The sequence below is a fragment of the Sprattus sprattus genome, assembly GCF_963457725.1.
Source record: "Sprattus sprattus genome assembly, chromosome: 13".
Classification (NCBI taxonomy): Eukaryota; Metazoa; Chordata; class Actinopteri; order Clupeiformes; family Clupeidae; genus Sprattus; species Sprattus sprattus.
Window position 1 is genome coordinate 11,236,151 of NC_137911.1, and position 140,642 is coordinate 11,376,792.

Below are 140,642 nucleotides of genomic sequence, written 5' to 3' on the forward strand. Positions count from 1 at the left end.
AGTTGGGCAACAAACAACAAAAGCCAGAAGATGGAGAAGAGCAGAGGCACAGAGAAGCTCTGCCACACCGACACACACACAGCAAACAACCTGTACAAGCCCACCACCTACAGAGAGAGAGAGTCATGGACCCACAGAGATGAGTGGTGGAGCACAGACCTGCAGGTTGACATTGTCTTACAAATACCATGTATTAAAAGATATAACAGAGCAGAATTTCCTTTAGTAAGAGAATGAGTGGGGAGATTTCTTCCAAAAGTTCCCAAACACTGTGTGCTTATCCTGGTTTTTTGCTTGCTAAAAGTGTGGTGTAGATGACTAAACCATTCCATTTAAGGAAATCATTCTCTTATCTCCCTATGACACCATGTAACAACTCTACCTTAAAATAACAGCTTGAAAAAAATTGTGCCGCTACAATTACTTTTCATGTGGAGAATGACCTCTCCGCCATTGCAATTGGGTTCTGTAGGGAAATGACTGCAGTCTGTAGGATTTCTGGAGCCGTCCGGTGCCTGAGCATGTGCGACTAGGATCGGGTAGCGATTTTGATTCAGAGCTAGCCATCTTTCTGCTGGACTAGTAAGTAGTTTATTTGCCGTCCTGCTTTGTCTTGTCTTTCACCTGCTTGATGTTTGACTGTCTTGGCAAAGTTGTTGACTCGCTAGTTGACTCGCTAGTTTGTCAAAAACAAGGACACTAGAGGGACTAGTTTCGTCACTAGAGGGAGCTCCAAGGCAAAAACTCCTTAGTGCTGCTTTAATGTTATTGATTGTGTTCATACACTCTGTTTGCTAAACAATCTGCTATCTAAATGTGTCAACAGTCAGTTATTATGATTACAGTTATTTTTGTACCCCCCTTCATCCAATAACGATAGCACAGAAAATGACTTCTTGGCTTGTGTGCACTTGTGTTTACCTGTAATAAGCTACATGTGCATGCAAGCACACCTGTAACTTCCTGTGAGTGGCTTTAGCCGATCTATACAGCTATACAACTATACACTGTCTTTGTGTGCTTTTGCTCAGGCACCATGCCATGCTGCCTGCACCCGTGTTAGTTACCCGTAACTCTCTGTAGGCAGCCCTTGCCAGTCTGTAGGGCACGAACATGTTGCTCAGCAGGAACACAGCCACCTGCACACCAGATAGGCCCATGGAGGCTAAGGCCGATGTGTTGACCATGTCCAGAGGCAGACAGCAAGCACGGGCCACCAGGGGGAGCAAGTGAGCAGAGAACAGCCACACCCGGCGGGTCCGCATGAGGAACGCACACAGCGTGCACACGATTACCTGACCTACACACAGAAATACACTTTTTCATTAAATGTGCACACAAATTCATGACCATGTTATGTTTCCAGAACTTCAGCAGGTGTGTGTTCCAGTGCATAAATATGTAAGCAATTGTGTGTGTGTGTGTGTGTGTGTGTTACATACTTGTGAGGGTTGATACAAAACTATTGAAGGCCTGAGAGTCAAGATAAAGTGGCCTTTCCAACCCAAAACGTATCTCATCTTTGATATAATCCCTGTGGAGTGGACAAAGAAGTCAACACAATGATGATCATTCACCCTAATCCTAATCTGTAACCTATGTCCACAGGTGCTTCTCTATGGATTAAAAATGTTCTTCAATATTGTTCCAAACCAAGTAATTCAAAATGCGATAAGATTACCTGCAGATGTGGTGACCCATGTAGAGCAGCATAGCCGTGAGCACGTGCAGATACAGCTGAACAATATGACCCAGTGGCAATATCAGCATCACCAAGCTCAACAACTGACCTGAACACGACAAGCGCAGGTTCACATTGAGAGGCGGTTCACATAGAGAGGCGGTCCTCACACACACACACACACACACACACACACACACACACACCAACCAACCAACAACATACAACAACAACATACAAAGATTCTCAGTTGGTCTTGGCTGTACATTTTGTATCTTTCTATTCTAAGGGTTAGGGTTACTTGTTCTCTTAGTGAAGACTATCACTGACAGGCTTTAGTTTCGTAGTGTATTTAAAATTAGCAGACTCACCTGTATAGTACACGTTCCAGATGATATATTTGTACTTAAAAAGCATATCTTCATTCCTGGCTTTAATGTGCTCTGTGAAACTCTCCACGTCGCATTTGTACAGCTGATCCAGGGCAAGCAAACAGGGCACCCGCAAGGCGACGTTCGCCACGTCCTCCAGCCACGGCATTTTATTTCAAAGAGCACTGCAAATTCCTTGACGTGGTAGTTCGAAATAAACCGTCACATGCTGGAAGACTGTAACGACTGGGGTGTTGTCTTTGCCAACCTCTGACAGTATGAGGAAAGTCATCCAAACATTAGCAGCTAAATCCTGTTCTGTCTTTGTACCAGTCTGATTTTTATCTTGGGATAATAAGTCAATTGTTTAGCTGTAGGCCTAACTTTACCTTGCATACAACAGTAACGTTACAGCTAGGCAACTCATTAAGTTAGGTTAATGTTACTTTCGATATTACTACCTCCATCTGTCACTTAACGACAGAAACCAACATCCGGCAGGAACGTTATAACTTGCAAGAAAGTGAATACAACAGGACGGCACCTGCAGTGCAAGGTGACTGAATTTATATCCTATCGCTGATGATCAAGCAAACTACCCACAAATTGATACCTGTTCATCTGTCCAATTTGAAGTGGTCGGCTGCAAGTATCAGAAATCTATCCAGGATAGTCTGACCGTCCAACCGAGTTACATTCTGACATCATTCGCTTGTCACGGAACGACCGCTTACAAGGTGAACGTTACCTACAATCGATAAAGTACATGCACTACGTTCGCATTAATGCAAAAACCTATTTGTCGATTACAAATGAGGAATATATTGGTATGAAGCCCTACGACCGAAGGAAAACAGAGGAGGGACAGTCAGCGTGGCGTTTTCCGGTTGAAACGTCACTTTCATAAAGAAAATGATTTTAAGAGTCCATGTTTCAAAATAAAGGTTTTAGCCCATACCTTCTCTTGGCACTATTTTTTTCGTCTGAGCTCCTACCTCTGCCAAATATGGAACTATGGTTTCAGGCAACTCTAAACAGAAAAAAGGCATTTGAACAGGTCAATTTTAAAGTAAAATAGTCTTTAAATATTAAGTTATGAGTTTTGAGAGTTGAGAGTGAATCCCCTTTAGCCTTTTAGGTGACCTGATTGTTGTTGTAATTACAGTCCTGCTCACCATTATTGGCACCCTTAGTGAATATGTATGGAAAGCCAAAAATGACATAATTAAAAATAAATACATATGTAAAAATGTGAGACATAAAAAAATGAAATGACTAAAAATGAACCACAGAAAAGCATTAGAAAAAATATATCATGCAGTTATGTGAATTGAAATGGAAAATGAGTCCTTTTTATTTACTGTTACATTTATTTGCGCTTACATTAATTCCCAAATGAATTTCTTCCTCCTTTTATTTTTCTATTTATTTACACATTTTTTACCGTACTATTTCCCGTACCGTATTTATTTCTTCTCGCGCCTTTTTGCATTTCTTTCTCCTACATTTACATTTCTGGCTGCATTTATTTCTGTATTCATTCTTGTCTCGGTATGCAAATGAGGTGGGCTATCATTGGCCGGCGCACCGTCTCGCTCATTGGTCGAGCTGCTAGGCCTCTGGCCTAAGTGTAGGAGAGAAGGGTCAGATGCCTGTAGCTGTATGAAGAGATCGGAAGAGATTGAAAGCTATTTTGATGCAATTTGAATCACAATTTTTTTTAATGAATCCACCGATCACTTGGAGTATGGTGGCAAGGGAGCTTCGAGGCTTCGCAGAGATGGCTGAGACCTTGACTCCAGATTTCTTACCCTGTTCGCTCGCTACAATACGCCATACTCAAACGAAGATGCCCGCTACCTGTTGTGCTGTGGGATGTAGCAACAAAATAGGGGACCCGAACGTCTCATTTTATAGCTCATTTACGTCTCATTTTATAGCTTTGGTGTACAGTACTTTCATTGTAGATGCACGACAGTTCATTTCCACGAGGGATCAATAAAGAGACTATCTATCAACTCTTTGAGAAAGTTAACAAGCTGCACACATTGCCTTAGAGCAGGGCTGCCCAATTTGGGGCCCGCGGGCCAAATGTGGCACGCGCTGGATTTATTTTGGCCCGCGCTCCGGTCAGAATTATAGTTAGAACGTCATTCGTTAGACAGCATTTTAACCCATTTTTAACAGGGTCTCTGTTTCAACGTCATATTTAACTAAGACTGGTTGCAGTTCACTGCTTGGCCACAGTTTTAACATTGTTTCAGATGGGTCAAGGGGGGCGCTATTGACCTCTTGTCAATACAGATCCATATCTATGGTTATCTTGTTGCTATGCTAGCTAACTAGCTAGCTTTTACCTTAACCTTAAACGATTTAAATGGAAGAGCTCCGTTTGCATGAAATGATAGCTAGTTATCTAGCTGATGTTATAGTCTTCTCAACTTACATGTAGGCCTATAATGGGAAAAGGTAGAACAAGTTCATATTCATGAGTTCAAATTCACACATGTCAACACGAGTTTAGCAACTGCCAACTGTAAGTACCTTACTTATGTTTGTGTAAAGAATGTTGATATGAAATATGAAATCAACCAGTAGTCAATGTGCAAGCTCTCTCTCTCTCTCTATCTGAGTTGGGGCAGTCTGTCCTTCAGTTGAGGTCAAGACATGACGCTCTCTTGCTACAAGTTTCACCTGCTCGTGTTAGCTTAACAAATGTTTGTGGAGGTAGCCTTTGGAGTCAAGTGATGTCACGGCGCTTGTTTCCACGGCACAGCTTACACGTAACTGTTATATCTTTCTCTTTTGACGGATACAAATAGAAAATAATGGGAGTATTTCCATCGAAACATCAGCAGTCACTCTTGTTGCCTGCAATCATGTTTATTAGCCTTTAACTTGCTGTTAGTTGATTGGCCATTATAGAAGTCCCCTACCTATCTTCCCTGTGTATACTAATAGATTACATAAAATTAGTATGATATGTTAATAAATGTTTCTTTTTTTACCTGAAGCAAATGTTATCTTTCCCCATTATTTTCGTCTTGGATTATACCAGAATGCTTAATTTACATGTTAAAATAACAAAAAAATCTGGGGGGGATACCCCCAGACCCCCCTACAGGCAGGGCTTGGTTTGTCACCTTTTTTTTAGCCCTTCTGAGTTTGCAGGTATGTACATTAAAGGTAATGTTAATTGGGTACACATATGCAATACATTTCAATATAATGGGACATGACCTAACATGAAACTCTGGTTTTGGCCCGCGGCCCTCCACTCCGATTAATATTTGGCCCCTGACAAGAAAGAATTTGGGCACCCCTGCCTTAGAGTTATTACAATCCTCACGTTATGTGTGGCCTGACTTCATGGGTTTGGGTGACAAATCCAGCGATTTTTTTTCTCACTTGTCATTAGGGGGAATATTGTGTTGACAAAGCTCTGCAAAAGCTATAGCACGTCCTGCAGTTCACGTTACAACCGAGCTGACGAGAGCGGACACTGATCTCAACTGCTGATGTGCACTGGTTAACTTGCTTAGCTTCTGTTAGCTAAACTAATGGTGCACTGTTTAACTTGGTTAGCTTCCGTTAGCTAAACTAACTGTGCACTGCTTAGCTTCCGTTAGCTAAACTAACTGAACCATGGCAAACAAAACGATAAACCTCATACGTGTAAAGTTGAGGTTGACAGCTTGGGTATGATCAGTGTGTGTGAAGGTGACTAACATGAGTTAGCTGGTTAGCTTGCATAGCTTTGGTTATAAGAATACAGATAGGGGAGAGTGGGGTAAGCAGCTCGACCAATGAGCGAGACGGTGCGCCGGCCAATGATAGCCCACCTCATTTGCATACCGAGGCATACAGAAATAAATGCAGCCAGAAATGTAAATGTAGGAGAAAGAAATGCAAAAAGGCGCGAGAAGAAATAAATACGGTACGGGAAATAGTACGGTAAAAAATGTGTAAATAAATAGAAAAATAAAAGGAGGAAGAAATTCATTTGGGAATTAATGTAAGCGAAAATAAATATAACAGTAAATAAAAAGGACTCATTTTCCATTTCAATTCACATAACTGCATGATATATTTTTAAGATAACAGGCTATGAAAAAATATGTCTTTGCTGTTTATCCTCTTGGTCTTTCACTCAAAATATTCACAAAAATCGTACCTAAAGTAAAATTATTTACAGAAAAAAAAACTGTTATATGGGCCATTCTACCGAATTGATGCAAAGTCATGTCGGATATATTTTGAATTTTTGTATGTTTTTTTCCCAAAACTTTGACCGTATGTATATTGTACCATATCTAAAGTACACATATCTAGTAAAAGAACTGTCAAGTTTTATATTGTATTTTCAGAATGTGTTGGAATGTTTTTCCTCTTCCAAAAATTGTCACTACCGAAACATCACATTTACTATAGTAAAAAAGTATTATTATTGACCTGTTCAGATTGTGTTTCCTTCCCTTCTCTGAAGAGTATTTTTAAAAATATTTCTTGAAGATTTTCACAATGAAATCCATAGAAATGAATTTTTTACCAAATTTTCAAGGTCAATTTATCTGTTTCGGTAGTGACTGCACTGTTTCGGTAGTGACTGCACTGTTGGATGGATGTTCATTTCTCTCCCAAAATCATCCAAAAGGTGCTCTGGGCCTCCCTTTAGTCCACACAACACATTTATTTAAAAATTATGGGATTGAACTACTTGCCATTTCATTTTGTCACTACCAAAATCATCTGGTCACTACCATATGTTTCGGTAGTGACTGCTTCGGTAGTGACAATTCTAGCTAACTTTAAGCATAAATAAAGAATTCTAGCAAGCACACGGCTTGCAAACACATCTTTGAAGAGGTGTACACACATACAAACATAAGATTTTCCATGAAACCCCAAAAGGTTTACTTAATTGAAGAAAACATGCGTTTCGGTAGGGACAATTCTTAAGGTTACACGTCGATTTTCAGACTTTGGAACACATTTATATAAAAACTATGGGATTTAGCTACTTACCATTCAACCATGAGGGACAGAGATGCAGTGTCACTGCATGGTCAAGAATGCAGAGTCGTGGCTAAAACACAGGCTCAGCCTATGGACTAAAACTCTTGTGTTTCGGTAGTGACATGAAAACTAGGGACATGATTTTTTGAGTATAGTAAATTGATTTAAAAATTAAACCCACAATAAATCTAAATATTCCAAGTTCTGTTTCAACCCAATCATAAAGATCTTTGAAATTAAATCATTGAAAAAAATCAAAAAAAATTGAAAAGTGTTATTTAAAGGCATTGAAATTTAGATGTCAGGGTTGGGGACAGCTACTTCCCAATAGAAAGTACCCTATAAATGATGATTTTGTATATATTTAGCTTATCACTATCTCATGTAATGCATTGGGTTTATATAGACCATAACATTTTCTAATTTAATATCTATGCCTAAATACCTAATTGTTTTGTAAATAGATTTTATTGTTGAGGGACTGCATATTACACGAATTCGGTAGAATGGCCCATATCGTAATTTAAATCTAAGGAGGATGATTCAACTGGCAAAATAATCTCCAAGGAACCCAGCTGGAGAATTGCAGACATTATTTGAGTCTTGGGGTCACAAAGTCTCCAAAACTACCATCAGATGCTACCTACATCACCACAGGTTGTTTTGGAGGGTTGCCAGAAAAAAGCCTCTGCTGTCAATCAACAACAAACTAAAGTGCCTACAGTTTGCCAAATGTAAGTCAGACTTTCAATGGGACCGAGTTATATGGTCAGATGAGACCAAAATAAAGCTCTTTGGCAACATACAACAAATGTGGGTTTGGCGTACTCAGAAAGATAGCCATACAGAAAAGCACCTCATACCCACCGTGAAGTATTGTGACGGATCTTTGATGTTGTGGGGCTGTTTTTCTTCCAAAGGCCCTGGACATCTTGTTAGGATACATGGTATCATGGACTCCATCAAATACCAGCAAATATTAAATGAGAACCTAACAGCCCCCTCCAGTAAGCTTAAAATGGGCCGTGGTTGGACCTTCCAGCAGGACAGTGATCTGAAGCATACCTCAAAATCAACACAAAAATGGTTCACCGATCGCAGAAAGGTTTTGCCATGGCCATCACAGTCCCCCGACCTAAACCCCATAGAAAAACTGTGGGATGAGCTAGAGGCGAGTCTACAAGCGTTGACCTCAGAATCTGAAGGATCTGGAGACACACTGTATGTAGGAATGGTCTCAGATCCCGTGCCATGTGTTCACCAACCTCATCACGCATTAAAGGAGAAGACTCAGAGCTGTTATCTTGGCAAAGGGAGGCTGCACAAAACATTTAATTAAGGGGTGCCAACAAATGTGGCACACATGTTTTGGAGAATAATATTTATTTAATGTCCAAAAAAATAAATCTTTAATTATTTTACCTCAATGAAAAGGTAAGATTTTTATGAATATATTGAGTGGAAGACAAAGAGGATGAACAGCAAAGACATCATAGCCTGTTTGCTCATATTCACTAGGGGTGCCAATAATGGTGAGCAGGACTGTATATATAAAGTGGATAGAGTTTAATTAAACACTAGATTAATCTATCTATCTATAGTCGTAATCAAAATGTTGTATAAATTGTCCAAAGTTATTGAATGACATAAAATGTACACTGGACACAATTCTTGGCTCCCTTTTGTTTAATTTAAATTAGTTCCTCAAACTAAATAAAAAAACAAATAAGACTCACCAGTGCATAATTGTCAGTGTTAACATGACCAATGATTAATGGTTTCAATGCATAAAAAGTGTTATGGTAATGGTTTCCCGTTTCTTATTCACAACGGTTAAGAAACTTAAGAAAACAGAACTATCTGAGAGCATCAGACATGTTATCAAAAAGCATTACAGTTCCAAAGGCTACAAGGCATTCACAAAAAGATCTTGAAATCCCTGTTTCAACAGTTCATAGTGTTATCAAGAAGTGTTAATACACCTCTAGGGTATGGCTGTAAGAAGGAACTCAATGAGCCTACAAAGTTTGGTGTAGATCCCTCAACCTACACAGCGGCTACGGCATGGCAGGTGGAGTTGACACCTGGATTACATTGACATGATCTGGCGCTTCAGTGTGCCCGAGGAGCTGCACAGTGATCAACCACACCACTGCATCCCCAGAGTGACGGACTGGTGAAGCGTTTCAACCATGCTCTGGCTAGCCAGCTTGCCATCCTGACCAACCGCCGGCAGTGGGACTGGGATTTGCATCTGCCTCTGGTCCTGTGAGCCTAGCGGGCGGCAGTACAAGAGTCCACCAAGTGCATCCCCAGAGCCCTCATGTTCTGGCATGAGCTCTAGACTCCAGGGATCTTGGTGCTCGGCACTCTTCCTGAGCCAGAGTTAAAGGATGGGCCTGGGTTGGACTGCTTCTACCATCTCTGGGGATGGCTCTGGAAGGTGCTTGAGTTCACCAGGCAGGCCTTCTTTGATGCGGAATTATGACATAGACTGCAGGGGGAGGGCTTTGCCCCTGGCACACAAGTATGGGTTTTAAGGCCAGAGTGAAAAAAGGCCTTTCCCCCAAGATGATGAGTCAACTAGCCAGGCCTTGTGCTGTGCTTGAAAAACTGTTGGATGTGGTGTGTAGGGTGCGGCTAGTCCAGTTGAACTGTTGGATGTGGTGTATGGGTGCGGTTGGTCAAGCAGACTCTGTTCAAGCCAGTCTGATAACAACGATGGTGTCAGCTTCACCAACACCTCAGGTCACATGGGTTGTTGGGGGCAACTTACCTAGGTAGGAGCTGTGTGACATGTTGGAGTAGAAAAGCTACCGGCATGCTATAAAGCTAGGACTGTGGATGGCTCCCAGCATGCCATGTGAGGGATTGTATTGGTCTGAAGGTTGTCATGTAATGTGATGGAATAATGTGGTTAATGTCTCCCTTCTTGTACCTTCTTTCTCTCCTGTTGTAGGACTATGTGGGCTGAGCGATGTATGGACGGCAGGCACGTGCAGAGGGGGGGGCTAAGGGGGCTTGAGCACCTGCCCCTTTTGCCCTTGATGCCCAAAGTGCCCTTTTGTCAGAGTGTTTTTATTATTATTATTTATTTTTAATTTGTGTGTGAAAAGTCCGTCTGTGCGGCCCAAAATAATAATACATTTAACGAAATGATAATAATTTAGATCTACCTTGGTCGGTCACATGATCCACAACGTGCCCTCTCTCTGCCCTGACGTGCCCTGCTGACCGACGCCTCGGATAAGTTTCTCTACAGCCCCCGTTTTCTAGGTAAGCCGAGTAGCCTTGTGATGCCAAATGTGCCATGATGACACGGGAATAACTCGGTGTAAAGTTTGCTATAGGGGCTTATATGCCTCTCTCTTGTACGTCGCTTTGAACAAAAGCGTCTCCATGCAAATATGAGCCAAAAATAGTTGATTAACTCCCGTAAATAAACTTGTCAACGTATGAAGTTTGTATCGTTTAATATAGAGCGTGGTCTTTAAATCTGAGAGCATTTTCGTTCATTTCACGTCATGATTTTGTATTGGTTGGTGAATTTTGGTAACGTTATTTCATATCAATCAGAGAGAGAGGGCCAGATAGCGAGAGCGAGCAGAAGTCTTTGAGCAGAACGAGTGCGAGAACTTAAAATGAAACACAGGGAATTTCTGATAGCAACAGTGTATTTGAGTGCGACAACTTAAACTGAAACACGGCAATTTTGCAAGCAACAGTGTATTTGAGTGCAGACAATCCGTTTTGAGCAGGATCTCTCTCCCCCCCCCTCTCTCTCTCTCCATCCGTCTCACTCCCTCTCTCACTATCTCCATCTCTCACTCCCTCCCTCTCTCTCCATCCATCTCACTCATTGAAAATTGTATGTTGAAATGGACCCGCATTGACTATAAACATTGCACCCTTTTGACAACTTTCATACTCACAGTGAAACACAGTTGTCTACAGTACTTGCTGCCTGTACAATTAAAGTTTAAAGGCCTTGTTCCCATATAGTTCCCCTGCTCATTTAAAACCTAATGAGTATGCACCTGTTTTTGAAATGGATGTATGTGTCTGTGTGTGTGTGTATGTGTGTGTGTGTGTGTGTGTTGGCAGCTGTGGAGACACTGTAATGTGTCTGGGGGTATAAACCAACCCCTTGTGATAACACTGTCGTATAGTGTGAAATGAACTCAGCGTCACACTGGTGGAAATGACCGTCACACCAGTGGACATAGGCTATAGAAAAGGCCTAGATAAATACATTTTTACAAATCCGTGCTACATGTGCCCCCTTTTTAACTTTGAGCACCTGCCCCTCCAAAGGTCTCTGCACGGCCCTGATGGACGGTGTATGCATAGGAGCTATATGTAACCCAGATCTTTGTCACTCCACCCTTCCTTCTGTGCTTATTCTCTACAAATTCTTACATGTGCCCATACATGCTAAAAATATGGAAAATACATTTGGGTACCATAAATGTGTCAAACACGGATGAAATCTTGAGGGGAATTATGCCTTTCCTATTATTATTATTATATGTTAATCATGCGCTCTTCCCCTGTACGAAAAAAAGCTAAATGTCTTATGAGACAATTAAATCACTCATAAAAATTGGGGAGTGAGGGAGAGGAGCACATCCCTTAATGGGGCGTCGATACGGATTTGGATTCATGTTTATTACCCAAAACATCAAAAGTGATTTCAGTTTTAGTATATTTGCGTACTCTTCTCTCCGTGTATTAGGTCCAAGTGCCTTCTTACACTGTCGTGCGCGTGTTTTTGACTCATTACGGGCAGTTTTAGGGGTATAAATGCTGACATTGGAATTTGGGTAAACTGATCTGACCCGAAAACCGAAGCGCACAGTGGAGATGGCGAGGCTCTCTTTATTTGTCTGGTTTTCCTTAGCGCTAGAAGCGCAAGTGACGAACAGTTTACTTAACAATGAGATAAAAGTCATCAACAAGACAGAACAGATGCCAAAGAACACAAATGCGTCTTTTATACATGAACTTAATGATTTGAACGAAATGAGCAATTTCAAAACCACCGCTGCGCCTGTTTTAAGCAACAACGAAACTATGACAGAGACCCAGACCCTGCAAGATCGGGACAAGAAAACAGAAGACAAAGCGCACCAAAGCGAAAGAGCTGGAACAAGCCTGCGAGAACTCGGTGAGCTTTTGTGGCAAAATCTATTAAGATAAATGAAGTTAACTAAACCTATTATTTTGCAGGGATTTGGCAAAGTAACATGACGTTAGCCCTCAATTTCTTTTCCAGATTTTTTTTTTTTTTTTTTTTTTTTACTTTTACCAGACTGACATTGGAATGTAACGTTATTTACTTAAGACTAAGTTTCATCAACGCACCCTTATATAGACTCCGATTCATCCATTCACACTTCCAAGCAAAGCGCAAGATAGGACACGGTTAGGAGGCAGAGATGAGAAGCAAATGATAAGAAACCTTTCAGTTTACTCAATGATTTATTCATGTGTTATGAAGGAAGGGTTTCTCCACCGCTCAGGGCCCGCTGTTGATCTCTGTATCTGATCTCTACATCCCCATTGTGAAACATGGGCAGTTGGGGGGGAAGTTAGATGGTCACATGGGAAGTAATTATGCGTGATTATAAAATTAAGTTGACTACTTGGTGATGAAAATTACGGCGAAAGCATAAAGCGGTCTCTACTGTCTCTAATCTGAGTGCATCAGATGGAACTGACCCGTATCGCATACAGAATGCATTGTGTGCTACGAAACGCATTACTGGTATTCTGACAGAAAACAATGTGTGTGTGTGTGTGTGTGTGTGTGTGTGTGTGTGTGTGTGTGTGTGTGTGTGTGTGTGTGTGTGTGTGTGTGTGAGACAGAGAGATTTTTGAGTCTTCCTCTCCTTTTCAACCAAGAGACACTTCTTGAGATTACACAGCACTCGTCCAGCTGTAGTGTTTTAATTTGTGGGTGTGTGTGAAGGGCAGATCTGATTGGATAGATAAGCTTTCCTCAGAAACCCGCTGAATTCTTTTTTTGGAATTATTTTGTCTTGTCTTCTGTCCCAAAACATTTCCCTCTTCCACCTCTATAGCCTGTCCTCCTCTGGGCCTCGAATCTCTGAGGGTGAGGGACTCACAGCTCTCCGCCTCTCCCTCTCAACGAACAGGCCTTGGGCCCCAACGTGGACGGCTCAACATACAGGTCTGTGTGTGCATGCTGTCATATGCTGTCTGCTGTCTGCTGTCCCTGTTAGCACATGCGTGTGTGTGTGTGTGTGTGTGTGTGTGAGAATGAGAGAGAGGGAGGGAGAGAGAGTGGTAGTGTTTTATTAGACTGGTATGGATGACAGTCAATTATGGAAATGAGTTAGTTAATTGTGTGTATGTGTGTGTTTATGTGTCTGTAGTCTGGTTTTGATGATGGTGATGAGTATGACGGGGCCTGGTGTGCATCAGTGAAGGACAGAAATCAGTGGCTGCAGGTGGACGCCCTAAGACCCACATTATTCACTGGAGTCATCCTACAAGGGAGAAACTCCATCTGGAGGTAAGTGTAAGTGTGTGTGTGTGTTGTCACGTCAGGCTCACAGACATGACAAATAAAAGCCAAAACAGTTTAAAAGCCAAAACAGTTTAAAAGCCAAACAGTTTTACTTTATTAACAGCTACGCAAAAGATTGGCAGGGCTTCGAGCAGAGCGTTGGGAGCAAGGTTTCCCCATTCTCTCTCTGGACCTCTGTCTCAAGCCACCCTTGGCACCTGTGGAAGGTGCTTTTGTAGTCACAGGGAACACCAGTCCCAGGTGTTCTCAATGACTAACGAGCCAACCTAATAGACCTAGCTGACGAGCCAACACACCTGCAGGTCATTTGCAACACAAACACAGACAAACACAAGCAGCCAGCCCAGGGTACTGTTCGGCGTCACTCGCTAAGCGGTTTAGCAAGCTAAATTCCAGGCTAAAAAAAGACAACAACGCTTTAGCGGATTCGGCGTAGCAACTTTTGCTCAATTTCCATGGTAATTAATCGCTTAGCCCTAGCCTGCTCCAGGGCAGGCTAAGCAAAGTTTAGCTGGCTAAACTTGCCACACCCACGCCAAAAGGAGGGATCCCATTGACAAGGAGTCAGTTTGATTAGCGTAGGAAGAGTTCTTTGCGATCGCCAAGAAGATCCATTTTTTCATCATGATGAGTTCTTGTATGAGCGCTACCGATCCACCCGACAAGGAATAATTAATTTAGAAGACCTTCTCGAGTCATTTATTGCATACACCACCGTCAAACATTGAATGTCATCACTTTCTTGCGAGTGGTAGCCTTCATTTTTGTAATGTCGGCGATGCGGAGAACAAAGCACTCATAATTATATGACAGTGGTAGCCTATAGTACAGTTGAGACATTGGTACAGTTGATAAACCCGAAATAACTTTCATGTGCTTTCATGTGTCACGTGATTTTTAGTTTGCACATGAATACTAACGTTTTCTTTGATCCCAGGAAATTTGAGCACATAACCCAAATAGATATTGGCTAAAGTTGTTTTACCTACTTTAACTTACATCATTGCAAACGTTTAGTTTTGCAAACGTGTCTAGTGTTTGTGCGGTAGTGAATGGTGGAGGTGGATGGTAAGGTGGGTGCATGATAAGAAGAGAGAAATAGACACAATTTCTTTTCATTGCTTAAATGTATTGAATCTCTTATTAATACATTCACATTTAGTCATTTAGCAGACGGTTTTATTCAAAGCGATTTAAAACCACAATTCCTACGAGGGTGGGGGGAGCCGAACCGGTGATCTACAGCATGCAAGCCATACGCTAAACCCGCTGCACCATAGTACCATTCTGTTTAGGGAAAAGATTTCACGTATTATACATCTTATAGACAGTTTATTATATTGCTGTGGTAGCCGCAGGAGTGTTGAATTTTGACATGATTATGGTCTTGAATTCTTCATAACGCGTTCATGATCATATCCTGCGTTATCGGAGAAAAAAAAATAGTCTTTTTCTTTGAGTTTCGACCATTGTACCTTTCAAAAAAATCATGGTTTTGGGGATCGACCTTTCTTGCCTTTTGAAGCAAGACGTGCACGCGCAATTTAGCTGACGAGATAAATTAACTTGAGGTTAAAATAAATTAGCGCCCGTCGCCAGACCGGCTTAGCCTGTTCTCATTTAGCGAGCTAGTTAATCTCCAGTTGCGAGCTAAATTAATTATCTTAGCTTCAGTCGTACGCCGAACAGGGCCCAGCACCCAAAAGTAAAACTGTTTGGCTTTTAAACTGTTTTGGCTTTTTTTTGTCACGTCAGGCTCACAGACATGACAAATAAAAGCTGTAAGAGAGAGAGAGAGAGAGAGAGAGAGAGAGAGAGAGAGAGAGAGAGAGAGAGAGAGAGAGAAGGAAGAGAGATTAGTATGCTATGGATGAAAAATGGGTAGTTTGTCGTCATGTGTGATTGTTGATTTTGTGTGTGACAGAGATACAAACGGAGATGATTGACCTTACTATTTGTGTGTGAAAGAATGCAAGTGACTACCCCATCTCTAAATTGTGATTTGTATAATTTTACAGGCTAATGACCTGCTCTGAGAATTCCCTCCCAATAATGTGGACAGACATATTAAAAACTAGTCTCTTGACAATCTCACACAGGCAGGAAATGAATCCTGTACTGTATGTCCACGGCTAAAGGGCAGTCCTCCCACAGTAATGTGATTCTAGGAGAAAACACAGCTGTGTTCATTGACAGCTGCAAACTCTAGTTTGCTTGAATGTAAACGTGCAATAAGGGGCTATATGTATTACAGCCATGGGTTGTCTAACCGATGTCTTAAAATGACTAGATTGATTCACAAGATGTCAGGGATCATTAATCAAGACACAGTATTTACTCATGTCGGCCTCTCTCTCTCTCTCTCTCCCTCTTTCTCTCTCTCTCTCTCTCTCTCTCTCTCTCTCTCTCTCTCTCCAGTTGGGACTGGGTGGAGTCGTATAAGGTTCAGATCAGTAATGATTCTAAGACCTGGACCACCTGCATGAATGGCACTGTTGAGGCAGTAAGTGGGGGATCTCTGCCATACCTGCAACGTGCAGCATATCTGGAATCAGATTACTCTCTATGTCTCAATCGCAATCTATTAATACCGCCCAAAGCTTTTGCGTCCTCTTGTGGAAGTTGTAGCTTTGCCAGTATGGTGTCTGTGTTTATTGTTTTAGGTGTTTAAAGGGAACAATGACCTAGAGACCCCAGTATTGGGCCGGTTGCCAGTGCCCATGGTTGGACAGTTCCTGCGGATCAACCCCCAGAGCTGGTACATTAATGGCAGTGTGTGTCTACGAGCTGAGGTGCTGGGTTGCCCTCTACCAGGTGACTGTGCACACATTAATGTTTGTGGCTGAGTGTAATGTGTGTATTTTTCAGGATTATACTAAAGGTATAATTGGGTTTGGATTTCAAACAAAATCAATTTCAAGACGGGAAAGAAAGAGTTTGAAAGAGTTTGAGTGAATGTAATGTTTTCTTCTCGTGTGTGTGTGTGTGTGTGTGTGGATATATGTTTGTTTAAATGCAGATCCAGACCATTTAGAGCCTGTGACTACAGATCACTTGGACTTTAGGCATCACAACTATAACGAGATGAGGAAGGTAAAACAAACACATGCTATCTAATAAAACTAGTAAAATCAAGATTGCGGTTTTGTTCATTTATATTTTGACAGTTGTTGAACTACAAAACCTGTGACCATCAATTTGCTTTTTTTGAATAAAAAAGGCAGTCAAATATTTCAGCACTTTTCTCTGTGCCCTTTAGCTGATGAAGGAAGTTCATGATCAGTGCCCAGACATCACCCGAATCTACACCATTGGAAAGAGCTACGCAGGCTTAAAACTCTATGTCATGGAGATCTCCGATAACCCCGGCAAACATGAACTAGGTGATCATGTGTGTGTGTGTGTGTGTGTGTGTGTGTGTGTGTGTGCAGTGTGTCTCTCTTACTCAGACAATATGTTTTGCATTGCCAATCACCTCCTCACTGTGCTATTTTGATATACAAATAAAGTCTTAGGCAAGTTTACAGACTGTTTAAAGACATGGTAAGAAGTAAGAGTGCATTGCCGCACTAATTTACTGTAATGGCAGGATCACTGATCTTAGAGGCTCATTATTCGCAGGATGTTGATATATAAAGACTTGTCCACATGAAAGTCAAGTAAAGCAGTGTGAATTTTATGAATGCCAGAAGCCGAACAGCAACAGCTGTGGCACGTAGTGTAGAGAAAAAAGACTCCTTCTTTTGCAGTGAACAATTCAGTTAACTTTAGGGACCTCTTCTTTACGAAAGGGAGAACTAAGCAGATGTGCCCTCCCTTTTTGAAGAGGACCCTGACCTGCCCATAAACTTAAAAGTATATCTTACTGACATTACATGTCAGCTACACACACTTGCATACACTCACAGTAATGAACAGGAAGGCGTGTTGACTTAAAAGAGGCCCTCTCCTCTCTCTGATTCTCTTGTGATCTGCATTTCTGCTCTCTGCCAGAAGGACTCCATTGAGTTCAATCATTTTTCAGAGGGAAGCAGCCTCTGTTTTCCTCTCTTTGCTGTCTCTGATTTTTTTTTTTAACTGATGTTTGTTGTCAGAATTTCATTGGAGCAGAGACCGATTTGAATCAGGCCTCCTTTGTTTGTGGTGTTTCAGACCTCTTGTGAAATAGGAAGTAGAGGAAATCACAACTTTGCAAGAGAGGAGATTTGGATTAAATAGAGGAGTAGGGGACAGGAATGTGACTAGCCCACAGTCATTGGTGTTTATATTTGTGTGTGTGTGTCTGTGTGTGTTATGTCATACAAACAGGTGAGCCAGAGTTTCGCTATGTTGCCGGGATGCATGGTAACGAGGTGTTGGGGCGAGAGCTGGTGCTGAACCTCATGCAGTACATCTGTCGTGAGTACAAGAAGAACAACGAGAGGATAGTGCGTCTGGTAAAACTCACACGCATCCATCTGCTACCATCCATGAACCCTGATGGATATGAGACGGCCTATGAGAAGGTAGGTGAGGTAGGACCTTTAGCTAGAGTAACCAATCAGAACACAGTGATGGGTTCTAATCAGATTGTCACTCACAGGGTTCTGAGCTGTCTGGTTGGGCTGAGGGTCGCTATAGCGACGGTATCGACATGAACCACAACTTTCCTGATCTGAACAACATCATGTGGGATGAGAAGGAGATGGCAGTTGACAAGAGTAAAGTCAGCAACCATTACATCCCAATTCCAGAGTACTACACATTCGAAAACGCCACGGTGAGGCACTGACCCACCCCCTGCTAAATAAAGTCAGACTTATAGTGAAACTACACACGGACATACAGAAACTACATGGACATACAGTACCCTGAGAAAGAGTCTGAATGTCACTGACACTAATCAAATAGTGGTGTGTGACGACAGTGCTTAAAACAGCATCAAAACCCAGCTTCTGGAATGTTTTTAGGTATAAAATCTTTCTTTAGGTATAGGTATTAACAGTATAATTTGCTGTATGTACTTCCCAGGTAAAAGGCCATGTCAACACATCTACGCCCAAATGAGCAAATCTATTCTATTTGTTCACTCTGCCAGATTGCTCCTGAAACGCGTGCAGTGATCAGTTGGATGCAGATGATCCCCTTCGTCCTGAGCGCCAACCTCCACGGTGGCGAGCTGGTGGTGACCTACCCCTACGACTGCACGCGCAACTGGGTGCCCCAAGGAGACACACCCCCCCCAGATGAAGGCTTTTTCCGCTGGCTAGCGATGGTGTACGCCTCCTCCAACCGGGTCATGGCAAACCCTGACCGACGCCTCTGTCACTACGAGGACTTCCAGACGCAACACAACAACATCATCAACGGAGCCGACTGGCACACGTTACCAGGGAGTACGTACACACTTGTGTGAGGCACATATCTGCATATTTTGGAATAATTCTCACAAACAATAATTCTTTATACACACATAAAGAAAGGCTTGGCTTATATTGTTATACTGATGTGTACATTTAAACTGAGTTTCTGTTTTTTTCTCTTACTTTGTGTGTGTGTGTGTGTGTGTGTGTGTGTGCATGTATGTGTATGTGTGTATGTGTGTATGTGTGTGTGTGTGTGTGTGTGTTTGTGCATGTATGTGTGTGTGTAGGCATGAATGATTTCAGTTACCTGCATACTAACTGTTTTGAGGTGACGGTGGAGTTGTCATGTGATAAATTTCCTCATGCCAGTGAACTGCCAGTGGAATGGGAGAACAATAGAGAGTCCCTGCTGCTGTACATGGAGCAGGTAACACAGACACACACACACACACACACACACGCACACGCACACGCACACGCACACGCACACGCACACGCACACGCACACGCACACACCCACCCATACCCATACCCATATTCATACACAAACACCCACACCCACACCCACACCCACACACAATGACACACATTCATGGCACATTCAACACCATCACCCAAACATACAGCAATTAATCATTGTCAAAATGCCATCAAAGGATTTTGAATGTAGAGTAATCAACATCCCATTATCCCTAGCAGTTATACTGTAGGCTGTGCTTATGCTAAATATATCTATTCCATATACTACACTTATGTATGATGCAAATGAAAAAACAATCGGCTTAAGATAAGCACAACACAATAAGAACACTACCTTAGACACAAATGGACAGACAGACGTGTCTGTAGCATGTCTGAGATCTGTTTAATCTGACTGACTCAGGTGCACAGAGGAATTAAAGGTTTAGTGAGAGACAAGGAGACGAAGGCTGGAATCTCAGACGCCATCATCAAAGTGAAGGATCTGGACCATGACGTGCGAACCGGTGAGATGTGTGTGTGTGTGTGTGTGTGTGTGTGTGTGTGTGTGTGTGTGTGTGTGTGTGTGCCTCAAACATATGACAGCCAGTACTCAGTATTTAACGAACATGGGCAATAATAACAACCATTTCTTAACAACCACATAAGCATGCAACCTTTTTTTGGTTGAAACCCTTAAAAGGGGTTTTTGCGTAAGCTGAACCAGCTGGAAACCAGTTTGTCTGCTTTGCTTAGTTGACAAAAAAAACTGAAGGCCCTGGCAAACTGCCTTGTGTATCATCCAGATTTCTTTGCTCAGAAAGACCACACACTGTGGTTAATACACTTGGAAGAAGATCACTGTCGACCGGTAGGTTACAGCCTCTGTGTAATCTAGTTTTCAAAAATGCAAGCTTAAAGGAGCAATATGTTGTTTGTGTTGACTTGTCAAAAAAGTACTTCCAGACATAAAACAACTGCGTGAATCTGAGGACATGACAAACAATATAGTATTTATGTGTTCAGATTCTGTTTCAGATCTTGTAATGCATTTGTCTGACCCTTACCCACATAGATACATGCAGACAAAACTCCTGAAACAAAATAACAAAGAATGCACAGATTTACAAATATGATAAAACACGTCTATTTTCCTGTCCTTGCAGAATTGCATTATGCTCTAAAAACATTTTAATTTTGATGGTGAAAATTACGTATTTCACCTTTAAAGGTCTGTACTGTTCTGAATGCTACACTGATTTACGCTGACACTGAAATATTCTACTTACAACCAATAGAGATACCCCGATGGGTATTTTTTATTTATATATATATATATATATATATATATATATATACTGTATATATACAGTACTGTGCAAAAGTTTTAGGCAGGTGTGAAAAAATGCTGTAAACTAAGAATGCTTTCAAAAATGGAAGTGTTAACAGTTTATTTTCATCAATTCTTCATAAATTAACAAAATGCAGTGAAGGAACAGAAGAAAATTCTAAATGAAATCAATATTTGGTGTGACTACCCTTTGCCTTCAAAATAGCATCAATTCTTCCAGATACACTTGCGCACAGTTTTTGAAGGAACTCGGCTGGTAAATTGTTCCAAACATCTTGGAGAACTAACCACAGATCTTCTGTGGATGTAGGCTTCCTAAAATTCTTCTGTCTCTTCATGTAAACCCAGACAGACTCGATGATGTAGAGATCAGGGCTCTGTGGGGGTCATACCATCACTTGCAGGACTTTCTGTTCTTCTTTAAGCTGAAGATAGTTGTTAATGACATTGGCTGTATGTTTGGGGTTATGTTCCTGCTGCAGAATACATTTGGTGCCAATCATACGCCTCCCTGATTGTATTGCATGATGGATTAGTATCTGCCTGTATTTCTCAGCATTGAAGACACCATTCATCCTGACCAAATCTCCAACTCCACTTGCAGAAATGCAGCCCCAAACTGGAAAGGAACCTCTACCATGCTTCACTGTTGCCTGCAGACTCTCATTATTGTACCTCTCTCCAGCCCTTCGGCGAACCAACTGCCTTCTTCTACAGCCAAATATTTCTAATTTTGACTCATCAGTCCAGAGCACCTTCTGCCATGTTTCTGCACCCCAGTTTCTATGTTTTCGTGCTTAGTTCAGTCACTTGGCCTTGTTTCCTTGTCGGGGTAGAGCTTTTTGGCTGCAACTCTTCCATGAAGACCACTTCTGGCCAGACTTCCCCGGACAGTAAATGTCTGTACCTGGGTACCACTGGTTTCTGCCAGTTCTGAGCTGATGCCACTGCTTGAAATCTTCCGATTTCGAAGGTAAATAAGCTTGATGTGTTTTTCATCAGCTGCATTAAGTTTCCTTGGCTGACCACTGCGTCTACGATCCTCTACGTCTTCTTCAAAAGAGCTTGAACTGCACATTTTGAAACCCCTGTCTGCTTTGAAATCTTTGTCTGGGAGAGACCCTGCTGATGCAGTATAACTACGTTGTGTCTTGTTGCTGTGCTCAGTCTTACCATGTAAATGGATCAAAAATAAACATTTATTGTTTACATTTTTCAAAGCATTCTTAGTTCATAGCATTTTTTCACACCTGCCTAAAACTTTTGCACAGTACTATATACAGCCGCGGAAAAAATTAAGAGACCACTTCAAAATTATCAGTTTCTCTGGTTTTACTATTTATTGGTATGTGTTAAAGTAAAATGTACATTTTTGTTTTATTCTATAACCTACTGGCAACATTCCTACCAAATTTCAAATAAAAATATTGTCATTTAGATAATTTATTTGCAGAAAAATGACAATTGGTCAAAATAGCAAAAAAGATGCAGTGTCTTCAGATCTCGAATAATGCAAAGAAAACAAGCTCATATTCATTTTTAAACTACACAATACTAATGCTTACACTTAGGAAGAGTTCAGAAATCAATATTTGGTGGAATAACCTTGATTTAAAATCACAACTTTCATGTGTCTTGGCATGCTCTCCATCAGTCTTTCACATTGCCGTTGGGTGACTTTATGCTACTCCTGGCGCAAGAATTCAAGCAGCTCGCCTTCTTTTCATGGCTTGTGACCATCCATCTTCCTCTTGATCACATTTCAGAGGTTTTTTTATGGGATTCAGGTCTCGAAATTGGGCTGGCCATGACAGGGTCCTGATCTGGTGGTACTCCATCCACACCTTTACTGGCCTGGCTGTGTGGCATGGAGCATTGCCCTGCTGGAAAAAACATTTCTCAGAGTTGGGGAACATTGTCAGAGCAAAAGGAAGCAAGTTTTTCTTCCAGGACAACGTTGTACTTTGCCTGGCTGAGGTTTGTAAAAGACCATAAGGAAAAAGAAAGAAAAAAGCGGACTGGAGGGTCTTCTAGTTCGTCTTCTCTGATGAGTCCAATTTTCAGCTTTGCCCAACACATGGTCGTCTGATGGTTAGACGGAGACCTGGAGAGGCCTACAAGCCAGAGAGTCTTGCACCTACTGTGAAATCAGACTCATCAGAGAAGACGAACTTAGAAGAACCTCCAGTCCGCTTTTTCAATCCTTATGGTCTTTTACAAACCTCAGCCAGGCAAAGTACAACGTTGTCCTGGAAGAAAAACTTGCTTCCTTTTGCTCTGACAATGTTCCCCAACTCTGAGAAGTGTTTTTTCCAGCAGGGCAATGCTCCATGCCACACAGCCAGGCCAGTAAAGGTGTGGATGGAGTACCACCAGATCAGGACCCTGTCATGGCCAGCCCAATTTCGAGACCTGAATCCCATAAAAAACCTCTGAAATGTGATCAAGAGGAAGATGGATGGTCACAAGCCATGAAAAGAAGCCGAGCTGCTTGAATTCTTGCGCCAGGAGTAGCATAAAGTCACCCAACGGCAATGTGAAAGACTGGTGGAGAGCATGCCAAGACACATGAAAGTTGTGATTTTAAATCAAGGTTATTCCACCAAATATTGATTTCTGAACTCTTCCTAAGTGTAAGCATTAGTATTGTGTAGTTTAAAAATGAATATGAGCTTGTTTTCTTTGCATTATTCGAGATCTGAAGACACTGCATCTTTTTTGCTATTTTGACCAATTGTCATTTTTCTGCAAATAAATTATCTAAATGACAATATTTTTATTTGAAATTTGGTAGGAATGTTGCCAGTAGGTTATAGAATAAAACAAAAATGTACATTTTACTTTAACACATACCAATAAATAGTAAAACCAGAGAAACTGATAATTTTGAAGTGGTCTCTTAATTTTTTCCGCGGCTGTATATCTTGTACAGATATATACTGTATAGATAGATAGAGAGAGAGAAATAATATAAGTGCATAACAACAGAATAAAATATAACATCCCTCCTAGTTCTTAATGTAATTTAACATTTAAAAAGTGAGTTAAATGATAATTAGGGTCATTGATAAACTAGGTTATTGTGTTTCTTATGAAAGTCCTTCATTGTCAAGCTGTTCACTAGGATGTAAGGCAGTGTGACTCACTGCGAGTTTTGACTCATGTAGTTCGGCTTTGTTGTGTGTGTGTGTGTGGGGGGGGGGGGGGGCTTTGGCCCACATCATCCTGCTGACGTGAAGAGAGTGGGTACAGAGCAACTTCATAGAAACTTTTATCTAATTGGAAAAGGTTTTGCCGTTTGTCTTCGCCTAAAACACTGTCACTGAGAAATATTTTGAGAATTCACAGTGAAAAGAGGTCCCTCTTTGCCAATAGCATGCTTTGTACCAAAGTAGCTGTCACGTCTACAGGCTTATTGTAGAGATAACATCATATTTACCCTCCTTGAACGGTTTCTAGTCATATCAGGTGACATTTCCAACAGGTGGCAACAGCAATGATATAACAAGCCTTTTGACACCCACACACACTCAGTTTCATTAAATACTATGCATCTCTCCCTCAATGTCCTTTTTTTCTGAAGCGACCGGTGGTGACTTCTGGCGTCTGCTTAACCCGGGCGAGTACGTGGTGACTGCTTGGGCAGAGGGCTATTTCCCATCCACCAGAAAGTGCCAGGTGGGGCCGGAGCCTCGTCCCAGCCTGTGCGGGTTTGTCCTCAACAAGACGCCGCAGCAGCGGGCACTGGAGGCCCGTACCAAGGGCATGAAGTCAGCCAAGGACCTGCAGGTGCGCCTGCGTGACGAACAGGTGCGAAAGCTACGCGTCTCTACCAAACGCCTCAACCAGCGTAGGATGAGGCAGCAAAAAAAGTCACAACCAACCAGAGCACAAAGGAAACGATGAGAGCCAATGGCATTAACATATGGCAAAAAATTACTGTAGTGTAATGCATTCTGCTCGTAACTAAAATGGAATGTGTATATAAATATAAATTCCTCTTTGAATCTGAAAACACAGAGCTGGTCTCTTCTTAGAGTAGGGTGATTTGTGCTTTGGAACATGAATATCACCTCAACTGTGAAACTGTCATTAAAATATTTCCAGTAAAACAATTCCAGTTGTCATCTTGAGTAGACTGGGGGGGGTGGACAAGAAAGAACCAAAGGCCAAATCAAACGAGTTGAGGCAAAGTGGAAAAACAGTTTTCTTTTTATTACCTTTTTTTTCTTTTTACGTACCACTTTTTTTAATAACTATAATTAAGAGTATATGAACCTTTCCCTGGAGCAGAGAGGAGTGGTCAGGCAATCATGTGACCTGTACCTGAGAAGGTCCATTAGTGTCCAGATAAAAGTTCAGCTCACGTGACTACAACTCCCAACATCCTCTCTGCCCACAGAGTAATCAACATACACACAACTGTTGGCCAATGATAGAGAGTATAGATAACAACAGCAGATAAGATTTTAACACAGACACATACATACATACATACATACATACATACATACATACATACATACACACATACACACATTCTCCCTTAAATCCACACAAACAAATAATGACATGTACCTAATGGCTTAATATAGCTTCACAAACATCACTTAATGTTTTAGTATAAAACAAAAGACAAAGAAATGAGTTTGCGTAAATGTCTCTGCCAAGGTGCGTGTGTTATAAGGACACACAGGTAGCCATGTCAGATGATGACCATTGATACCATGTATCCCAAGCATGGTAACTATAGAAACGGAACATTGCTATAACGGAACGAAGTAATGGGCCACTCTTGGAGAACATTCTGGAATCTTCTACCTTGTTGCAACAGTTCCTTAAGAATCCATGCCAGCATTCTTTTGAAAAATTCACAACAGTGACCACATCACAAACAGAGGTCTGGAGGTCAAAGGTTGGGCTTTGTAGAGCGAAAGGCTATGAGAGGTTTAGAGTTCAAAGGTGAGATTGTAAGCGCAGAAAAAGCAGCACCAAATGGAAGGCAGCAGAAAATCCCATCTCAGTGTCTGAGCCAAAAAATGATCTGAAGCTCACACATACATACATACATACATACATACACACACACACACAAGGAAGCACGCACACACACAGAGGCACAACACAGAGAAGAAAAAGCATTTTTTTTTTTCTTCTTCATATTTGAATGAGCTACAGACCTGCGAGTAAAAGATCAGTCATGGATCATCATTCTGACACACACACTGACACACACACACACACACACACACACACACACACACACACACACACACACACACGCTCCATCCATCCAAGAAAACTACACCCCATAGTCATACTGGCTCATGCACTCACACAGGCACACAGAACTGTATGGTCAGCAGCTGCCGTATACTATGACCCTGCCTCACCACACTCAGTATCGGTCAACCTGTCTGTCTGTCTGTCTGTCTCACATTCACACATACACACTCCATCTCAAACAGAAAATGCTGCATCCGGAAAAAAACAAGACATCTCTCCCGATAACCACCCAAATGCCTCCATCCATACACACACAGACACACAAAGATACACACACACACACACACACACACACACACACACACACACACACACACACACACACACACACACACACACACACACACACACACACACACACACACACAATGCCCCCCCCCTCCCCCTCAGTTCAGAAGTGCGGCTGGTAAAGTGCCACGCGTCCGCTCAGGCAGCCCGTGGCCAGCTGGCAGTGCGTGGGCGAGAACTTGGAGGTGAGCACCACGTCGCTGTGTGAGTAGATGGAGCGCACCTCCCGCAGGAGTGCCGTGCGTGTGGGTATGCAGTCGGCCAGCTCGCCGCAGCGCTCGTCGAAGGCCAGCAGGCGCACGCCGTAGCCGTGCGGCGAGCAGATCAGCCGGCCGTCCGGGCTGAAGCACAGCTCCTTGATGTAGCCGCGGCCCACGTTGGCCTCCTCGATGTAGTGGGTGAGGCGCAGCGAGGAGCGGGGTTGAGTGGTGTGGCGCTGGTGCTGCTCATCCTGGAACTCGTACACACACGTCCACTACAGGGGGGGGGGGAGGGGGGGAGAGAGACAAATGAAAAGGGGGAGGGGGGGGGGTATAGAGAGTTAAGGCTCGTGCTGAATACAGAACAGCTTAGTGCTGGTTTCACTGCCTGAGGCTGTTTGTGAAAGGGTGTGTGTGTGTATGTGTGTTTGGAATGGGAATAGAGAGACAAAGACAGGAGAACACAGATGTTCCTAATGTTTTCCACTACACACAAGAAAAACAAATGCACTGCCAAAGAACTCGTGAATTTTTCACTTGGGATGGGCACTTCTTCGGAATCCGCTCACAAATGTGCACAGAGTTGCACAGAGTTAGAGCTCTGAGGCCTGAGGGATAACCTGGCACCGCGCTCAGTGACCAGGGGTCAAAAGTTCTCCTGGCTCTACCAACTCCTGATTGGCTCCGCTCCACCCGGCTCTCTGTAATTCTCACTATGAAAGCCTGGTTCAGTTTCACTAGAGAACAACACCTTTATCTCCTCACGGAACCTTGCCAAGATGGAGTCCAATCCAACATAGAACTCAAGGTGATAACAGCATAAACGCCATGCCAAAGCTAAATACTGCCTTTATTCATGGTTCATGTGTTTGTTTACCAGTAAGAGGAGAAAGGTAGAGAGAGGAGGTTGATTCAACTTAGAGCTCTTCACATATTATGTCTGCAGTCCAAAGGAAATGAAAGCCTTGCTCAAACAAAAAGCTTTGGCTGAGGACAGCTGAACAGTATGATTTCAGTAATCATGCAGTCCACTCTGTATAGGACTGTGGACTCCTTTGGTAAGAAGAGTGTGTGTGTGTGTGTGTGTGTGTGTGTGTGTATACATGTAAACACATGGGTTAGACTATGTGTTTGTGTTGGAAAAGGAAAGCACAATGTGTTTGGGGTATGTTAATGGTATGTTAATGAATGTGTGTGTGTGAGGGTGTGTGTGAGGGCGTGTGTGTGTGGGCGTGCAATGCATGCATGTGTATCTGTGTGTATGTGTGTGTGTGTGTGTGTGTGTGTGTGTAGACCGTGCGTTGTACCTCCTGGTCATCTGTATTGCTGGAGCAGCGCAGCAAGGTGGCCCAGCCTTTCGGATGCAGCTGGAGGGAGGTGATGCAGTTCCCCTTTTCCCTCTCGCCAGGAACCTCGGGAGTCAACACCTCTAGACTGTTCCTGGGAGATAAACCTGAACACAACATACCCATCATTTATACACATACCCACACACAATTAATGCATTACACCCGCATAACACATTTATTATAGCCACAGAGACAGAAATCGCAAGTTTTTCATGTCTTCCAGCAAATTAAACATAGTAGCACTGAGAAAGTGTTTGTCAACTCAAGTAATTCTCTGTGAAATTAATCAAATCTAAGGACCTTCCCATGACGTGAGCATGCAAGGAAATGGCCAGGAGGTGCTCCTTCAGCCAGGGGCAGAAACACACCTGCGTCATGTCACCAACCAGCACTCACCTTCTCTGTGGGGGTGGAGTTTGCTGGAGTCGTTTCCATGGCGAGGAACACTCACTGATCTTGAGCCGGATGGAGACCCATCTGAATGAGAGAGAGAGAGAGAGAGATAAAAGATTAAGACCGGAATTATGAGTGAATGAGTGCAGGAAGGAGTAAGTGAGTGGGTGCATGTGTGAGTGCCAGAGTGTGATTTGGAAGCATGGTTTGTTTGTGGACATGCGTGTATATGTGCAAGAGAGAGTAGCTGTGTGAGAGTATATATATATGTGCGTGTGTGTGTGTGTGTGTGTGTGTGAGTGTGGGAGACTGACCTGTGTTGAGCGGGGTGCGGCGGGCTCGTAGGATACGGTAGCTGCCGACCTCCAGGCTCTGGGTCAGGTCCAGGTCGTGCAGTATAAGCAGGTAGCCAGAGGAGGTGCTGATGAGCATGCGACTGCAGTCCGGCGTCAGACGCATCCGCATCAGGTAACGCGTGTGGAAGAACTTCTTATGGGGACAACCGTCTTCTGTAAACCTAACACACAGACCCGCAGACATGTAAACACAACAACAGATCTTATTTATATATATATATATATATATATATATATATATATATATATATATAGATCAATGCACAAAATGCTTCCCAGAGATGGGTACTATCAAGAAAGAAAAATAGACAGGTAGGATAATTACATTACAGAAAATTACTTTACATTAAAAGTAGGTTTAGAGGAGATAACAACAGAGATTTGAGTTTGCATAATACAAACTCTAATAAAACAATGCACACACCACCCAGCAATATTAATTTCTAGCAGTTTCTGTACATGTCAAAATTCTCTCCAGATACTCAGTGGACACACTAAACAGACATAGGTGGAAGTGATGATAGAAACACAGACATAAACACAGACGGCGAGGGCGGGGGGGGCATAGTGGTTCAGGCTGTAGAGGAGTCGTTCAGCAATCAGACGGTTGCTAGTTCAATCCCGACTCCTCCTCAGGGTCGAAGTGTCCTACTCACCTATTGGTGTCCCAGGTGATGACATTCCCATCGAAGCCAGAGGTGACGAGCAGACGCGTGTTTGTGTCGTACTCTATGTTCTTCACCCAGCTAGCGTGGCCATGCAGCGTACACACCTTCCCACTCAAGTTCCGCAGGTCCCAGAGTGCAATGGTGGTGTCATCCGAACATGTGGCAAACAACCGGTTGTCCAGGAACCTGAGAACAACACAAAGACACACACACACACACACACACAACATTACATTTCCCAGGGTAAGAGTTCATCACTACAAACATTTCAAAGCAACACATACTTTGGAATAACAATATTACTGGTAATACTGATATTTTACAGAAGTTATATGTTACTTATTATGCTGGTAATCAGAGAACTATATACAATGGCCCAGTTTATTTCACTTTGCCCATTTGTGCCTTTTCCCAGGGTTAATCTCCATAAACCATGTTCTAAATGGCTTAGTTGCCCCCTGAAGTCATTAACACATGTTACCATGCATAACTTTCATACCATCCTCACTAGGTACACTATGGAGGACAGGAGTTAAACCCCTCTGGAATTGACACTTACCATGACTTAGATATGACTTATTCATCTGTCTAGAATCACCCAACGCTTTCCCCCCATTTCATTGAATTAAGCAACTTATGCAGATACAAAGGCCATCACCAGTTATAACCAGTCATGTGTCCTTGACTCCAGTTAATGAAGAAACGGTGTGCACCTGATGTTGTTGACGCAGTCCTCGTGTGCCTCCACCAGAGTTTTGATATGTTTAGAGGATACCGGGTCAAAGAGCAGCACCTCCGTCTGTTCACAAGCCACCGTCAGCACCGACCTACACACATACACACACATAAACATCGATCACTAATAAGTAGCACAAATGTTACTTATACGGCGGTCATCGAGGAACAAGTTTTAGTTTAACATACCCGTCTGGTGAGTACTCTAGGTTAAAGACTGCACCGTGAGTCTGCGTGTTCAGGTTCACCGAATCGGACGCAGGGTTCATTGATGCATACAGACTGGTCATGGTACGAAAATTATCCCGAGATGGGTCAACGTATGTGCCCCGGCGGATACTCCGCTTCCAGATCCACGAGAAAATCGAGTCACACACACCAGAGGCAGGCGTGCGCTCCCCGTGCTCAGGTCTCGAGCTATTCTGTTGTAAAGCATTCCCGGAGTTGCTCCCACAAGCTTGCTCTAGGTTCTGATCCTCCTCCTCATCTTCTTCATCTTCGGACTCTTGCTCCTCCGGTTCGTCACGCTGCGGGGCTCCACTATAGGGCCTGTCTTGAGACTCCTCGGTGTCGCTGCCCGGGCCACCCGAGCTCATTCTGGCATCTGCGGGGGTCGCAACGCCGTTGTTTCGTCACGAGGCAGAATAAAGAATTCGGCCTGGCTGAATCACCGGTCAACACCTGTTTTCGCAGACGCCAGATCCTGTCTCCCTGCCGACTTAAGTGAGACGCCACTGCATAGGGCACTCCGACACCGATAAAACAAACAAATACAGTGCGAACTTATGTGTGACGTGTTTCCGCTTCCTCTTTCGCTACAGTGGTGGTGGTCTCGTCCATAGCTATGTTCAATATTCGGAAGCGTTTCAGACGCATGTTGCAGTGGTGTTTACATATATATCAATTATACTTCAGATTCAAATGTGGTGATTGCTGAAAATGACAATATCACAATGTGCCTCAATCGAGTATTTAATATAGTAAATTGCAAAAGGGGTTAGGAGGACAAAAGCCTGAGTTTGCTGACAAGATATGGCTAATAGAATAGAAGTGTGTCTGTGATCATTCTTAATTCTGAGGAAACTGCCTGTCTCTTACATGTGTGGGACCAATCTTGTTAAAAAATTAGATTTAGTTATAGGCGTAAAAGGAAATAAAAATGCGTTTAGACTTATAATGATATAACACTGATATTAATGACTAATGAGCAGTGTCCCCTTATATTAATAATCAATAATAATAATAACAATGGTCAACTACTATCATTCAAATTTGTGTCATCCATATAGGTTGTGAAACGTTTCAGTATTTCCACCACAAGAAACACTGGCTGCACCTTAAATGTTTTCACATATGCCCTCTTGTGTAAAAAACAGATACTCATGACATATTTATGTAGCTACCACTGTCAATATGGCATCCCACAAGACCCAGAAAAATTGCTATACACAACACTACACTGCTCTTTTCACTTCACACACCTATCACCAAAATCAATGTAAACCCCTCTCAGATCACCCCTACGGATTTCTGCGACATTATTAATATATAATATCTGCTCATGAAAAAAAAACATACGTTGATCATCAGAAGGGCAAGTACTGGTAAGTGAGATTTATCGCATTAAAGCGCTTGTTAGGATCTGATAGGTCAGTCCATTTAAACACTCTGCCATATGATTCATATCCCATCTAACTTAGCAACGTCCCTGTGACCTTCCAGCCTAAAATGAGTTTTATCTCTTAATAACATAAGCTAGGTGTTTGCAGAAGGAGTGACACCATTCCACATTCTCAGACTTTGGTTGGTCCAATTAGTTTGGCTAATTTGTGATGTATCAGTTAAGTGAAATACAGAAAAAGTCAGATGTCTAAATTTGGAAAAATCATACATTTCCTGTGAAACTGATAATGGAATGCATAGGTTAAGAGGGTATAAGTTATCGTTACTGTAAATCCAACATTCTTTTTTAACCAATTAAATATTATAATATTAGTTGTCGTATTTAAGAACAACTTGAGCAGTTTGAACGCCATAATAATTGCAGCACCTTCACACATTTTCTCCCAATACTTTAATCAACCCATTTTTTCAGTGTGCACTACACATACTAGAAGTGTCCGTCTCTTTCCTAGAGCATGTCTCGCGATTGTTGCTGGTTCTCTACCATGGTGTCATACACAGCACGGTACACATTTAGAACCTCCTTTGCTGTAGGCCGTTGTCTAGGGTCCTGTTTCTTACAGTCTGCATGGATCTGAAACAGATGAAAATGTATGACATCACTTCCTATAACATGCCCTAGCAAGAAGCTTGTGACCTCTGGAATTTTCCAAATGTCTGTCTTCTCACTGTAGCTGGGCATGAGTTCGTCTGAGAAGGGTTTGTCTTCCCCATGGGGCCACAGCTGTTCTGGAGCCACAAAGTCCCCCGTGAGCTGCCGAGGGCCACACTTAACCCCTTGACCTCCAGGGGTTGCCTCTGGTAGAGCGTCAAGATCGTTGGCTACCAGCCGAAAGTCTGCGGTCAGCAGAAACTGGCTGAGGGTCTTACTGAGGTCGTTTGAGTCACACATGACTCGCACGCCTGCTGGACTGTCGTGGAGAAAACTGAGAAAAACAACATAGTCCAGTGCCAGGCGTAAACGGGTCGGCCACGTGTCACTGCTACGGTAACGTGGGACCACCAGGGCCTCATCAAGGCCCAATGGGGTGCCCAAGGGGTGGTATTCGGTGACAAAGACGCCATCTCCTTCGCAGGCCCCAACGAGCTGCACCACGCGCGCGCTCTGGAGCAAACGCAGCATAGAGAGACCGTGAAGGAAGTCAGCTCGATAGGCCTCAGAGGAAAGCGCACACACGGCCACCTTCTGTCCTCTCCACTCTGACAGGTACACCTACACAAACATACACACGTACACATATAGGATCAATTCTGTATTAAATGGGTTATTAACGTTGTCAGCACTGTACAATAACACAGAAATATGTTAACACGGTTTCAATTAGGAGAGTATCTCGCTCTCACCCAACCATGCTAACCTAGTTTCCAGTTACTCTCACCTTCTTTACTGCCCCTTGTCCAACCATCTTCAGCCTGCGGATGTCAGCTCGTACCTCCGGACACTGCAGCCAGGGCACACAGTCGTTCATGGTGCCGAGCTTAAAGTGGCGAGGTGGGCAGTGCCGATGCGGGGACGGGAAGACAAAACTCGGGTACAGGGAGTCCAGGTACAAATAGAGCAGTAGGTTGGCAAACATTAGCGCTGCAAGGCAAACTGCTACGACAGGCAGGCTGCACAATACTGCCCGACCATTCCCCATAGCTGCATCCTGGGTGTCAGAGACTACAGGGTTAATAAGTTGGCTACAGCACAGACATAGCACACATCATTTAGTGTTAAAAAGTTAGTGAAACACTCACACACTGTAAGTCTGTCTTTCTATTCCTAAATGTTCACGTATCGTCATATTTACGGTACTATCTAGCCTTGATCTTACAATAGCTCAGCTTGATGTGGAGTTTTCTATATTAAGAGAATGCATTGCTGCATCCACAACTGTAAATCCAGAGGTGGAGCTCGAAAGTTTACAATTCGGTCGCAACCGGTTCAGGTTAGGCACATAGATAAACTACAAAGACATGCTGAAAAGACGATCAGACTACGTTTCAAAACTCTTGATCCCCGCACCGTCGTGGCTGGTTCAGCGGAGCTGTATGGTTTGCTAGCTAGCTAAATTATTAAGAAACTCAACGCTCACGCTCGGGAAAGTACATGTTGACAGAGGTGAACTCACATTTAAGTAGGCCTACATGTACGGCAAATTGACCAAAAGTCTAATGTTACTCCAATTATAATGTGCTTAATTATGCGCAGTTCAAAGTAGCAGTTGGAAACAGTAAATAAGCTTTGTTGCTGAAGTGGTTCTATCGGCTTCTGTCTTCGACTTAATGTTGCGTTATTGCCACCCAGTGGTTTGGAGTGGTAAAATTGCCAACGTTAAGGACACACAAGACAAAGTTCAAAAACGGTGTCCCACTTTAACATAAATTGTGCAAAAACACATCCATGGATTATATCACATCCAGTAACTGTAGACGGTGAGTGTTCAAGCGAAGTTAATACAATTCCTCCTCTAATGTTTCCTGGCATGTGGGTTTTCCCCAAAGGCACTGAACTTTTGACATGTCGCGTCTAATGGGTTGCCAGTTTCTAATAAAGCTGTCTCAAAAGTCACAATCACTAATTCATTAAAAGCTATTGGGTTTCTGTCGCCATGGTAGGCCCTCATTCAATATTAAGGGACCACATCCTATCTCCATCACCTAGTCCACAACGTGCACCCTGAAAGGATGTCTAAATGGATGTCGTTGCTTTTTAACGACGGCTCTGTTCGCTAGTCAATCTATCATGTAAATCTAGCATCCCTTTCTTTCCGATGGCAGACTTCTTAAGACGCAAGGAGGACAAAGCAGAGAGGACAGTGCGGTTTCGTGTCGCGTCAGCACGCAGTGGCCGTGTCCTTCGAGAGGTGTTTCGCGAAGATGCCAGCTCGGGAACAGACTCAGTTGACTCAGATGCCACCTGCACATCCGAGCCTGAGCGCGCAGTCTCTCCGGTGACAAGCGAAGCAAACGGGCACCTTAGCGGGCTTGGTAGCGTGGAGCCGGATGATAGCGGGAGCGATCAGGATGACCTGCTGATGTACGCGAGTGCAACGCAAGAAGAACACTTCAGTGGAAAACGTGTGAACATCTTTAGTAAGAACGGGACAGTGCGTGGCGTGCGGGACAAAGTGAGTGCGGGACAGGTCCTCTTCAGTGATCTCTCGAAACTCTATGTGGTGAGTAGGCCATAAGAAACGACCAGCCTATGGCAGTCTGTAATGCAGTTTAGAGCATGAAAAATGTAACGTAGCCTTTACAATAGAATAGTCTGCCTGAAATCATCTACTCAGTAAAAGACATAGGATGCTAGTTATTTTAAATATGGATTTTTGTCATGTTGGGATTAAACTAACGTGAAATAATGTATACACAACATAAGTTAAGTTGTGTAAGGCTTTGAATGTTATGCTGTGGATGCGCATGGCACCTGTGTGGACTAAATATGCTTTATTACATTTAGTCTTTTAGCAGACGATTTTGTCCAAAGCGACGTACAAGGGAGAGAACAGTCAAGCTACGAGCAATAGAGCCTGGTGTAACAATAAATACTACCTTACATTTAGAGTTTAGACATATCAAAAGAAAAGTGCAGGAATGTTCACTAGTCGATGTTCAAGTTAGGACAGGAGGTGCTCTCTGAAGATTTGGGTCTTCAAGAGCTTAATATATACTTGTATCCAGAATGTGTGCTTCATTGATGTTTGTGTCACTGTTTCCTGTATGTTTTTTATTAAGGGGTCCCTCCACAGCAACAGGCCCCCAAGACAGAGACCATAAGTCCAAGGTCCCAATGCAAGCTGGGAAGGAATCTGCAACCAAGGCACCCTATAGTGGTGTGAACCTGCTGTTTAGGAACGGGACTTAAATTAACTTGACTTAAAGCACATGAACTGAACACAAACAGAGCTGTTCTCTCACCCTGTTGACTTTTTGTAAATATTTTATATTGGTTTCATGGTTTCACAGATGTCCTATTATTGGAATGAGACACACATATTGGGAGTGCACAAACTAAAAAGATGCCAGTGATGTTACTTTTTTAACCACTTTGTACTATACTCATTTATTCAGAGAGAAAAGGGCTGGGCTGGCAATTGTATAATGTTTTCAGTTTATATTTGTATTTTTTTTTGTGAAAATAATTGTGACAAAATATAGAATGAAGTTTCATACCACCATGATCACGGTATATTACCAGTAGAAGCACACAAAGAAAATACCCAATTCTAATGTGCTCTTCTACACTTCAGATGGACATAAACTTTCTAAACTTGACTTGTCCAAATTATTTTAGGATCAATCTTAATAATTAAGAAGCAAATCTGCTGATGATGTTTTAGTGGAATTATGTCACAAGTGTCCTTATATGCGCCTTTAAAATAAATTCAGATTTGCCAACAAACAACGCTGCTTAAACCACCTGGTCATCACCCACTGAACACAGTCAAAGGTTCTGCTCAAATTCACACACCTTACCTCCTTGCCTGTGTACGTGAGCTGTAGTGGAAGACTGTTCTATAGATACACTATCAGGGTCACGAGACTGTGTTTAACATATTGGGACAGCTTCTAAACAGTAGCTGTCATGTTAGCTGACATGCTCTTTGCTGTGGCTGAAGGGAGACAGAGCCCATTGACTAGAACCCCTATCATGGACATTAGTTCTAAAGAGGTATCGGTGTACACGCGCTCTTTAAAGAGGTACCAGTGCAGACACACATCTGCACCTATACACACCCATACGGTCACACTATGACATGGTTACATCAGTGCACATATAAATAATTCATGGGATCAGACAGTTTAAATTCCACTGAATTATTAAGCCTGTTTATCAGGTTTATATTTGCCTTCATGTGACTATATTTGCCCACACACGGTATTGTTAGATATCATGTTTTATTAATCGTTTCATCATATTTGTTATCAAAACAGGGCTATATTTACAACAAAGAGGGTGAACAGTCTGTTGTCCTTTGATAGGTCACTGGAAGGTCAGTAGTCGGTCCCTGAGGTAATACAGACAATGAGCCAATGAGCCGTGTGATTGGTCAGAAGACTGAGAGTAGGGCAAATACCCCGTAGAGTAGACCGCAGGGATAGGCTACCAGCAGTCTCTGTCCTGTCAATCCCAGAGTGGTGCTGAAGATCTTCGATGCAGAGTGACTGCACCAGACAATCACAAGCGAGGCGAGGAACATACCCAGCAGCCCTCTGGGAAATAATTAAGAAACAGGAAACATTAATGACCCTTAATGACCTCTCCTCTTCATCTTACCATCATGATCTGCAAAGCAACTGAATGGCTATTTTAGTATCGATCACATAAAAATAACCAGCATCTTACGCCATTCGCTCTAGTAATGACCCTCATCCATATACAATAAAGGTAAGGACACAATATTCTAACCAGTGAACTGAAGTCCATATTTCAAATGAACAGCAACCATATGATGGACTTAGTGTTGAACACGCTACCTTTATGTATTTGTACACAAAATATAATTCAGAATAAGGTTGGGACAATGGGTGTCTACACGATTGTGGAATGGAATACATTTATAAATGCAATAACTGTTTTGGCGTTTGTCATACGTCATTGAGTTTACTTACTGTAGAGAGCATAAGATAGCAAACGCAGACAGCGCCACCATTGGGAGGAGGCAGTAGCCCAGCACACTGGCCACACACCCACACGACACTGAACACCCACTCATGAGATTTAATAGCAAGTGCATCCCCACGCATCCTACAGCACTGAAGCCATACACATAACCAAAGTGAGACTTCCCAGCCTGCAACACACAAAACATGATCCCAAAGACACATACAATGCATGTAAAGAGCATTATAGATTTCATGTTTTATACTGTAATTTATACACTACAGAACTATACCAGTTGGAATTTTAATTTTAATGTAAGCTGTGACATCTTATGTACTGTATGCTGATGCATTTACACATGTGTTGTGAATATAGATGTCGTATGTGGATTCCAATGTGTGATCTGAAGAATATTAGCGCTATCAGTGGTGTGTGACTTTTATATTAGTGTGTGTTTGTGTGTATTAGTGTGTGTTTGCGTGTATTAGTGTGTGTTTGCGTGTATGAGTGTGTGTTTGCGTGTATGAGTGTGTGTTTGCGTGTATTAGTGTGTGCATTAGTGTGTGTTTGTGTGTATAAGTGTGTGTTTGCATGTATTAGTGTGTGTGTGTGTGTATTAGTGTGTGTGTGTGTGTATAAGTGTGTGTTTGCATGTATTAGTGTGTGTTCACGTGTAATAGTGTGTGTTTGTGTGTATTAGTGTTTGCGTGTATGAGTGTGTGTTTGCGTGTACCATCAGCAGGGTGGCTCCCAGGGCAATACAGAACAGCATGGGTCCAGTCAGGTCTGTCTCATTCATGATGCTGCCATCAACTGGCATCAGGGGATTCAGCACAGTTAGCGTCTTCTGCCAGATGTGGTCAAAGTTAATGCCCAGCTCTGTGTCATCATACCCACACACACACAAACACACACACACACACACACACACACACACACACACACACACACACACACACACACACACACACACACATCTGCAGTGTTCAACTACTGAAGCTTGGTCAAAGGGCAGTGGGTAGGGCAGGTCTTGTTATTGCCCTGATTACTGAAATTATTTGCAGAACTGTTGATATTTGGCTAATGACAACTGGCCTCCTACAGATAAGAGTGCTTGAAGGTACATAAGTAGACTTGCTTATTTTGAGCATAATATATCATGGATAGATTTAATTTTGAGTTTTTTTTTAGTAAACATAAATGTATAACTCTGGTTTATATTAAAATGTGCACAATGCGTATACATATGAGTATGTAGCATTAGTGGAATGGCTGTATAGTCTATACCCTCCAGCAGGGGGGGCTCTTCCTCATAGCCATCTCCCGTGTACTCTGTTGTCCCAGGAGGCACCTGAGGTTGAAAGACCTGCCCAGTGTAGGCTGAGTCCATTGAGGGGTCATACACACCCTCACTACAAGTAAATGACAACAATACAACAATGATTATTATATGTTATACAAACATTATTATGGATGGAATTGAAGGATCATACTTGGCATTTTCAGACTACAGACAGAATTAGTACCATGGTAGGCTACAGTGGCCACAACAAATCAGTACCACCTGAAAACATCCATTACTGTGATTAAATACTGATGCTCTCAAAATATGATTATAGAATAGAATAGTCTTTAGAATTCTGGTACAAATGATTGATTTAAACAAATCTATGTCTAAAGCTCTAAAGGAAAAACACACAAGAGTGAAGAGGAACCGATGAAGTTCTCATCTCCCTTCTCTAGTCTAGTTTCACTTACCCTTCCTGGTACTCTGGACTCAGAGCGTAGTTTGGGTCATAGCTGTAGCCCACCTGACCTTGGTCGTCTATGTAATAGCCTGTCTGATAAAAGTCCGGATCATACTGCTGGAAGTCCCCCATTGCAAACCGACACAAACAGACACTCTTTCCTGTGTGATTTCAAGAGAAAGCAATTGAAGAAGTTCATGTATTGTGAAATGCTCAGAACTGGGAGTCTGAAGAAGAGATGAACTGGTTCACAAAGCCCATTAGGTCAGTCTGCTTGAAATTGTGGCTGTGCAGGCCTACCTACCATGCCATTTCTGGATGCATATCTGCAGCATCCATTCAGGTTAAGGCACTTTTACTGACTAAATCTGTAATTTGTGATTAGTGGTAGGCCGGTAAACCACACTATTTACCAAACCTTGGCCTATAATGATATACGAAGCATATACTATATTATTATTATAGACCTTATATTATATTAAAGACCTTGTATATTCTCGTTGTTTAGTATCTCTTGGCTAAATGAACTAAAGATAACACTTGCTCGAAGACAAATCCTTCTCATCTTACGACATTGTTAGTGGAACCCCACCAAAATTAAATTAAAGGTTATTTAACACACTTCGGGTTACCGAAAAAAAGGTCATACATTTTATATCTACATTTCTTTCTTCAACTCATCATTCCCAACAGTCAAAGGGCTGAATAGGATTGGAAGTAACTGCATTGTCTTTGTATCAGTGCCATAGTCCTCCATCCTCATGTAATGCACCCCATGCAAATCTTGAGAGCACTGAAATACAACCATCTTAGTATTTAGTGCATGATACATATGTGAACCTTAACTAAAATATTGCGGATGCCAATCTTAAAATATAACTTCTCAGGTTTGCACAAACGAATCTAAGAACATCAACAGAAGTCTATCCATGTCTAATCCCTTTTTCCAAACTAGAGAGCTTCCCCACACAGACAAATGTTTCCAGTTTCCAAAGAAATCCATAGAAATAATCAGTATGTGTAGATCTAGACTGCAGCTTTCGGCTTTTTACAGTCCAGCCTATGTTTAGCAATAGGAACACACACAGCCGTCTGCACACATACACACATTTCATGCAAACACACAGTCCTTGCTCAGTACCTCAGTACAGCGTTCACTAGCGTCCTCTGGTTTTCTGTAGAATCATGACCAATCCACACCGACAGGGTGATTTCCTAACAGCTGCAAGCTGTGTGTGTCACAGAGCTATAAATAGTATCCTAAATTTACACTGGGTATTGAGGACATAAGCCTCCAAGCCACCCTCTCACACAGAGCCATACACAACTACATAAAGACCCACACACTCAGGGACACTGCATCTTAAGTGACCCCAAATCTATGAAATCAGACAAGCGGAAGAAAGTACTTAATGGTGATTTGTGAGGAGGTGTCATACGTGTCAAGAAATGTTCCACCGACCACTAAACCCTGACGATTTCTGAAGTTTCTGGAGAATAGCTTATAGTTTAAATATTTGGCAGATGATTTTGTCCAAAGCGACTAAAGAAACCCTCTCCATTTAAAGGAACTGATTCAGCGATCACCTTTTGTTTGGTAACACCCCCCACCCAGTCCCCCCATAGAAAAAAGGAACTATGCTTCAGTCTCTGCTGGCAACAGAACAAGCCAAAAAAGGCTGTTGTGATAAAAGAGCTGAGCAAAGAGATTTATTTGTTCTTATTGAAAGCCATCACTTGTTTAAAAAACTATTAAGTAAAAAATACATACATCAACAATACATACTGACATTATCAGATTTAAAATCAGGCTTAAAACCAAACAAAGGCACCGAAACACAAATACTACTGAGTGCTCACACAATACAAAACAGACATATCTTACGCACATTAAAATGTATGTATGTAAAATTCAGGCACAATCTGACATTTGGACTTTATCTGACATTTGGAGGTTAGGGAGGCTTTGTTTTGGGCCTGTAAAAATGAGACACCTGGGAAAGAAAACCAAACAGAAAGCGCCCCAGCTGTAATGTGCCAACCACTGGTTTCGCCGGGAGCTGCAGAGGAAACAGGTGTTGGTGTTGGGAGTGTCAATTTTATGTTCAGTCACATTCACAGGCCCCTCTGGGAGTTTGGTTGAGTTCAGAGCATAGAGGCACCGCTGGGCTTCAGTTAGCTTCTTTAAGTGATCACAGAGGCCTTCTTTGAGCCTCTAATGAGGAGTGTTTGTACCTGAAGACTAGGTTTATTTTTGGGCTTGTTCATGAGGTTTTTTTGTGTTTGTGTGTGTGTGCATGTATATTTTGTGTGTGTTTGTGGGTATATTGTGTGTATATTATTTGATGTCTTAGTTCTTCCTCTCACTGCCATGGTGTCCTTCGTCCAAGCACTCGATTTGTGACTTTCTGTAAGACAAGAAAAACATAGTAATACAATTGTAATCGAATGCCACTATCTTTGATAGCCTTTTTATAATTAGAACATTTTAACATACAGTATACGTACAGATATATGTGCCTTTCCTCCCTATACAGACACATTTCACTTTGCAAGAGACCTCAATGACAAATGCACTGGAAACTAGAACTAGGAGCCTGTCGTTTTACTTAGAGATTATGGAGAGATTGGATCAGTCTTTGACGCCCCCGACCCATTTATTTCCTCCTCTGTGCTTGACACAGCATTGCTGAAAACCAGAGTGACTGTTTTACTCTGTTCAAATGAAGTGGATGTAAGAGAGGGTTTATGAAAATGAAATGTAAATGAATGTGTACGTGCGTGTCTCTTACCTTGTTAAATAGCTGAGCGTTGAGCCTGTAAGCGCTGTATTCAATTTTCCTCTTCTCTTCCTCCCTCCGTCTTTGGACCTCTGGCAGCTGAGAGTAAATTCTGACACGAAGTGAAAGCAGAAGCAAGAATAGACATGATGACAGTGGACAGACATCAAGTACAACAGCACATTACACAATGTTAGATACACACCAAAACCCCACCCCAAGTGTACAAGTGTACAGAATGTGCAGATAAACACAGCTCTGCACACACACACACACACACACACACACACACACACACACACACACACACACACACACACACACACAGCTTACCTCCCCAGGTTTTGTGTCCTCTTTAGTTTGTTACTGACTGTTCTGTCCCCTGTCCCACTGATTGCATGAGGGGGATGAGCCAATACAACACAAAACTATTACCTCCCATTCTCCCACATGGGTATAAAGACTCACTCATGAACACACACACACACACACACACACACACACACACACACACACACACACACACACACACACACACACACACACACACACACACACCTGAGGAGATGCCATGCTATAGTAGTGGTTGTTTTGGTCTTAAACTGAAACACTTCTACTGTACAGTAATGATTTACTTCCAAAGAACCCCTAAAATCATAAGATGTATCCCAATCTACACGTGCGCATCTTCACTCTTGATTCTTCTCAGGTGTTGTTTTACTCTAGTTTACATTTCCAAGCACTCAAAGCAAACACATACCGCGAACCACAGAATTACAAAAAAGTTGCAAGTTTTGACAATAACTTCACACGGCACCTTACAGGAGAAGCAGAAAAAGCAGATAACAGCACATCTCTTACTGTTTCGATCTCTGGAACATCTCTTTCTTAGGAACAGCTCTAATCACGGGAGGAGCAGGAGCTAAAAGCAAATCACAAAAAAAACAGACATTAGAGCTAATAATTGGCAATGCTTCATTCTAGGGATCTCCAATTAGGTACAAACACCTGTAAAATTACTTGAGGGAGGGGTACAATGAATATTGTACCCTTGCAGTCTTCCATGTATTAAAAGGATTAATAGTTAAGAAAATCGAATCAAATTAATACAAAATAGAAAAAGTACTGGTAAGGGCTGAACGACTTGGGAAAATAATCAAATTGCGACCCCCCCCCCCCCCCAATATTGCAATTTAATATGCAATTTAAAAATGTTACCCAACAAAACGTAATTTATGATTGAATTATGACCAACACAATATTAGATACATTTAGTGTCATATATTCTTTCCCACATTTTAAATTTGTATTTAACTGCTCATTACAGAAACAAGAACATCAAATCAGTGGCTTCGCCACTGTGCATTTAAGTAATTCACACAGTCATTGTAAGTATAAACCGAAGGAAAGCACTTTTTAAATACTGTGTGCAAACATTTTTTAGAAAATCGCGTTTTATCATATCGCTATTATATCTCAAATGCAATTAATCGTTCAGCCCTAGTACTGGTGTAAGGGGAACATTGTGACGTGACGTGCAGGCTGTGTGCCAGATGCACTGTGGGTACCTGGGGTGTTGTGTGTGTGTATCTGCGTGTGAGGGGGGGTTGGTTGTGGCTACCTGTGGTGTTGTGTGTGTATATGCGCGTGAGGGGGGGGGTGGGTGTTTGTGGCTACCTGTGGTGTTGTGTGTGTATCTGCGTGTAAGGGGGGGGGGTTGTGGCTACCTGGGGTGTTGTGTGTGTATCTGCGTGTGAGGGGGGGGTGGTTGAAGAGCGTCTCTCTTTCGCGGCTGAACTCGGCCTGCACCCTCCGCTCCTCCTTCAGCAGGCACAGCCTCTTTACCCGCTCACGAGAGCGAGACATGAACTCAGGACGCCGAAATGCTAAGGCCTCCTGATCAGCATCAGGATACAACATACACACCACACACACACACACACACACACACACACACACACACACACACACACACACACACACACACACACACACACACAAACAGATACAAACAGACACACAGGAGTGTTAAAATGATGGATCAAAACAGCACGCAGACATCACTTCATGAGGACTGAACTAAACCCTCAACATACAAATGCAGTAACACAAAAACAGACACTCTCTGAGGCAACTCAGGACTAGACACACACACACACACACACACACACACACACACACACACACACACGCACACGCACACGCACACACACACACACGCACACACACGCACACGCACACACACCTGCAGGGAGAGGCGCTCCAGTGCAGAGAGTTTGCCGTGTGTGTCTCTAGTGCTGTTTATCTCAGAGGCCTTCTCTCTCTCCTCAGGCGCCTGTCTCTCTCTCTCCACCCAGGCCTGCTGAGGCTTTGTCCTGTCCTCCTGGTTCTCCCTCTCCCTCTGTGGTTCTCGCCCTCGATCATCTTGGTTCTGCCGCTCTCTGAGTGGTTCTCTCCACGGCCGGGTTCTGCTGTAGGGCTCAAACCAGCTGCTGGGACCAGCCGCTGGATCACTCTTGTTGTCTGGACGGTTCTCCTTACGGGAATCGAGCTTCAGTTCCTCGGCTGGAACAAACCATGATACGCCTGAGAGTGGAGGCATCGGTTATTTATTCTGTTCTGAGGCTTATGGTTAAGGTATTTAGCAGATGCTTACACGCTTTGCTAAACACACACAAATACATTAATTTGAAACAATTACATTTATTTGAAACAAATAAATTAAAAACAGTTATATGATTATTATAGTTATAAAGAATACTTTAAACAAAATAAAAGACAGATGATGTTTGCAAAGGTGAGTTTTTAAACAAATTTCTTCAAATGAACCAAGGCTGTGAACAGCACTAGGTAGATCATCATAGCTGATGTATTTATGTAACTAAAGTGGTCACTTATTAAAGTTATATGGTCACCAGGATATCTGACATTTTAGGGTAGTGCTAGAAAAAGGCTGCTGTATGCTGAGCTAATATACACTGTTTGTGAATGTTTATTTGTGTGTGTGTGTGTGTGTGTGTGTGTGTGTGTGTTTAATGTCTATTTAACGTTTATGTGCCTCTGAACACTGTTTGCGAATGTGTGTGTACGTTTGTGTGTGTGTGTGTATGACATGTACCATGCAGATAGCGCTCTGGCGGTTTCCTCTTGTGTCTGTCTTTCATGAAGCTGTGTTGGGGTTGGCTGGAAGGTGTGGGGTGTGGAGAGGGGAAGGTGGTGCCCACGTCACGGGTGTGTTGGCGTGTTCCATTACTCACTATCTCCAGGTCACCTACAGCCAAACCGTCAGCCAACATTAACCATGGACAGAGAATATGCGTATGTGTGGGTTTGCTAGGGTTTCTTTTCTAGTGTGTCTGTACCTACTTGAGTTTCTCTCCCTCTGTGTGTGTGTGTGTGTGTGTGTGTGTGTGTGTGTGTGAGTGTGTGTGTGTGTGTGTGTGTGTGTGTGTGTGAGAGAGAGAGAGATAGAGAGAGAGAGAATGTGTGTGTGTGTGCAAGCGTGTACCTTGCTTCCTCTACCTTTGAACTATAACAACCATAACAATATGTTCAACTGCTTAAATATGTATTTTTATCCATATGTATACTATTCATTACATTTGGTTCCTGATGAAACTATATAAATTATAATGTCAAATAAATCATCAAATAAAATTAGTAAAGTGTGTGTGAGTGTGTGTGTGTGTGTGTGTGTGTGTGTGTGTGTGTGTGTGTGTGTGTGTGTGTGTGTGTGTGTGTGTTTCACTGACCTGCCTGCACCCCTCTGCTGACGAGTTTGACCTTTGGCTTCTTGTTGGAGGCTCGTGGGTGGGGAGGGAGAGAGGAGCCGCTGGAGGAGGAGTCCAGAGTGACCTAACCAGGACATGGGATGATGACACATCAGATCATAATGACCTCAAAACAGACACACACACACACACACACACACACACATGGCAGGGCAGGGCAGGGCAGTGTAATACTTCTGAGAAACACTAGTCATGTTGGTGAATGTAGGTGAATACATCATGGCTGTAGGCCAGAAAGATGATCAAATTCCAACCAGTTAAAAAATGCTTAGCCGCTTGATTTACCGGTTAGTACATCCTGGCAAAAAGCACTTAGTCACCATGCACTATGACTGTGTGATTTGAACAAGTACTGTTAATGCAAATGTATTTTCAACAGTCTTAGGTAACATTATTGTTTAATGGCCTCTCAAGGCCCTCAACAAATAGTCAGTAAATCCTCTACAAGTTACTAAATACAGGTCAGCGAGCAAAAACAATAACCTCACCAAAACCCTAACCACACCACACTAAAGGCCGAATTATGCTCTGTTTTAGACTTAACGCGTAAGCACGTAAGATACACAACCCCCCCTTGCGCGGTAAAATACCCCCCCTTACGTGCTTAAGTGCGTCGCCCAAAATTCCTGACTATGTGACTAAAACACTACGGCCCTACACAGCTCGCAAAGGCTGTGATTGGCCGGCTACCACAGCCTTTCACACAGAGTCTCACGTTTCTGGGTTAATAGCATACAGTCTTTTTTAGACCCAGACATTTTTTTAAATCATGAATACCCTGCAGACCGTCTCACAAGCCTTTTCTTATGGATTAGGAACAAACATAACAGAAGAGGTCCGAAGACATGAACTCCTTTACAAATCCTCTTTAAACACTTATAAGTACGCTCAAATTACCGCGAATATCCCATTCTCACCCGCGATTGTTTGGAGAGAATGTGGTCATTCACGAACAAATAGGTACTTTCATATTCATTTTCCGCCACTTGTGAGTCATGGTGATATCTTTCATTGAGTTCATATTGACGTGAATCCATCAATTGCACCAGCGAGTTTGATAGAATGAGCCCGGTCTGCTCATACAAAAGTTAACAGTAACCTGCCGTTACCTTGTGGCCAGCACCATTGTAGTTACAAGCATTGACAACATGATGAGATTCTCTCGCCGTTTACCACCTCATCTTTGAATAATGTAACTCATGAACACATTGTTTTAAAGCCTGTCGCAGTCATTAAAATATGTCAATAAACTAACTTTTGCGTCATGTGCTGTCTTTTTCGCCACTGGTACTGAATTGCCATTTCAGAATTGCCATTTGTATTTTGTGTAACACATGTGTAACACATGTATTCATAACATTTTTTCCTTTGTCCTGCTGCAATAAATAGGCTTACTTAACTCAAAAAAAAAATCTACAGTTCTGGCATCAATTTGCTTTGCAACACGCAACACGGCTCACAAGCCTTGCAACACGGCTCTGCGTCTAAAACGTGCTTACGCGTTACGTCTAAAACAGAGCATAATTCGGCCTTAAGGAGAGGCCAATCCAAAACGAAGTGGGAAACACTGAAGTATGTCTGGGTGACAAAACAGTCATGATACACACGACAATAGACACATCCTAGATAGATACATGTTAAGAAAAAAAAAGGTTTGGTAAGTTTGACTATCTAAATGCATTGTGCCTGAAGAGATAACTAATAGCAAAGTGCGGTTACATGGGGTCATTTATCAGGTGTATTGCTCAACAGCGCCAGTGAGAAGATGAGTCGAGAGTGCAGGAGGAAGCAAGAAACAAACAACAACAACAAGGTCACTCGTCAGCTTGCCAGCATGGCAGTATTTTCGAAGTCTGAACGAGACCAGAGCACAGTTGTGTGAAAATTGCGTAGGAACACAACAAACTTGATTTATCCGTGGTTGTATAGAAAGAGACTAGCGTCCCTCTGTTAACTTCAATGGAATTCCAGTATGCAACCCTCTCTGTTTAAACTACTGTGAGCCACTGCAACCCTCTCTGTTTAAACTAATGTGAGCTACTGCCATAGTTGAATAACTATGTGAATAACACAGTGAAAACTGAGCACAATTTTAACAACTATTTCATCCTAAACTGTCTAGGTAATTTTATGAAGGTGTCATCAGAACAGCCACCCTAAAACACGAATCAAGTTCTTTAAAAGACAGACATAAACGCTCCAACCTGTCCAGGCGGCTTTTATGAAGTCAAGGAGAAGAACTCAAGGAGTGAATAGCTACTAGCAGGCACACAACAACAGCTCGGTCAGACCTGGGCTTGGTTGCACACCTGCAATGCCAATAACTCTTACCGTAGAGGAGTCGCTGACAGTGCTCCTCTGTTTGTGGATGTTGCCATAGAGCTTCAGTAGGCTGTCCCGGGCCTTCACCCCGGCCGGCAGTGTCCTGACCCGGTTTGGCCCGAAGGCGCGCAGCAGCCGCTGGGTGTCGATGGTGGACAGACTGGTCTCCGTGGAGACGCTGGTCTCCATGGAGATGCTGTCTGTCTCTGCGGGGCAGCGCCTGAGTCTCTCCGGCTCGTCCTCCGCCACATGGCTGGATGACTGCGTTACTGGCTCCGCCCATGCCAGGTGCGGAGCCCCACCCCTTTTCTGACCCTTTTCTCTGGCTTCCTTCTTCTCCTCCACTCCAGACACTTTCTCCTTCCTCTCCTTTTTCTTGCTCTTCACCCTCTCCCTTCTCTTTGGCTCCACTATGGGTTGATCAGGCTGGACTGGAGTCTGTGTTTGCGTGCTGGCCTGTGTGTTTGTGGCTTGTTTCGTGGGGGGGTGTGTAATCACAGAGCTGTGTGTGAGAGAGCTGCTGTTGATTAGCCTGGACAGGCGCTCCAGACGTTCCAGCAGCGACGCCTCTCTGTCATTGGTCGACTGGCTCTGCTCCTGGCTCCAACGCTCGCTAAAGCGGCGCCACAGTTGGTCCAGGGAACCGCCAATCTCCCTGGGCGTCCTGTCCCTGTGAGCATCTCGCCCCCGCTGCTCAGATTCCTCCCCTCTCGGCAGGAGAGGTGCTGCGATTGGCTGGTTTTGGCGTACGTTTGGAGGCGTGTGCGCTGGGGGCAGGTCACGTAGTGTGCTAGTGTGACGCCTCAGGCTGTGCATGCTGAAGTCCATCTCCATAGGCAGTGGCCTGAACTCCTCTTCCTCACACTCTCCCTCCTCTTCCTCACTCTTCCTCCCTGCCAGACTCACACTAACCCCGTGCTGTCCTACCGGAGCGGCTCGCTCATTCACACTAGAGCCTGAGAGACAGAACACAGATGAAAAGAAAGAAAGAATGAAACATGGGAAATACACAAAGAAGACAGAATACAGTGGCTGGATGCATGTGTCTGCTTTTGTATGTTTGTACGTCTGTACGTCTGTGTGTCTGCTTCTGTATGTCTGTGTGCGTGTGCATGTGCGTGCAGATTTGTGCACATACCTCTCTTCTTGCTGTAGATGCCCACTGTGTGTTTGGGTAAGGCTGGAACAGGCTCCAGGTCTCTCGATCCCAGGATCTCTACATTGAAGCGTGGGGCAACAGCATCATCTGAGCCTAACAGACAGAGACACACACACACACACAGTCACACACACAAAGGGCAAATTTTCAGGCACACACACTCCTTCAGTGACTCTTCTCTGTGTTTAGCCTTGTCTCTTTATTTTCCCCTCAGTCTGTCTGTGTTTTTCTGTCGCATTCTCTCTCCCTCCCTCTCTCTCCTTCTTGCACGCTCTCCTCCCTCCCTCTTTCCATGGTTCAGACAATGGAGCTCATGAATAATTCAACAGTGTGTAATTGAGGAGCAGCTGCGACACACAGTGGGAGGGATCACCTTGCCTCTCTGTGTGCTTGCTTGCGTGGGTGTGTTTGTGGTGTGTGTGTGTGTGTGTGTGTGTGTGTGTGTGTGTGTGTGTGTGTGTGTGTGTGTGTGTGTGTGTGTGTACCTGTGTGTGTCTTTGACAGGACTAAATTTCATTTAATGGGCTGTTGTGTGCTTTTCATTATGTGTTCATATAGTGTTAGTTTTTTTTCTCCCTTCATCTTCCGCATTTTACACACCAATCTTTGGTAGGCGATATAATACTCAGTTTTCACCAATCCACATGAAACTTAGTATGGTTGTGTAGAATATTTTTGTGTCCCTTGGTGTGCGTTTCCAATGGTGCTAACGCCCCCTGAAAATGGGGTAGGGTCAAAGCACTTTTTGGGCAATAGCAGGAAAATGATTTCTTCTTGGTATTAAATAAAGCACGAGAGAGCAAATAAAGATTTGTGGCCGTACAGACTTTTCGGAGAGAACACCCCAAAGTACACCTGTGTAGGCTATGGCAAACACTTAATCCCTGATTACTGATAATTACAGCACACAATAGGCTATACAATAATGACCCTAGTAGATAACAACCTCAATGTAACAGTTAGCGTTTGCATGCTATGCAGTGGTTGCAGCAAGCTAATGTAGCAAACGTAATGTCGGAATCCACAATACAATAAATGAAATTCAAATCTTTGTTTACACCCAGAAAGGGCGGGCACCACACTGTGAGAATAAAGTTCTTGGATGATTGCTCTGATGAATACATGCCTGTGTGAATGGTCAATCTTATTTATATTGAATAGAAACTATTTACCCAAATTTAAAACAAATCAGCCATAAGATGTCGCTACACCAAGCTCCGTTCTGTTCCTCCGACATGGTTTGGTCTATCTTCATAATGAATTTAGTCTTTAAATCCTTACATAACATTTACAAAATTCAAATTTACCTGTTGAAGCAGTCAAATCATCCAACTTTCCCTACTAGGGGCAGTTTGCACATACTGCTTTGACCCCGATAATTTCTGCTATATTAAACCCTATTATGATGATAATGTATTCCCCTGTCTAGTTATACATTTAAATACGTGGAGGCCTATATGTTGCATTTACTCTACAGTTAGTATTGTATTCAAACATTCTTGCCATTAATTAATAATCCTACAGTTTATTTATACATATATAGTTTTCAAAACTGTGTAAATGAATGCCATGTACAGTTATAGAATGAAGCTCATATGGTTGCTTATGTGTTCATGTCAATTTAGCACATGAAAATACAGTTTTATGCAAAGGTTTGGGCACCCCTCTGAGGTTGCATGTTAATTTGCTCTGTCTTCATAGGAAAACATCATCACAATGTGTCATTCATTTCCTAGAGAAAGCTGGATAATGGGATGTTTTTCAGACAAAAAATCTTAATGAAGCAGTCTTGAGTTGTATGAAATAAAATAAAATGTGAAAAGCAGGCTGTGCAAAAATGTGGGGAGCCTTTTAAGTGTGTTGATTTGAATACCTGTAGTCACATAATGCTGATTGATTGAAACACAAAATTCTTCTGATTGAACCTTAAACTGCAAATAAAGTTGCAACCTATCATGAAAAAGCTAATTTAACATAGCTGATTTCTAGGTGTGCTATCCCTTCATTCTCTGTTGGAAAGTACCAACATGGGAACCTCAAAAGAACTCTCTAATTACCTCAAAACTAACATGATTCGTCAAAATGAATTAGGAGAGGGATATAAAAAGTGTAAAAAAGGTTTGAGGTGTCTATTTCCACAGTAAGAAAAGTAGTGAGAAAACATAAAGCCACAGGAACAGTCCTTGTGAAGGAAAGATGTGGTAGGCCATGAAAAATATGAAGAATGGTAAGAATAGTCACAGCCAAACCACAGATCACCTCTTAACAGCTCCAAGAACATCTTGCTGCTGATGGTGTCATTATACATTGTTCCACAGTCCAGCACAGTTTGCATCAGATACTGTGTGTGGAGAGGACTAACCCGGACTCCTAAGTTATTGTCCTCGGAGACTTTAACAAAGGAAATCTCACCTGCGAACTCCCCAAATACAGACAATTTATTAAATGCCCGACCAGAGAGGAGAACATTCTGGATCACTGCTACACCACAGTTAGCAGTGCCTCTCATGCCGTCCCCCGGGCTGCACTGGGACACTCTGACGTCACGTCATGGTCCATTTGATCCCTGCATACAGGCAGAAATTTAAACTCTGCAAACCTGCTGTGAGGACATCTAAGCAGGGGACCAGTGAAGCTGTGGAGGATCTTCAGGCGTGCTTGGACTGTACTGATTGGGAGGTCTTCCGGTCCGCTACAAACAGTCTGGATGAGTACACAGAGGCTGTGACATCATACATCAGCTTCTGTGAGGACAGCCGTTTACCATCACGCACCAGGGTGAGTTATAACAATGACAAACCCTGGTTCACAGCTAAACTCAGAAAGTCAAGGTTGGAGAAGGAAGAGGCATTCAGGAGTGGGGACAGAGACAGATATGTAGAGTCAAAATACAGGTTTAGAAAGGAGGTGAGAGATGCTAAACGTCTTTACGTCTTTGAAAAACTCCAACACCAGTTCTCAGCCAACGACTCTGCTACTGTCTGGGAAGGGCTTAGGCAGATAACAAACTTCAAGCCCAGAGCCCCCCACTCCACTAACGACTCACGCCTGGCAAACGACTTGAACGAGTTTTACTGTCGCTTTGAAAGACAGTGGGACAGTCCTGATACCATCCCCTGTGACACCACCCACCAGCTCCAGCCCATCAGCGTCACCTTCCCCACCACAGCAGAGGCCTGTGCCTCTCCACAGCTGCCCGCCTCAGAGCACCCCCCCCTCTCCCCCACCACGGTGAAGACTCTATCCATTATGGAGAGGGACGTCTTCAGAATCTTTAGGAGACAGAACCCCCGCAAAGCAACCGGGCCAGACTCTGTCTCTCCATCCATCCTAAAGCACTGTGCTGAACAGCTGTCACACAGACATTTTTAACACCTCACTGAAGTCATGCCACGTACCAGCCTGTTTTAAGACCTCATCCATCATCCCTGTCCCCAAAAAAACAAAGGTCACAGGACTTAATGACTACAGACCCGTAGCTCTGACCTCTGTTGTGATGAAGTCATTCGAGCGGCTTGTGTTGCGGCATCTCAAAACCATCACTGACCCTCTACTGGATCCCCTGCAGTTTGCCTACAGAGCTAACAGGTCTGTAGACGATGCAGTAAATATGGCCCTTCACTCCATCCTCCAGCACCTGGACACCTCAGGAACATATGCCAGGATCCTGTTTGTGGACTTTAGCTCTGCCTTTAATACCATCATCCCGGCTCTGCTACAGGACAAGCTTCTCCGGCTGAGTGTGCCTGACTCCATCTGCAGGTGGATTACAGACTTCCTCTCTCACCGGAGGCAGCACCTGCGGCTGGGAAAACATGTCTCTGACCCCCGGACCATCAGCACCGGTTCCCCTCAAGGCTGCGTTCTTTCCCCTCTACTTTTCTCCCTGTACACCAACAGCTGCACCTCCAGTCACCAGTCCGTCAAGCTCCTCAAGTTCGCGGAAGACACCACCCTCATTGGGCTCATCTCTGGTGGGGATGAGTCTGCCTACAGGTGGGAGATTGACCATCTGGTGACCTGGTGTGGACAGAACAATCTGGAGCTCAATGCGCTGAAAACAGTGGAGATCGTAGTAGATTTCAGGAAGAACCCAGCCTCACCCACCCCCATCACCCTGAGAGACGCGCCAGTTGACAGTGTTGAGTCCATCCGCTTCCTGGGCACCATCATCTCCCAGGACCTCAAGTGGGAGCTAAACATCATCTCCCTCACCAAAAAGGCACATCAGAGGATGAACTTCCTGCGGCAGCTGAAGAAATTCAACCTGCCAAAGGCAATGATGTTGAACTTTTACACCTCCATCATTGAGTCCATCCTCACCTCCTCCATCACCATCTGGTACACTGCTGCCACTGCCAAGGACAAAGGCAGACTGCAGCGTGTCATTCGTTTAGCGGAGAAGGTTATTGGCGGCAATTTGCCATCTCTCCAAGACCTTGAGGCGTGCAGGGAAGATTATGGCCGACCCCTCCCACCCTGGTCACAAACTCTTTGTGACCCTCCCCTCTGGCAGAAGGCTGCGGTCCATCAGGACCAAAACCTCACGCCACCAGAGCAGCTTCTTCCCGTCTGCGGCTGGCCTCATAAACAAGGCCCTGGACCCCAGCCCCCCAACACGGACTAATCCTGAACTCTTAATTGCACACTAGTCCTGCATTTTCCATTTAATATATTCTGTACATTTTTTTATATTATTTTATATTTAGTTTTTCCTATAATTAATAACTTAATATGTGTATAATAACTAATATTTGTATAGTTTATTGTGTATGGTTTTTGTTTGCACCAACGTCCCACAAAAAATTCCTGGTAGGTGAAAACCTACTTGGTAGTAAAAACCTTTCTGATTCTGATTCTGATTCTGATAAGGACAGCCCAATAGAAGGGTAACGCATAAAAAGCCTTTTCTGCGTACTCACCACAAGCAGAGTCGCTTGAAGTATGCAACGGCTCATCTGGAGAAGCCAGAATCATTTTGGTATAAAAAGCTGTGGACAGATGAAACTAAGAAAGTTAATTGGTCACAACCATAATTGCTTTGTAAAATTTGGTGAAGGGTCCGTCTTGCTATGGGGCTGTGTGGCTAGTACAGGTACTGGAAACCTTGTCAAAGTTGAGGGTTGCATGGATTCCACACAGTATCAGCAGATTCTTGGACACAATGTTCAAGACTCAGTCAGGAAGCTGAAGTTACGCCAGGGTTGGTTGTTTCAGAAGGACAACTATCCAAAGCATTGTTCAAAATCTACCAAGGAATTCATGCAAAGGCACAGATTCATGCAAAGGCACAGATACAATGTTCTAGAATGGCCATCGCAGTCCCCACGCTTGAACATCATCGAAAATATATGGAATGATCTGAAGCGGGCTGTCCAGTTCGGCAGCCATCAAACCTGACTCAAATGGAGACATTTTGTAAGGAGGAATTTTCCAAAATACCTGCAGCCATTATCAGTGGCTATAAGAAGTGTCTACAGGCTGATATTTCAGCAAAGGGAGGCTCTACCAAATGTTGATGTAATTATTACATTGGGGTGCCCACATTTTTGCACATACATCTCTTGTTGTTATGAATGATGTACACCTCATTGTTTCTGTTGTTTCAAGAAATGTTATAACAGATCTGAAATGATAATTTATACCTTATGGTAAAAGTATGTCCAAATTAAAGTTCTTGCTTTAAAAGACCGACAGATTATAATCTAAAATAATGATTATTATCAGGGGTGCCCAAACTTTTGCATAAAACTGTATCTGTTATTCACTTACACTCATAATCCCTAGACAGGTCTCAAAACCGCAGAACATAACACATGTACTACTGAACACCCTATTATTGAACAGCTGCCACAGCCATCACATCCACAAACTATAGTTCCTTACATTTTCACTCAAAATAGGATATACAACAATCTATTTCGTCTATTGTTGCCGGAAACGTAATCGTTCAAGATTTAACACTTAGAATGAAAAATCACTTGCTATGTGAATTAATTCTTGCTCATTCTCTCACTATGTGGCAGTCATATTACGCATCACTATACGGTACATCTAGTTGAAACTCCATCAGGCTAAGATGGAGAGAAGTGAAAAAGTTTGGTGCACAAAGAGTAGTGTAATTATACTCTGCACCTAATAAACTGCACCTGCCTGTGATTACGTCTTTTTACACTTTCACACTTCAGGGTGGTTTCCTGCTGAAAAAGATTCTGGTGTTGTTTAAGAGTTGAGCTGACTGAGGTAGGTGGAATAGCAGCGGAAGGAACCGTGTATTATCTGGGGCTCACAATAGGCTGTGTGGTTAGTGATGTGCAAACAGTGCTGTCTGATAGATACATGCAGTCAGAGGAAAGCGTGATGAAGTGAGGTAAAGGGAAGTGGTTCGTGGAGATGAATGATGCATCTCCGGGCGTATGTGTGTGAGAGTGTGTGTGTGAGTGTGTGTGTTACCTGTGTGTGAACTCTCTACGGTGGTGTCTGAGCGGTTGGGGGAGATCTGGTCGTCAGTCTTGGGGATGTAGAAGAGCTCAGAGCTGCCGTGCGGTTTATACGGCAACAGAGTCGGTGCAGCGACTACGGAACAAAGAGAAGAACTCCTTTTACACCCAGTCAATCACTGACCACTGAACGGACATTGGATTGAGACTTTAAAGGGATAGTTCGGTTTTTAAGACATGAATATGTATGGCTTCCCCGTCAGCAGTGTCATGCAATCATGCATCACTTACCCCCGACAGCGTCCTGTGAGCAGAGTTCTCGTCCAGTTTTGGTCAAACCGAAAGTAGTCCGGCAGGTTTGCTACACCCAGCAAAATAAAAAGTTTCTCTTCCCAAAACATTATGTGTTCAAAAGAGTGATATATTTGCATCCCAAAAACATTGTAGTGGAAAAAGTCACACCTCGTTATCACTTGGCCCTATTTTCAATACGCTGGATACTGCAGAGTCTACGGCAGATACTACTAGAGAGTCTACCTGTTTGATTCGCGAAAGTTGATTCGCGAAAGTTTGATTCACCAAAGTTGCCTGAGAGAAACGTCCATCACAAAAAAACGATGCTTTATGTCAATTTTATCAAATGTTGTCTCAGTTTTCATCGTTTTCCTGTGATGGACGTTTCTCTCAGGCAACTTTGGTGAATCAAACTTTCGCGAATCAACTTTCGCGAAATAAAACAGGTAGACTCTCTAGTAGTATCTGCCATAGACTCTGCAGTATCGAGCGTATTGAAAATAGGGCCAAGTGATAACGAGGTGTGACTTTTTGCACTACAACGGTTTTGGGATGCAAATATATCACTCTTTTGAACACATAATGTTTTGGGAAGAGAAACCTTTTATTTTCCTGGGTCTGGAAACCTGCCGGACTACTTTCGGTTTGACCAAAACTGGACGAGAACTCTGCTCACAGGACGCTGTCGGGGGTAAGTGATGCATGATTGCATGACACTGGTGACGGGGAAGGTATACAGATTCATGTCTTAAAAACCGAACTATCCCTTTAAGGGACAAAACAGAGGAGGTGGAAGACACCATGGAAGCGATGCAGATGGAGTGAAAGAGGTCCACTGTTTATAGGCGTTAAGAAACAGGATCATGAACATGAACATGTGGGCAGAAACATGATCACACAAAGGATAGAGGCTGTGGTTCTTACCAGGTGCATAAACAGACAGGGGCCGTGGCGAAGGCCTTGTCAGTCTCTGTGGTGGAGTGAAGGATTGCGGGTATCTAATGCTGGAGCTGATCTGGACAGACACAAGCCCTGTTGCGCCAAGCTGGCTTCTGGTTGGCCCCTGCTCCTCAGAGAGTGTCTGACTGGACATGGACGGCTCGTGAAGGGGTCTAAGTGGTTCGTTCACAGGACTGATGGCTGTGGAGGTGTGTTTAGGAGGTGGGGTTTCACTTCTATGAGATTCCTGATTAGTCAGCTTAATAGAATCTTCTTGCGGAATAGATCGGGCTTCGAACAAGGAACCTGCGGTCCAGTTTGTGGACAAGGTCTCGCCGGTCTGGGCTGATCTAATTGCACTGTCCTGGTGCAGCTCCACAGAGGCCACCCCGTGATGTGGTTTCTCCAAACTACTCTGAACAGGTTTGGGTGAGAGGGTGAGGTGCAGGTGTGTGGATGAGTGGCGGGGGGCCAGGGGCGACTGATGACCCCAGCCCATAGTGACCTCATCCTCCTGACCTTTGACCTGCCATGTCTCCACAGTCTCTTCCTGCTGCTCTACTTCAGCCTCGGGCTCATACTCAGCATGAGTGTGTGAGAGTGTGTGCTGGGAAAGGGAGGGCACCGCGTCCTGATGCAGGTCTGTGTGTGAGAGGCTACTGTCAGACTCTGTGTCTGTGGACGAAGGTGTGTGTGTGTGCTGCAGGAGTGTACGCGTCTGCGTCTGTGTGCTCACGCTGGTGCTCTCAGCCAGCTGGGGGGGCACATGGGGGGGTAGTGGGGAGGGGGTGCGGCGGGTGGTCGCTATGGTGATGGAGGTGAGGGGAGAGAGCGAGGAGCAGGAGGTGGCCAGCGGGAGACCCTCCCTCAGAGCGATCTCCTGCACACGGGCCTCCAGGTCCTGCCGGACAGGCGAGCCGAGCGGGAATCTGGTTGACTCCAGAAGGTTCTGGCCTGCGCGCTGCAGCTGGTCCGCCAGCCGCTCCTCAGCGCTGCGCACTGCCAGGAAGCCCTCGACGTGCTGAGAGGTGGTCGGAGCGGAGGCTGAAGCTGCCCCAACGCTGGACTGAGCGCTGCCATCAGAGTCCGTACTGAACTGGGACTAAAACAAAAGACAGGTCATAAGAAAAAATATAAGACAAAAGAGATGCAGACATTTCATTTCAAAGACAATAAGTTCTCTTTTTAGTTTACCACATTTCTTGCATCAGATGAAACTGAGAGAATGCTGACAGAGTAGTACAATCAAGGAATTGTGCCTCACGTTGCACCGTTATCTTAGACTGTAGGAAACTGTCAATCATTTAAATGGTTGTTAGGAAAGCGAGAGATATGCACGGCAAAACTCTACACCAAAACAAACAGCACACTGCATTCTAGCAACAGTATTTCGGAAATCCACTTACTGTCAGTGATTTCTCAAAATCCAATTTAAATGAAATAAAATGTTGAAAGAAGATAATTTGGACGCATCCACATGGAATTTTTAACGCATCCACATGCTTCACAAATACAGGGAAAAAATTCAGCTATTAGCAGACTGATAGCTAGAGAGAGAAGGAACAACTACCTAACAAGGAACAAACTATCTAAATAAACCATCAAAGTATTCATATTTCACCCTGAAAAGTATCATCCCAAAGCCCCTGCTACACCTGCAATAACCTCGTTTTTTTTAAACTGAGCTTGGCTGGGTAAAGTTTTTCCCATAGGTAGGCAAGAGGTCTGTGATGTTGTAAGCCGAACTGCAGTTGTAACATATGTACCTAGAAATGGTTGTCAGCTTAGCACAAAGAGTACACACAACCAAAGCGCAAAACACAACAGCATACGGTCATATGAGGGGCCTTACAAACTACTTATGGTTTTCCCTGGAGTTCAGTTTCATTTCAACAGAAACTCACAGCAAATGGAAATACGCGAGCAGCATACACAGCCACACACTCATGGGAAATGCCCACTCACCATGCAAGATATCTCACACAGAAAAACACACATTATGGAGTTACCTTTTTGAGTCAAGGAAGACAATCCAGAGAACAGCCTGCTAGCATCAGTAACAAAACTGATATTATACGTCACATCACGTCAGGAAGCTGGTTAGCATAAGCAGTGTGTGTTTATGTTTTTGTGTATCTGTGCTGTGTCTGTTTGGTCAAGGTCATTGATTGCCAACTTGTTTAAAAAAACAAAAAAAAAAAAACATTGAAAGCATGGTTTTTGAACAAAGGTTGATGTTTTTGTTTCTAGACAACATCCTGATGTGCTCATGTGCATGTCACATGGATGGATGTGTGTGTGTGTGTGTGTGTGTGTGTGTGTGTGTGTGTGTGTGTGTGTGTGTGTGTGCGTGTGTGTGTCTGAATCAGAGACATTACCTTTGTGTGCTGCAGTAGCTCTCTCTTGATCTCCTCTATCCTCTGCCTGTCCTCTGTGTTGAGGTGCAGGGGTTCACAATTCTTTCCAGACGCCTTCTGCAAAATCCACTCTGACAGAGTAGAACAGCAACATTTAAGCACTGTACACAATCATAAAATACTATTATGTTCTAAAAGCTTCAGTTGGAAGTAGGAGCTTGAGGAGATAATGATGATGGTACTAACTACCTAAAGTTTGTCTACAACATCCACCGACCAATAAGTCAGTTCTTACCTCTCGCTCTACTTTCATCTGTATCTGTTGTGCTTGCCCGGCTGGTTACCATGGACACAGGTGACTCTTCATGCAGCAGCCTGGCAACCCTTGCACTCAGTGACCCATCACTGGTCTCGCTGTCACTCACACTGGCAAGCTCCACCTCCGCGTGACTTTGGGCAGGGCTAGGCTCTTCCTGACCCATCGGTGTGCTTGACGCCTCTTCTTCCTGTTCCTGAGGAGGCGGGGTAGTTGAGGTGGGGGCAAGGAACTGCACGACTGGCAGGACAGCAGGAGCCACCCTGTCAGGATCAGTGGCACTGCAGCCTTCAGGCTCCGCCCTTCTGACAGCATGTGACTTAAGCCCCGCCTCCCTGATTACAGAGGCATTGGATAGGTCAGCAGTGGACTGAGCAGTCGCTCCTAGCATTCTGCTTGTTTCAGAGGGCGAGACGGAGCTGTCCTTCAACATGGAGTCAGATGAGGAACGTGCCCAAAGCTGTGAGGAGTTGAAGGTGTCGCTGGAGAAACCGGGTTCCTCCATCTTTCTCCTCAGCGACAGGAGCAGCGAGGAGTCCGAGCCCGTGGAGGTGGTCCGGGAGGACCTGAGTGAGAGCACGCTTTCGGCCCGGCCTAGCAGCTGCCGGATCTCCTGCAGGGTTCTGGAGCCCACCAGCCAGTCCTCACCCTGCTGCTGCTGCTGTTCCCTCCTGGGGCTCCTCCCAGGCAACTGAGCAGTCTGCGCCTCCTTGGGGCCTGGCGCCTCCTCTCTGGGCTGGAGGGGAGATGCTGGGGCCAGCTCCTGCCCTGTTCCATAAGGCACTTGGTGTGTTGGGGGAAGAGAAGGGAGCGGTGCAGTGGATATGCTAGGGGATTCTGGTGGCGTCTGAGAAGAAGTCCTCGTCATCCTTACACTGCCCTGACTGGGCGGCCTGTCCTGGTCGGAGAGGTGCATTATGGGCCGGCCTGTGCTGAGGGGCATGGAGCCACTGGAACCTTGAGAGAGTAGAGAGAACTCTCCTTTATCAGGGCTCTCACCTAATGGAGAAATATAAGGAAGAGAAGGGGACATGAGGAGACCATTCAATGGGATTAAATGAATGGCTTATACTGAAAACATTAACTGCAGTGGAAGAGCGTATGTTGAGAGCTACAGCATGAACATGAGTAATGGAAAAGAAGACTGTGATGTGAGTTGGGGGATGAGTCCTACCTTCAGAAGGCTGAGTGCTCTTGGTGGGAGTCCCTGTGGAACCTTTGATGGTGCACAAATCAGTAGGAGAAAATTCTGGCTCTCTGATTGGTCCTCTAGGAGCAAAGGGGTTCAGTATTGTGGAAGGTGATTGGTTGATTCCCAGGTTTTGAAGATAAACCTGCAATGAAAGATCCATAGAAATATGGTCATGGTACATCTATATTTCGTTTTTTCAGAGTTTTGGTCAAAAACTATCACTTACTACTGAAAAAGCGTTCAAAAACCTTACAGACACAAACTCATCACAGCTGGAACAGATCAAATGGATGCTAGCATGCTAACTGTCTTTTGGCAATTTCCGCAGGGTGATCCAACCCATAGAATCGACCATAGACCTGCATGGTGTACAGCCTAGGCGGCTATTTGGAACAACATTTATCTGTCCTTTACATGTCCATATACTATGAAAATTAGTGCTGTCAAACGATTAAAATATTTAATCGCAGTTAATCGAATTTTTGTCATAGTTTACTCAAAATTAATCGCAAATTTGTATCTATTCTAAATGTCCCTTCAATTATTTTTTTCCATCATTTTAATTTTATTTGAATGCTCTTATCATGGAAAAGTGGATTGGCTTGCTTTATGCAATGTTTTATTTTATTGAAAAACAACATTGCCAAACAGGGCGGTACAAAATTAAATTATAAAGTGCACATTTCAGATAAACAAGGACTCCATAGTCCAGTTAAACCATTGCTTAATATTTCATTTTTTTCAAGTTTGCTGTGAAAATAAAAGTCTGGCCTCTTATTTCAAAAACAATGAGTTGTAACAGTTAGGTTACCAATAAAAGGTACTACTTCTTTGCTTTCAGCCAGCTGCCTGTTTACATTTTCAGACGACAGTGAAGCTCGCTTCTTTTGCACAACTTTAAAGGTAAACTTTTTTATTCAGAAGCTTTTTATCATCTATTTCGCCGTATCGCGCTCACCATTCACTCAAACCGTAACGTTAGCCTACTACACAGTTTGCGAGGCCAAAAAGGACGTTAATCTTAAAAATCTTAACAACGCGTTAATCGCGCAATAAAAAAAAAAATGTAACGCGTTAAACTGACAGAACTAATGAAAATATATTTGTAGACGATAACAATTCTAGGTGCCCCTTAAACCATGCTTCAGAAAGCTGCATGCTGCCTCTATCATAAATATATTACATTCAACATCTAATCATACCTAGTACCGAACCAGTGATAAATATTGGCAAGGTTCAAAAGTAAAAAAAAATATCTAATATTATTAACTTTTTTCTTAAAATATTAGGTTAGCCTTGATTGCTATCAGGTCAAACAACTGAAATCCCTATGTGACTGGATTTAATTACCTTAATTCAAATCAAAGGTTACAGTCATTGTATGTAAGTCTGACATACTGCGACCAAAAACCTACCGGGATCCTATCCTCGATGTTCAGCTCCCTCTCTCTATTGGGAGTGGTAGGAATAGAGGTCCAGTATGGAGCGTAGTTGTCCACCTCCAGACTCATCACTGAAGAAGCCCCACCCAAAGATGCCCTAATACTGCCCTCGCCATGGAAACTGCCCTGTGGGCTGGAGAGGCTGTGACCCATGTCACGGGTTGATGACACGTCGCTGAAGTGGCCCAGGTTGATGACATGTGACCTCTGGCCATTCTGAACGGGTGGCTCGGTTCTGCCCAGCGGCCCCACCTCCTCCCTGTTGACTGTCTCTTCGGTACAGGCTGCCTGCGAGGCGTTCGAAACGGCATCAGAGAGTGCCGCAGCATGGTGCTGGATTGAGGTGACCACAGTGCCAAGGGAGGAGGAGTGGGAGTTAGAGCGTCCGGGAGGAGACACGATTCCTGCTACGCCTCCTCCTCCTACTACTCCACCTGTGGCTCCAGCCTCTACTCCAGCACTGCCCTCCGCTCCAGAGTCCTCCCTGGGCTGGGAGAAGGGCGAGTAGGGGTGGTTTTCCTGTGCCAACCCAGCAGTAGTGCTTACATTAGCATTAGCATCCACATCATGGGCATCCTCAGCAGGTCCTTGCAGCTCCAGCTCATCACCAAAGGCCCTGTTGTTGCTCTGGTTGGCTCTCCAAGCGTCGACCTTCTGCACGTAGCTCAGGCTGGGCAGACTGCCCACCTCACCCCCTGTTAGCGACCCCCGAGATGTGGTAACCTCAGCTGCGCCTGCAGGTGGTGCAGCGCTCATTCTGGCACGGGGCGAGACCAAGGTGTCTGTCCGCAATGCCGGTGACTGTGAATAGGACGCGCCGACACCAGTGAGCAGCACTCCTCTAGACCGGCTGAGCGCTGTCATTACAGACGGCGTGGACTGGAAGGCTGGCTGCGAAGCCAGGAATGACACATCAACCCCCGTCTGGTTTCCAGACTGCCAAAGGGCCCTCTCCAGGTGGCCCCGCTCAACAGAGGAGCCTGCAGGCCCCTGGAATGCTGGCCTGCTTGACCCTCCGCTCTGCTCAGGAGGAGATCGCTCCTCAGGGCTGGTCAGGGGGGTCCTGGAGGCCGAGCGGCTCTCGGACAGCAGCTGTGAGCGCAGGGCGTCGGTGGAAGCATCTGGTCGGCAGCCCAAGGAGCGGAAGGTGATGTTGGCGATGTCGGACACACGGCCTGCGCGTTCAGAGAGGTTGGAGGTGTCAAACAGTTGAGTGGATGAGCGATTTGAACGTCTGTCTATTCGCCTGGTGGGGGCCTGAGTAGGTTGAGAGGAGGCAGACGCATCTCCTTGAGGGCACTCTCTGACTCCGGGTGGGTTTCTGGAAGGTTCCTCCTCTGTGCTGCCACCTGAGCTGGACCCTCGAAAGATGTCGCTTTCTGCAGACCGCACCAAAGACGATGCTGAGGGGCCAGTCTGAAATAAGGCTGAGTCTCTTTGTTGATTCACCCGAACTGTTTGATTGTCAGCATTGTCTGTTCTGCTCCGACTGAGCCCTGATTGGTTGTGAGTGACGTCAGTTTGATTGTGGATGAGCTCTGGTTGGCTAAAAACAGTGTCGGAGGCGGAGGAAACTGCACTACTACTGCTAACCACACCCACATCCTTCTCTAGTAACTCAAGTAAGGTTCGTGCCGGAACACTGCTGCTCAGAAATGACCCATCATCCTCTTCTCTCCCACGCGGAGCACTCCTCTCCTCGCCCTCTTCTTCTCCTTCTCCTTGCCTCTCATACCCTTGATCTTCCGCGCTGTCCATCTCATATTCGCGCCCAGGTGTAACCTGGTGGCGTTCGCCAGGAGACATGCTGTGTTGGGAGAGAGAACAGCTGCTGCCCTCATCTTCTCCCAGAGGATGCTGGGAAAGAGAGGCGTGACCTATGGCGGTGCGATGAGTCGGAACTGTGGCGCCAAACCTTGTAGTCCCACCTACCAGCGGCATCATAGAGAATCTCTCAGAGAGGACTGAGTAGTCAGGGGATCCACTAACATACACAGACACAAAAGATACATCATCAGTATACACACAACCTACAAAAATACACCGCCCTCCACTAAACAAACAAACCGATAGAAATCTCTACATAATTGTATTTAATACTGGTCTGGCCTTCAAGATTCAATCTTATAATATGGATGTTTGGGTTACCTACCTTAGAGGAGCAAACTCTATATCTGTCTGCTGTAGGAGGGTGGAGTTTGAGAAGGTTTGAAAATTGCCAGTCTTGACTGGCAAGAGAGTCAGTGCTGGGGATAGTCGACTGTCCTGGAATTCTGACACACACACAAAGCACATCTGGTTGGCTATGATCAGCATAACAATACAGTTATTACAGATGCATTGCTGAACATGACAGGCAGATTCATCACATACAAACATGTATTTGTGTAAAGACTGTGGTTGCACCACAGCAAATATAACAATGCTATTGTAAGCTAGAGGATGTACCTAACTGCAGTGACTGGTCGGCTGGATGATGTAGACCCCAGGTCCTTGCACCTGTCTGACTATGTGAGGCACTGCGCTGAGTGAGGTCCTGAGGTGGCAGCTGACTGCTGTCCTCTTCTGCAGGAAGTTGGTACCACTCATCCATTGTCTGATTACACACACACACACACACACACACACACACACACACACACACGCACACACGCACACAACGCCATGTTAACATCTTCACACCATCATCATGACATTATCATAGGGTCAGCACGATAGGTTTGCAGTAATGTTGTTGGTAGCTATATCTCAGTCTTCCCGTCTATCCCCAGCACCACCACTTCTCAAGAAACACTTATAGAATTTAAAGCAGTGAATAAAGTAGCAACAGACTATCGTTTTGTTTTGATCCATTTGTTGCTGTCTTGTGAGTCAGCGTGCTCTGAGGTTCACAACATGTTTTTCTCCTTACTGTCACTTGTACAACTGTACTCCTACATAGCGTCTTCCTCTGACCATATTTTTGACAGGTCAAAATGTAACTCCATGTATTTGTATGGATAAGAAAGGAAAAAAACAAGTTTGTCTGCAATCATATTTTAGAGATGAAAATAGAGCCATGTATGCTCAGCCCCATTTTAATTAGACAGTTTTGCTTGTTCTGCTTGAATCGATGAGCCTACCAAATCTGTCCCACTACAGTTTGTTGAAAGAATGTATCACATTACAATCAGACGTTCAACGTTACACGAACCTTTATTAAAAGCCTAGATTCTAACATCCACAAGTCACTACCAACCTCCACACGAAACGTCCGCCCTTCATGTCAGTTATTCTATACCATCGATTACACCGCTGGGCATAGTAACGAAACTACAAACAACCGACATGTACTAATTTTCTTTAACATCATCACGTGAGATTACTTCAGCAGCAAAGCTACTGTGACAGATCAGGGAAGATAACACTAACATACATTCATTCGCAAGAATATCTAGCTAATTAGCTTGAGCGTCTAGCGTAGCCTTCAAAGTATTGTGCCGATATTATTGTTGAAAATTGACATGACACTGACATGTTCGAGAATAAAGCAAATCAACCGTTGCCTTACCATTGAAGCTCTTAGCGTTAAAAAGAGAAAATGGCATGACTATGTATCTACCAACCATTTAGATCTACCACTTGTTGAGCTCGTCTATACAAAGTTAGCCAAGCTAATGTTAGCCATGTAGCATCGAATCACCATTTCTGGCAGCAAAGAACGTTGCATGTGAGTCGCTCACCAATACTAGAATGAGTAAATAAGGTGTAGGACACCTCATCACAAAGACAGTTTTCGCAAATGCGCATATTACATTTAAAAAACGTACCCTGTTTACACTAGTCCCATTTCTGGGACTTTCTTCGGGCTCCATGTTATTGATCAGTTAGTGCGCGTGCGCATTCCACCGTTGGTATCCAAGTGAGGTTGCTAGGATGCAGTCAAAGCCCGGAAACTTAGGCGGGAACTTGGAAGATTCGAATTAAATTTAGACCACCACACTGCCCCAAATGGTTGGGAGGGCACAAATCGAACGGGCAAATCGAGTGGGACTGGCCCAAAAAGTTGGGAAAAGTTTAAACTTAGCAACTTAGGAGCCAGCAGCGGACAATAAAATATTGTGTTGTTGTCTCTGACGATTTGACAGTTGCAGGGCTATGGCATCATAGTAGTTGGTTTATTTGTAAAAGAGAAGCCTGGAGGGCCTTGTGAGGGGTCTTTGTTGTTCCTGGTGCATTCAATATTGAATCTTGTGCTTACTTCAACATAATGACAGTTTTGATATAAAGTTCAAAGTTGAAAGTACTTTATTGCCATTGTCACAACAACAACAAGACAGAGGAGGCAGCACCTAAGAACAGTGAATGATTAACCAACTAGCTGGTTAGCTTGATTACTAGTTATTTCCACACGCCACGACATGCCCACTCAAAAGCGAGACGAACGTTCAGCTTCGCTGGCACACTCACGGGCGGGGTTTTCATGAAGTAGATATCTTTCAAATGGTCGACTCGGCATCGTCAATGCCAAAGATATACAAATGTGTATTTTACATATACCAAACTATGTGAAGGTGGAACTTTTGGCGTTTATTTAATTTCTCTTGAGCCTTCAAAGGCATTATTTTGTAGTTCAGGAAATAGTTATTGGTCTGCGCATGCGTGTCACACTGGATGCCATACATTACAAGGAAAGGGAGGAAGAGAATAGATTGATCGAAGGACGTAGAAGTACCACGCATATTTTCCTTTCTTTAACGTTCCATAAAAATCCATATAGAACTTACGAACACAGATATGTCTTCGACAGCGGCATGGTCTTCAGGTAATGACACCGCAAATCATTTTGTAGCTAAATGCGATCTTTCTTAGATCGTCACTGTTAACCCAGTTTGTTCAGAAGTTTGTTCATGTTGAATATGGTTTCACGAGATAGCTAACGTTAGCCTGCTAACAAATGCGAATGGCGTAGGTTATTTCTGCCATAAAAGATGGGACATGATGTAACCTGATAAGAACTGAAAACATGTTAGTTTGTGTGCGAGCAACGATGATGTTTAAGGTCGTGTTGGTCAAAAGAACAACGTTAGCTAACGTTATAATGTTTTTTGTTTACAGGATATCTGAGGAACCCGCGAATCCTGCAGGCACATGTGAGTTAAAAACTTAGTTGATCACGCATTTTTCGACCTTCTAACTTTTAAATCGTCTACTCGTTTTAGTATTTTGTTTTAAATTGTCTCCGTTCTGGTCTTACAAGTTGCTTCAGTATTTGGATACAACAGTGTGAGTTATTGCTTGACATTTTGCAGCATATACGTAGCTAAACATTTATATTTAAAACACTGAAATGTAACTTGCAATTGTTGATATGAAAAGCTCAGTCACTCCCCGAAGTGTGCACGATAGGCACACTAAACGCAAAAATGTGCCTTTTTATCGCGACGCTGGATATTTTCTTACTTGCCGCAGAAGCCTTAATGTTATATAGAAACTTATTTCGGCTTCTTCTGGCCTCCTCATGGTGGTAAAGTATACTTGCTTAATGTTTACAACATAGCTGGATCTTTTGATTGCAAAGAATTTTTATTTTTTTTTATCCTGGATGGACTTTATAGTGGCCCTTATTTATAAAGAAAGTGGAATATTTCTTATGTTCTTATTTCAGGAGACCATCGTGGATATGATCCATGGAAGGACACCCTTCAATTTATTGGATGCTTTGAGTGTAAATTTTGGTGCTGGTAAGTGCTGTCTTCTGTGCTTATGATGTGTGTTGTTGTTTTCTCTCTCTCTTCTTTCCGAGTGGTAGGTAGAACAGTTTACCAGACAAAAGCTAGTCAGCTCATGTCTGCTGCATTATTGCCATATTGCTGTGTCATTGTGACTATGATACTCCCAGTTACCTCCAAGTGAAGTGGAGAAGTGATAATGGTCAATACAAGAGGGAATTCCATGGGAACATGGATAGGATAGGATTTGGGTGGACACACACAGTGTATGTACTTGGCAGGCTAAAACAATTATTGGATGATGCTCATTACAAACGTATGTGCTAGTTAAAAGTCCACAGTAGGACGTTGTCATGTGTGTTTGTTGACATAATGATGATCAAATATGTTTCTCAAAACTGGGAACTGGGATTAGTCAAATCGAATCACTGATTGAAGGCTAGAAGGATAGTCAGGAATTAATGCAAAGGCACATTTCTAATCAAACCCCACAACCAGGGTTTCAAAAGGGAGTGGTTACATGGAGTCATGGGGAATGAAATGTAAACTTTGTCACACCATAAATATGTGCCTCCATATTTTGGCATGCATCTGGCAAGTTCAAATATGCATACTGCCCCCTTATCCTCTAAGGCACACCAATGTTTTTGGTGCGAGTGACGTATGTGGCCTCCCATATTTCATTGCAGTTGCTAAGAATGGAGAATAGGAGCCATTTAAAAATAATGAACCAGCAGAAAGTGGCACCACAGCTGTATGTCTGCATGAGGCATGCATCTCAAGGACGAAGATTATCAAAGAGCTAGTGCCTAGTGGTGTGTATTTAAACAGTTTAAACTGGTTTTGTGTTCCCTCAAAGAGGAACAGAATGAAGTTAAAACTACATTTGCTCATTCCAGATGCATTTTAATTGTGAATGAAAGCGGTAACATTGCAGGCACAAGCACATAAAGGATTACTTCCGTCTGAGGCAATAGGGTTTCACACGTAGCGAGGGAACCAATCACAAGACTCCGCTAATAATAACGCATTTGATCGAGCGACATGTTTATGGTTTCACCCTTTTGCAGTCTATGTGTGTTTACGGTTGCCTTGCGTCTTTTTTTATCAACAATGGCTGGAAACTGGCCATGTTCTAGAAATGTTCCTGAATGTACCTGCATGTGTGAACAGTGAAACTCACTAGCGGTGCCTGAAAGGTTATCCCAGTAATTTACCAGGAACTACGTATAAAAGCGGCTGTTAAAGTGGAATAGTGTTGGTTTTATTCAATGAAACATTTGTATATATTTGACCTCCAAAGTGTACTGTCTGTGCCTTTTTAAGTCTTTTGTAGTTCCTCCATGTGCATTCATGCCTTCACTTTCCAAACAGCAGGTCCTCCAGACAGACCTGGGCTCTCTCTCTTTCTCCTCCTCTTTTTCTCTTTCTTTTCCTGTAAAAATGTGTATTCAGGATCATCAAGAAATGTTTACTCTGGTCAACTCAAACAAATTTGTCCTGTCATTCAAAATCTAAGTCACATGGTCATCATGGTTCAGAAAGCAGAAGCATGAGAGAAGCAACAACAAATGTGGCAAAGATATTTGGAGGGATGAGATTTGTAACTGCTGATCTCCTCGTTTCAGATGATGAAGATCCGGATAGCTCTGGGTCTTCAGACGACAATGAGCGCTCATCTGGGTCGTACTGTGGCCTCAGCCGGAACTTTCTGCAGAGATCCGGACCTCGTGTCACACTAGTCACAACACGGCAAATCACCCGAGAGGTTTGTCCCCTGTCTGTCGATTTGTCTTCTCTATGGGTCTGTCCTGTCTTTAGGTCTGTTACACCCATGTGGTATATCTTAATTGCCTTTTTTTTCTGAGAACGCTGTCTCCCATTATGTCGGTAATTTTATATGAGCAGGTGAGATCTTTTTTTAATCTGCTGAGGGTACTTATCATCATGATTTAATAAGGACATCAGCCCAATATGATGGAAATGGCGGAGAGTAATGTTACAGGAATTCTAAACATTGGATGGCAACTGTGTTCTGGTTTGTATTTCTGATGTGGAATGGCAAGTTGCCGGTATAAGAATTTCAGTTTGTTCTTTTAGGCTATAAAGGCAGCAGAAAAGAGTGCTGAAGAACTAATAGAGGAAGAAGAGAGATTAAAAAAGAAGGCGGAGAATAAAAGGCTTAAAAAATTGGTGAGTGGCCATACCCAGAGGAACACAAACACACACACACACACACACACAGAGAGGAAAACACACACAGAGGAACACACACACACACACACCCAGAGGAACACACTCATTTATGCCTCATCAATACACATCAATATGTACCCGTTTCATGCCGTTTCTCTTTCTGTATTTTTACAGAGACAAAAAGAGAAAAAGCGACTTCAAAAACAAGAAAAGGAGAATGCAAATAAAACTCATGATAAACAGGTAAAGAATTGAAACAAGCGCCCACTTTGTGTTGTTGTCTGATGAATAAGCACAATTTATCTGATCCTAAACATATAAAGGTTTAAACAGAAGCAGCAACTTGGTCGCACATGGCTAAGCGTAGTTTATATGTGTGTCAGACTGCTGAATTCTGCCCTACCTCTGTACTTGTCCAGAATAATGGAGAGGGTATTAAAAAAAATCAGAATAAGAAGTCAGCTGAGTCTGCAGATGTCGGCCCACAATGCCACTTTGGTCTCAGTAGTGAGGAAGAAGATGAGGACAACAAGGGCCCTGTCTCTAGTGAACAAGAGGTAAGGGTGTGTGTGAATACATTAAGGCTTTACTAATTTCATTGCTCTTGGGTGAAAAATGTATCTTTTGGTTGGTTTATATAAATGTGCCATCTCCGTTTGATAGTGTCGGAAAACGAAAAAACTACTTCAAAAACGTGATAAAAAGAATAATATTGAAGCTGATGATGAAAAGGTAAAGAGGATGGTTTTCACTTTTTAAACATTAATAAACTTTGTTTGAGAGTCAGAATGACATACACTGCATCCATTTTTATTTCAGAACATAGATAGTAATGAAGCTGTTAGTATAAAGAAAAAATGCTCCTCGGATGGTAGCAGTGATGAGGAGGAGCAGGATGAAGAGAAGGAGAGCGTGCCCAGTGACTTTGAGGTGAGGGATAGGTGTGTGTGGTGTGCCATTAGTGGGTTAAAGGCTTTGTTGAGGTTTACTGTGTGTACTTTGAAAGCACTTTGTACAAATAACACTAGCACTCAAAGCGTTCTAGAGAAACGAAGCACTGAACTGTGGCAGAGTGCACTGAGCTCAGACTGTCTGTGTGTTCAGGACCTGGACATGAGCAGCTGTTTTGTGTCAAATGCTGCGGCGGCCATTTCCAAGCGTAAACTAAAGACTCCAGAGAAGAACGACAAAAAGGACAAAAGAACAGTGGAATCTGGGAAGGTTTTCCAAAAGCCTAATACTGAACAGCAGAACAGTGAAGCACATCAGAAAGAGGTGTGTGTGTGTGACACTTTTTTCAAAAATGTACAATGTGTAACTAGAGTGACTGAGGCTATTTTTGTGTATGTATGCTGTCCAGATCACACCACTGTCTACACAGAATCCAGTAAAGGCAGATCCAGAGAGGAATATTACTGATCTCGTTTCAAGAAGTATGGAACTAGCATGTAAGTCTCCCTTCTTAGTGCTGTCGCTCTGTGTGTGTGTGTAAGACTGGGCAAAATGGCTGAAAACATTGGCACAAATGTTTTCCTTCATATCAGTCACTATCGCTAATTATTGATCAATTGTAAAGACCCATTTTAAAGGTGCATTCCACAGATTTAATTCAGTACACTCTTGAATTGAAAAAACAAGTGGAAAATGGCAGAGGAAGGGCAGCCCTGTTTGATCGACAAAAAGGGTAGAAAAAGTTATCTTGCATGGGAACACTCCAAAGACTTAGATGAGGAGCAGCACCACTCAATGTGCAAAATTAGTTCAAGGCGATATCTCACCACTTGGCAACACAACAAATCTAGTCAACCATTTCAAACTAAAGCACATAGTCACTCACGACGAATTAATTAAGAAACAAAAAGACAAGGCCACAACCCCACACATCATTGCAGAGTCAGACGTCGATCTCAGACACACTGTATAATGCGACACCTTATCCGTACAATTTGGATAGGCACAACAAAATAAGAGCTGCCATTGGATACTTTTTAGCTTAAGCTATGCACCCTATCAGTACAGTTGAGGGTGAGGGTTTCAAGAAGCTAATCCATACTTTGGACAAACGGTATGCGGTGCCATCTCGCCACCATTTCACCAGATTGGTTCTGCCATATTTATTTTATTCATTAAATGTTTTATAGAAATTGCAGAACAGCTGGTTACATATTTGTACATTATTTTTCGATTTGAACATTTTGTGTTTCAAATTTCAGTTACAAAGTTTTTTTGTTTTTTTTTTTTGAGAGAAATGCTGAAAAATGCATCATTTTTTTCAAACTCAAAAGTAATTGTTCGAATGGTCTATTTCAATATTGACCAAAATAATTGTGATTATGATTTTTCCATAATCGAGCAGCCCTAGGTAAAAGTTACTAGTACAGTTACATATTCAAACGATTCTAAAGTAAATAATTAATTACAAATCTAAAAGAAATGTATGAAACATTCAGAGAGTATTTATTAACATACCTGGCTGCTCAGGGGATGATGGCTACATCTGTTATAATAATAAAACACATGGATAGTGGTGTTTATGATGGGGATCACACCCTTAACCCCACAAATAGAGGGGGTTTGTTCCCTCCAGAAGGGGGAGGGGGGGGCCTCTATTCAGAGACCACTGTACCACTCAGACTAAGACCACAAATGAACCCAAACATGACAAAGAAATCAACTTCTAATGCAGTATCACTCTTTGTACTCTTAAATCCAGTTTCATGCCCTTAGTTTAACCCCTTTATTGAAAAGCACGGAGAGAAACCCAGAGACAGGTGATAGAGATAAAAACACCAGCAGGGGTGTGGGAAAGTCAACCAAATGGAACAATACATTTCTGGAATGTTGTTAGATGAAGTAATCTAACAACTACTGAGCCACACCTAATGAGTAAGGTTACAATCCAAAGATTCCCGTCCTGCCTTACAAGAGTCCCTTTCTTCCAAGATGTCTCTCACCCCAAGATGTTTCTAACGCCGGATGTCATAGGAGCCCTCAAACTCGTGTTTCAAAAAATACCAAACAGAAAACGTTACAACACTAAAAAACACAAAAGAGCCCCATAGGGCCTAGAGGAGTGGTGGGAGGACCCATTCCTGAGGAGACATTGTGGATGATGTCATCTCCTCAGGCAAGCAACCATTTCACCCTCACTATTCAGATAAAAAGTCAAGAATCCTTGTTAAAATAAAGGCCAACGTTTTTTAAGACCTTGTCTACTGAAAGGTGGAGTTGAATAGACCTATCGCTAAGCCCTTCCCTTAGTTACTGTTGCTAACTAGTACAAGTTATCAGAGCTCACTAGGAGTTTACAATGGCAGCTATCAGTGTCAAAACTATATCCCAAGAGGCTCTAGGCAACTTTTGGAGACAAAAGGCCGTGACTTCGTCTAGAAGCCTTCAAAAGGGACTTCATTATGCAATGGAGGGATATGTATACAATTTAAAACTGTATATGGTGGATAACAAGCTTAAATTTGAGGCGAGAGTTTACAGAGCTCAATGCAAGATGGAGAAGCCTCATCTCACGGTCATCGCGATTGCAGATAAATACATCCAATACCAGCATTGTTCATGAAAAATAAAATTAATTCACCTTCAGTTAATTTAACTTATCTGCAGAGGCACTGAGGTGTAGACTTACGTTTATTAACTAGCATTAACCTGCCCCTGACAGGACAGTGTCCTAACCACATTGTCCTAACTGTCTAGCTTGTTATTGTAACGGTGTTAATTACCGGCATGCTTGTGTTACGTTCACGTTGTCATGTTAATCCCTTATTCAACCTATGTATACTTGTGCTTATTGATTGTTTAATAGAATTGCCGATTTTTAACTGACAAAGCTACGCTAGCACATAGCGAACGTTAACGTTAGCTAGTTTTAACCAGAGATAACTTGCTTAAGCCTAGCATAACATCAGTGGTGAAAGAAAGCAGGTACTGTCAATGACAACAATGTGAATAATAAGTATGCCTTTTATCATGTAGGCTTAGTTGATTGCGTTAGCAAAGGAAATTTCCAAACTAACAAGAGTATGGCAGAAAGCTAATGAATGTAGAGTTCACTGTGATCTGCCACACAGCTTAATCCACTGGAGATATTTGGCACGGCCTGGTTTTCGTTTAGGAAATGAGATAAAATATACCCCATTGCCTATCCTCTCATAATACCTCGTATCAGTGTTGTACTTACCCCATGCACATCGTTTGACCAATTTTGTTCAACTTGCATTACAACAAACCCCATAAAACAACTGAAGAATCACGGTCTCTAATGCTATGGAGTTGTAAACTCATGTCCGAGTGCAGCTGTTACTAAACTGCCATTGGCCCGTCTGCGTTCCAAGGGCGGCGCTTAGCGATAGGTCAATTGTATTAAAGGCAGATGAGCAATCACCTAATACAATCCTGGCATGTGTTGACATACCTTCAGAGAATATAAGTCGCAGGGTTAGCAGAGCACTTCCACCCCTCGCTTAGCCCTGAAAGCGAACTGTAGATTTTCGGTTCATATAACGCAGTGGTGCCAGGGTTACAGCCCGCGGGCCGCACTCGGCCCGATTGTACATCACATCCGGCCAACGGATGATTAGGGGAGAATTTATTTTTTAATTGAAATATCAAATAACATTTTTTTTTTTTTTTCTTTTTTCCATTTTCAGTGTAATCTGTCAACTGTACGTCACATTCGGCCCGTGGGTGATAAGGGGAGAATTCATTGTTTTTAAAACATTACATTTTCGCTGGAATCGTTCAGTTGGTCTGTTGCTGCTTCCCGCCTCAGCTGAAGCAGCCCCGGTAGTGCTGATCGAGATGTCGTTTTCAAAAAAGAGGAAGGTTGATACTGAAGGTCGCATCTTTCAGGAAAGATGGAAGGAACAGTATTTATTTTGGGAAGTAAAGTCAGTATTTGGCCTTTTCAGTCCGAAAGTGTAATCCGGCCCCCTGAGATCTCACTTGTAAAAAAATCTGGCCCGTGTCCAATTTCACCCTGGCATCCCTGATATAACGAAATAAGATTGTACGATTTTTATTTTTTTTATATAATAAGGGAAGTCAGGGCAACTGGCGTGAAGTCATTCAGCAGTTGGGGGTGATTTGTGTTTTGCCACTGGGTCACTGTAGACTGCTTTTAGATTTTTGGAATGACCTCTTGATTGAGAGACAGCTGGAAAATGTAATGAAAGATTGGGCCTAGCTGCTCTGCATCCCCAGCCAAGGATGGAAGGGGGAGGGCTTTGTACACTCCTTCAATAGAACCGTAACTCTGGTCCAGTGTCTTATGACAAGTGATGTATTTGTCAAAATCTTTGAGAGTCTTTTTCAGAGAACAGTGGATACAATTGTCAAGGACTGAACTTGTCAGAACTGTTAGACTCTTGCATAACTGTGCTCTGATCTGATATGGTTCGCTATTTCTTAATCATGCAGACCTATCTGTGGGTGTGTTTACAAGGCTGTATGTATAATATTTACTCTCACTCTTATCTTGTTTCCAGGCATCGGGAACCAGTATGCAGCCAATGGGAATTTGGAAATGGCTGTCAAGTATTTCACAGATGCTATTATGTACAACACTAGAGAATATAAGTAAGCTCTAATCATTTTATATTTTATAGAATTTGATTATATTCAACTGAAGTACATTTTTCATCAGTTGGCTTTGGCAGTTCATTTTATGACGATCACTATTCTGCCTTCTTGGTCTAATCATTTCATACATTTTGAATTGGTGAATCAGATTAAGTTGACTTCTTGACTTGACATCTTGTGTGTTTTTTTCCAGGTTGTTTGGGAACCGTTCCTTTTGCTTTGAGAAAATGCAGCAGTATGAAAAGTCTCTGATGGACGCTAATGTGGCTCTATCCATGAATCCTCAGTGGATCAAAGGACTGTACCGTAAGGGCAGGGCCCTCGCTGGCTTAAAGGTACACACACACATACACACACACACACACAGGTACGCATGCAAAGGTACTAACACATGCCACTACCAGAGAGTGTTGTGGTTGGTATAGCTACAAAGCCTTTGACGCCCATCTCCACTAGTCATGCCAACCTCGTTCCGTATAGTTAAGCTTTAAGGGAAAGAGGCATTTCTCCCACACCAGCATATTCCACTTAGCATTGCCTTTGTAATAATATTGAAGATGTGTGAAGGTCTTTGTGTGCCCTTTTTTGTTTGTTGCAGAGGTATATGGAGGCCGTGTTGGTGTATAAGGAGGTGTTAACTCTGGACAGCAGCTGTACTGATGCTGCCCAGGAGCTCATTAAAGTCCAGATAATGCAACTCATGGTGAGTGTGTGTGTGTGCGTGCGCGCGCATTTGGAGCAAGAGCAGTTCAAGAATGTGACAATATTTGGTTTAAGTTTCTTTTTTATACAGTATTGTTTGGTTGTTTCCTTTTTTGCTATGTGGTCTGAGTGAATGTTGGACAAACCCATTGTCTGTTGTTCTCTGCAGGAAATGGGTTTCACTAAAGAACAGAGTGCAAATGCCATGATCATCCATGGAAGTGTAGAAAAAGCTTTAGATGCTCTATCTGGTCTACATGGTAAGAAATGCATACACACGCAACGCCTCTAAAATGATGATGGTAATACCAGCAGTACATTTGCCAGCATAGACTTGCACTGTCTTGCTCTTTCTCTGTCAAGAAGTGTGGTAAACTTGAAGTGTTACTCCTTGGCTGTTTATTATTTTTAAGCATGGATTTTCTTTTGTGTCATCTCCACCTCCATGTGCAGGTTCTATTCCTGTTCGTAATCCTCCTGTGCAGAAGGACTGGGTGCGAGTAGAGAAGCGATCCCAGTCTCCTAAATCTGATTTCCAGGTGGCGCCTCAGCCAATCCAGCAGCCAGTCCCACAGATCCAGCCTCAACCTCAAGCTTCACCGCAATCCAAATATGTTAAACCGTGAGAACCAACTAATGCACGCGCGTGCGCGCGACACTTATGTGCACATACACTAATCACAACTCTGATTTTGGGTGCAGGCATTTCCTTTTGTAACACACACACACACATATATACATATATATGCCCGCGCATTCATGCATGTGTGCAAAAAGTATTTGGGTGCACCGGTACACACAGTTTTCGCCTTTATTTTGTATGCACACACGTTGACATCTGATTCAACTCATTTTAAATGCGCTCAAATACACATGGATATACTTAACCGATCTCTCTCTCTCTCCCCCCGCCTTTGTCTTCTGTTCTTACAGAGAACTGTTCCCTGTCTGGTTTGGTGGTCCAATGCCAGTCCTAACAGAAGCCTATATTTATGACTTGTTTAACCAGTAAGTACAACCCTCTCCAGTGTTTTGTGCACTTAAAGGTCAAGTCAACGATTCTAATCCAACCCATTATTTATCAAATTCAGCTGTCCTTTAGCAATCTGTTCAGTGTTTGCTCTCAAGAAAATAGTGAGTTCAGTTTAGTCCTGGCTGTGTAAATGAGGAAACTAACAAAGTAGCTCTGACTGAGCCATAATCAATCCCAGCCAATCAACACAGAGCTTTAGGAGTACAGAAAAGAGGAGTGTAATTTGATAGGCTGTTGAGCTCAAATATCACTAAAATTTTCCAGACCTGAAACCAAATTGTTGACTGTGCCTAAAGAGTGTAATTTCCTCATCACTGCATGAAACTAACTACACATCAGTCTTGCATTTGGTGTTGCCAGATTTTTAAAAGCATGTGTTTTATCACCTGTGTGTGTCTTGTGTTTGTGTGTGTTCCCTTCAGAGTTGGGCCTGTGCACAGTGTGAAGGTTTTAAGAAGCAAAGGTTGTGCATTCGTGAATTACTACCGGAAACAAGACAGTGAAGATGCCGTTAAGAAGCTGCATGTATGTTTGCTGTGTTTTTTTTGGGTTCTTTAAAAAAATAATAATAATAATAATTATGTACTACAGAATTCTAGCTTATGGTAATATTACCACATTGTCACACTGCATTTAATGCAATTTAGGCAGGTACACATTTCATTGACTTCTGACTCGGCCACACAGGTGTTTATAATTCCTTTGCTGAGGCCATAGAAGTAAGCATGGCAGTATGATGAGGCTACTATATTGTGAATAGTTATGGATTTATCAATTTTGGCACAAATGGTGTGTGTGTGTGTGGTTTGCAGGGTATTATAGTAGCAGGAGGAATACCTCTCACCGTACGTTTTCCTGATCGAATACACCCACACCTTGGGGTGTCCCAAGCTGCTGCTACTGAGCGCACAGAGTAAGTGTACACTCGCTCTCCCTATCATTCTCACACACACACTCCAAAATATGACCCTTTGTTTCGGTGAAGAAACACTCTGATGTATAATATGTATTTAATATAATGAAATCAATTAGACAAATTAAATACATATTATACATCAGTCATCTGGAGCTAGTTCTTTAAACACACACACACACACACACACACACACACACACTGCATCCTTACATTTTATTGTTAATGATCTCTCTCTCTTGCTCTCTCTCTCTCCTCTCTCTCTCTCAGTAAACTCCCAGATGAGTGTTATTTTTGGAGATCTTCGGGCTGCATCAAGAACCAGAACTGCCAGTACAGACACATCCCGCAGAACAAGGGCATCGACCGTAACAAATTCAAATAGCCCAAGGATTGCACAGTGATCGTATGCATTCCAAAGTGAATAATCAATTTAGCCTTAGTAGTTCATCTATTGAGCTTGACTAAACACACCATATATTCCATGCTGTACTCATGCATACAAATGGCTGTGTAGAGATGCCATTATCCTATACATAACCAAACAGTTCAGCTGTTCAACAGGCAATCATGCGTGCTCGCACACACACACCCGCGCACACAGTATGCTCATAGACCTTCAGTACTACTCTGCTGTCTCAAGCGCAGGCTCCAGGCGCTCGTTAATCTCTTGGGTTTTGGGTGTCAAGCTGCCTAAAGATCACCAGTTTCTTTGACCTGACCTCTGCCTTGGCTCAAGTTTGTTCTTAATTGGGTACTCTGCTTCAGAGCTGTGATTGATAGAAAGGAAAGCTTCTTTAGTTGGTTAATGAGAGATACACATTTAATTATAAGTAATTTCAATACTTAGTTTTGCAGGGTCCCTAAATCATGTTGATGGTTGAACTCTCTTAATAAAAATGGGAATTGACAGCATATGCTACAAATTCTGGTTTGTGCCAAAATGTATTTCCTCAAGTTGAATGGGGTTTTTTGGGTGTGTGGAAAATAACTTTTAAAAATGATTCCCCAATGCTGTTTTATTTTGTAATTTTAATAGTGCATTGCCTTTCTCCTTCTGTTTTAATTAAATGCTTTTTTACTAAAATCCAATATCTGGAGTTTTTGTGTAAAAATATGTGCGCATATTACCAGCACATAAATCAAACGCCTACTACATTGGAATGCTTCTACACAGAAAACATGGAACTTTCCAGGTTCTACATTGAAGCAGGTCTGGTATTTTGAAAAGGCAACTTGACCTCCATCTGGTAGTTAAGTGAAAGCTTAAACAAGTCTTTACAAAGCATGAACCAAATTTAACAAATTGATTTATATATAGTACTGTGCAAAAGTTTTAAGCAGGTGTGGAAAAAATGCTGTAAACTAAGAATGCTTTTAAAAAGGGAAGTGTTAACAGTTTATTTTCATCAATTCTTCATCAATAAACAAAATGCATTGAAGAAATGGAAGAGAAATCTAAATTAAATCAATATTTGGTGTGACCACCCTTTGCCTTCAAAATAGCATAAATACTTCCAGATAGACTTGCACACAGTTTTTGAAGGAACATGTCTGGCAGGTTGTTCCAAACATCTTGGAGAACTAACCACAGATCTTCTGTGGATGTAGACTTCCTGAAATCCTTCTGTCTCTGTTATCCCAGACAGACTCGTTGATGTTGAGAGATCAGGGCTCTGTGGGGGCCATACCATCACTTCCAGATTTTGTTGTTCTTCTTTACACTGAAGATAGTTCTTAATGACTGGCTGTATGTTTGGGGTTGTTGTCCTGCTGCAGAATACATTTGGTGCCAATCATACACTCCCTGATGGTATTGCATGATGGATAAGTATCTGCCTGTATTTCTCAGCATTGAGGACACCATTGTTTCTGACCCAATCTCCAACTCCACTTGCATAAATGCAGCCCCAAACTTGCAAGGAACCTCCCATGCTTCACTGTTGCCTGCAGACACTCATTATTGTACTGCTCTCCAGCCCTTCGCCGACAAACTGCCTTTTTCTACAGCAAAATATTTCTAATTTTGACTCCTCAGTCCAGAGCACCTGCTGCCATGTTTCTGCAACCCAGTTTCTATGTTTTTGTGCTTAGTTGAGTCACTTGGCCTTGTTCCATGTCGGGGTAGGGCTTTTTGGCTGCAACTCTTCCATGAAGACCACTTCTGGCCAGACTTCTCCGGACAGTAGATGGGTGTACCTGGGTACCACTGTTTTCTGCCAGTTCTGAGCTGATGGCACTGCTGGACATCTTACGATTTCGTAGGGAAATAAGCTTGGTGTGTTTTTAATCAGCTGCATTAAGTTTCCTTGGCCGACCACTGTGTCTACGATCCTCAACGTTGCCCATTTCTTTGTGTTTCTTCAAAAAGAGCTTGAACAGCACATCTGGAAACCCCTGTCTGCTTTGAAATCTTTGTCTGGGAGAGACCTTGCTGATGCAGTATTACTACGTTGGGTCTTGTTGCCGTGCTCAGTCTTGCCTTGTGTGACCTGTGGCAAGAAACTGTCTTCCACAACCTCACCTTGGTAGCAGAGTTTGGCTGTTCCTCACCCAGTTTTAAGCATCCTACACAGCTGTTTCTGTCTCAGTAACTGACTGTGTTTCAACATACATATGTAATTGATGATCATTAGCACCTGTTTGGTATAATTGGTTGATGTTATACCGCACTATAATCATACAAAATCCCTGTCTTTGTGCAAGTGTATCAACAAGAATTGATGCTAGTTTGAAGGCAAAGGGTAGAAATTCCAAATATTGATTTGATTTAGATTTTTCTTTTGTTCACTCACTTTGCATTTTGTAAATTGATAATAGTAAACATTTATTGTTTATATTTTTCAAAGCATTCTTAGTTTCAGAATTTTTTCACACCTGCCTAAAACTTTTGCACAGTACTGTATATATGTATATATATTTTTTTCTTTGTATTATCGTGTTGTCTGTTAGTCAGTGTAAACTGTTATTCAGTAGTCTAACCACAGTTCTTTTTTGCTATGGGTTACAGTGTGAAGTTAATTGACCCAAACATATATCTAGGCTTAAGTAACAGTTTCTTCTGCATAATTTACTCTACGTGACTATAATACCCTGCAAACCACTCACACAAACACACCAGAGAATTTCCCAAAGGCTTGGTCAGCTTTGCTTTTACAAAAACAAATGTTTCAGTATTTCAAATGGAGAATTTTAATTAAAGACTGAAAAACAGTTTCTATAGCAACATCCTGATGTTCAAAATGAGGGGTTCTACCACTTAATATAATGTTCAGTTCATCTGTGCTGTTAGTACTTTTTGTTGACAACAACAATAGCACCTTTTTAGATCTGACAGTTGTGATACTATTCTGAAGGAATAATACATTAACATTTACCAATATTATTGTACATTCTGTGCATATACTGTATAGTGAGTCTTTATTTCAAGTGAGTTTTGTTTATAGTTTTCTGAGGCACTGCTCTGTGCTCTTGCCACTGTCACTTGATGTACCTACACCTTAATTCGACTAGACCACAGCTGAACTGAGTAGATTCTGTCTAATACGTGGCTTCTACTGACATTCCTCTGGAGAGAAGGATAATAGGCGGCTCTTTGCCAGATTACCACACAAGTCAGACATATTATGATCATTTTTTATTTTTATCTTAAAAATATACATAATAAAATGCACAAAATTGGCATCTGTGTGTGACAATAGTAAAATAGAGATGTGTGTCCTATAAACATTTTCCAGCCAAGTGCATCTGGACATACTGGAGGTTGTCCACAGTCTCATCTGCCTCTCTTCTCTCTGATGACGTACTGAAGGACCAACGGCTGAGGCTGGAAATAACAGATAAGGGAGAGAGACCAAGCTTCTTAGATCATGGCAACTTTGAATATATAAGCAGCTAACACTTTAAATACTCAAGACTACAGCTTTCTGCCTTTGGATTGCTGGTCGGAAAAAAGTAGCCTTTGGTCATGAATTAAAATGAGAGTTTTCACCGACTATCTATGAAAAAGTCCAGTACTGTGTAATCAGCTCAATTTTTCAGCAAGATGTGCTATAATTTATAACTACTTGTTTACTACTCAAAACTAGGTTTTGACAAGTCTTGGCTGTAAACGTACCCTTTCTTGTCCGCCTGTGCGGATGGCTGGGTAAATGCTCTTGAGTGCTATTGATTTACCACAGACACGTTAGATAATATCTTGCGACTTCCAATCACAATCAAAATCAGACTCCATAACACATGTTCACTCTAATGTCTAATGTCTCGCACACATAAGCAGAACTTTGCTTGGCACTTCACACATGTTTTCTCAGTAGTATTAAGATGTTTTGACTGTCTACAACGCTTTCAGGAATGTGACATTTAGACTTTTTTCATTGTGTGTGTGGTTTTGAGTCAGCGCCAGCTGGGCTCACAGTACCTTCCCAAACCAGTGAGAGAGCCACAGTTGCCTCATGGTCATGTGATCAGGCAGGGACTTGTCGTTAAATAGCATTTGCACCTGCAGACAAAAGAGTGGCTCTTATGAGAAGTTGCACTCCAAACTTCAAAGGGTTTGTGTTCCTGTCTTACGAGGTCCCTTGTAAACCTGGACCAATTACATTCTTAAACCCTCTGTGATAAAGCCTTTGAAAGTTCTTCCTATACTACAGATGCACCAAATACCACCATAATAACAAAGATTTTTGGTGTGTTTGTTCATCTCATTCTTTACACTCTTTCCCCAAAATTTAAAAAATATTTTTAAAACATGTTATATGTCTGCGTTCCAGTCAAAATGACTGCCTCCATACAATATATCATTGCTTAACCATTTGTGACTCATGAGCAGTTTGAATATAATTGAATCTGAAGAAAGAGACTAGAGTCCTTTATGTGCACAGACCTGCTGTTTATCCAGGTTGAGTCTCCGACACAGAACTCTCCGGAGGTGCTGAACCTCTGTCCGTGCTGGACAACGCACAAACTTCTACACGCACACACAAACACACACACACACACACACACACACACACACACACACACACTTCACATAAATACTCCTCCACCTTGAATACCACAGACAATAATTTTCATAGGCATATGGACTAATTGATGTGGTGCTGAGAAGAAAGCTCTACCTGCTGTGCCAGCTTAATCTTGTCTTTTGAAACCAATGACAGGGAACTACAGGGAGATGGAGAGATGCACACATTAGTAAACTACACTATTTTCTAAGATTCCAAAAATGTCAAAGTGCTTCTTTGAAGAAGGGTGAAAGGTTACCTCCGTCTTTCAAGACACAGAGACACCTGCTCGTCGTATCTGTAAAAGTGGGCTTTCGATTGGTCAAAACTGCCCAATGACATGCCACCATTGTCAGTCATGCCATCTGCAGAGACATTTGTACTGAAATATTAGTTACCATGCACACCTTATTAACAAGAGACTTTGCTTGTATTTGACAGTCATTTCAGTGTATGGGCAGCTTTGCTATTAAGAAAGTTAATGCAGCTCCTAAGAGGGACTGAGTGCAGTCCAAAGAGCTGTGTGGTAAAGACTCTTGTGTGTCTCAATGTTCTATTCTAACATGACGCAACCCATACTTTACAGTTTGTTTTATTCATTTTGTTCTGCACACCGGCTGTCTATGCTACACAGATCAAGTTAAACTGATTACCATGATGAACTCCCACTGTCAAACTAAAATTCAAATAAAGATAAATTTGGTCCTGCAATTATTTAGAATCTAAAAATGCCTACAAGAAATATCTCATGTTCAAGACTGTTTAACTGCATAGTCTTAAGACTGTGTGTAACTGCCATACCTCCTTTAGATGAGTGGATGAAGCGATCCAGGCCTCTGGCCTGATAGAAGGCCTGTATTCTCTTATCCTCACCTAATCCAGAAGCAAAGGAAAAATAGAAAATAGTTGACACTTCTTGCCACACTATGTGTCATACTTTCTAAAACAGCATCAAATATGGTCAATGTGGCGGCTGAGAAAACGCAAGTATTTGTATATGTGTCTCTGCCCAGGTATAAAGTACTCTGAGGGTTTGTGCATATTTCTGTACGGATCATTGCATTTCACTCACTCTCCTGCAGCCCAGGGACCAGTTTGTAAACGATGTCCTGCATCACACGGTCCAGTTTGAGGTTGAGAAGCGGCTGAGTCTCGTGGATCTTTATATTGCACATTGGACAATACTTACTGGTCTGCAGGTACTTCACTATGCAGCTCTTACAGACTAATTGGAGTGGGGGTGGGGGAATGGAGTGTCAACAGAAAAAAAGCAACAGTGAAATCTTAGCACACGATTCCTCTGAACACATTTGCACTAAGACCGTGGAACGGAAAGTCTGCTGGTCATACAAATGACAAAGGCTTACAACGGGCTAACAATAGTGTTGGCCTACTTGAGGCTCTGGGTATAGGATGTATTTCGATATTGATTTAACATTAATACGATTAATACAGATTAATTAATTATCTTAAATAACCCTTAACTTATTCACTTATTCACGCTGTAACATCAAGGAGCTTGAACTTTAGAGGTAGCCTATTCTTTCTTTCTCTGTCAAAGGTTCTCATAAGCATGACAATGTGCTGAGCCTTACAAATAAGAGAAAAAGGAATAGCATAATTTTACTCACAAGTATGCAGGCACTCTGTGATTGTGGTAGCATCGATAAAGTATCCCGCGCACAAGTAACATACGATGTGTTCATTTAAATCCTTTATCTTCACTTTGACCTCCTCCTGCGAGAGAGGGAGATTGGGAGAGAGCGTTACAATGCGATACAATGTGCCTGCTTCGGTGAAATACGAAGTTACTTTACTTTTCCTTGATACTCCACATTTACCACAAACCAGTCCAACATTCGTTTGCTACGCAACAGTTATATAATAACCTAATTGAACGCCATCATCAATCGTATAGGCTACATCAGCTCAGATCGGACCTCTGTGAAATTAAGTACCACTAATTACAACATCCATGTAAATGAAAATGTCGACATGACCCGTATCAAACAGACTGTGTTTCGTGTCCTTTCCGAGCTTCCACCGAAAGTTGAGTGCCGACATCACAGCTACTTTCGCGAGCCCCGTGTTTTCGACCAAGGAGAGAGGGCAGCACCCGCGCAAGAGGCTCGCGTGTCAGTTTAGGGTTAGCGAGGGTCTAAAACACAATAAATCCTACACATAAACGGTCGAATGGCTTCGTTACCTCGCCAATATCGTTGATTTCATAAAGAGACAACAGATATATGATATGAAACACATGATTTGGGATCGTTTCAGTGACTCCTTTTCTCGATCGCATTGGGGGGACGTACGATGTCCTACACACCCTCGGCACCTCCGCGCGAGTCCGTTCTGCTGTCCGTGGATTCGCTTTACTGCCGTCCCAGTTTCCCCCCTCCGGTAATGTTCGACGAGATATTAACTACACTTTCTGTAACAAACCCTCTTCGGTTCCGCGGACTGAAACGATTGAACTCACCTCATTTCTTAAAGGGTCAAGTTCATAGACCGACTGAAGCTGGTTCCTCAGGCGCATCGGTAACGCCATCGGCTCCTCTACCGCCATCTTTAGCTGAACTCGTTTCCGGATTAGAATAGCGTGTTGTCATAACAACCTACGATAACTGTCAAAACGATGAAAAGTAGCCGAGCTATCACATGCGGATAGCAGTCTCTCCACCTCTTCTTCGCCGGCTCGTTTTTTTTTGCTCACTCATACACGTAGACACACATTTGCAATGTCATTGGTCACAGAAGAAAAATAATTAAGTCTGCTTTATTGAGTCTCAATCAATAAGGCTTCATGGACTCCTGCGATGAAACATCTTCACCCAGAGGCTGACAGTTCGGCGAGCAAGCGACATTGTTGCACACAGAATACAGAGATGGAAATGATCCAAACATTCTAAATACTGTAGGTCTAGAACTACCTCCGCCTCTATTTTATGGAATAAGCAATTCCTGACGTCCCATCATAGGAAAAAGACATACATATAATGTTCTGCCAATAGAGACAAACTGTGCAGTTATAAAGGCATACAGGGGTGGGTTAAAAATAGAGTGTCTTTGAAGGGACACATGTGCCCACAGGCACTGACTAGCATCTATCGGTGTGAAAAAAGAGAGTTGAGTACAATGTTACAATTAATCTTTGTCCTTTTTCTCCCGATTGGCTTGCTGTTCAAATAGTCTTTGGTTGGTCTAGATCTCTCTCTTTCTCTCTCTTTCTCTCTCTCTCTCTCTCTCTCTCTCTCTCTCTCTCTCTCTATCTCTCTTTCTTGTAGGCTGTGAGTGAAACAAGAGAGACTACAAAATGTAAACGCAGGTGAGAACTAGACACATTTCCTCATGCATACTCAGCAATTGCAGGTATTCACCTCTCTCTTCCCCCCTTCTCACTGTCTCTCCTCTACTTCTCCTCTCCCTCTCTGAGTTTCTTGGGACTGTGTCAAAGATTAAAATTCAGTTTTGAGTTTCCTCTCCCTTTTACCCTCTGTGCTATATATCATACCACACTCTAATTACTGAGGTCACATACATTTGCCACAACACTCCACACTCATCAAAAGCTCTGCTGTGTTAAGGTAACAAGTATATGTGATAGTGTTGTATTGGAGCCATTATGTATAATTTACTCCAACAAATGTATGTCAAATCTTCTCTGTGGAGGTCTGACTGATGTTTCTGTGAGAAAATCTGCCCTACCCCTTTTCTGTCCTTGATATCTCCTGTTCTCTAGACACAAAACCAACCCACACCTTACCTCATTGCAGAGCAATCTCATTGGTTGATCAGGAGCCTACCATCCTGATGCAGCCTCTGTGTGATTAAGTGTGTGTGCGCGTGTGGTTGTGTGTGTGCGCACGCAAGAGAGAGAGAGAGAGAGTATATAAGGCAGAGCTCTGCAGTATTTCCGAACTGGTGCAGTGCAAACGGCCCATCATCTTCACCGATGGTGTGCAGAACAAGGGGGACTTAAAACACAGAAACAACCCAAAACAGCATCATTTTCATCAGCCAAAAAACAAAACAAACAAAAAAAACTTAACAGCAACCAACAGCCATCCTCTCATCATGAGCTACAACTCGTTCCTTTCTCCGTCTCTGTCCCGGCGTTTGTGGGATGACTCCTCGTCTCACATCTCCTCCCGGCTCCAGCGGCCCTCACACTCCTCCTTCTCCTCAGTGCTCCAGAGGAGAGGGGCCCCACGCTGCAACCGGAGCCTGACGTCGGAGAGCTGCGACCTCTCCCAGGCCAGCGTTCTGAGTGGCGAGCTGCGGGACACACGGGCCCAGGAGCGAGAGCAGCTGGTGGGCCTGAACAACCGCTTCGCCTGCTACATTGATCGTGTGCGCGAGCTGGAGCAGCACAACAGGGCCCTTCTTGGCCAGCTAGAGGCCCTGCAGCGTGGCCTGGGTCACCCCTCACGCATGCAGAGGCTCTACGAGGAGGAGGCACGGGCCCTGCAGGCCAAGGTGGAGGAGGAGGCCCTGGAGAAGTCGCACATGGAGGCGCAGAGGGAGCGCATGCGAGAGGAGCTAGCCAGGCTGAGGGTGCGCTGGGAGGAAGAGGCCGAGATGAGAGGCAGGGCTGAGGAGGCACTTAGCAGAGCCCAGGAGGAGGCCAGCAGGGCAGCACTTGGGAACTGTGATGCAGAGGCCAGCCTGGTGTCCCTGGTGATGGAGGCTGGGTTTTTAAAGAAGGTTTTTGCGGAAGAGGAGGCGGGACTGAGGGCGGAGCTGCAGGCGTTGGCGGCAGGGCAAGACATGGTTCGGGTTGCGGTGGGCGGAGCTGACCTGTCAGTGGCATTGAGGGAGATCCGTGGGCAGTACGAGCGGCAGGCCAGCCGGAACACTATAGCGGCGGAGGAGTGGTTCCGGGGGAAAATGGTGGCGGCAGCGGAGGTGGTTGAGCGGAATGAGGAGGCGGTGAGGGCTGTGCGGGCAGAGACGGCCGAGTACCGGTGGCAGCTGCAGGCCCGCTCTGCCGAACTGGAGGTGCTGCGAAACGTCATCGACTCACTCAACTCGCAACTTGCGGATCTAGAGGAGGAGCAGGGCAAGGAGGTCGCCAAGTACCAGGTAAACATCGTTACTCTGATGATGATGGTAACAATGGTGATGGCCATGAGGTCACGTGACTTTGTCAATCCATTCATTAGTGCAAAGAGCAACATTCATGTCTGTCAATCATACATATGTCGTAAATATATATAATTACTACACAATGACTGTCATATGTAGTCATTGTACGTGTTGTAAAAGAAGGGGGGACATTGTAGGTAAAACATCCATCCATTTTTTAATGCTTCTATTGTTTCAGAAAGTAATTTTTTCAAATATATAATGCATATATGAGGAAGCAGGACAAACTATTTTCTTACACTTTTGTCTAAAATAGTGTGAGCTTCAACATAAATAGAATCATTCATACTCATAACCTCTGCACTGCACAAAAATATCTCCTGGCACCTTTAGTGAGCTGCAGCCAATTTAGTCTGTCGTTGATTAACCTTGTTATTGCATACCTGTATTGATTATAATCAATTTACCTTCATATGGGAAAATGTATATGGATATGATTTACAGAGATATTACAAGTTCTGCACACACATATTTAATATTTATATAAAGATCAGTGCCCAGTCAGTCCCTTTATTCGTTTCCCCTGCAGTCATACATCCAATCTCGTCTTGCTCTGACCGTTTTAAGCCCTGCAGTTGAATGCAGTATGACTCCACACTTTCTCCTCTGGGCTCACATTTTTTTTTTACCTCCGAACCTTTAATGCTGCAGAATATGCGTCTTGATCTGTTGTTATCCTTTTACATGCTATTCTGAGGTCAAATGCTTTGTGGAGCGTGACCTTGTTTCTGTAATGCAAATGTTTTGAAATGTTTTGTGAAGGAGGCTGTTGTTTTGTGGCTGTGGTTTCAGGGAAGGATAATAGATTTGGAGCAGGGCATTGGCGATGCGAAAGAGGAGATGTCAAGGTACCTAAGGGAGTACCAGGACCTCCTGAATGTGAAGATGGCCCTGGACATCGAGATTGCTGCATACAGGTACATCCTAACCGACACCAGCCAGAACAAAGACAAATTCATTGTGTTAAAATCTATACAAAGAACTTTGCCTATTTTACTTGTTACCCATATGCTGAAAGTTAATTCTAATTCTAAATTCTAAAACTGCAAATGGGAAAGGTTCATTCTAAACCAAAATGGTAATGGGAAAACCTTAATATTATTGTGTAGTTTACTGTCACAATTTGCCTGTTTGAAACTAGGATCAAAAGCAGTGAAGTATGGTCATCCACGTATTGTAGTTTCCTGTGTTTATTTCCCTATTTATCCACACAGGAAACTTCTGGAAGGTGAAGAAGTTCGACTGACCTTCTCTGCGCTTCCTGCCCTCGCTTAAACATCCAATCATCACAACTGTCACCCATAACGCCTACCATCCTCACTCAAACTCATTTCATCCTTTTACTCAACATTAACATTCCCCCCCTTAAATCCCTTCAGAACCCCCTTAAATATAATCCCCTTCACTCCCCACACCCTCTAAATCCATACCTTTTGCAAATGCTTTAACCTTACCCCACCAACCAACCCTTAACTTTCCTTTCCTATCCTATCCTATAATGCCCTAGGACATCTTAACCTCAGTCCCAACCCTTTTAACCACTGACCCTAAAACCAACCTGAAATTCTGGCCTACCCTTTTAATCTGTTTAACCTCTACTCACCATTAACCTCTACCCAAAACCGTGACCCCTAATTAATAACCTTGAACTCCTTTAACTCCAAATGCTTCTCGCACATTCCTTACCTTTAACCTTAATCCCTCCGTGATACCAAATCTTTATTCATCATTAGCTCCAGAACCCAAACCCTCTTTTAATTTCCCCCCATTGAATTCCATATCCATTTACCCTTATGCCCTAAACTGTCAAAACTCCAACGCCCTACACTCTCAATCCAGCCATCAATCTGAAGATTCTCGAGCCCTTGTGCCCTACAAGAGTTCCATCGTAACTGTCCCCCTTCTTCTCCACACTCGACTCAAGATGGCCGCCGTGGGAGAGATCCTAGCGAGAGCTGCACTGCGTTAGTTTCCCCCAATCCCCACTCCTCCGCTGTCTCCTCTGAGCAGAGTTCTGTCTATTGTGTTTTGCAATATTTATCACACATGGACCAAAATCCAATTGAAACTATACTTCCACCTTTTTGGCAAACTCTTAACCAATTGTTTGTGAGGTGGACTGAGCCATTTAAAACCAATCGGGCCTCCAGTGCTTGGACTTTGCTAACTGAACTCTGCTCAGTGGATGCTGCCTTTATCCCTGGCCCTGAAACTGTAATCAGAGGGCCGGTGGAAGTTTGTGGTAGTTTGATGATTGTGTTATTTCCATTGTGAGCTTAAAGCGCTTTGATAATGTATACTTTTATTTTCCTCCTCAGTGGTTACATTCTCGTACTGTTGGCTTCAATTACGTTTATGTTACTGTTTTATTAATGCTTCTATTTTCTTAGCCAAATTTGACTCAATTCGAATGCACAAAAAAAGGAAAAAAACTGAAACTGATGAAAACATTTTATGAATACTTGTAATCAATTAACAAAGTCCTTCATTTGAATACATTTGGTATCTAAACAAATTAATATTTTTTTTCTGGAGTAGTGGTCACACCCTTAAAGTGATGAGAACTGTGCAATATGAGAATCCATTGAGGAAGAGAGGCATGTGCTTGGAACATCTGCCTCCTTAGTGAAACACTAAGGCAGTGTCTGTCCGCTTGTTCAAGCTTTTGTTTCTGTGTGCTCTGCTATTTAAGAGACCCTTTGCAAAGTAATCTAGATTAGAGAAACAAAAAGTTTCAGCCTGGTAACGGTCATTAATACAATCTGACTGTTGCCTAGAACCTGTGTTAAGAATTACCAGAATAAAATGTAAACCTAAGTAACTATGTCTATTTGTTTGTGTGTGGGTGTGTGTGTGAGTGTGAGAAATAAAAAGAGAGAGTGAGAGAGAGAGAGAGAGAGAGAGAGAGAGAGAGAGAGGGGGGGGGGGGGTGATTAAGTTAAATGTAATTAACCAGCACTCTGACGAAAATACGCAGAGTCAGCTGGCTTTAATACAAATGCACATACTTCACGTTTAGGATATGGTAGGCTCCTGAAGTCAATAAGCATACAATATCCAGTTCTCCAATTCTCAAACGTGTGCTGCTTAGAGACTGGTGATCTTTTGGACACGTTTAAGGTTGACTTTCAAAGGCTCCGTCGGTAGGTGGCAACAAAGAGCTGGTCAATCGTAAAGATGCACATGACACACGAATAAGCAGAATACAATTTCTTCCGGGGTCAAAGTGGACGGAACATGGCAATGGCGTCCCCTTCGTAGATGGTTGAACTTATGTAGCTGCGATGAATTCTATGTCTTGTATAGTGTGTACATCATTTGAGAACAAGCGCGTGTAATTTTGTGTTTAGACATTTTCGACCTGCACCGACGGCATGTTTCAAGCTCTAAGCAGGACCGCACGAGCTCCAGTTGCCCGCATCCTTGCTCCCCAAGTTGTACTTGTGGAGACGGTCAGGGGGAGAAAATCACGGAACGACCCAAAGGCGAAGTCAAAAGCTGGTAGAATCAAGTACCCTCCGCCTGTGGACCCAGTGGAGATGGTTGTTCTGAAGGAACGGTTCACTGAGTACAATCTCATCATGAGGGCACTGCGGTAAAGAGCAGTTCAATTGTGTTTTATGGAAGGTCATGTTGACATTAGAAATCATAATGCCAAATCTCGAAATCATAATGCTAAATCTCCAAATCATAATGCTAAATCTCCAAATCATAATGCTAAATCTCCAACTTTGCTGCATAGAAACGGACTCAGACAACATTTTGTTGACTCGATACTACGTTTGCTGGCTGGTTGTTTTGTGGATGGCTATTTGCAAAATAGCATTTTTTTTCCCCATACCTTCTTTTTATAAACATAAATGATGTCCTACTTGTATTGGTCATGCACCAGAATATATTGAATGTGTTTAAAAATAACAACAATATTACTGTTATGTTTGTGTAGAATGCAGTTTAAGGAAGAAATGTTGAGGAAGCGTTATGAAGAGGAAACGGGCTCACTGGCAGAGGAGAGAGCAAAACAGGAGGCTGAAGAGCACCGTGCTCTCATGACCTGGAACGATCAGGAGAATGAACGGCTGCGTAAAATTAGGTGGGCAAAATTCACAATCCTATACACATAGAGACATAAAGTATGGACAGTAGAAATCCATACGTAAACTATTCTGTATGCTCATCTGCGCTGCTCTCGGAATAAGCTGATCTTTGATGTCTTTAAAATCCATAGTTTATATTGTCACTTAAAGTGGCTTAGAGCTGCATACTTTGTTAGAGAGGTACCTCTTACCCTGTGTTTGGAGGCCTGAAATGTGCGTTACACGATCATTAGGTCACTACCCTATCTTACCCTGTACTGAACACACTCTCCAGGAGGAGAAAACACACACGCACACACACACACACACAACATAAACCCACGCTAGCACAGTAATGATGTCTTAAATTGTGCCTGCAGGGAGTTAAGGGTACAGCAGGAACAGGAGGAGTCAGAACGGAAGCAGGGAGAGGTGGTTCTGGCACGGCAGCGAGTGCTTGAGGAGCTCATCATGGAGAAGGAGATTGAAATATTGAAGTTACAGGTAAGATTGTATGATGGTGACTAGTTTTGTTGATTTATCTGTATTTGATGTGATTGCAGTACAGAGGTCAGGTCTGGTCTGGTCAGCTGATCCTCTTGTGTGTAAGTACACATGCAAAAAAGACTCACACTCATTGTTTTACAGGAGGTGGCAAAGACCTTTATTACTCTGGAGAATCTGGACCAGAAGATTGAAGAGGCTCTAGACAACCCCCAAAACTACAACTTTGCAATTGATAAGGAAGGACGTGTAGTAAAGCAAACTGTTATGCAGTGAACAAAAGAAACACATTGAGAAAAACAGTGTCAACTGAAAGAAAAGGAAAAATACACCTATTCCTCGGATGAATCGCCTGCCTTTTCTGCTCAACCGTACTTGCAACTGAATCGCAGTGCTTTGTATTCATTTATCTTGTGTGGCTTTTTGGGTCCATGTTTAGTGATTTATTTTATGTTTCTCTTTAAATAAATAATGTTTGTGTTATTTACATTTAATATGTGTTAATTGCATTTCCCTTTATACTAGCACCCTCGGAAGTGGGGTGGCGATAAAGCACTTTTTGGGCAAAGATCAAAAGCTCAAACAAACATTTTGCCACGTTTTGGTCTCTAGGAGGCGCGTTTCAATTTATTTGTGAATAATGTTCAATGTAAGCCAATATCTTTAAATGGAATGGTTTAAACCTTAAACTTCAAATTGAATACCCTGCATCACTACCACATTATTTGAAGGAATGACAAAATGTTAAATCATCAATAGGGGGCACTTCAATTGACACATTTCAATATCTAAAGAACCTCATTAGCTTACATTTAGAAATTTGGTATGCTTATACCTTACTTACATCTTCTAAAGTTCCATTTTGGCTCACCCAGCCAAATGGCCACCAATGACCAATCACAATTCAGCAGCCAACTCATGCCTGTGTGATTGGCCAATCTAAATGATGTTTTGTAGGTCATTCATAATGACATAAGCTAATTACCCAATATTATATCAGCCATGTCAAGATGGGGCTACATGTTTCCGTCTGACTTCAAAATACATTTTGTCTTTACAGAATTCAAATGGTTCTTTTTCACCTTGTTGAAGTGGTCAAATAATTCAACCTTTCGCTATTTAGGGCAGTTCCCAATTTGTACTTGCACCCCGATGAATGCTGCTTGTGGCTATATTAAAAGCTTTTATTATGATGGTGTATGCCCTTGTCGATACTCTACATTTAGTATTGTTTTCAAACATTTTCTTGGCTTCAACTTATAATCCAACTATTAGTGTTACAATGAAGCTCATATTGTTGCTTATGTATGTACAGTGCCCTCCACAAATATTGGCACCCCTAGTGAATATGATTTAAACAGGCTATAAAAAAATATGTCTTTGCTGTTTATCCTCTTGGTCTTTCACTCAAAATATTCACAAAAATCTTACCTTTTCATTGAAGTAAAATTATTGAAAGAAAAAAAAACTGTTGACATTAAATTAATATTTTCCCCCAAAACATGTGTGCCACAATTATTGGCACCCCTAGAAAAATCTTTAATTAAAATCTAACTGAAGTATATTTCCAGTCATGTTTTACATTTTTAAGTTCACCTGTTTGATAAGGAACTCTTATGAGGCCAACCATGACATCCAGTTCCACTGGCGTACAAATATGAGGTGACACAGGCCAAATTCCATTAGTCATTCATCACTATGGGAAAGACCCAAATAACACAGTGACGATGTGCGACGAAAAGTTGTTGAGCTGCACAAATCAAGAAATGGACACAAGAAAATATCTAAACAGTTGAAAATACCCATTCCCACTATCATGGAAATAATTAAGAAGTTTAAGCGACAGGAGATGTTAAAAAATCAGCCTGGAAGAGGACGTGTCTGTACATTGACCCCACGCACCGTAAGGGGGATGGTTCTACTGGCAAAATAATCTCCAAGGATCACAGCTGGAGAATTGTAGAGGTTAGTTGAGTCTTGGGGTCAGAAAGTCTCCAAAACTACCATCAGACCCCACGTACATCACCACAAGTTGTTTTGGAGGGTTGCCAGAAAAAAGCCTCTGCTGTCAATCAACAACAAACTAAAGCGCCTACAGTTTGCCAAATGTAAGTCAGACTTTCAATGGGACCGAGTTATATGGTCAGATGAGACCAAAATAAAGCTTTTGGGCAACAAACATCAAAGGTGGGTTTGGTGTAGACAGAAAGATAGCCATATAGAAAAGCACCCCATACCCAATGTGAATTATGGTGACATCTTGTTAGGATACATGATATCATGGACTCCATCAAATACCAGCAGATATTAAATGAAAACCTAACAGCCCCCTCGGGTAAGCCTTAAAATGGGCCGTGGTTGGACCTTCCAGCAGGACAATGATCCAATGCACACCTCAAAATCAACAGAAAAATGGTTCACCGACCACAGAATTAAGGTTTTCCCATAGAAAATCTGTGGGATGAGCTGTAGCTGAGTCTACAAACGTTGACCTCAGATTCTGAAGGATCTGGAGAGATACTGCGTGTAGGAATGGTCTCAGATCCCGTGCCATGTGTTCACCAACCTCATCAAGCATTATAGGAGAAGACTTAGAGCTATTATCTTGGCAAATGGTGGCTGCACAAAACATTACATTAAGGGGTGCCAATAATTGTGCCACACATGTTTTTGGAAAAAATCTTTTTTTAATGTCAATGTTTTTTTTTCTTTTAATAATTTTACTTCAATAAAAAGGTAAGATTTTTGTGTATATTTCGAGTGAAAGTCTTAGAGGATAAACAGCAAAGACAAATTTTTTCATAGCCTGTTTTGCTCATATTCACTAGGGGTGCCAATAATTGTGGAGGGCACTGTACATTTCATAAAATGCTAACATTTTCTATTGTTTTCTATCTATTAAATGGCCACGCTTATCCCCTTTCACTAGACAGGTCTAAAAACTCACATGTACAGCTGAACACCCTATCAGTGCACAGCCACCACATACACAAAATATAGTTCCTTTAAATTTCACCTAGAATGAGATGTACGACAAACTTTGTTATCTAGAGTTATTGGATTGTTGCCAGAATCATTCAAGATTGCTCACTTTTCTTTGAAAGGAAAATGATTTAATTTAATTTGATATTACCACATAGATGCAAATATATTCTTTTTCATAAACTACTTGTATAAATAATTGAATCCTTTAAAATCAATTTGCTATACAGGATGGCTAACAAGTATATCATGTAAGATCTGTCCTCTGACTTTCTTGAATGCGCAAAAACGGTTTGATATGGTTTTACTTAGTTTCCTGTGTTTGTAACTAACTACCATTTAAGCTATAGCTTTGAGCTTTCTTAAAACTATATTACAAATAAAAAAATCCTTAAAATATCAAAGATTTAAGGGGAAAAAAACATTGCGAATCGTTTAGTAGGCCAACATTTTGAATAGTTAATTTCACAACATATTCCTCATGTGTGAAGATACATTTCTATTGATCTTGAACGCACCATTTGACGGAGGCATGTCCAGGCATGCGCTCTCGTTACGTCACGTCATTATTTCCGGGTATTGCGCTAAAGTGTTGTAAAGGACAAGTGACTTGTCAGTAGCCAAATAATACGAAGCGCTTCTTACATATATATATACCTTTTTTTAAACGCATCTTCTTTGTGATGACATAGAGTAAATTAGTTGTTGTACTTGAGTACGTTTTGGTGTTGTATACGAACTGTTCATTCAGTTATTTGTCGAAACTGATGCAACATGGCAACAAGGCACGTAATGCAAGCGAACCGTAGTTTACTTCGGACGATCACCAGACTTGTTCGAGAACACAGCGGTCAGTCAATTTCTGTGAAGGTCCTCAGACATTGCTCGGGAACGCCTTCGTTTGGGAATCATACTACTGACAGGAGAAATGTCATCAGCTCACTGACAAATCAAAGTTCTAAAAGCGACAGAGACGATGGCTCAAACCGACCAACTCTGCTTAGCTCAGTGGCACTTGGGCTGGGTGTCGCTAGTGCTACCCTGTTATATCATAATAGAAGTAAAGACGACAGCGATAGGTCAGACAAGGGACTTTCAGGACTCAAATACTCCATACAGAGAAGCTTTCTGCCCACGGCATATTGTGCTTCCCCGTACAAACCTGACAGCCCAAGGTACAGGTACAACTTCATAGCAGATGTCGTGGAAAAGTCGACCCCTGCTGTTGTGTACATTGAGATCGTTGGAAGGTAAACAGCCATACTATTTGGACATTTCATTTCATTGTTTCCTCAAACTGTTCACCAGTTGAGATCACACCTTGTCCCTGATGACTGAAGAGGTCAGTGCTTTCTGACAGCAGTCCATTTGTATACTGTGTATGCTAGCCTGTGCATAACCTGTTGAGTCTTTGTATTGATGTTATACACTGTGCCTCTTTCTGCAATTACAGGCATCCATTCTCTGGTAGAGAAATGGCCATCTCCAACGGTTCCGGATTTATCATCAGCGGTGACGGCCTCATAGTCACGAACGCCCACGTGGTAGCCAACAAACGCGGTGTGCGGGTCAAGTTGACCAACGGGGAATCCTACAACGCGACGGTGCAGGACGTGGATATGGTGGCAGACATCGCCACCATCAAAATTAATCCCAAGGTAAGATTGTTTTCGTTTTCGTAATACTGCCTTCTTCTGTATACCATAGAACCAGGATACCTGCAATCTTTGTCGAAATGGAACTTTTGGATCCCAGCAGTGATGTTAGTTTTCTATGGTTCTTGAGGTACCATTTGGATGTCCAAGAGACCTCCTCATCTGTGGGTCTCACAAGCTGAATTAGCTTTAATTTCCTAGTATAGGCCAAGTAAAGCTTTAGCATTTCTGAGGACACACATTCAGTGATGTTGACAGCTGCTGAGTTTATGGTTAATCCTTCCATAACCATAAAGACAAAAAAGGCCGGTGCTTGTACCCAGTTTCCGTGGTGCTAGGCATATGATTAGGTTAGCCGAAGCCGGTACCCATTTACAGCTGGGTGAACTGAGACAATGCAGACTACGCTGGGATTCGATATGGGTGACCTTTTGATTGCTAGCTATTAGATCACTGAGCTACATCACACGTTTATGCTACACAACATTTCTGCTGTCAAGATTGCCCTCCCATATGTTTTAACTGCCATATTGCCTACAGTGCTTCACTTGACTTGTGCCTCACTTAACTTGTACTTTGTCTTCTCCTCCAAGCATCCTTTGCCAACGCTGCGTCTGGGAAAGTCATCTGATGTGCGTCAGGGGGAGTTTGTGGTTGCCATGGGAAGTCCCTTCGCCTTGCGGAACACCATCACCTCAGGAATCGTTAGCTCCGCCCAGAGAGGAAGCAAGGAACTGGGAATGTCCAATCACAATATGGATTACATTCAGACAGATGCAGCCATTGATGTAAGTTACCAGCCAAGTACTTTTACAATGCAGTATTACTAGTACCTAATTATTAATACACTTCATTTGGCATGAGGAAGTGTGTTGTTATGGAAAAATGTATGTTGTTATGGAGATATATGTGTTATGTAACTTTTGAAAACACACTGTTCTTTTTTTCAGTTTGGAAATTCCGGTGGTCCCCTAATCAACCTGGTGAGTTCACTTTATATGACATCACAGCACAGCTGTCTTGACAAGACACCAAGGTAGTAGGACAGCTATCTTACTTTTAAGACTATTCGACCACAGCCCATGGTCAAACAAGGGCCAGCAAATTGCTAATTTCTTACACGGTTAAATGCACATTAGGTTTATCTGTTTACTTTAAGACGTGGTTTTAAATAGGGTCATGTCCAATGCAATAATGATTTAATTTTGAATGTCCTGTGGAAGTACTAAGCTCATTAAAAAACCTGAAATCTCTGCTGTCTGGCTAACTGGTCATGTGACACACAGGATGGTGAGGTCATCGGCATCAACACCATGAAGGTCACAGCTGGAATCTCATTTGCCATTCCTTCAGACAGAGTTCAGTTTTTCCTGGACCGTAGTGCAGACAATCAGAGTGAGCACCGCACCACACAGACACCCTAACACAAAATGTCTTTTCCATTTGTCCGGTATTACATATTTGACCTCTCATTTTGCACATACCTCGTCCTGTGAATGACTCGACGTGCAGTCCAGCTGACTCATAATTCTGCTATGGTGTGTGTGTGTGTGTGTATTCTGTTTCAGAGTCATCGTTTGGTGATTCAGGAGGAAAACGCAGATACATTGGAGTGATGATGCTCACTCTTACACCCAGGTGTGTGTATGACCAGCCTTCATGACCAATGACTTATTCTGAATGTTTGTTTCATTCCGGTGTCTTGTGTGTAGTGGGCCCAGTCTGACTGGATGTGATCCTGTATGTTCCCACTTACACTGTGTGTGTGTGTTTTTCTAGTATCATCACTGAACTGAAAATGCGTGATTCCTCCTTCCCTGACGTCACTCATGGAATCCTCATTCACCGTGTCATCATTGGCTCTCCATCGCATCGGTAAGCACTGGTGTCATAGTCTGCTTTAGCCCATACTGTGCATGCAGTCACTTTCACGAAAATAAAAATGTCATGGTCATCTCCTAAAAACCAACAAGGCCTTGACTGACCAATACTATTACATTTAAACCTTTACATTCTACTTCAGACTAAGCCATAGAGCTTATGTCTGTTCAGTATTGGTAACTACTAAGTTACACCCTAACTCAGTAATTCACACCACAAACAGTATTTGGTATTAAGAAATGTTTCATGTTCAGGGTTTACTTTCAGGACATTCAAACAAGATTACAGTGGCTAACTGACATTTACCTTGGAAACATACCATGAATTTTGTCCACCTCAACGATACATTTTGCCTTAGGAATGCCTCTTTTTTTGTGATCTGTGGGAAAAGTACACAATGTCATCACATGATGTTTTTTTTTTTTTCAGAGCTGGCATGAAATCAGGTGACGTTGTCGTAGAGATCAATGGAACCAAAGTGAACACGTCAGAGGAGATCTACAATGCTGTGAGGACCAAAGACTCCATCAACATGGTCGTCAGGAGAGGCGAAGACCTGCTCATGCTGCACATGACCCCAGAGTTCACAGAGTGACCTCATCATCCTGCGCCATCAAGCATTAAGCATCCCCATTAAGAGGGAAAGCGGTTGGGTAATGACAGTAAAACGATGAAGAAGAAGCGATGGCATTTGTAGAGAGATGGGGAAAGAAGACGTGTGGGGCTGAAGATGTGATTTAAAAAGATGCCAAAAGGTGGTAGTGGTGGAAAGAAGGGAAAGAGGAGTGACTTTTAAGTGTTTTGTGGTCTGCATGAGCGTCCTTCGTAAGAGGCTACACTGGTGCTTAAATCTTTCCAGCAGGTTGTGAGGCGGCTGCCAATGCAAGGAAGGTGATGAGTTAAGGAAGTTGTGTTGTGTTGTGTTCCTACCTGCAGGGGGTGATCATGTGATGGTGTACCCAAAGGGACATTTGGTCAATGGGTTACATGTCACAGTGCTGAAAGCCACACATTATTTCTACTGAAGGAGCAAACAAATCTTAGTATGTAATCTGAAGGGCTGTGTGTATAATACAAAAGTGTGCTATTCTATGTTGTCTATTAGACTTTCAGGTTTGGCTTTATGGATGTTAGCTGTTGGGAAATGCCATTGGTTTTTCAATGAAATGAGTATGAAACTATAACTGTGAATTAATGTAAGACTATGGTTTAATATCAAAGTGATTTAATGTAAGAGAAAGTATTAAGTCAGCCTTATTTCTCAAAACCACTGGTTTCACAAAAATGTTAAATAAATAATTGAAAAATAGACAGTTGATTGTCTGGTTTTGTGTCCACTGTTCATGGGTATCAGTTCAGACAGAGGTTTCTCATCAAAAACAAAAGCTAACAATGCAGCTCCAATTCAGTAGTCCGTGATTCTGGTGTAAATGTGTTGATATTCGAGCTCAACGGGCAAAAGGATGCCACCCCTCCCTTCCATGCTCCTGAAGCAATGTGCAGATAGGCTGGAATTGTTTATGGTTCGGGTCTGAGCCGAGTGTGGGGACACCATGTTTTTTTAAGCACAAAAATTGGCTGAATTTAGTCAAAAAAGTGTATTCGATAAGAATCGCGGACTCTACCTTTAACAACATGTAACAGTAAAATGAAGATCCTTATGTGTGGCTTATGTGAAGAATTGGATGACTTTAATACAGGTTGTATTAATAGCCAAAGGAAATACAATGGCTCAATTTTTCAAGTTTTATTATTCCTTCAAATAAAGAAAAGGTGGCTACAGAAATGGAATGTGCATATTAAAATCCCTGTGATCAAGCAGTACTGAAATATATTGGAATGAGATCATGGACCATATTCCAAACAAAATGAAATTAATATTCATAGTTTTACTTTTAGCTTAAAAAACATTCATTCATTCATTCAGAGTGTTTTTCTTCATAAAACATACATAACAACTTGAAAATACCATAGACCATACGTAAATACGTAAACATACAAACACACATTCATACAAAGCACCGCAAAGGATGTTTTCACACAACAATGATCCCTTGAAACAAATTTTAGAGCGGAGAATTCAAGTAATAGAATTCCTGTATACACACACAAACACAAACACACGCACACGCATCAACTTTGAACGTTGTTTAAACATACTGGCACAAGTACCATTTGAATATGATTTATGTATATGGTTGTAGTGTGCTGTATTATGGGAATTGTAGTATGGGAATCACAATGCAAAACTGAATGAATGAATGACTATGCAAAAAGCCAGATATAGCTTGAATTTCTTAAGTATGATTGTGTGCTTGGTATGAGGTTGACATGTGTCTCTTCAGAGCGAGAGTGTGTGTGTGTGTGTGTGTGTGTGTGTGTGTGTGTGTGTGTGTGTGTGTGTGTGTCTTAATTCGTTATCTGGTTGTTGAACTGTCCAGGATATTTCTCAAACTTCCTCTCCACCTCGTCACTGAACGCATCACCTGCAAGGAAGCAAACAGAATAACCTCAGAATAACCTTCAGGCAACATTACAACCGCTGAACCCACTATAGTCGAAAACTAATGTCAACTTCAGAGGACACAAGTCTTTGGGTTGGTTGTCAGGAGGTTACAAATGTGATGTATTTGTTCTTCTTATTTATTTCCGTTTATAAGATGGTGGTATGTTTCAGCAGACGCAGGCGGGGTGGCTGTGCCCCCCTCTCTGGCCCAGAATGTTGGCAGGCTTTTGGAACCACTGGTATGGCAGACTTTTATTCTTTTGCTTTTATTGTCTCTGTTTCTGTCATTACTGCTGTTTTTCGTGCATGCTCCACAGCCTTCTGCAAAGCTTCACTTCCCAGTCATTTGAAACAGACAAAGCCCAACCTAAGGGGCTTGTGGGGCACACACACACACACACACACACACACAAAAAAAATCACACACACACACACACACACACACACCAAATGGTCGCAAAAAGATTGTTCTGCACCCACTCAAAGGCACATATCTGCATGCACAAATAAACAGATTTCACAATGAGTTATTCATTTTTTCATGTTATAAAACTGCCCTGTCGAAAGAAAGCTCACTGCCCGCCTCTCTCTTCTCTCTCATCCCTCTGTCTGTCTGTCTGTGTCACTGTCTGTGTCTGTGTCTCTCACACATACACAGACACACACACAGTCGAGTACACGTAAACACGTGTATGCAATTCATACACTGGACACCAATTTACAATACCTGCTCTCAGTGTCAAAAGGATGATATGCCAGCTACCTTGCACAAGTGTGTGTCATAGAGGACCTATTCAGAGGACGTGGCAGACAGGTTAAGCCAGGGCGAGAAGGAGCATGTATGGGAAAAGGTGAATCACTGTGTTGGAGGTTGGAGGGAACAACTGGAACACCAAAGGGCCTATACAGCACTATTGGCAGCTAGGGCTGAGACCCAGACAGCCGCAGACATGGAGGTAAACATAGTACATGTCTGATAATGTTGTCTCACCAATGTGACAGTTATGCACCCAGATCCTATGGCCGTCATACTTGCAGCTGCACTTCATGGCATTGTTGGTGTAATCCATCTCCGACACCTCGTAATTTGGATTGATCACAACCTGAGAGAATCACAGAATCAATCACACAAACAGCGAAAAAACACAGAAACAATCTCACAAACTGCTAGAAAGTACTCTTTGTTGTGCACCTGAAAAGTCTATCTGAAAGTCGGAAAGTTGTAAAGTTGTGTGATCAACCGGATGATGGTTTTGATCAACTGACGGAGAGAAATGAGGGAAATCTAATTGCTTTACCTGTAAAATGTAGTTTCCTGGTTTCACGTCTGTGATGTCAATCCACTGGCAGTCAATGTCATGGCGATAGAGATCCCAGCAACCCACTGTGATGCCCTGTTCTCCAAAGTTAGCACACTCATATCGCTTTGAGATACCTATGGCAAACAGAGCAGAAAGATGGGGGAAGAGCTTTATGTGTACATTCGCTGAATGTGAACAGTACACAGTTATTGGCCTTTGAATATGTCTGTGAATATGTAGGTATGTGTTTTCGGCTCTCACCTTCTGGGCACTCTGAATCCTCCAGGCAGAAGCTGGCTTTGTGTCCTTCGGCCACCTTTGTGCCATTAACTGACATCAGATCATAATGAGTAAATATGTCCATGCTGTGATAATGCCTGCAGGTACACAAACATACACACATGAGTATACAAATGGCAGATGAGAAGCTATCAATTGGTGACATACCAATGTTTCTGTAACTGATGACTGGCTTATAAACTCCTTACACCAAAGACATTTTCCGTATGTTTTATCTCTAGTAACTTCCTGTATGGCCATGAGGTCCTACAACACCTTCCTGTGCATCTCCACCAAACTGCCCCCCCTCCCCTCAAACGATGCATTGCTGTAGTTACCCGTGACATGCGTGCCACACCCATGAGTGCCTGCCCAGCCTGGGCCTGAAGTCTGCGCGGCCGACGTTGTGGATCTGCGAGGAGAAGCGCAGCAGGCGCCGGTGGCCGTAGGGCCAGTTGGCCTGGGCGGCGGTCTTGGACAGGCAGTCCTCCTCCGCGGCGCAGTACAGCATGTGCAGCGGCCGGTCCTCGATGTAGACCGTCTGCTGCACCAGCGTCGCGTTCAACACCAGGTCAGACGCCGCTGGAGACGCATGGAGACAGACAGACAGGGGGACAGACAGAGGACAATGAGAGAAAAGGAGGGAAGAAATGAATTAGAGACTGAGGATGAGACAGAGGGAGAAGGAAAAGTACTGATGACAGAGAGAGGGGGATAAGACATGTAGACTGAAATGAGAGACAAAAGAGACAGGGAAAGGAAGAGGTAGTAATGACAAGCTTTCTTGTGATGGCCCTTAATCTGCTGAAACGCCTAACAAAGAGTATTTATTAAATATGTGAGGTTGTGGTTTCTGTGGATCTAAGTGCAGTTATGGAATGAGCATTAAAAGGGAATCTGTTACGGTGTGTACATCATCACTTCAGCAAAACTCACTCTCCGAGCAGATGACCCCAGCGGCAAATCGGGCAGCGGATTTTTGGCAACTGAAGACTTTTTGACGCTGGCACTGTGAGAGGGACATCTCATTCCCTATGCACTTCACTCCACTCCACACCATATCGGTCACATTACTGCCGTCCCAGTACCACGTTTCCTTATAAAGGAAACACGTCATGATAGAAACACACACACACACACACATACAGAAATCAGAGGAGAGAATGTATATATGTGTGTATTTACATGATGTTATGAGTACTTCAAATGTGAATTTGTGTTTTTGTGTATGTATGAGTGAATTAGCCTTTGTTTTTGATCATGAGCAGTTTCGTGCATGAAAGTCCATGCGTTTCTACAGGTGTGTATATAAGTGTGTGTAGTACAGTGACAGAGGTGATGCTTGCAAAAGGATGTTTGTGTGTCATTGTATCAGTTGATTGCATACATGCATGTGTGTTTGTGCTCCGAGAACTGGCATACATGCATAGATAGAGTATGTGTGTGTGTGTTTGTACATGTGTGTAGACACCTAGCAATCACAAATATGCATTAATGTGTGTGTGTGTGTGAGTGTGTGTTTGTGAGTGTGTGTGTACTCACAGTGATAGCATGCATGGCGTAGCCGAACCCTAGCTGTCTGCAGGCCACCATGGCCTCTCTGGTGCTCCAGCCCTGACTGCACAGTGCACCCCAGCGCTCCCCCACCCGCACCTCCACCCGGCCCTCATACGAGGAGCGCCCGCCCTGCAGACGCACCTACACTCACACACACACCTACGACACGTCAGTCAGGTTGACACTAACTTACACACACACACACACCTACAACATGTCAGTCAGGTATACACTAACCTACACACACACACACACACATGGTGCCATGTCTCAACTCTTGCTATCTCTGACTAGTCTCTTCAGTCTCTCTCTCGAGACTCTTGCCTGACCTGGTGTGTTATTGTTTAACAGCATGCTAATGTTTGTGAGAGAGAAGCGTTAGTTTATTAGTCAAAATCATCCATGCAAGTTAATGTCTCAGCATTAGCATTCGCTTGTATTTGTGAAGTAGGAATACTGTGGTAACACAAAAATGTGTGCATCCATACACATGGGAGTATACACTTGACAAGAAGTATGTACTGTTCATGGTGGTGAATGGTGAGTGTGCATGCATATGTTTGCACCCATGTGGATGTATGAGTGTATAGATGTGCATGTATAGGCACAGTTTGAAACATACTTTCAGCCCATGGTTGGCGTATCCCAGGCCCAGCTGCCTGCACACTACCATGGCCTCCTTGGTGCCCCAGCCGTCTCCGCACAGCAGCCCCCAGCGCTGGGTCCCGTTGGGAAGCGCTTGGAGCACCTCAACGCGCCCCTCGTACCGGGACCGCCCCCCTCCGATACGCACCTGTGCATGGCATAGGGGTCAGTGGATCTCCTCGCAAACATCCATGACATCCAGGAGAATCTCATTGGATGTGGGCAGGGCATGCTGGGAGCTGTAGAACAATTTGGTCGTGTTCTAATGGTCAGTGGCAGTGGAGCCGAGAGACAAGAATTTGTCGCATTTAAATAAGATTATCAAGTGGATAGGGAATGCTTTAAGAAACTAGGATTCTTGATACCCGTTTTCAAATATAAGTCACAAAACACTTTTTTGGCATACACTGGAATCAGAGACTCATTAACTCAGAGTGAGACAAATGATCTGAATATACACTGTATGAATGTATATGGAAATGATCATGTCTCTCAGCATCACCTCATCCCAAGCTTTAGAGGAGCTGTCAGTAACCTGCACTCATCCAATCAACAGCTTGTAAATCTTCACTGACTAGAATGATGTGGCAGTCAGTGAAACAGAACACTGATATTATTCTGACATGGGTTTACGGTTATCACAGTTTTAAATGTAAGGCAGTTGTTTCTGAAACTTTATCACAGTTGTTGAGCTTAAGAACTTGCTGCCATGTTAGTAGTCCAACACATACATGTAACATAACACATAGGTAAAATAGTTTCTGAAACCATTCAAATAATTTAATATCAGATTGAAAAGCTATTCAGGTTTGACCAACAATTACGGAAAACATTAAGAACTAAATTGCAAATGTGTATTTAAAGCAACTAAATGTTGTACATAACTACAACAAAGTAAAGCAGTCTTTAATCATCCCTACCATGGCTTATGTGCCATGCTGACTGTGCTAAACTTTGACTTCCCACTACAGATCAAAATGAATGGCTGACTCTGTCTGTATTCCTGTAATCCTTAATTACACAGCGGTTGGAGCCAACCGGAAAAACAGTGATCACTTTCTTACCGGACAACAGACAAACAGTAATCACATAGCTACTGTACACACAGGAACACATAATTGAGGTAACAGACGGTAAAAACTAAGGAGGTTTATAACCCTAACACTGATGTGATGAGAAGAATGTGGGGAAAGAATGTGGGGAAAGTATATATATATACAGTCATGGACAAAAATATTGGCACCCCTGCACTTCTATCAGATAATGCACCACTACTCCCAGAAAAGTGTTGCAATTACAAATGCTTTTGTATTCACATGTTTATTTACTTAGTTTGCATTGGAAAAACACAAAAAAATCTGAGAAATAATGCCAAATCTGACTTTATTCCACATAAAACTCAAAAAAGGGCCGGACCATTTTTGTCCATGACTGTATATATATACAGTACTGTGCAAAAGTTTTAGGCAGGTGTGAAAAAATGCAGTAAACTAAGAATGCTTTCAAAAATGGAAGTGTTAACAGTTTATTTTCATCAATTCTTCATAAATTAACAAAATGCAGTGAAGGAACAGAAGAAAATTCTAAATGAAATCAATATTTGGTGTGACCACCCTTTGCCTTCAAAATAGCATCAATTCTTCCAGATACACTTGCGCACAGTTTTTGAAGGAACTCGGCTGGTAAATTGTTCCAAACATCTTGGAGAACTAACCACAGATCTTCTGTGGATGTAGGCTTCCTAAAATTCTTCTGTCTCTTCATGTAAACCCAGACAGACTCGATGATGTAGAGATCAGGGCTCTGTGGTGGTCATACCATCACTTGCAGGACTTTCTGTTCTTCTTTAAGCTGAAGATAGCTGTTAATGACATTGGCTGTATGTTTGGGGTTATGTTCCTGCTGCAGAATACATTTGGTGCCAATCATACGCCTCCCTGATGGTATTGCATGATGGATTAGTATCTGCCTGTATTTCTCAGCATTGAGGACACCATTCATCCTGACCAAATCTCCAACTCCACTTGCAGAAATGCAGCCCCAAACTGGAAAGGAACCTCTACCATGCTTCACTGTTGCATGCAGACTCTCATTATTGTGCCTCTCTCAAGCCCTTCGGCGAACAAACTGCCTTCTTCTACAGCCAAATATTCCTAATTTTGACTCATCAGTCCAAAGCACCTTCTGCCATGTTTCTGCACCCCAGTTTCTATGTTTTCATGCTTAGTTCAGTCACTTGGCCTTGTTTCCTTGTCGGGGTAGAGCTTTTTGGCTGCAACTCTTCCATGAAGACCACTTCTGGCCAGACTTCCCCGAACAGTAAATGTCTGTACCTGGGTACCACTGGTTTCTGCCAGTTCTGAGCTGATGCCACTGCTTGAAATCTTCCGATTTCGAAGGTAAATAAGCTTGATGTGTTTTTCATCAGCTGCATTAAGTTTCCTTGGCTGACCACTGCGTCTACGATCCTCAACGTCTTCTTCAAAAGAGCTTGAACTGCACATTTTGAAACCCCTGTCTGCTTTGAAATCTTTGTCTGGGAGAGACCCTGCTGATGCAGTATAACTACGTTGTGTCTTGTTGCTGTGCTCAGTCTTACCATGTAAATGGATACAAAATAAACATTTATTGTTTACAAGCATTCTTAGTTCATAGCATTTTTTCACACCGGCCTAAAACTTTTGCACAGTACTGTATATAAGAGATATAAAACAACATGTTGTGTGTGTGTGAGCGACTGTGTGACAAAGAGGGAGCGAGAGCATGAGAGAGAGGGAGGGAGAGAGAGAGACCGAGAGGAGAGAGTGAGTGCCTGACCGTTTTCTCATAGCCCATGTAGGGGGTGTTGCAGCGGACAGACGCGTCCTCTGTGTGCTGGCAGTCCTCCTCTGTGATGTTCTTAAAGGGGCAGTTCCAGATGGAGCGCTCCGCACCAGTACACTGCACCTCATTCATGTGGACCGGACCCATGCCTGCCCACCATACACACACACACACCCCAGACACGCACACACACATTAGTCACACGCACACACAGGTGCACACACACCAGACATGCACACACGTACACCAGACACAGTTGTAATACTCCACCCCCTTCACAATATACCTTATTCATAAACAGCAGACACGACTTGCAACACGACATGTACCAAACACATATCCACACAAACATGTACAGGCGGAACACACACACACACACACACACACACACACACACACACACACACACACACACACACACACACACACACATAGCCCCAGGATGTATACACAACACTAATGAGGAGGCATATACACAAACATATTACAAATAAACATGCAGAGATAAACAGATTCCTGTGTAGGACTTGCAACACAAGCATGAACCAATCAAAAGCTAGCCTAATAACACAAACAATACATACAGACTCACATGATTCAAATACACATACAAGCACACATATGCACACACACATGTGCACGCACACACACACACACACATGTGCACACACTACTATGCACACACACAAGTTATCCTACATACACACAGACACAGACACACGCAGATAAATAGTCTGCAGGTTTTCATTTTTCTCAAACACACACACACACACACACACACACACACACACACACACACACACACACACACGCACGCACACACACACAAGGTCACACAGTCTGAAAGTCTGTATCCCTCTCTCTCTGTCTCAGACACACACACAGATCACCTAAACCCACCACTATGCCTCTGGCACTGTAGCGCCCGTTGTTATAACATCTAAATGCAACAGTCTGAGCATTAAGTAAACACACAGACACACACACACAGACACACACACACTCAGACACTAACTACTGCAAACAGACCAAATGTGGAATGAGTATTAACTTCGTGTGGGACAATGCGGGGCATGTTACTTACTCTGGGAGGAAACCTAGAACTTTGCTATAATGTCTGTCCTCTAGTTGATACCACAACACACCAGTTAGGCAATGAAAGATACAGGCTCTGTGTGTGTATGTGTGTGTGTGTGTGTGTGTGTGTGTGTGTGTGTGTGTGTGTGTGTGTGTGTGTGTGTGTGTGTGTGTGTGTGGTGATTATCTGTGAGTGTTTGCAACATTCCTTAAATGGTTTCTTAATGAAATTCCCAGCAGATTGTTAGCTATGTAGACTACAGATGTTCCAGAGGGATGACCTCTAAGGCTGGGACAGAGGACAGACTGATAACCCCCGAACGCTGCTTGTGAAGACCTTCTGTCCTTTATGATAAATCAACACTCTGTGTGTGATTACTATGTGTCATTCATTCATTCATTCATTCATCCATAAATACATACAAACACACACTCACATATACATACAGATACCAGCACATACATACATACATACATACTACATAGACCCACGCACACACAAACACACACTAACATTCATGTATGTGTTTTTCAGCATGTTCTTTGGTGTGCTCACCCTGCCCCATGCGTCCTCCAGTGAGGGCCTCCTTGGCCGAGCCGAAGCCCAGCTCCCTGCACACCACACTGGCTGCCTGCAGGTTCCAGCGGTCGTCACACACCGTCCCCCACACACCTCCCCTCATCACCTCCACGCGGCCCTCCCCCACATGCGTGCCACCCTTCAGGCGAACTGTTTTCTGGACACACACACACACACACACACACACACACACACACACACACACACACACACACACACTCACACACACACACACGCACATATAGACACACACACAGTGTCAAAACAAACTCATACATACATGCAGCACGTACACATATACATTAAATGCCGCATCCCTCTCCCAAACACATGTAAACACACAACGGAGAGAGTATTCACACAGAGATGTAGCTACAAACATACACAGCACACAACAAAGAAATAATGTTCTTGACACCCCCAATAAGGACACAACCCAAATCACATTCACACTCACACACACACACACACACACACACACACACGTACACATACAGGTTCTGTTTGGATGCACACATACCGAAACCTTGAGCTTCTTCTTCAGGGCAACGCTGTGTGTGTACAGTGGCCCTGCCACACAACTGACCACTGCAGGCATCCCGTCCTCACAGGCCCCCGCGGTGTTGTTGCCCTTACTGAACTCCAACGGGCACGCGGCCAAGTGCACCTCAGTGCCTAGACAGGCCACCGAGTGAATCAGGAAGTGACTCTTCTGACGCTCTGTGGACAGCCTGCAGACATCAGGTCATCCAATTCAGTGACAAGCAAATAGTAAGGATGCTAAGAATGACTCCAAAGATGAGAACGCAGTGAAGGGGTCATGCCATCAAAGGAGACAGTTATATAAAAGAATACAAGACATGTTGAAGAAGTTTAGGGACTTCTAATATAATAATAAGTAAGGAGTATAGATACAGCAGAGAACGGGTGGAGAGTTTATGCCTGGATGGAATCAGGACATGAGAGAAAAGAATAAGATAATTTAGTGTAGGGTTAAGCATTATAGAGAATACAGATTAACACAAAACAATCTAACTACATTAGGAGCCTAGGGAATGTCAGAGGGTAGTTACATGCTACGAAGGGTGTAATCCCAACAAAGATATTTCTCCTGAGAGAGTGGAGAGAACAAAAAAGAGAGTTGAGTTCAATTCTATGTCAGACCAAACACCCAAAGGACAGTTTCTGGAACTCTCCAGTCTTCTGTGAGCAACCCATGTGAAGTTACATGACACTCAGAAGAGCCTGTCTATTGGTCCAAATCAGAAAAATCCAAACTGAATGAGAGATCACTGGAGCTTCATCAGTAAGATATGACTCTTAGTTGTCACATGAGAGATTTCAGCTGAATATAATGAGAAATAATAGTTATATTAAGGTGGTGCTTTTGAAGATTCTCTAAAAAGATTGTCATTTTGCTCCATTCACTCTCATTCATTTAGGACACTGGATGTGCACCCTTCAAAGTCACTCCATCCACAGGTTACACTGAAGGGGTTAGCAAAGAACGAGATCACAGCGTCGGGACAAAACTGTGACCCGACTGACTGACAAATTGACCTGAAGGCATGGAAGATGGCCATTTGGTTTCCAAGGTTACCTTTTCTGTGCTGCGTTGGCGCTGTTTTTAGCGTTAGCATTAGCTTTAGCGTTAGCTTTGGATTTGAGTTTCTGCCTGCAACGCAAACATTGATTACAAACACACTTACGCATAGACACCCACATGCGCAGAACACTAACCCATATAACACACCATTCAACAAAGGCCATCAAATAAAGCATTTTACACACACACACACACACACACACACACACTAAGCATATTAAGCAACTGACAACAACAATAATCATATGATAAATCACAAAAAGCAAACAACAAGGCAGTGTGCTAAGCAATGATGATTAAAAAAAATATTTAATAATGGACGTTAAGGCATTACCAATGAATTCAACATCAGAATGAATGTTTCAAGCATGGAACGGTTAGTTCACGTTAGTAAAGCCAGCAGACTCCCACAGTGAGTCACTACACTTAGTGATGAGATCCTTATGCTTCTCTCCCTCCATAACAGCCTCCCACAACCACTTCCCCATTTAATGCTCATTATCTCAGTGGAACCTCTGCGAGCATAATGACTCACATTTACTGCTGTTGGAGCAGTGTGGGAGCTGTGTGCAACTCACAAAAGAAATGACAAAGCTACTCAGTTATGTGGCAGAAAAAGAGTTACGTGCCAAGGAGAGACCTACTCACTGCTTTCAAATTAAAACAATATTCAAACAGCTGTAGAAGTACACACAGAACTGAGTTGGCTTTTTCAATCAAATCACAAATATACACACACACAAACACACACACACGCTTGCATTTCTGACAAGAGGATGTGAGTGCTGAAGACTACTTATTAAGAGTTACTTGAACAACAGCAAAACTACAAACCCACAAGCCTTGTTGAAGAGGACACTCTCACACCCAAGCATCCTTTCTCACACCCATAAGAACACACTCTCTCACTCTCATATACACACACACAGTGTGTGTGTAAATGTCAATCTAGAGGGAGAACTTTGCTTAGTTATCCTTCTAAGATAGTACCTGCCAGCGTCTATGGTAACTTTGCCTTTCGCCCCAGCTGATCTTTTGAGACGCCTGCAAAGTGACAGCACAAATTTTCACACACACACAAACACACAACGTGCAAGCATGACTTAATGGTATGAACACACACACACACACACACACACACACACACACACACACACACACACACACACACACACACACACACACACACACACACACACACACACACACACACACAGGGATGCTTGTCTGACCCTGTCAGAATGTTGTTACCCATTAGGAATTAATCAGATGTGCAGGTCATACCTTTATATGCTCAAAGTCACACACACACACACACACACACACACACACACACACACACACACACACACACACACACACACACACACAAGCACACACACACACACACACACATACACATACACAGAGAGACAGACAGGCAGAGAGATTGGGGTGTTCTGGTTTTCATTTAAAAACCTGAGGTCACACTCCAGAAGTGGACTCATGTGATTCAGACAGAGTAAGTGCAAACTTCTTTCACAACACAATGTAACACAGAATTAAGTGGTATTCTAAGGATCATTAATACAGAGAGAGAGAGAGAGAGAGAAAGTGAGAGAACACATATGCACACGGAGATACGGTAACACGTATCCAAGTCCACACATACACGCACACACACACACACACACCACATTGTAGTCATTCAGGGGAGTCAGAGGCTGGAATTCCTAAAAGTGAGACATTCCTCCAACATTCCGCAGAATTCTGGTCTACGGACCTTGGAAAAATACCCCTAAGGCCTATTACCCCTACCCCTTGATGACCCCCACCTCTTCCTCCCCCTCCTTCTCACTCTCTTCCTCTTCTCTCTTCTTCTCTCCGCTCCCCCTCCTCACCTCTTTTTCCTCAAATAAAACTTTCCTCCTGTCTGGCAAGCTGAAATGAGACGGCCACAGCGATACTAAGAGCAGACTGTGTGTGTGTGTGTTTGTTTTTCCTCGTGGTCCATTTCAAATAGATGTGTGTGTGTGTGTGTGTGTGTGTGTGTGTGTGTGTGTGTCTGTGTGTGTGTTCTGGAACAGCGCCGAACCCCCTTTTCTCAGACGAATGAGAGAAAACACCACACTTCCTCTCATGGCAGTGAGAACGAGAGAGCAGGAGTGAGCATAAGAGAGAGAGGGGGGGGGGGGGATCTCCTACATCCTGCTCACAGTTATGAAAACCCCTGCTCTGGAACCCTGCCAAACGTCCCTTCTGTCCTCACAATCCTCTTACATTCTGCAAACATTCTACGAACACTCATCAAACATTCTGGAGCTTCACCCCCTGTGTTCTAAATGCAAACAGCAAACAGTGTGTGTTTACAGTAGCTTAAATCACAGGGGTGAATCTGTGACGCTTGCAGCTTAAAATAAGGACCTCACATTAGAGGTGCTCCCCCAGAGCCCTGCTTTTAACACATCAACAGTCTCACCACAATGTCTGAGAGGAAAGGCCTCTGTGCATGGAGCTGCACATTAAGCCTGTGATATCATACAAAATGATAGTGTAGTCAAGAGAAAAAGACAGAAAGAAAAAAAGTCCAAAGTTGCGAGTCCAAAACAACTTGTTCTTTCTGACGCACCACGATTCAGCAGGGAGTGATGCAGTCTTTTGTTCAATCCATTTACTAACCTCACATTAAGAGAACCTTAATGCCGGATCGAGACATCGAGTAAAGTGTGAAGGTGCCTTAGTTTAAAAAAACCTACAACCGTACTGGGATGTTTAGCCAAGATGGACAATAGCAAGGTTTCAAAAAGCCAGCTGTTCATAAAAAGAAAACTTTCCACTATGAAATAGCTTTCCACTATCTCAACTTCAGGGCTCTCTATGCTCGCATAGTTCTACAGGAGAAGCGCTGTTCATTGTGAGCGGCAATAAAACTAACCTGTAGAAGTTCTTGTTGACCTTCCTCTCATGGGGGAACCCCAGCATGCCGCAGATGACGCGGGAGTTTTTGGGTATCCAGCCACGGTCGCAAACCTGTGCCCAGCTGTTCTTGAAGCGCACCTCCACCACACCCTCCGTAACCGGGAGCCGCCGCTTGCCTGTGGCGACCACGGGGCGCAGACGCACTTCCTCAATATGATACTCATCCCTCTGCACCTGATAGAGAGAGAGATGGAGAAATATATTAACTGGGCTGCCGCCTGCTACTTTGAATGTAAAGGATATAGCAAGTGTGTATCTTATCTGCAGTCTCAAATATGACTTTGCTGTGTACAGTATGAATATATTTGTCTGTGTCCTGTCCTGAATGTTTGAGTGCTGATGTGTGTTGGCCTGGCTTCCCTGTGTATGTGTGTTTGTGTGTTGTGTGTGTATGTGAGTGTTTGTGTGATTGTGTTGGTATGTCTACTGGATGTGTGTAATTGAGTGCACTGGCATGTGTCCTAGCTATTTCTGTAGAAATGAAATGAGTAAGCTTGTGTCCTGACTGCATGTGTCTTTGACCTCTCGCTATCTGTGGTTGTGTGTGGTTGTGTGTGTGTGTGTGTGTGTGTGTGTGTGTGTGTGTGTGTATGTGTGCAATGGAGAAAGACAGAGAGAGCAAAGACCCTGCTTGCGTACCTCTATGACATTTTCAGTATCAGTGTATCCTGGCAGCCTCTCGTCCTTGCATACGACTCCAGCATCCTCATCGTGAGTGCAGTCACTGTTCCCCCAGCCGCGCGACTTGCACACAGATACACTTGTCTCACTGCCGGCGCACTGCACATTGTCCAGCCAGATCTTACCTGCACACAAACAAGGCCGCAGATACAACAGGTCTCTACCTCTGTGTGTGTTTGTGTATAAGGTGCAGGGTGAATTAATTTTGTTGTGTCAGGGTCATTTTTGTATTTGTACACAACACTGTATGGTGTATTCTGTGTGTGTGTCCATGTGTATCAGCTCTATTCGTATAGAGGAGCCTTTATATTTGTGGGTGTGTGTGTGTGTGTGTGTGTGTGTGTGTGTGTGTGTGTCTGTGTGTGTGTGTGTGCTTGTGTGTGTGTGTGTGTGTGTGTCTGTGTGTGTGTGTGTGTCTGTGTGTACCTGCTCCTTTGCCATACTTGGCGCTGTGTGTCCAGCCAGTCGCAGAAACAAAGCCCAGCTGGCGGCAGAGGACGTGGGCATTGGATAATGTGAAGTCGTCATCACAAATGGTTCCCCACTCCCCCTTGTAGAACACCTCTATGCGCCCCTCATTGTGTTTTCTGGGGTAACCAGCCAAACGGAACTTGAGACGCTCGGACTGTGGCTTGGGAGAAGGTGTGGACTTTGTAGGGGGTGTGGTCTGTGTAGGGGGTGTGGTCTGAGCCAGACAGGATGTAGACCACAGCCCTAATAGGAGTGTCACTATATACCTCCACAAATGACAGGGCTCCATTATTGAACCTGCATACGAGGATTTCAAATCGTGGAGAAAGTTATTAGACTGTGTTAATGGATGTAAAATACATAAACAGCATATCATCATGCACTTCCATGACAGAGAGATGAAGCCAAAATTCATCAAACTGAGAGCAATATGTTCAAAGCATAGTATGCACAGTAAAGATGCAACCCATATTTGGGATAAATCGCCTCCATCTATCTGGTTTACGATGCTTTTTACAGTCATTGGACGATGTTGTCCAAACCAACACAGGCATGCACATGGTAGCATTTAACATTAGCGCTAACTGTTTCCAACTGAGGGGGCAGCTTTTGTCAGGTGTCTGTGAAGTTCTTTACCTGACCTTTCAACCCTGACCCATAAAAACAGGTTGCTCTGAAGGCAGAGTAATGTGAAACATATTTACCTCTTTAGGGAAGGTTCCCATAACACCAAAGGGGTATTTATTGCCTTGCTTGTCATGATAAATAACAGAATCATCTGCATCTGATATATTTCAGAAGGAAACCTCAAACTTACTTAATTATGCAATATAATTACACCCAATCATATTCATAAGCCATGTAAATATATAGAGATGGCTCAGTGGGTGACATCTTCACACACACACACACACACACACACACACACACACACACACACACACACACACACACACACACACACACACAAAACACCCATCAAAGCATTCTGATTTCAGCAATTCACTAGATGTTGATCAAGAACACCTACTGTAAGACAACCCCTCTTTAGTTTAGCTAATCAGCTTTTTAGACATTATTCTGTAAGCATCAAAACTTCATGAAACATATTTGAGTTGTCGAATACGATGAATATGATAACACATGATGATAGCACATATTTTAAATACCCACTGATGACTAAGTGTGCTGACATTAAAACTATTTTTGTCATACAACACCTCCTCAATTCACACACACGGAGGGAGAGAGAGAGAGAAGGATAGAGAGTGCTGTCAAGAAAAACGTCCTTGCTGCCTCAAGCAGATAATTACATTAGGTGAGGCAGAAATCAAGCTTCCTAGAAGCCGTCCCACCTGCCCAGACACAGCAGTTTAGGTAGCAGACTTTCAAAAGTGATTAGGATCTGCACCCGCATCCTCGGAACATTCCTTTCAGACCCTCTGCGATCACTCAACAGTTGCTACGGAGACGAAGCAAGATGCGAATGGATTCCTGCCAAGATCTGCCTTTAGAGCGAACCAATACCCTATTCACTAATATAATGCTGAAATTACGTGCGTGTTGTAATTGACAACTGTGTCAAACTGTGGGTTATGACAACTGTAAAGTGCGAGAAAGAAGGTCGTCTGTGAACAATGGCCAAATTTCGGCATGCAGAACATCTGGACTGGCTGTGGAATGTTATTTTGGAATTAACTTTCCCTTAGCTGTCGGACTTTGGTACATTCGAAGCTTACACTAACCGGCTCCACGGATCATTGAGAATGCTTTTCATCATGCAACTCCAGCCAAAATGCCGTGTAGGTGCACTGGTCCAGTGTGATGTCACTGATGTGACGTCGCTGGATGGGCCTGCCTTAGTTTCATACAGAAGCTGCACGTGCCTCTCTATAACAGACCTCATATGAGCTTATGCTGTAAACACTTTTAACGAGCCGACACATACAGCAGCTGCGCATAGTGCATAGCCTATGGCTTGCGAGTAGTAAACAGTCAATAAAACCCCAACATTATGCTAACACACTCAGCCCATCGTGCCCAGGCCCAGGCGCACTATCACCACTCAAACCGCAGCAGCCCACTGTCCTTTAGGGTTGAAGGGTTCATCTCTCCAGCGCTCTCCCAACCTAATTGATAACCACACTCCATATTAAAATTTCTAAACGTCTTATTTTGTCTGGTTTTGTTATGTCCATTAGCACCTCTAAAACGTTTAGGCACGAGTGTGCTTCTTCTGCGGGAGAATGATGATCCAAATGTTTCCCAATTAATTCCCAGTTAACACGCACGCACGAGCACACAGAGAAAGCTTTAGGTTACAGGCTTGCACCCAAGAGATCAATTTGACACCTGTTTTTCCTTACAGAAAATCCAAATCAGATGTTGTTTTCTGTGGTCTAATCTTAGACTCTCCACTTTATTACTACCAGAAGGCCAAGTGTGAATTTAACACAAATTGCAGAAAAAAACATTAAGTCTAAATGACAGGGACTGAGAGAGACATAGAAGTGTGTGTGTGTTTTAATTTGTGTGTCGGTATTTTTCACATGTGGTAGTGGTACACTAATGGAAAGTCCAAATATCTGAAAGGGAATAATACTGTTACGATATATTGGGTTTTCGGTATCTCAGAAGCAAGCTCGTTTACAGTGACAAATACAGATAGCAAAGAAAGATTTAGAACTTACCAGATGTGTTTTCCGGGTCTGCCGATTTCGAGGTTTCGTTAACTTTTTTGTCTGCTCACAGTCGTGGTAATTCAAAAAATGTAAGCCAATGCTTCTGATTATACAGCCATGGATATCCTTCGTCCGGCAGACAGACGGTGGTCACCCAGAGCGTCTGCCAAAGTTAAAACAAAATCTTTACAGCTCAAAGCACCTAATGGCCTATAATCACAACCGTCCTTTTGTCTATAAATTGCCAGCTGTACCGCAGTGAAAGTAAGAGGGATGGAGGGACAGCAAGAAGGAGTGAGAGAGGGAAGGAGGGAGGTGGAGTTGACTCGTGGACGACTCTCACATCTTGAGAGGGGGCAGGATTTTTCCTACAGAAAAAAAATCACACTGGTTCTTTCATGGTTCTATAAGAGGTTTCCACTTGCGTAACAGAGAAACGTGGACGTTACAGATTCTTCAGTCGTAGTATTTCATTTTATAATATTTTTTCTTTCGTTTTCTGGATTTGGTGAAGGTAATTTAAGAGTGCAATGGTTACTTTTAACAGATGCTATAACAGATGTTTTAAACAGAAACCCTGAACGATTTAAAGGTTCGCTAAGATGAGAAGTTAAAAAAATGCATTCAGCATGTTTAGCTTGTCTGCAATTACACGAATTGCGTTACTATTATACAGAACATAATACATATGCATTAGGCAAACAGTTAATATAAAACGAACTGATCTACAGATGCTGGCTTGGCTGCTTTTGAAACTGACTCTCAGTGATGGCACAGCCTGTGCAAGGAGTCCTTTTATCAACGACAGAATGGACATTTGGTTAACTTAACATGTCTGTCAGTCTGAGGTAACCTGATGCCTTCGCTAGCTCTTCCTTCCTGAACCCAAACCTCTGTGGAAGACAGACTGTCTCTACCAGGCTGAATTTTTTTTACGTCTACTTTTAGACTACTTGTCAAAGCAACAATGCATTGCGGGTAGCAATTAACCCACATTATTTCAAGCTTACTACATTACGCAATTATCAACTGGTGGGGTCACCAAAGTTATAACACGGTGGATCCCCCCTCAACATGAATGCAGTGTTCCCTGCAGAGGGGGAAAATCTGCCTGTTCCACATGGCACAAATCTGTTCCACTGCACCTAGTGTCTGTTTACCCATCTCAAACCGAGGGCTGTCTTCACGGCATATTAGTATGCCAAGCCAAAGCAGCCTCACTTGTGATGGTCTCTGACATGCCGAGATGACATTAGTTGACCTTAACTGACCCTCCAAATGCAGACAATTACTGAAGTCAGGTGCTGTGATGCAAGTAATCCTTTCATGGTGAACCAACCAGACCTAGCTGAGAGGGGGGAAGGAGGTCATGTTTTTGCACACAAATCGATAAAAACATCTTTGGTAACTTGTTGAGCTGACACCAGGAGGGAATCAAAGTACTGCCCTTTAGAGATATACTTTTTTCAAGTGTCCATGCAATCAAAGCTGACATGCACTCTAATATAATTTGATATATTTTGATAGGCTTTACATTCAAATGAACTTAGTTTGAACAAGAGCAGATAAAAGGATGTTTTAGAAATATCAAGACATTTGATCTCATTCAGGACCTTTAATATAGCATCTTCGGTGGATATCCTTGTTGCAAGAGAGACTTCCTGTGATAGACTTTGTTCTAAACCAGTGGTCTTAATTGGATCCTATGAACTGGTTGGCAACATTGTGTCAGACAACTTTTGAGGTGCAGGGTGTGGACCCAAGTAAGCTGTTCCAACAAACGCATTAGCGGGGACGGGGTGCAGCTACTAGTGAGTTATGTCTGGATGCATTACAGCCTTGCTATCAGAGATCTGGTAATATTTACTCAGCAGATGTTTATATCTGAGGACACAGACAACACACAGCACTGGTAGAGTCTCCATTACTGCCAGTCCATAGGAAGTGGTGGTTTTAGTTCATTACTCTGACATTTCTGCTACAGGAACATCAAATCAGCAAGCACTGCATGCTGTGTTTTATCCTCACACAGACCACTCTCATAAGGACCTCATCGCTTTGCCCCTCTCAGTGTCAGGGGACTTCCAATCTGAGACGCGTTTCAACACCCTTCCCCCAGAGACTGGGTGTGTGTCACTCAGTCTCCCCAAAAAAACAAACGCTGGTGGGGGTGGTTTGGACTCCTCAGCACTGCAAACCCATGATCAAGCTGGGTCTGGTCAGGAGCCAGGCACATCAATGGGAAAACCAAAACAAGCTTGCCAACTAGATGTGCCTCTACAGTGATGTTGTTTACTATTCCCTCTTAGATGGATTTGACCCTGTATCTGGATCTGTACCAGACATATGATGACGAGTTTCATCACCCCCGTCACAAATGCACCCCAACACGCCCAACTGAGAATTTAGAAACGGCCATTTGGTTTTTCTACACATTCCACCAGAGGAATGGCAATATCCTGTGCCCTATTTTTGAGATATCTCTACACAGGATGTCTGTGAGACTGCATGCTGTGTCTCATCTCATATCATGTTTTATAAACTGAATGGCACTGGACTAGTGACTGACTAAAGTCTATCACCTGAGCAATTGGCTACGCAGACCAACTGGTAGCCCAGGTCAACATAATCTAAAAAAAAATGGTCCATTCAGCCTCACGCCAATAGTCAGTCACTCCTGTTTCTGGACAATACAAGACAAAATGAGCTATCCAGTAATTACTTCCATAGTAAATGAAGAGTGAAACTACTTTTATGTTTCTCAAAGAAGCTCATATGGCTGACACATGTATCAGTTTATAAAAGCAGGAATTGTCTTAATTTAAAATAACAGAACACTTGCCCTTAAACAGACTTTGATCACTGTATAAGAAATTGCAACAACACACTTCAATCACTTTAAACATATTTTATTGCATTCTAAAAGTAAAAAAAGAAATTGAAATTGATTTTTTGTTGTGCAGGGAACAATAAACTCCATAACAGCAACTGGCCGTTGATCTTTGTTTAACAGTATCATAAAAAAATACTTTTTTTTTAAAAAAGCATATGTCTTACAGGCACTTCAGAGTAAATACGATTCTCCATTTTTCACAGTTCATTATTATAATTGTAAAATTATACAATCAAAATATGAAATGACCCATTTGTTTTTAGTTTCAATCAGTCTGAGGAGCCGTATGTGCTCAGTAAAGGAGTTCATATTTTCCTTGTGTGGTTCAGGTGTCTGGTCCCGAATCAACTGAAATGTCTCACAGTGTTCAATAAAAACAAACTGCTTTGTTTAGCACTCGAAATAGGAGAGAAGTCTGTTTGAAGATGATCAACATTCCGTTGGAACATAACCAGATCATAGTAACCAGACCAAACACCATGGACATTTAAACACACAGAGAGACATATTTGACTTGACGTTCAACAGAAAGCAAAGATCTTTGGCTCTACTATCCAGCTGAACTGGACCTGAAAAGGTCTGCTGTCTGATTGTCTGTACATGCCTAGAGTAAATTAACCATGGCGTAGCAACAGTGCAACATTTTTAACCTCAGTTTGCATCTGATCTCAATCACCAGCTGCTGATGCATAGTATCCCTTATTAGCTTCAGGCCATGTGCTACTACAATTCAGCAAACCCACTAACAGGGCTTAAGTTTAGCTGAGGGCTCAAAGCGCAGAAGAACCCCAGTGAGTGCAGCATCTGTCTACAGAGCGAGTGGTCTGTGAGTGATTAAGGCTACATGGCGACAGCGTTTAAGAGGCAGAGGAAGGGACCAGCTGGAAAAACCCACGCCCTGGGGACTGGCCTAACTGTGAGTGGAGATCACACATAGGCCTAGCCAGAGACTGTGTGATGAGAACGATTGGGTTTAAGTGGGTGAGCATGAAGGAGGAGACCCGGCTGACTACACCCAGGTCAGAGGACAGATAAGAGACAGTGAGTGTGTGTGTGTGTGTGTGTGTGTGTGTGTACACATATGTTTGTCTAGTGCTCAGCAGTGTAAAGAAATGGGAAGTTCAGGACGGTTTCAGCAGTTCCAGCAATGCTCCCACAGCACCAAAATAACCCTGCACACACACACACACACACACAACACACACACACACACACACACACACACACACACACACACACACACACACACACACACACACACACACACACACACACACACAAAGACATGAGTCAGAAATGTGAGACAAGTGACCCTTACTTTCATTAGCAACATATAACACAACAAAAGCTCACAAATACTATGTACAAGAAATATTTTCCACGTGAAAACACACATACAAACTGGGGCTAAGTCGATTGTTTTCGAAAGTAACAGATAGGCTAGCTAATTTTCCAACGCGTAGTTTGTGGCATATTTATGTGGTGATGACGGTAGGGTAGGGCTGCAGCGGTATAGACATTTCCTTATAGCGGTATTCAAAGAATGTCCTAGTACCACAACCAAACCCCCCTGTGTTTAATTACCTCGCCAAAGAGGTTATGTTTCCGGTGCAGTTTGTCTGTAAGCAGGAATATGCAAAAACGAACTTAAAGACTGATTTTTGGTTAAACTTAGTGGAAAGGTGTAGCGATGCTCGACAAGTTCATTCATTTAACGTTACCTCTCCCTTAATATGTTGACATTGTTGAGCTGAAAGAGTTTAAGGAGTTATAAATATGCATAATTAAAAAGACTTTCTGTTCTATTTCTGCATGGCATGTCTCGCTTGTCTGTTAACTATGCTATGATGTGAAGTCGTGAGGATTTGTTGCAGTCACAAATGAAATAGCTACTTCTAGTTAGGACACATCTCACATTTACATGTGAAATGACCTGTCAGTGGCAGTCAAGATAAGAGTTGGTCGAATTCTCCAAATGCTAAGGCCAGGTGCTTCAATGCTTTCTTTCTTATCTCTGTTAGCATAGGGTACACTGAACCATCCTTTATGAAAGGAAAGGAGGTAATGCCGTCCTACAATTCCTTGCTGCAGCTACATTTTAAGACTCATGACAATAACATCCACCATCGCATAATTCCTATTGTCAGTTCAGTCGGATTCTATTAGCATCACTGTTGCCTTTTCCCAAGTACTTATACATTCTCCTTCCCGTTTCCTTGGCCTCATGATGTTTTCCATTGAGGTCAAGGAAAAGCGATTAGGAGAAGACATAGGACGTAATTTTTTTGACTATTCAATCACAGCCCATGTCTCTGTTAGGCTCTGATAGGTTCATTTTCTTATTGATAACAATGTGAAATTGGATGTGGATCTATTTTTCTCAGAGTCAGAGCTCTGACTTCAAGTAACGATCTAGTGCAATTTTCCGAGTTGGACAGGTCAGGCTACACGCCATGTTAAACGCCTCTACTACTGGAACTCCTGTACGGTGTCTAAAACACAGACTGGGGCAGCATTAAACTGGCTTTGTCTGGTTCAAAGTAAACAAGCAAAGCCACCAGAATGAGGAGTTTCCTTAACGCTGAGATAGCAGGATCTGTGTTTAGAAGGGACTACGGACTCACCTCATGTCTTAGGAACAGAGCCTTTAGCTGTCCTTTGCTCCAGTAGTCCATGGCATAAGCCAGCAGTTTCATGGACAGTGTGTTCACTCTCAGGAAGTTCCCCACGAACACAACTCTCTCAATATTCTGATGAGAAAACACACCACCCACACAGAATTATCACACATCTGCAAAAACACACACTCTATTCACACTTTTTCACAGTTTCAAATACACAACACAAATTTCCAATGGTAGAAATTACAAAACTGAATTGCATACATTTATTTAAGTCATTTTCTCAGTAAGTGAATAATGAAGGCTCATGCTTGTAATAAACTTCATATACGATCATGTTTCAGGCATGATTACTAACTCCATTAGATGATGGTGGCGTTTACCGTCTCCATTCCAAGCTGTTCAGTGTGTGCAGCTGGTCTCTGTGCTCTCATAGCCCTGTACAATGCTGCTTGATCAGATTCCACAAGGCAGCACCGTAAAGAGGCTGAGAGAAGAGAGAAAGAGCTGTGTGTATGTGTGGGTGTGTGCCTGAGCGAAAGTGCCCCAAGTGTGTCTGTGTTATTAATAACAGATGTTGACCTGACACATTTGAAGCTACTTAACCTTCAAATCAGGACCAGGTTATGTTAGTGAGTACAGTGTATGTGTGTATGCATGTGTCTGTGTTATAATGTGTAAAAGTATGAGTGTATAAGAGTGCAAGTGTAAGCATGTACCTCATTGAGAGCACACATGCGTGTGATGGAGCCGATGTTGTTAGTGATGGTGACCAGTGTGGCTCGAGCCAGATCCTCCTTCGAGACAGACTCTCTCTTGTCTTTGCACATCATATTCCCAAAACTAAACATGCACAACAAAACAAAGTCAGTAGGACTTATGACCTGCAACCTTAGGCCAGTATCAATACTTTTTTTTATTTAAAAACAAATTGTATTAAACCTACTTTTTAAAAAATAAATCTGTTGGAATAATGTGGACAGTTTCTAAATCATTCTAAAAAGTCCTTTTTTTTACACATGGGAAATGGTGACCTTGTTTCTGTGATTGCTGGAGTCTTTAAATTACATCACTCCAAAACATAGTTGTCCAAAACATAGTTTTGGAGACGACAGACCTATACACTACAGTTTAATAGAATATTGCCACTTCTGTCAAAGATGTATCTTTTATTGTGAGTCAGTGAAAAATTTAGCTTTTGTGAATTTGAATGTGTGTGTTACGGTCTGTGTGCGTAATTGTGTGTATGAGTATTTAACCTAGAAACACAATACCTGGAAGCCACGGCCCACCCTGGCAGGCCGAACCTCTCGTAGTCTCCTCCGTAGATGTCTCGCACCAGCTTATCTACATGTGTGCTCTCCCCCCGTGAGGCCATCTCCAGAGCCTCTTCAAAGGTGCTGCAGCCAGTCAGCAAGCAACACAGGCCCAGGAAGGTACCACCACCCAGGCTGCCATGGGGGACAACAGACCAGTCACTAACTGTACAAGCATGTTCATCATCACTTCTTCACTTGCATTATTATATATAATGTTGTGGCTCTATATAAATACAATTGAATTGAATTAAATAAAATGAGAGGGGTATACCATTTCTGAAGCTGGTTTTGACTATGATGTTGCCTAGTAACTGAGCTGGTTTGCTTGCATGCATGCAGTGTGGGAAGATTTTAGGGCATGTCTGTGTGGAGCTGAATCTGGGGAATGGGGTTTAGACTGGTGGCATAACTAACTAACTCCACATTTACCACAAATCTAAAGGGATTAAGCCTCTTTCATTGAAAACGGTATCATCATCTACCTAAAAGAGTGGTGCTTTCCTCAGACACAATCTACCTGAGCCCTACCACATAAGCTGTGCGTGTCTGAGTACCTGGTACCAGTGACGCGTCTGTAGTCGTCTTTGGAGTAGACCGCCAGGAAGCTGACCCCCGAGCCAATGTTGACCAGTAAAAGAGGGTACGGGTTCTCCAGAGGGAAAGCCTTCTGCTCACAGCGCTCTAGGTCAGTGGGGTTCTCGAAGTAGTAGCATTCGGAGGGCAACACCGAGTCGATGTACAGGACGCCTCGGATCAGGCACTCCAGCTCATCCAGCTTATACAGTTCGAGATCTGCCATCTTGAGACACAGGCAGAAATTATTTTGTGAGCTTTTATGTTGGGAGTCTGAGTTTGTTAATGCAGCAAAAAAATAAAACAACAGAAGCACTTTGTTTGTACACAATGTTCATAAGCAGTCTGTCTAAGGCGTATAAATAAAATGGCAACCTTCCTGGTGCTGAAATTGACCATACATACATCTGCTGCCGTAATGTAAATATAATATACACATAGGGAGAGGGTGTGCATGTAAATGCTTTGTGTTTTAAGTGCTTTGTAAATGCGGGTTTGCCTTGACTGAGTGCGCAACTGCGCATTTGGGCTACATCTACCATCAATGTATGAATTTCTTATTAAGTTAAATATGTTTTCATCTGTGTACGTGGGTGCATCTACCCACCTTGAGAAAGTCCAGCTCGAACTTGAACGCCCCTCCTCCGGTGGCGCAGAGAGTGGTGTGTAGGCTGGAAAAATGCTTGTCTCGAACCATTTGCAGAAAGCCGGCCATGTCGTGCGTGGGGAATCGGATAAAGTGCAGACTGCCCGTGCGGCCACACAGCGACAGCCCTGGCAGCTCAAGGTACACGTCGCGGATTCCGGCGGTCCCATAAGCCGTTTGGGATGTCAAGTAGTGGCGGATGCTGCGCAGGTTCTCAACCTCCTCCTGCTCCTCCTCAGCTGTCACGTCTGTCGGCTCAAAGTACACTAGCTTCACCAACGTCCCGCCAATGTCCATACCAAACCAGGGGAATGCTAAGTGTGTGACAGAAATAGGCAATGAGCATAAATTAGCAACTGCACGAACATGTTTTTATTATAGATGTTTCTCCATAACTCTAATGTTAGTGTACACCAACAATACATACATTTACACCAATACAGCTCAGGGGATATTATTGTTTATTATATAAAAAAAAAGATAAATGGTCTCTACAGGCCTATTTACAAATAATTCCACATAATAATGGCGCGTGTAATTTAGTATATGACAGTGTTTGAGGGATGGAGCAGGTAGAGATTTGCTGTACAATAACTATAACAGCTAGAATGTGGTTGAATGATGAGGAAGACGCCATCTTGACCGAATACAGATGCACAGTATTACGAAACGACTAACGTTACCTGATGGTAAAACGCAAAGTATTGTCGTACGAATTAACGACACAGCAATGGTTAAATAACGCTTACTCTGTGTAACCCTAGCTAGTTGGTTAGAGGCTGCATGACTGTCTACAAAGGGATTTGCTTTATTTTATCCATCACTTTGTCCTAAATCATTATTTAATGAAATAGTTACCTCTCCTCCAAACCTAGGTAATAACAGTTGCCACACCTAACAATAACATTGTTGGCTCCATTTGTTAACGAAATTGTTGGCTAGCGATATTTCCCAATTAGCCTAATTTGCGTCGCAATTAGCTAACAGTATTCCACGTATTCCATAGCTAGCTAATTTACCATTTTGATCGAAGGCAATATTTCGGTCCGTAAAATGAATGATTTGGTTTTCTTGCTAATTTACCACTAACATGTGGAGACTGGCTTACATTGTCTAATAATGTGTTGAATGTGACTGTCAGGGGAAACGCTGAATAACAAGGGAAATTAAATTAATGACGAACGTTAGACAGCCCGCTATTTACCTCAAATTTGACACCCTTAATTTGACGTTAGCATGCTAGCGATAGCTAGGCTAATTATTACAGGACTTAAAAAAACCTACGGGGCCTGTTCTTTTTCAGTGAGTCGGTCCTTTGTCTAACGTTGCTCGAGCTGGATGTCTTCCGCGAGATTGAGGCACTTTCCCCAGCCGATGCAGCCTCCATGTTTGCGGTAGCCAAAAAGCTAACACTACTTGGCGTCTCCTTCCATGGACGCTGCTGCTGTTGGTGCGGCTGCTTCGGTCCAATGGCTTCATCATTCTCGGTCTCCTCCGACGTTTCATCGTCAGTTTGATGACCATTCAGTTCCATTCAGAATGCGTGAATAATTATTAGGCGAAATGAATGCTTACAAGACAAACCGTTTCGAAACAGAACAACAAGATGATTGTCGAATTAATCCCCATTTTATTTCACAAGCGGTGCGTTTCTGTCTGTTTACAACACGAGAAATGCACGTCTTCGATTCGCTAGAGTGAGGCACGTGTTGATTGACATCCCCTCAACCAATGGTCTTTTTGATTGTACGTAAACATTACGTATGGCTTGGTCTCAAGCGAAAATCTACAAACGATGAAGATATCTACATAAAGTTGACATAAAACACGATTCATTGAAGACAATGACGTATTGTATTGTATTACTGTCATTCATTCACATTGATTTTCCATGTGATAATACTGTATCTTCGATTACAGGAGGTAGCCTAATTCAAAATAAAGCAGTCCTAGACTACAACACAAAGTAAGGCTTAATTTCCTAAAGAAATTAGTAAATTAATTAAGTCCCAGATGTAAAGCAGCAGACTGATGTAATGCATAGTTACATGGCTGGATTTGAGATCTCAGCTAGACTATTCAAACAGAAATTTGCAATGCCAGACCATACAGTAGCAACATCTGAAAGTTTTCCATCTTCATAATGATTTCTAGGAATGCAAGGACCCATGGACACACACCTACACTTAATTTCATATAGAGGGCACCAAAGAGGCCAGGTAGAAAGATTAATTTGTTTGTCTTTATTAATATACAAGTCAGTCAGGGAGTCCAAATTAGCCTCATAGAGCGGTCTGTCAGAGGGGTATTAAAAGGTTAAAGGTATAATGCATCAACATCCAGCAACTGCTGCAGGTACTGTATGCTAGTGTGTTTTATCCTGTTGTGTGTATGAATTAATCTGTTTGTTTCCTCCCTCCCTTTCTGACCCCCTCCCCTCTTTTTCTCGCTGTCTTCAGTTGTTATTTGTCGCTATTTAAACCACATTGAATTGAGCGGAATTGAAAAGCTCATGAATAATTCTTGCTGGGTCTGCAGACTTTCAGGTCATGGAGGTCACTGGGAAGGGATCTCCCAGGCCCTACTGACTGCTCTGGTTCTCCAGCACACCTTTGGGAGGTGCTCCCCTTTTGTTTCTCTCTCCTTTTCTTGAGGGATGCTCTCTTTTAATCTTTGTGATTTGTTCTCTATCTTCTAGGTGATGACATCAGTCTTTGTACTACTGCTCAAATGGACTCAAACTTGATCCAACTGCATGACTGGTTCAGGGCATGGAACAGTGTTGGCTTTGGAGCCAATTGAGGATCATGTCCGAAGGGCACTCCCATACTTGGACAGGATGCAGCATTGGCAGCCATATTGGGAGGGAAAAGCTAGCTGACTAGTAGTTTTAGGGTAGGTAAGAGCCTCAGGAGCCACTTTAGGAGGGAATTGAGGTTCTTTTTTCCAGCTGGGTGACTATCGCTCTGTGACACTAACCCCCATTGCAATGAAGTGCTTTGAGTGGCTGTTGTTGAGACACATGAAGGTCATCGTCCCTGACAGTTAAGACCCACTGCAGTATTTGACAACCCTCTCAACAGATCCACTGAGGACGCGACATCACTCACACCTCAAACCACTCTGGCCCATCTTGACAACAAAAACTGCGATGCCAGGCTGCTAGTTGTGGATTCTAGCTCAGCATTTAACACTGTCATCTCATCCCACCTGAACCAAAAACTCCTAGAACTGGGACTCAGTGCCAACCAGTGCCAGTCGGTGGATCCTGGATTTCCTCACCAACAGGCCTCAGCAAGTGTAAATGAGTAGAAATACCTCATCCACCCGGATCCTCAACACTGGCACTTCACAGGACAGTGTTCTCAGCTCACTGCTGTAGTCTTTGTTCACACATGACTGTGTGGTCAGACACAGCTTGAACACCATCATAAAGTTTGCTGACAACACGGCCATTCTGGGCCTGATCACCAACAACTATGGAACATCCTACAGAGAGGAGATGAGGCTACAGAACAACAAACTGCCAAAACTAACAGAACAACAAACAACCTGTGTCAGAACAACAAACTGCGTCAGAACAACAGAAAACAGGATGCAGCTCACCCCCATCTTCATCTGTGAGGTTGCTGTAGAGAGAGACAGCAGCTACAAATTCCTTGGGATCAATTAAAGACAGATTTGAAAACAAACAGTAAGTGAACAGTGATTAAGATCAAGCTTTTATTGTTGACATCGACATTTAGTTGGTTGTGGTTGACTGAAATATACTTTTACACACAGCACATTTCATAACAACTGGACAAGAAAAGGTTAATTTCAGACAAACGTCTAAGTTAAAGCACTATGGAGTTCTGATCTAAAAATAGCGCGCTTACTTTCTAAAATTTGTAAAACCTTTGGAAACACCACCAACAGTCCAGTTGGCACTGATAAAAGCTTGAAAACATGTCAATTGCCGTCTTTTAGCAATGTCATAATGTGTTGTTTTTTTTTGGGGAGAATTGCGACCCGGATCACAGAAGTGCATAACCTGGATGACCATATACCATCAAAATGAATTGAAGATGATGAATGAAGAAGAATGAAGAAGAAACCAAAAGTAGTTGCAAAAAAAGTGTCAAATTGTTGCAGTGTTGCTTAAAGTAGGTAGGCTTGTGTATGAGAGTGGATGGTTACATTGAATCTGGTTACAAGAAAAATGTGGAAACAATACTCATGGTGATATATACAACATATCACCTTAAAATGACACACATCTGATTAGCTCCATGACAATATTAAAATGCCAATATGAAATCATCAAAGTGCTTATATTAACCCAACATATTTATATACATGCAATTTAAAACGGGGATAATTCTGTTGTCTTCTGGGCAGGAGTGGGTTAAGGTTGCTCGGGCAACTGCCCGTTTGCCCTCCTCGACTGAAGTTGCCCCTCCGAAGGAAACATTTATTTGAGATCAGGGGATGGGGGCGTGGCAGCAACGGTTAGTGAGAGTTTAAAATGATATTGGCAAAATTTGCAATCAGATGACGGGGGCGTGGTAGCTGCGGTTGGTGAGAGTTTAAAATGATAATGGTTTGAAATGACAAACCTGCACCTCCACCAACACCCATACACACAGACACAAACAAGGACACAGACAGATGCACTCTCTCTCTCACACACACAGACACACACATAGACATAAACATACACAAATACACCCACAACAGAAATACTGAATGGCTGGGCTTTGGGTTTCCATTTAAATACAGTATTTCTAGACTTGAGACCCTGTTCAACAGTCCATCCAAAACAATCCATCCACAATCCAGACAATCCTATTACAGTTATTTCTGACTTTCGGTAATTCACTTTTAACTACGCTACACCAGCCTATTCATTGATATCAGTGTGGACTATGCCGGCTCAGAAGTGGTACAGTGTCGACTCTGAACATACATATGAGCACTTTGTGAAGGGTTGAGAATTACTCCATGACTGCAAGTACTTGGGATGGGGAAATAGTCCAGATATTTTACAAGTTAAGACATTAACAGAGTTGACACCCCATGAGCTCTTCAAAGATAATACACACAAAATTCTATATTTAAATATAAATCATATATTCAAAATGATAAATTATTTAAAATGATAAGTTTAAATAATCTTCTGAAATAACATTCCCAATGTAGATCAGAAGCAACACCAACTCAACTTTTCTGGACTAAGACTTTCATTGAGAAGACACACAAATACTTATACACACCTCATTAAGGAGGTAAGATCACAAGGTGGCTAACATCTTTGCAAAAACTTCAGATGTACGTTTCCTTTAGCTGAAGCAGGAAGGAATGCTGATCAATCACAAGGTCTAACTCGGTCAGTGCATGGGGTTTCACTTTTGAATACATGTGAAATAGGAGAATAAACCGAAGGACTATGATTGATGAAGCACTGACATGGAGTAAAAGAGCTGCAGAGTACTATGAGAAAGTACATAAGGTGCAAAAGAGTCCTTTGCAGAAACAGTCATTGGCTTGCACGATCATAATGGATTTCTAGGGGTAGAATGAGGACAGTTCTTTAAAAGGCCATAGAGGTGCTGGTAAGGATTCATTAAAAATATTCTGTGAGGCAAAATGGTAAGATATTATAGGGATATATCAGGGGGGAGTTCCTGAGGCTTGGGTGCATCACAGGTGCTGGATGTCCTCAGTTACGCAGTTTCCAAGCAAAGACTAGGGCACAGAACCCAACGGCAGCAGCTGCTGGAATGAGAGGAACATTTTGAATGGCGGGTAAGAGGTTTGCCCAGGGCATTACTCTTTGCTCTTCTTCGTTTCTCTCTCCTTCCTCTTGATGTATGTTCTCTTGTCCTTGTGCTTTGTTTTCTGTCCTTCCAAGGATGACCTCAGTCTTTGTGTTGCTGGTATCCTCTGTGCCCGAGGCCTCTTCTTTCTCTGGGCTGAAATGGACTTCATGTCCCAGAATGCTTGGTGAGACGCTGTGGTGGTTGGTGGTTGGCTGTTGCTGGCCGGCCTCACTTTGGGTGACACTGTGGTTGACCATGGAAGTGTCCTCACTGGAGACTACATTTTCCATTGGGCTTTGTTCCTGCCCATCTTGATTCTGGATTGATGGGTCTTGAGAAACGTGCACTACATGTACCAGTGTGCTTTGGTCCTGGGAACTCAAGGAACTGCTACACACAGATTCATAGTGGTCCTCTGTTGGGGTTTGATGGGGAGAGGTGGCTTGGTCATCTAAGAGGCCATTTGGCTGATGGGACGGACTGCCATTTTCTTTGACAGTCATAGGTTCTTGGGTGTGGTTAGCTTCAGTAAGACTGGGAACTGAATCTGGCTGGAGGACTGGTTCAGGGCATTCATCAGCATCGGCTCTGGAGGAAACTGAAGAACTTGAGTTTACCTCAGACGCCGAGTCACCAGCAGCTGTGCTGATCTCCAGATCATCAGTGGTGAGTGAGTAATGAGATGAGGAACTACCTTCAGCCACACTGTGTAGAACTCCAGGCTTGCTGAAGAACTCCTCCTCAAGGTCACTTTCCACCAGTGAGGGAGGGGGCTGGTGTATCATGGCAACCACAGGACTGGAGATTGGAGTAGGAAGAGGAAGGGTGATGTTTTGGGTCTCAAGTGGTGGTAGCTGGATCTCAGCATCTTGAGATGGTGCTGTGGGCTGTGTGCTGACCTGGGAAAAAAATGAGAATGTTTTAAAAGGTGTGTGACTGAGGTCTGTGTCATATCAGTTTATAGTATCAGTAGTATTTATATATATATATATATATATATATATATATATATATATATATATGTGTGTGTGTTTGTGTGTGTGTGTGTGGAAGTCACATTAATTTGAATTGCTTGTATATGTAAAAGAAATGCACACCCTACCTGGTACATGGTAGGATCTGATGTCTCTTCTGGTTCTTGTAGTATTGGGTTCACTTTGCAGCTAGGGGCGCTTGTCTCCTGTATGGGAGCTTTTGACGGCTCTGGGGTGGGTGTTTGGGTCGGGGGCTGTGGATCTGGAGGCAGGCTGAAGGACTCAGATACTTCTGCAGGAGGGACACTGTGTGTTGGGCCATCGGGGATATCAGGCTGGGAAGTAACGCTCACGTCTGCAGCCTGGGCTCCCTCTGCCTGGAGGATCTCTGCCTTAGCGACTACCGTTGGAATGTTTTCAGATGGTGCTGCTGCACTTGGAAATGATTCAGCTTCGGCAGCCATGTAGGGAGGTGTAGCCGGCTGGCTCTGCGTGGGGCCATCGGGGATATCAGGCTGGGAAGTAACGCTCACGTCTGCAGCCTGGGCTCCCTCTGCCTGGAGGATCTCTGCGTTAGCGACTGCCGGTGGAATGTTTTCAGATAGTGCTGCTGTACTTGGAACTGATTCAGCTTCGGCAGCAATGTTGGGAGGTGGAGGTGGAGATGGCTGGCTGGCGATGTCGGGGGTGACAAGAGCCTCAGGAGCCGCCTTAGGAGGGGATGGAGGTTCTGTGGTCCTGCTGGGAGAGGGACTAGTCTTGGCAGGTGAACTGGGGACGGGGGCAGATGCAGATTCATCAGCCACGTTGGGAGAGGATGCAGGGGCTGGTGGCTGGTCTGGCACATTGACAGCTGGTGGAGGATGGTGCACGTGCGCCTGGATTTCACTCCCTGGGGTGTCAGCCATAACAGCAGCCTGAGGCATCGTATCTGAGGAATCCGTGACAAATAAAGACACTCAATGGTAAAATCACATAATGATAAAAACAGAATACCATTACAATGTAGTGAGATAAATATTTCTGCATTTCTGCAAATGATTCGGCATACTTTTGCTTATTTGCACAGTATATGTGTGTGTATTTAATTGTGTGTGTGTGTGTGTGTGTATCCTTACTACTGGATGGCTTCAGTTTCTCGTAAGCCTGCTTCATCTCCTGAGCGAGGTCAGCATGCTCACACTCCTCCAGTGCCCTGATGAACTCCTCAGGCCAGTTTTCCCGCCGCTTCAGGTTATCAAGCAGCATCTGCATGGCGTTGTAGTTACCCGTCATTTCCCGCTTCGCCTCCACTTCCTCCTAAAACAGGAAATCATGTTTGTGTGAAATGCTTCCTTCAAAGTTATGTCGCCGTTTCATTCAATTAACTTATCACTACGAGAACGGCACATATTTTATCATTGTAAATCTTCTCCAAGTTAAGTTGATCCTTTTCAAAACCCTTGCTTAACCTATTGACCTACACAAATGCTTACATACAAAGACTGAATAGAAGAAAATAAGAATAGATGAAAATTTCTGGAACTGATTTTCAAATCTGTGTAGGTATGTGTATGAATTAAATGCAGGCGCTATGGGGATGAAAGAACTGTGCAGACAAGTCCTTTGAGATACAGCCAATTTGTACACACATTGCCCTGTCCATTTCTCAAATATATAGAGGTAGTAGAGTAGAGGTATACTAGTGCACAATAGCAGCATATGCAGTCACAACGCAGAATTTCACACTGACTGTGTGTGTGTGTGTGTGTGTGTGTGTGTGTGTGTGTGTGTGTGTGTGTGTCAGACTCACCCTGTCAGTTTGTGTCAGACAGCACAGATGAGGAAGGATCTCTCTTACTTTCACCAGGGTTGCAAAGCGAGCCATATTCCTCCGCACGTAGTCCTTGTAGAGTTTATCACTGGCGTACGGCATGGTTGCTCTGAAGAAAGAAACAATGAGAGAGACAAAACATTGTAGGAAAAAGGAAGTGTGATTCATAAATAGTGGACTGAATGAAAAATGAAAATCTTTAACTTGAAACAGAATCTTTCTTCTGGACTTGGACATGGAAGTGATGGCAGATACATACCTCTGTCAGCTGCCTCCTCCAAGATGTCAAATATGGCTGCCACTGGTTCAAATTCCAAGCTAGATAGGACATGAGAGGACACTATAATGCTTCATTTAACATACACCACACACACACACACGCAAACAAACAATGAAAAGTCAAGTCATGCATGGAATTCACACCTCTGTCCATTCCCGTGATGACTGCTCAATGCTAATCAGAGTATAGAGAGCAATTTTTCTCTTTCTCTGACTCTCTCACACACACACATACACACACACACACACACACACACACACACACACACACACACACACACACACACACACACACACGCAGTGGCGGTTTTAGGCACGGGCGACCCGGGCAGCCGCCCGGGGCGGCACTTTTTCATGACACGTGAGGGGCGGCACGAGCACTTAAAAAATAGTAATAATAATCTGGGCCGCGAAGCGCTTTTCTATTTCTATATCATATCACTGCGTGAGGAACTGGCAAATTGGCGCCCCCTGCAGCTGCAGGCGCACCTGCTCGCTAAGAAGGTGCAGCGCAAACCTGGGTGAAAGGGGGAAAGAGAGAGGGGGCGGCGGGCAGTTCAGCTCTGGGTCTCCCAATAAACATTATAATTACCCTATACTTTTTGTTTTTCTGAATTGTGTGAAATGGCTTATAAAAATAGGTAATACAGAACGATTATGTGGTCACCAAGGGCAAGGTTAATTGGTGGAAGGAGACCACTAACTGCATCAATTTATCCAACTGGTGAAGGTAATAGTGAGCAGAGTATAGATAGATAGTCAGATAGATACTTTATTCATCCCGAGGGAAATGTAATACATCTTTAACAGAGTAGTCTATTACATTATCGATAAAGCTATTGAAGGATGCTCGAGTGGACAAGGTAAAAATGTGTTTCATTTTCTCAAGTGTAGCTTAACCAATATTCCTATTACTGTAAGGCAACCAGCTAATGTTGAGCACCAACTGAGTTGTTTGCTAGCTAGCGTTAGCTAGCTGATTTGACCATAGGGTATGAACATGTTCATTCATCTGACACTAGGCTAATCCCGCTAGCCACAACTAACATAATGTAACAGCATACAGAGTACTAGTATAATCTTAATAATTAGCAGGTCGATAGCTAGCTGGTTAGACCACAGATTTCCTTTTGACACCACTAGACTAGCAAGCGTTAGCGAAATCCCATTAGCCACTATTAGCTAACTCAACTAACTATAATGCATGTTAAGTGCTTGCACAACATAACTTGCAAAGAGCTGGTGTTAGCTAACATTAATGCACATGATGTGTGCATTGATTATCTAAAGTGTGTTATTTAAATGCTCTATTGAAAGAGTTGTGCAATTGAAAAGCATACAGAGTACTAGTATAATCTTAATAATTAACAGGTCGATAGCTAGCTGGTTAGACCATAGATTTCCTTTTGACACCACTAGACTAGCAAGCGTTGCACTTGCACAACATAACTTGCAGATGGCTGGTTATCTAACATTAATGTAAATGATGTGTGCAATAATTCTCTTAAGTGTGTTATTCAAATGTTCTATTGAAGGATTTGTGCAATTGATACATTTCATTTTTTCTTTCACTTATATTGTTATAATTGGAAAAAGTAAGATTTTTTTTTCGGGGGGGGGGGGGGCGCTCGGAGGGGATATCGCCCGGGGCGTAATTCCATGCAGAACCGCCACTGCACACACACACACACACAGCTGATCAGACCCTGAGTCACAGGCTACAAGCATGGAGGGCATTATTGCTTTTTTATTGAACAGGAGGTTGCCTTCCTGAGGAATGTCCTTGAATGTACACACACACACACACACACACACACACACACACACACACTTACACACTCACAGATACACACACACGAACATAAAGGTCATTTACACATGTGCCTGTTTGGATGTATAATATTTGGGTCAGCTGACGGTCTGTGCTTTATTTACGATTCCAGAGTGAAGGTCAGATCAGATTTGGCCTTTTGGGCCCATTGTTGGTTATTTACTGAAGGTCATCTCCAGCAGGATTATCTCCAAGTGAGAGGTTACCATTGGCCTCTAATGATGGCGCTCAGATACAATTGTGGAGCATTCTGGACCATCTGTTTGGTCAGGTTATACTGAGGAAATACTTTACGGAGTAAATCCTTTTTGTAAAGACCAATATTTATATGGTAAATGAGAAATAGAACAAGAATAAGACCAGGGTGTGTGTGTTTGTGGGGGGGGGGGGGTATGAGTGAAAGAGAAAAACAAACATAAAGATGTGTGAAAAGTAGATACATAAAGGAAATAAAATGAAAGAGTGAAAGGAAAATGGAATTGGAAGAATTCCAGGAATTTTTATTTCAGTTTTCATTTCAGTTTCAAAGGTTGTCCCATACTCCACCCCCTGAGACCCTCATTTGAAGACACTCTAGGAAATATCCACAAGCTCATTATTTACCATCTCAAATGTACAGTACTCCTACATAACACACACACACACACACACTCACACACACACACACACACAAATAGACACACACAAAATCACTCAAATCCATCCAGTACACTGCACAGATAGGGTACAGACAGAGAAAGAAACAGCTATCCTGAAGCTGTCTCGCCTCAATCAATGACACATTGAGTATTGTCTGTCAGTGAGTGTTTATGTGTGTGTGTGTGTGTGTGTGTGTGAATACATGTAATGCCATGAAGGAAGCCTTTGTTTGCTAGGCACTAGAACACAATGAGCACAAGCAAACATAGGCACACACAAACACATGCCTACAAAAAATCAACACAAATCATATCATACAACACCCATCTTAATAGATGATGTATTGATTATCAAGGGATTATTGAGTGCATGGTAGATATGCACAGGAGCAGATATATCCTGTCCAGGCCAAGCTAGTAACCCATTAATGAGCTCCAGACTCTGAACAAAGGGCTTTTGGCCACCGCAGAGGAAAAGTACAGCAGCCTGAGGAGACGCAGTCAACGCAGTGTCCCTGACCTCAATGCATGTGTCACACACCGCCAGGCCTACGGTGCGGCACTGCTTTTCACAGAAGTATTCTTGCCAACTCCGCTCAGTCAGAAACGTTAAATTCGTTTTCTAGGCTTGTCTTCACAGAGGGGGATTTTGATGATGAGTCAATTAGGGTTATGAGGTGCTTTTTAAAGCTGAGCGTTTCAAGTTGTACTATTGATGGTCCTTTCGATCCAGTGCTGCGAGGCTTTGATTTAGCTGTAAACTGCAGACACTGTGGTGAGTCACGCACAAACAAGCCCTCTGCAGCCACCATGCTGTATAAGTGCATGATCGTCAGCAGTACTGCTGCAGTCATTTATTTCTCTTTGAATCTAGGTATTCGTTTACGCATATCTAGAGACAGTACACAAATATGAATAATAGTTTATGCATCTCCAGGAGCAGAACTGCATGTATCATACCAGGGGCCTTACTTTAAAGTAGGATTAGTCTCCAGGTCAAATTGCTCTGCCTCCACATTACTGTAGGCAGAATGTCAATTAAAACAGCCCATCTGTCAACCCATAACAGGGCAGCCATAGTAACATCCACATTATACAACCCCATTACACAACACGGCCGAATCAACAGAACTCAAATCCCAAAATCCCTTAACATCAGATGGTGACCAACAAACCAACCAACCCCCACGCCAACCACACCACACTACCCCACCCCCATCTGCCAACTTGAGCTGGGATCTGCCCAGCAGTCTATGCCACCCTTCCTCCCAGTCTGCACTGCTTCTCTTTCTGAGCAGATGAGAGTAGCTTAAGGTCAAGTTCAGGACACTGTCAGCATGTTGACCTTTGACCTTTGAACCTGCAGAGGATTAGTAGAGGTAAAGCCTGAGAGTGTATGGATCAATATATTGCTGCTTAGGATGGTATGCTTTTCTGTGATTACTTAGTACTGACAGTATACTCAAGACATTGAGGGTTGAAGCTTTAAAGCTAAAAACAATTCTTGAAATGGTTTAAGACAGCAACCCTGACACAACCCTGCCTCGCTTTGCATTTCCCTATGGACTAGCTTATCAGATGGCCAGTATTTCCCCCCCTACAAAAGTGATGGACAATGGTGTTTATGTTTTCATTGGGATGGAACTCCTGAAAACTACCATGAGCTGTCCACACACACACACACACACACACACACACACACACACACACACACACACACACACACAGACCCATACATAACAGCAAGCAGCTTGTCGGGTGACCCATGCATGTACACATTAACATTTTGCAACTTACATACTTTAGGATCGCAGCATTAGAAAATGCACACCCTTGCAGTTGTCGGTGTAAACAAATCTCTACAGATGCATAGTGTGTGCAATACACACCCTCTCTCTCTCTCACTCACACACACACACACACACACACACACACACACACACACACACACACACACAAAATGTATGTCACCTTGAATCCACACCTCTTTCTCTCACTAATGGAATAAGCCACAGTCTGCTTAATGCAAAATCACAGCCCAGAGAGCAAAGTCTCTCTGTTTTACACGCGCGCACACACACACACACACACACACACACACACACACACACACACACACACAGAGAGAGAGAGAGAGAGAGAGAGTTTCATAGTGAAGCTTTTACTATTCACTGACTACACTGGCCAGAGCTTATGTTAATAACTCCGCTGTGATGACAGATTCGATGGGCAGGTCTTTTTTTTTTTCCGAATGTCCTCTAACAGTAGGTCACGACTCACCTGGCAGACAACATCACACACACAGAGACAAACACTTTTAGCTTAATCAAATCAATATTAATTCTCAGAATGGATATAACAGCCACTTGGTTAGTACTTTGACTGTGGCTCTAAACAGTATATTTATAATGTAACTGGCTACTATTTGACAGCTGCACATTTTAACGATACGACACTGCAATTTTCTGTTGCGCAGTGGCCGAATATTGCCAACTGGAAACGTGATTCTGAGTTTAACACAGACATAGGCAAACAGTTCGAACTAAACTCGCAATTAATATTCATTTTAATAACTTACTTACTTTC

General features: G+C 43.0%; 14 protein-coding genes across 19 annotated transcripts in view; 5 read left to right on the forward strand and 9 right to left on the reverse strand.

Annotated features, from left to right (window-relative positions):
* Nucleotides 1–2,884, reverse strand: part of LOC308374271 (RING finger protein 145) — a 7,749-nt gene extending 4,865 nt beyond the window's left edge. The window contains exons 1-6 of the mRNA XM_080850009.1: nucleotides 2,666–2,884; nucleotides 2,053–2,247; nucleotides 1,682–1,790; nucleotides 1,443–1,534; nucleotides 1,068–1,300; nucleotides 1–107 (exon numbers count right to left, since the gene is read on the reverse strand). The exon at nucleotides 1–107 is cut by the window's left edge and continues 51 nt beyond it. Of these exons, the coding sequence (XP_080706135.1) occupies nucleotides 1–107; nucleotides 1,068–1,300; nucleotides 1,443–1,534; nucleotides 1,682–1,790; nucleotides 2,053–2,221 (710 nt within the window). The 5' untranslated portion in view covers nucleotides 2,222–2,247; nucleotides 2,666–2,884. The remainder of the gene's footprint in view (nucleotides 108–1,067; nucleotides 1,301–1,442; nucleotides 1,535–1,681; nucleotides 1,791–2,052; nucleotides 2,248–2,665) is intronic.
* A 9,047-nt stretch (nucleotides 2,885–11,931) lies between these two features.
* Nucleotides 11,932–24,860, forward strand: cpxm1a (carboxypeptidase X (M14 family), member 1a; the record flags this gene model as incomplete). Its single annotated transcript, XM_080849648.1, has 13 exons — nucleotides 11,932–12,235; nucleotides 13,152–13,261; nucleotides 13,467–13,606; nucleotides 16,040–16,124; nucleotides 16,285–16,435; nucleotides 16,641–16,714; nucleotides 16,881–17,004; nucleotides 17,930–18,126; nucleotides 18,204–18,380; nucleotides 18,699–18,996; nucleotides 19,254–19,393; nucleotides 19,850–19,952; nucleotides 24,360–24,860. 13 exons carry the CDS (start codon nucleotides 11,932–11,934, stop codon nucleotides 24,680–24,682), a joined length of 2,226 nt encoding a protein of 741 aa, XP_080705774.1. The 3' UTR covers nucleotides 24,683–24,860.
* A 1,539-nt stretch (nucleotides 24,861–26,399) lies between these two features.
* On the reverse strand, nucleotides 26,400–30,790 carry wdr32 (WD repeat domain 32). The gene is made up of 7 exons (XM_080850713.1): nucleotides 30,241–30,790; nucleotides 30,030–30,143; nucleotides 29,305–29,502; nucleotides 28,607–28,809; nucleotides 28,296–28,376; nucleotides 27,858–28,003; nucleotides 26,400–26,825 (listed from the first exon to the last, which is right to left on the reverse strand). Exons 1-7 carry the CDS (start codon nucleotides 30,645–30,647, stop codon nucleotides 26,454–26,456), a joined length of 1,521 nt encoding a protein of 506 aa, XP_080706839.1. The 5' UTR covers nucleotides 30,648–30,790; the 3' UTR covers nucleotides 26,400–26,453.
* Nucleotides 30,791–32,129: 1,339 nt separating this feature from the next.
* Nucleotides 32,130–33,983, reverse strand: pomk (protein O-mannose kinase). Its single transcript, XM_080849554.1, has 3 exons — nucleotides 33,849–33,983; nucleotides 33,114–33,383; nucleotides 32,130–32,947 (listed from the first exon to the last, which is right to left on the reverse strand). The coding sequence occupies exons 2-3, from the start codon at nucleotides 33,372–33,374 to the stop codon at nucleotides 32,183–32,185; spliced, it is 1,026 nt and encodes a 341-aa protein (XP_080705680.1). The 5' UTR covers nucleotides 33,375–33,383; nucleotides 33,849–33,983; the 3' UTR covers nucleotides 32,130–32,182.
* A 2,616-nt stretch (nucleotides 33,984–36,599) lies between these two features.
* LOC308374680 (protein YIPF5) lies at nucleotides 36,600–40,307 on the reverse strand. 3 transcript variants are annotated; one of them, XM_080850573.1, is made up of 6 exons: nucleotides 40,214–40,307; nucleotides 39,083–39,233; nucleotides 38,612–38,736; nucleotides 38,058–38,203; nucleotides 37,333–37,514; nucleotides 36,600–36,933 (listed from the first exon to the last, which is right to left on the reverse strand). In XM_080850573.1, the coding sequence occupies exons 2-6, from the start codon at nucleotides 39,202–39,204 to the stop codon at nucleotides 36,771–36,773; spliced, it is 738 nt and encodes a 245-aa protein (XP_080706699.1). In that variant the 5' UTR covers nucleotides 39,205–39,233; nucleotides 40,214–40,307; the 3' UTR covers nucleotides 36,600–36,770. The 3 variants fall into 3 exon arrangements, with proteins under 3 accessions (XP_080706699.1, XP_080706700.1, XP_080706701.1); XM_080850574.1 differs by lacking the exon at nucleotides 40,214–40,307 and adding an exon at nucleotides 39,722–40,062; XM_080850575.1 differs by lacking the exon at nucleotides 37,333–37,514.
* A 468-nt stretch (nucleotides 40,308–40,775) lies between these two features.
* alms1 (ALMS1 centrosome and basal body associated protein) lies at nucleotides 40,776–64,045 on the reverse strand (the record flags this gene model as incomplete). The annotated part of the gene is made up of 16 exons (XM_080850165.1): nucleotides 40,776–41,480; nucleotides 41,865–41,964; nucleotides 42,714–42,774; nucleotides 43,580–43,748; nucleotides 44,098–44,438; nucleotides 44,971–45,123; nucleotides 45,605–45,707; nucleotides 47,975–48,234; nucleotides 48,517–48,921; nucleotides 49,104–49,217; nucleotides 55,578–55,700; nucleotides 56,783–57,899; nucleotides 59,176–59,285; nucleotides 59,450–60,469; nucleotides 60,645–60,804; nucleotides 62,078–64,045. 16 exons carry the CDS (start codon nucleotides 64,043–64,045, stop codon nucleotides 41,436–41,438), a joined length of 6,249 nt encoding a protein of 2,082 aa, XP_080706291.1. The 3' UTR covers nucleotides 40,776–41,435.
* Nucleotides 64,046–66,785: 2,740 nt separating this feature from the next.
* LOC308374655 (uncharacterized protein) lies at nucleotides 66,786–79,290 on the forward strand. Of its 3 annotated transcripts, XM_080850534.1 has the most exons (20): nucleotides 66,786–66,908; nucleotides 67,202–67,236; nucleotides 67,752–67,827; nucleotides 69,444–69,583; nucleotides 69,916–70,008; nucleotides 70,186–70,254; nucleotides 70,431–70,568; nucleotides 70,675–70,743; nucleotides 70,831–70,941; nucleotides 71,116–71,286; nucleotides 71,372–71,459; nucleotides 75,510–75,600; nucleotides 75,797–75,938; nucleotides 76,202–76,306; nucleotides 76,475–76,565; nucleotides 76,759–76,927; nucleotides 77,239–77,313; nucleotides 77,761–77,863; nucleotides 78,151–78,251; nucleotides 78,522–79,290. In XM_080850534.1, exons 1-20 carry the CDS (start codon nucleotides 66,881–66,883, stop codon nucleotides 78,634–78,636), a joined length of 2,010 nt encoding a protein of 669 aa, XP_080706660.1. In that variant the 5' UTR covers nucleotides 66,786–66,880; the 3' UTR covers nucleotides 78,637–79,290. The 3 variants fall into 3 exon arrangements, with proteins under 3 accessions (XP_080706660.1, XP_080706661.1, XP_080706662.1); XM_080850535.1 differs by lacking the exon at nucleotides 70,675–70,743; XM_080850536.1 differs by lacking the exons at nucleotides 77,761–77,863; nucleotides 78,522–79,290 and having other exon boundaries at nucleotides 78,151–78,176.
* Nucleotides 79,291–81,963: 2,673 nt separating this feature from the next.
* Nucleotides 81,964–85,832, reverse strand: LOC308374568 (polycomb group RING finger protein 1-like). The gene is made up of 9 exons (XM_080850367.1): nucleotides 85,740–85,832; nucleotides 84,889–84,994; nucleotides 84,330–84,482; nucleotides 84,059–84,130; nucleotides 83,517–83,622; nucleotides 83,372–83,417; nucleotides 83,137–83,220; nucleotides 82,672–82,752; nucleotides 81,964–82,077 (listed from the first exon to the last, which is right to left on the reverse strand). Exons 1-9 carry the CDS (start codon nucleotides 85,824–85,826, stop codon nucleotides 82,027–82,029), a joined length of 786 nt encoding a protein of 261 aa, XP_080706493.1. The 5' UTR covers nucleotides 85,827–85,832; the 3' UTR covers nucleotides 81,964–82,026.
* A 1,452-nt stretch (nucleotides 85,833–87,284) lies between these two features.
* On the forward strand, nucleotides 87,285–90,713 carry neff2 (neuronal intermediate filament family member 2). Its single transcript, XM_080849668.1, has 3 exons — nucleotides 87,285–88,342; nucleotides 89,198–89,322; nucleotides 89,620–90,713. The coding sequence occupies exons 1-3, from the start codon at nucleotides 87,335–87,337 to the stop codon at nucleotides 89,678–89,680; spliced, it is 1,194 nt and encodes a 397-aa protein (XP_080705794.1). The 5' UTR covers nucleotides 87,285–87,334; the 3' UTR covers nucleotides 89,681–90,713.
* Nucleotides 90,714–91,641: 928 nt separating this feature from the next.
* mrps26 (mitochondrial ribosomal protein S26) lies at nucleotides 91,642–93,479 on the forward strand. The gene is made up of 4 exons (XM_080850798.1): nucleotides 91,642–92,000; nucleotides 92,352–92,498; nucleotides 92,862–92,985; nucleotides 93,130–93,479. The coding sequence occupies exons 1-4, from the start codon at nucleotides 91,780–91,782 to the stop codon at nucleotides 93,259–93,261; spliced, it is 624 nt and encodes a 207-aa protein (XP_080706924.1). The 5' UTR covers nucleotides 91,642–91,779; the 3' UTR covers nucleotides 93,262–93,479.
* A 3,099-nt stretch (nucleotides 93,480–96,578) lies between these two features.
* On the forward strand, nucleotides 96,579–100,728 carry LOC308374561 (serine protease HTRA2, mitochondrial-like). The gene is made up of 8 exons (XM_080850357.1): nucleotides 96,579–97,217; nucleotides 97,421–97,625; nucleotides 98,216–98,410; nucleotides 98,573–98,605; nucleotides 98,909–99,017; nucleotides 99,191–99,260; nucleotides 99,402–99,497; nucleotides 99,933–100,728. The coding sequence occupies exons 1-8, from the start codon at nucleotides 96,742–96,744 to the stop codon at nucleotides 100,096–100,098; spliced, it is 1,350 nt and encodes a 449-aa protein (XP_080706483.1). The 5' UTR covers nucleotides 96,579–96,741; the 3' UTR covers nucleotides 100,099–100,728.
* A 588-nt stretch (nucleotides 100,729–101,316) lies between these two features.
* Nucleotides 101,317–118,878, reverse strand: loxl3b (lysyl oxidase-like 3b). The gene is made up of 14 exons (XM_080850768.1): nucleotides 118,678–118,878; nucleotides 115,943–116,284; nucleotides 115,475–115,641; nucleotides 114,792–115,009; nucleotides 110,792–111,002; nucleotides 110,248–110,428; nucleotides 108,609–108,763; nucleotides 105,769–105,939; nucleotides 104,526–104,685; nucleotides 103,928–104,171; nucleotides 103,572–103,687; nucleotides 103,308–103,444; nucleotides 103,001–103,112; nucleotides 101,317–101,989 (listed from the first exon to the last, which is right to left on the reverse strand). Exons 2-14 carry the CDS (start codon nucleotides 116,274–116,276, stop codon nucleotides 101,913–101,915), a joined length of 2,283 nt encoding a protein of 760 aa, XP_080706894.1. The 5' UTR covers nucleotides 116,277–116,284; nucleotides 118,678–118,878; the 3' UTR covers nucleotides 101,317–101,912.
* A 2,752-nt stretch (nucleotides 118,879–121,630) lies between these two features.
* pank2 (pantothenate kinase 2) lies at nucleotides 121,631–128,373 on the reverse strand. Its single transcript, XM_080849828.1, has 7 exons — nucleotides 128,005–128,373; nucleotides 126,682–127,034; nucleotides 126,056–126,300; nucleotides 125,457–125,633; nucleotides 124,902–125,025; nucleotides 124,186–124,311; nucleotides 121,631–122,733 (listed from the first exon to the last, which is right to left on the reverse strand). Exons 1-7 carry the CDS (start codon nucleotides 128,252–128,254, stop codon nucleotides 122,683–122,685), a joined length of 1,326 nt encoding a protein of 441 aa, XP_080705954.1. The 5' UTR covers nucleotides 128,255–128,373; the 3' UTR covers nucleotides 121,631–122,682.
* A 2,098-nt stretch (nucleotides 128,374–130,471) lies between these two features.
* The window catches only part of mavs (mitochondrial antiviral signaling protein), a 10,417-nt gene continuing 246 nt past the window's right edge, over nucleotides 130,472–140,642 (reverse strand). The window contains exons 1-6 of one of the 2 annotated variants that reach the window (XM_080850811.1): nucleotides 140,639–140,642; nucleotides 135,568–135,626; nucleotides 135,288–135,417; nucleotides 134,614–134,794; nucleotides 133,624–134,426; nucleotides 130,472–133,420 (exon numbers count right to left, since the gene is read on the reverse strand). The exon at nucleotides 140,639–140,642 is cut by the window's right edge and continues 91 nt beyond it. In XM_080850811.1, the coding sequence (XP_080706937.1) occupies nucleotides 132,422–133,420; nucleotides 133,624–134,426; nucleotides 134,614–134,794; nucleotides 135,288–135,410 (2,106 nt within the window). In that variant the 5' untranslated portion in view covers nucleotides 135,411–135,417; nucleotides 135,568–135,626; nucleotides 140,639–140,642 and the 3' untranslated portion in view covers nucleotides 130,472–132,421. The remainder of the gene's footprint in view (nucleotides 133,421–133,623; nucleotides 134,427–134,613; nucleotides 134,795–135,287; nucleotides 135,418–135,567; nucleotides 135,627–140,638) is intronic. The other variant, XM_080850810.1, reaches the window with a different exon arrangement.

Coding starts and splice junctions, on each gene's coding strand:
- LOC308374561 (XM_080850357.1), top strand. CDS start 96,742: ATGGCAACAAGGCACGTAATGCAAGCGAACCGTAGTTTACTTCGGACG. Junction 97,218..97,420: donor TACATTGAGATCGTTGGAAG/GTAAACAGCCAT, acceptor CTGCAATTACAG/GCATCCATTCTCTGGTAGAG. Junction 97,626..98,215: donor CCATCAAAATTAATCCCAAG/GTAAGATTGTTT, acceptor TTCTCCTCCAAG/CATCCTTTGCCAACGCTGCG.
- pank2 (XM_080849828.1), bottom strand. CDS start 128,254: ATGGAACTGAATGGTCATCAAACTGACGATGAAACGTCGGAGGAGACC. Junction 127,035..128,004: donor ACTGAAAAAGAACAGGCCCC/GTAGGTTTTTTT, acceptor TCACACACTTAG/CATTCCCCTGGTTTGGTATG. Junction 125,026..125,456: donor GGGTGGGCCGTGGCTTCCAG/GTATTGTGTTTC, acceptor GTGCATGTTTAG/TTTTGGGAATATGATGTGCA.
- LOC308374568 (XM_080850367.1), bottom strand. CDS start 85,826: ATGGCGGTAGAGGAGCCGATGGCGTTACCGATGCGCCTGAGGAACCAG. Junction 83,623..84,058: donor CATCCACTCATCTAAAGGAG/GTATGGCAGTTA, acceptor ATGTCTCTGCAG/ATGGCATGACTGACAATGGT. Junction 83,418..83,516: donor CTGTGTCTTGAAAGACGGAG/GTAACCTTTCAC, acceptor ATCTCCCTGTAG/TTCCCTGTCATTGGTTTCAA.
- LOC308374655 (XM_080850534.1), top strand. CDS start 66,881: ATGTCTTCGACAGCGGCATGGTCTTCAG. Junction 66,909..67,201: donor GACAGCGGCATGGTCTTCAG/GTAATGACACCG, acceptor TTTTGTTTACAG/GATATCTGAGGAACCCGCGA. Junction 70,009..70,185: donor ATAAAAGGCTTAAAAAATTG/GTGAGTGGCCAT, acceptor GTATTTTTACAG/AGACAAAAAGAGAAAAAGCG.
- wdr32 (XM_080850713.1), bottom strand. CDS start 30,647: ATGAGCTCGGGTGGCCCGGGCAGCGACACCGAGGAGTCTCAAGACAGG. Junction 29,503..30,029: donor GACTGCGTCAACAACATCAG/GTGCACACCGTT, acceptor TGTTGTTCTCAG/GTTCCTGGACAACCGGTTGT. Junction 28,377..28,606: donor CCGCACCCCGCTCAACACAG/GTCAGTCTCCCA, acceptor TCTCTCATTCAG/ATGGGTCTCCATCCGGCTCA.
- mrps26 (XM_080850798.1), top strand. CDS start 91,780: ATGTTTCAAGCTCTAAGCAGGACCGCACGAGCTCCAGTTGCCCGCATC. Junction 92,001..92,351: donor CTCATCATGAGGGCACTGCG/GTAAAGAGCAGT, acceptor ATGTTTGTGTAG/AATGCAGTTTAAGGAAGAAA. Junction 92,499..92,861: donor GAACGGCTGCGTAAAATTAG/GTGGGCAAAATT, acceptor TTGTGCCTGCAG/GGAGTTAAGGGTACAGCAGG.
- neff2 (XM_080849668.1), top strand. CDS start 87,335: ATGAGCTACAACTCGTTCCTTTCTCCGTCTCTGTCCCGGCGTTTGTGG. Junction 88,343..89,197: donor AGGAGGTCGCCAAGTACCAG/GTAAACATCGTT, acceptor CTGTGGTTTCAG/GGAAGGATAATAGATTTGGA. Junction 89,323..89,619: donor ATCGAGATTGCTGCATACAG/GTACATCCTAAC, acceptor TTATCCACACAG/GAAACTTCTGGAAGGTGAAG.
- pomk (XM_080849554.1), bottom strand. CDS start 33,374: ATGGGGAATGGTCGGGCAGTATTGTGCAGCCTGCCTGTCGTAGCAGTT. Junction 32,948..33,113: donor GACAAGGGGCAGTAAAGAAG/GTGAGAGTAACT, acceptor ATGTTTGTGTAG/GTGTACCTGTCAGAGTGGAG.
- LOC308374680 (XM_080850573.1), bottom strand. CDS start 39,204: ATGGGGGACTTCCAGCAGTATGATCCGGACTTTTATCAGACAGGCTAT. Junction 38,737..39,082: donor AGTCCAGAGTACCAGGAAGG/GTAAGTGAAACT, acceptor ATTTACTTGTAG/TGAGGGTGTGTATGACCCCT. Junction 37,515..38,057: donor TGGGAGCCACCCTGCTGATG/GTACACGCAAAC, acceptor TGTGTGTTGCAG/GCTGGGAAGTCTCACTTTGG.
- loxl3b (XM_080850768.1), bottom strand. CDS start 116,276: ATGGAGCCCTGTCATTTGTGGAGGTATATAGTGACACTCCTATTAGGG. Junction 108,764..110,247: donor TGGAGGACGCATGGGGCAGG/GTGAGCACACCA, acceptor TATGGTGGGCAG/GCATGGGTCCGGTCCACATG. Junction 104,686..105,768: donor ACGCCAACCATGGGCTGAAA/GTATGTTTCAAA, acceptor TTCCTTTATAAG/GAAACGTGGTACTGGGACGG.